Source organism: Protomyctophum parallelum, assembly GCF_964188405.1.
Source record: "Protomyctophum parallelum genome assembly, chromosome: 9".
NCBI classification, from domain to species: Eukaryota; Metazoa; Chordata; class Actinopteri; order Myctophiformes; family Myctophidae; genus Protomyctophum; species Protomyctophum parallelum.
This window is the reverse complement of record NC_139706.1, coordinates 45,665,720-45,778,326: the sequence shown is the minus strand read 5'-3', so window position 1 is coordinate 45,778,326 and position 112,607 is coordinate 45,665,720. Positions and strand designations below refer to the sequence as shown.

General features: G+C 43.4%; 3 protein-coding genes across 6 annotated transcripts; all 3 read left to right on the top strand.

The window, feature by feature from the left end:
• Positions 1-2,066: 2,066 nt before the first annotated feature.
• Positions 2,067-80,579, top strand: actn4 (actinin, alpha 4). 2 transcript variants are annotated; one of them, XM_083773847.1, is made up of 22 exons: positions 2,067-2,497; positions 46,853-46,967; positions 47,322-47,441; positions 51,248-51,334; positions 52,103-52,190; positions 54,452-54,530; positions 54,660-54,741; positions 56,819-56,904; positions 58,877-58,969; positions 61,250-61,375; positions 61,684-61,788; positions 62,449-62,596; positions 63,355-63,505; positions 67,593-67,701; positions 69,520-69,660; positions 70,940-71,122; positions 71,484-71,618; positions 74,505-74,684; positions 74,995-75,141; positions 77,196-77,276; positions 79,463-79,621; positions 79,882-80,579. In XM_083773847.1, the coding sequence occupies exons 1-22, from the start codon at positions 2,351-2,353 to the stop codon at positions 80,038-80,040; spliced, it is 2,721 nt and encodes a 906-aa protein (XP_083629973.1). In that variant the 5' UTR covers positions 2,067-2,350; the 3' UTR covers positions 80,041-80,579. The 2 variants fall into 2 exon arrangements, with proteins under 2 accessions (XP_083629973.1, XP_083629972.1); XM_083773846.1 differs by lacking the exon at positions 56,819-56,904 and adding an exon at positions 55,425-55,510 and having other exon boundaries at positions 79,882-80,574.
• A 1,884-nt stretch (positions 80,580-82,463) lies between these two features.
• Positions 82,464-104,237, top strand: LOC310864338 (SPARC-related modular calcium-binding protein 1-like). Of its 3 annotated transcripts, none has more exons than XM_083772990.1 (11): positions 82,464-82,970; positions 87,757-87,931; positions 90,706-90,948; positions 91,126-91,182; positions 91,963-92,013; positions 92,567-92,638; positions 93,563-93,755; positions 94,136-94,209; positions 94,778-94,871; positions 98,491-98,840; positions 102,833-104,237. In XM_083772990.1, the coding sequence occupies exons 1-10, from the start codon at positions 82,890-82,892 to the stop codon at positions 98,837-98,839; spliced, it is 1,389 nt and encodes a 462-aa protein (XP_083629116.1). In that variant the 5' UTR covers positions 82,464-82,889; the 3' UTR covers position 98,840; positions 102,833-104,237. The 3 variants fall into 3 exon arrangements, with proteins under 3 accessions (XP_083629116.1, XP_083629115.1, XP_083629117.1); XM_083772989.1 differs by having other exon boundaries at positions 92,558-92,638; XM_083772991.1 differs by lacking the exon at positions 92,567-92,638.
• On the top strand, positions 101,324-102,064 carry LOC310864074 (exosome complex component RRP40-like; the record flags this gene model as incomplete). Its single annotated transcript, XM_083772626.1, has 1 exon — positions 101,324-102,064. One exon carries the CDS (start codon positions 101,324-101,326, stop codon positions 102,062-102,064), a length of 741 nt encoding a protein of 246 aa, XP_083628752.1.
• Positions 104,238-112,607: the final 8,370 nt, after the last annotated feature.

Below are 112,607 nucleotides of genomic sequence, written 5' to 3'. Positions count from 1 at the left end.
AAGATAGGTCTTGCATGTACTGTACTGTTGTACACTTATGCACACAGCCACACCCTCTCTCTCACACACACGCATGCACGCACGCACGCACTCACTCACACACACACCAGGAATTCCCAAAAATGAGTATGACTGCGGCTCTGTGTCCATACATGCATCATGAACACAGAAAACGTTAATTAGGCAAATACCACTTCAAAAATCCATTCATCCCGTTTGAATAGCCTAAAAATGGATGGATTTGTCGTCTTTTTACAGTCTATGCCAGGTCTCAGCCATAAGACCACAAGCCTATGTGGAGCCTATGAGTCAGTGGGGTAGAATGGCCACAGGTCGAGGCATTATAAACTGCCTAACCTAACGAGTGTGGCACTCTACACAGCAGCGATTATCAAACTGTTTCAAGTATTTGACCTTGGACCTCCTGGACCCCCATCTAAAGGCTTTTGTAATAGGGACCCCCATTACAAGATTTGTATTGTTAAAATCATGTTTCATTTTTATTTGATTGACGCGTTTTGTTTTTCTGAAAATAGCAGATCTACAAGCTCCCAATGCGTCACATCACGACTACTTTCAAATAGCCAATGAGTGTCTAATAGGGTTAAAGTGGTTCAACTAATTTAGCTGGAGACCCCCTGTAACCCCTGCTGCTCTACCAGTCCAGCAGCACATGATGACACCACACACTTCAAAGCAACGCCATGGTTCTGCTATGGCCTGTGTGTATGGTATGTGTGTCAGGGACTGTGTGAGACAGTGTGACACTAATCGCTCAGGACACACTCGCGCAGCCTGAGCATGACCTACTTCTGCAGGGTTCTTCCAGGCCTGTCAGCCTATGAAATGTTAATGGTGAATATAACCCTTTAGGCTTCGGACGAGCACCCAGAAGAGAAGACGCACTCTGCCCGGGAGGGTTGAGTTGAACAAAGGTGACCAAAAGAAGATGGGAAGCAGGATTCAATCCCCCTGCCTATAAATTATTCAGGGTAGTTGTCCGCCTCTACATAACCTTATTGGTTATTCATGATATATATTATTAAAGTTTAACTTTAACCTTATCTGCCAAGTGAAAATATAGGCTATGTACGTAGCCTATAAAACAGACCCCCCCCCCCCCCCCAAAAAAAACAAAACAAACAAACAAACAAACAAATAAATAAAAAGAACAAGAAACCGACTTGATACTTAACTTCAGATGTAGCCTATACAACATCTTGCAATGAATGATGGATGCTGAAAATTAAAATAAGGTCGCAGTGCTTAATTTATATTATAGCCCACTGCGTCGCACGCCGAAAATAGCAAATGGATAAGCTAGTGTGTCAAATCAATGACCATCACCACCCCATGATCGTAGTAGCCTACGACGCAATAATAAAAACCAACGGATATTAAAATCAGTTGTATTCAACTCGTATTAATCTCCCACGTGATCCGTCCACCAGAGGGCGGTGTTGCAGCGGCGCGATCATAAGGGCGCGACTCCACGAGGCTCATTCCAGTGTTGCCAGATTGTATGAGAGAAACAAGCAACCAGGTCCATGAAAACAAGTCCAAAAGAAGCCTAGGGCTATTTGAAAATAGCCGAACTACAGGCCCACAACGCGTCGCGTGAGCGTGTAGATCTGCTATTTTCAAAATAATCATGGAAAGAAAATGTGACAAAATGTGTATTCTTTGAAACATTTTAACAACAACACATATCTTGTTTGGGGGTTCCTGGCACAAAACATTTTCAGATGTAGTTGGACAATACATTAATCTGGAGGTCCTTGACATGGAGATGTGTGAGAATCACTGGTTTAAACAACATTAGGAAACAAGCCCAACTGCCCAAATAAGCGACCCGCAGACCGCAAAATACCGGTACTTTACAGAGAAACAAGCCCAAACTCGCTTACAAATAAGCGGACATGGCAACACGGGCTCATTCGTGCCCGGCCGCTGCAAGTGTTGTAGCAGGTGATGAATATTCATGAGGTATTTTGGGGGCTGTACGTACGTAGGCCGCTGTGTGCTGTAGCTTGTAGGAGCGGCTGGTTCCTCTGGTTCCTCCCAACCAACCACACCATTCCCTCCGCGGGTGGAGAAAGCATTCTTTCTATTTCTCACTGCACGGACCGGATATTCCTGACCGATTAAAAAAAACGGGCGAAAGAAGAAGAAGCGAGTGAAGGAGAGAGAGAGTTGCTGCCTGGGTCGCATCCTCCGACCCCCTCTCTTTTTGTATTTTTTTTTTTTATTATTTTCGTTTGCGGAGAAGATCATTTAAAAAGCTTTTCTTTTGGTGTTTTTTTGCTTTGGTCCGCTTTAGAGTTTAACTGTAAGGTTTTGTCGTGCTGACATGGTAGATTATCACGCCTCCACCAACAATAATCAAGTCCAATACTCGGGCCCCAATACCGGTGGCGTTCCTACGTACATGGAGCAGGCAGATGACTGGGATCGGGACCTGCTGCTGGACCCCGCCTGGGAGAAACAGCAGAGAAAGGTAAAGGAACCAGAACCATAGTGCAAGTCAGATAGATGGTAGTTTAAAAAGAAAATGGCAGGAAGATGATGGAGGCTGAACGTGGGGCCCTGGTTTGATACCAGATTGAAGCATGGCCTTTTGGTTCTTATTCATTCACATCTGGTTTCCTGGAATGATTTGGTTTGGTCGTGACTGAGGCGCCTCCTGCTTTTTTTCATTATAATAATGGAGGTCATTGGCGAGGAGGCTATATTCTATGAATTATTGGACCGTAATAAAGTAATGCAGTGGCGGTGACTGCTTTTAGCCGCTGCTGCTGCTGCTGCTTCTGCTTGTGTGGTTTAAGTTTCAGACATGCGACGATATTTCAGCACTCCCGGCGATAACGCTACGCCGTGTGGCTTTTACACAGAAAGTGCAATTGCGATTATATCGCATTTTTAGACTCGAATAGCAAGTTGAATGGGTTCCCCGGGCGTTATCTGACGTTCTTGTTGGAGGCCGATAACAACACTTGACTGGAGCCCAGCCTGCCCAGGCAGTTTGTGTACCGCTCGTGATGTCGCTTGCCAAAAACAAGGGGTAAATCTAAAAGTTAATGACGCGTCGTTAAGTTTGTAGATCTACTATTTTGGCAAAGCGACACCGCCGTCCAACTTGAGTAAAATTAGTCTTGAGTAGGAGTCTACTTTTAGCTGTAAAGGCCTTTTACTGTTGCACAAGGCTAGAATGTCTCCACAAACATCACATCCTCGCCGTCCCACCCTGCTAAGAACAGCATTTTGTCATTTGAAATCATCTCAGGGGATTGGGGAACGAGTAGCCTCAATACTAAAGGATTAACCACAATTGTGGAATGATGAGGAGGGTGTGTTTGCTAACTAGGTTACGCACAAGAAATCTGATTTGACCGACTAGCCGCCGAGATGATTAGCATGCCTCCGCCTGCTGGAGTGACAGCATACATACATACCACACATTTAATTGTGTTTTCTACTATGGGATATTATTAATCATTTTAAAACCGTCATTTTAACATTGATTACCCCTTTCTCATATAAGCCTCATTGCATAAGCTCTGTACATATTTGTCAAGACTCCGAGTGTACACGGGCCAAAGTTTACTCCCCGGCACGCAAGGGAAAAACATTTAACGTATCAATCATTAACACAATATAGTTTGACTCTGCTGCCCTCCACACACCGGTGGACACAAATGGCCATATTCCAAACCGGGCGAGAATGGAGATATTTACTCCTATGCCATATCCCTTGCCTACTACCCCAGCAGCCAAGTTGAAACTATGTCGGGCGGCCTGGTGGGGATACAAAGGCCACATTCCTGTGGTGTATTCGCCCTCCCCGTGCCAGTTATTGCGTAAAGGCGAGCGAGTGAGTGCCTCCCGCAAAAATATCACAAGGCATTGGATGTAATGAGTGTGGGAATGGATTTGTCTTTTGTAGTCTGAGAGAGTGGGGACCTCACCTCAAAGGACAAGCCAGACTGCACCCGTGTATTGTAGGCGGGAGGAGTCAGTAGGCTACTCCGTCCGTAGTAGTAGTCAGTCAATCAACACTAACAAGTGTTAAATTGATGGAAGCCAATCTACTTGTTTTAAAATAAATAGATGAATGAGATTGAGCTGCATGCAACTCAGTTCTGTGGGTTAAGACAGGAATATCAAGGAGGCTAGTTTCTTTCCCACTGCACAAGAACATCCTGTTGCTGTTTTAGATTTATTTAGATCTATGCCTATTTGTGGAAGCCCTACTTTTGTCTTTCACATTCAGGAAGCTTGCAGTGTTACCGATAGAAATAAGCCAACCCACTTCCAAAAACAAGCCAACTCTTGCAAAAGAAATAAGCCAAATCTCTCCTCGAAATACAAGCCAAAACAAGCCCAATACTATGGCCATATAATCCTAATAAAGATTAGATACATTTATGATCAATACTATGTATCATGTCTATTATAATAATGAATGTTTTGGTCATTTATTATACTATTACACACATATTTTAACCAGGACTTAATAAGTAGACACACCAGACCAGACCTATTCTGTCAATGTTATTCACACTCCCCCAAACCTATGGGTATTTAGAATATACATCAAGGAAATGTTGGCTTGTTAGATTTTCAAAACCTGCAACTCGTCATTTCCCCTCGCAACTCTGGGGAATAAACAAGCCTAAAGTCGCAGTAAATAAGTGGACTTGGCAACCCTGGAAGCTTGCAGTAGTCTATTTATCACTTGAGTAACACTCTCGACACCCACATGTAAAAAGGCAGACCAGGCCAGCCCTTGTGTGTCCACTGTCCAGTCTACTGCACTTTGTCACTCTTCCCCTCAGGCAGAATGCCTCACAAATATGTCATTAAAGTTGTTCCCTGTGGAGAGGGATCGACCCACACGTCCGAACATGTCAAAGTATGCAGTGCTCCTACACTGATGCCAGCACTGTACTTTACTGTAGCTCTCTGCACTGTATGCAAAAGCTGTTTCTTTTAGTTTTGTGACAGTTATGCTGCAGTTATGTCAGAGGCTACAGCTGAGTTCAGCAGGGACATTCCAAGATTCAGGGAAGTCGACCATGCTCATCATCAGTAGTGCAATGAGCACACTAGTCGGTGTCAAATGATGCGTTTGTGGATGACCTTCATAAGGTGTTTGTTAGTAAATGTCATTAATTTATTTTGGTCTCTGTATTTCCCTAACTTTGAAAACTTCTGTGGCCAAAGATCATATTACATTAGATTAAGATAACGTCACTCATCTGACAAAATGCAAATGAGGCAGTTGTAGTCTCTGTTCTTATCAGTTTAATATCTGATATGTCCCCTATATGGGGACTAAATATTAAACAGATTTTTTGTAGTGTTGACATCAAGTATGCAAATGAGAACAGTTTTCGTGATACCACAAAACGTTAACTAAATGCTAGCTAAATAACCCTCAAACATCAGACACAGTAATATCCTCAGTGTTAATGAAGCAGAATCATCGGTGGCCACTGGCCACTGAATGTGTTATCAGTCTTACTTCATTTTCATATGCTGACATGACAGCTGTCTCAATTGTTTGCATAAATGTGATTGGAGCTGTATTGAAAGCTGACTGCCTATTTAATACAGTGACCTACAGACAAGTGGATTGGGGTTGACTCATTCAGTAATATGATTGTACACCAGCACTATATTTCTGACACTTTTGCTTATGTTGTAGCAGTGCATTCCGTTGTTAGGAGAATAGGAGATATTATGTAGACTACATTAGAATTGAATACACAAGATCCAAGGACATTTTGACCTACATAGTTGCACTGTAGTATTTGCATGTTATTTTCTTAGAAGTGTTTTGTGTGTGTATATTTTACTAAATGTATTAACCCAGTGCCCAGATAGACAGACAACCTTTCCACTCCAGCCAAGGTGGGCAGCTGGGCACAACGTTGGTTTGTTCATTCTCCACCCACTTTCAAATGCCTTTCATCTGACTGACTGGCAGGATTGGGTGGGTTAGTACAGATGTCCCGACTTGGCTACACAGTACACACTGCCCAAAAAACCCAAAAGAAAGATTAGAATGTTTGCTTGTACAATGAGTAAAAGAAGAAATCCTTGTAAAACGCATGATGGATACAGAAGTCACTGGGGCATTAGAGCTATACTACTCTCCTCTTCCTGCGCTCGCATGAAATGCAGACCATTTTCTTGACTGTAGCGAAAATTAAAATAAAGTTTTTGCTACTTGCATATACAAAGGTGGCGTGTGTTTGTATTATTATGCTTATGCAAAGGCAGTAGAGCTATGGACCATAGCTAGTGCTGTGTATTGTTGGATAGCATTGGGTACAAATATTTTCGTTATGGAATGTAAACCCAAATGTAACCATAAAAAAAGATAATTTATCCTGTTGGTGTTGGTTAATGGCCATTGTACTACATTGATAGAACTTCAACTAATATATTATACTAATACCTTTCCAAATCCAAAGAGGCACGCAACTCTATTCAAATTGTTTTACTAGGACGGCCTAATGGCCCACTGTCCAAATGACAAAAACAATAGACAATGTATTGGCTGTGGGATGGACAAGGAGTGTCTGCTTTGATCAGATAATGTTTGCCTGCTGTATGATTGGTTGATTTGAGATAGCAGGACTGACCTGATTTGGATGTGGTTGACATCCGATCCTGCAAGTGCCAGGTTAGAGATTTTTGCCCGTTGTGGTGGTTTAGCTAGTAAAATGATAAACCACAATCTAAATAAAAGAAGCAGATGCCATCTAATTAGGGCTGTAACGATTATGACTTATTACATGACGATTAATTTGTCACACAAATAGTTGTGATTAACAATTTAATGAATTGTTTGCTGTTGAACACTGGGAACATATGAATAAAATAATACATTTCTGTTTGGCTTTGAAGTTGCACGGAGACTAGATATGTATTAATATATTTTCAAACTAACAATGGTGGAAATAGCCAATCTATAAACTTGTGAGTTGTGACACGTAAGTTGTAGATCTGTTATTTAGATATGTTTGAAAACATTTGAGCATTTCTCAACGATTATTGCAAAATAATTGTGATTAACTCAAATAATTGGGATTAGGCGATCATGTAATAATTGTGACAGCCCTACATCTAATATAATTAAAATGTATCTCTTATCCTGTGTGTGTGTGTGTGTGTGTGTGTGTGTGTGTGTGTGTACAGTCACTAAACAATAGCTGTTACACTGATATTATTTGCAGGGTTGCTGGCCTAGGACTACAGATTAAACTAATCTCTTTGACACAGTGGACTTTCATTGACTGAGAACCTCTTCTCACTGACTGCTAGATACTAAGCCTATCCTGCTTTGTTAGACTGACACTAATATCTGAAGAGCAAGCTCAATTAATTGGTTTCGTGGTTCTGGCTAAAATGATAAAGATCATCCTTATTTTCTGAGACTCTTTACAGTGGTCAAGAGGTGCACGCACATCCACAAATTTCAACGGGTGCAGGATCCAAAAGAATAACTAAGAAAGGAAAGAGGCGATCCGCGCACCGTTTTAGAAGTGTATATCTTTTCTACGTCCGAGCATAGACAAGACATAGTAACGCCCCGCCTGCCTCTGATTGGCCTAACGACACTGCCGGCCTTACCTTATGAATTGTAGGAAGCATAATATTGACCAACATTTGCGGTATATGATTGCTTGTGCAAATAGTCTTGTAACGTATACACATTAACGATACTTTTAAGCGATGCATGATAAATCCAAGCAGCCTAGTGCCAGTTTACTAAAGTATAGAACCTAGTTCACTGTTCTCATGCTTTTAGTTGCAATTGTGTCCGTGTGCTTTGTGGAACGTGGGAGAATCAGGATATGATGCTATACTGTTCCCTAGGTCAGCTGTGGGACAGACATCCACCCCTGGGACCCACAGCTGACTGTGATCCACATTCAGCATGTAGACTTGAACAACAAACCAGTCAACCAGCAAGGCAGTTAAAGGACAGAGCAGATTGGAATGCAGACCCTCTGTGTTTCTGCCTTTTCTCTCTCCCCCCTTTTTTTTTTTTAGTCACCCCCCTTTTGCTCTCTGTTCTCCCACCCGCCACAGAGTGATCATGCATGGGGAAACATTCCATTGGTGGCCCATTGCAGCCTGCTAGGCCAGGGGGAGGGGGGCTGTTTTCAGTAGGGGACGGGGTGTCCTGATTTTTCGCCTGAGTAAAAAAAAGAAGTTGGGGTTTTGTAAGATTGCAGATGTGACGGAAAGTGGCAGGGTACAGCGCGAGATGAAGGAAGACGGAAAATCCTCCTGAGAGATTTCTAGATGGCTACGATGATATTAATGGTATTGGTAGTAGTCAGGATGTTTCAATTTAGATATCGTTCTGCGATTGATTAAGCTTGTAAGTTGCTAGTGGAACCAAGTGAATCGTTAGAGTGAATATGTCTGGCACTACTGGGCAACAGTGAACAGACCTGAGCAAATGCTCCAATCATTGGAAAAGTTATATTAAACCCTGAACCAGTATTTGGCCCTCATATGTGTCTTGAGTAGGTGGTGTTGAGGGCAGGCATGGCTGTTGTTGGCTTAATGCGTTTCTTTGTCAAAGAGATTTTATTCCGGTCTGTTTCCCCCCTTCTCACACTCGTCTCGTCCTGGCCGCCTCCTTCCTCTTTTTGTTAGCAAGGAAGATTTGGGAATAGAGGGCAGGATGAGGTTCCCTTACAATGTCAAAGGAGCAATAAATGGCTGTAAACATGTTTAGGGTGTACGTAGCCAACTTGTCTCACTAATTGCTGGTGTTCATAGGCGTACTTCTTTGACGTTGTTGTGCATAGCTATAACGATTAGTGAATGGCATTTCCCCCACATGAATTGCAAAGGCAACAATAGAGACTAAGAATTTCCTTTTTGGTTGGCTGCCAGTATATGGATGTTAGAGGGCTGTGTTTTAACTTCAGACCCTCACCCTGTGTGTGGAAGACTGAGTTTTACCAACCTATAGCATCATCTCAAAAGCACTGTTAAGCTGTAGCACACAAAATCCTGAGAACACACTGTTGGAATTCCCAGCAGTCCCACCATCAACAGTGCAAGTTAACCAAAAGAGCTAAGCCAAAATGTCTGTGAATTCCTCTTAATGTAATCGCACACTTTACGATAAATGTTCACATTGTGGCAAACATGTCAGAGATCCAGGAGATGTATCAGGAAATAGTTTTATCAACATCTCATAAGGGGATAAAGCCTGGAAAATATCTACTGACAAAGGTGTCTAATTGGAAGCAAATTAAGTTGGGTTACATGTTGTCCAGTCTAACGGAACTTCATGTAGCCCTGGCTTGTACTAACTGTACTTCCCGGTTGGACACTTTGAGCAGCAGATCTTGTCCAGCCTAGGAAATAGTAGAGCATGGAAAGTTTACAGTGAATGAGAACCCTGAGTTTAGTTTACTCTCTGGAGGGTATGTACAGAGAGAACAGAGCAGCTGTCTTGAAAACCCTCTATCAGTATCAAGTCTACATTTCCTACTTGAGTCACTGTTGTAGTTGTCCCAAGATTCCCTTGGCAGGTCTCTTTGGCAGGTAGTAGTAGAAGTACTAGTAAAGCCTAATGTATTGACCAAATCTGAGCATCCAGGTAAAGGAGTTTGCCAGAAGTACGTAAACTTGAGCGCAGCTATTTTTAAACCGGTGCCGGAAATTAGTATTCTAGTGTGTAGACCTGTCCATGTTGCACATCCTGGTGTTGGAATCCTTTTGAAGTGAAATGTAGCGACACAGTTTTGACCATTTAGCTTTAGGCATTTTTGAGCCGTGTTTAAGCTAATGATAGCTTGTATGCTAATCAGAACAGTCAGAGTGTTGTTGTTTACTAGTGCGGTGTACCAGGGGTTAAATTGACAGCTCGGGTGCAGAAATGAAGCACAGAGATATATCCATATTATTTCAGTCTGTTTACTACAGGATGAACCAGTCCAATACTAATATACTAGCACTGAGTTTCAGCCCGGCTGCTTGAATCAAATCATCTCTGTCGACTGAGGTCTTCGACTGACTACTAGAATTGTTGATTTTCAGGGGCTAGTCCCTGTAATTTGTGATACCCTAGGGTTTGATCAGACCTCGACTATCAGGGCATCCCAGGAACCTCAAGTCAAACCGTTACAAAGGTCATTATTTCTGTTAACATAAACTACTACCTTTACCAGACAAATGTGTTAAAAAGCTTGGAGAATCAGTTACTATGTGCAGAGACAGTTTAGGTCAAAATGTAGATATGATCAGCTCCCTTTGGAGATTCGCCAGTCCATGTTATCGTCCTCTGCCAGGATCGTGTCAAAATTGACATCCTTTTCCATTTAGTTTATTGAGGTAGTTCAAAAGTTGGCTTGTTGAATAGACGACATGGTGGGAGGTATGATAAGGTTTGGGACATGCAATGAACATTTACTATGGTGTACATTCTTAAACCTCTGCAGGAACCTTGACAAGAGTTCTGCTGACCTAGAAGCAGTTATTGCCTTCCTGCCCATTATGAAAGCGATAGCCATGTGGGGAGTTGGTCAGTGATCCAAAATCAACACGTTAAGCACTCTTGACAATCACAGGCTATGGATGCTGCTGGCAGCTCAGCCAAACTTTTCCCACTCCAGCCCATGTGGTTTGTGTCTACTCAAAGTGTGTGACAGCATTTGTATACTCGAGCTTGAGAAATTGTGGCCGCCATGTGTGTGCGTTTGCATATGTCATGCATGTGTCTGTCTGTATGTGTGGACAATCATTTACAACGGAAGTTGTGGATGATGGGGCTTGCATTGAGGCAAAGATGCAGAAGATAGGAATGTGTGTTTTAGGTGTGTGTGTGTTAGGGGTGGGGGCAGCTGTGTGTGTGTGTTGGGGGTAACTGCTCTAGCCTGGAAAAGCTTTTTCACCTTCTAGTCTTTCACCAGACTAGCATATCTGTGGCTTTTTCTGCCCGAGGCAGCTGGTAAACACTATTGTTAAATAAGCACAGACCCCTCTACAATTGCATGTTTTACTTTTAACCTACCGAACAACGTCTATATTATATAATGCTAAGTTGTATATAATGCTTTATCGGATCCTGCAAAGAATATTTAGCATCACATAGGCTTTCCCCCATGAAGGACCATTATTCTGACCTCACAAGTCACAACCCCACTGTCAGTTTCATATTAAGACAAACTACTACCTCTCCTAAAGCACAATCCTGTGCTTTTTTTGGGAGCAAAAGATGTTGGAGACAACCTGCTGCTAAATGTATTTTGATGCTGTGCACAATACCTGGACTACATATCATCATGTTGTATAGAAGACAGTGTGTCATTATTCAAATCATGCCTGTGATAGTGTCACACACATTCCCACCCATGCAACACTACAGTACACACACAAACAGTTAATTGATTGCTTGACAAATGCTTAATAGATACATCGTGTTGAGAAAGTTGACTCCACCTTCCCCAATTCATGACAAATAACAATATTCAGCAAACAAATGCTATACATGGAGCACATCTATTGAATGTCTCTCATGCAGCCTGTGAGACCCTTTACACATTTCTGCTTGTTGCCACAGCATATTTCCACCCTACTGGTGCTGTTGCCATGGCTGCAGTGTGCAGATAGCATTCGAATGCATCTGTGGATCTTCTGTAGTCTAGGCTACTTCTTCAGAACAGCAAACGGAACTTTTTGATGGAATCGTTTAAACGGAGGTGCCCGATAGACAAGTGTTTAGGGTTCATGTCATACCATAATGGGCATAGAATACCTGGATAAATGAGTTGTTGGTTTAATTCCCGACGGGTGGGACCTTTTGCTTCATGGCATTCCTTATGGTCCTTCCCCACCGAACAGACTTGTTCAGCCTACGTCTAAACGTCCAAGAAGACTACTTCAAACTGTCACAGATTGCAACAGACTAGCATTTAGTTCAGCACAAACCAGTCGGCCGAAACATTGTTATTGCGTATGCAAAGTAACCTGCAGCACTGGTTTGCAGTGTTGCCAGTTCTGCTGATTTATATGTGACTTTGGGCTAGTTTTTCTGTGAAATAGCATAGTTTGGGCTTGTTTCTGAAGTGTAGTTGAAGTGCTTTACGATTCCTTTTGAAAATAGCTGATGTAATGGTGGCTCAAGTGGTGAAATTGGTTGCTTCTTTTGGACTTATTTTGTTCGCTTGTTTTCAGTCACAGAATCTGGCAACCCCAGAGCCTCTGTATCTGAGAACAAAACACACAGGCCCGGACGGTTGGCTCAACGGCGTGCCACGGGTTCGACTCCCGATCCCGGCGGCCTTTGCCTCCCCATCTCTCTCTCCATTTCCTGTCAATTATTTTCAACCTATCAATAAAGGCAGAAAAAGGAAGAAAATAAAATATCGTAAGAAAAACAAAACATCATTTTATTCCCCGGCTGGCTTCACTTTGGAGTTGATCGATTTGGTATAGGAATTGAGAGTTGAGATTGAGAATATGGTATCTAGTTCACACTACACCAGTAGTCGGCCGTGGCTAAAACATGACGAGCAGACTAGGGATTCACTCTACAGCAGGGGTGGGCAACTTTGACGATGGAGAGGGCCACTATATTTTCACACTCACTCCCTAGGGCCATATATTATGGTCGTAGCAAGAATAGCCGATCTACAAGCTCAAAACGCGTCGCGCTGCGACACGTTTTGAGCTTGTAGATCGGCTATTTTTGCTATATTCGAATTGGAATCCTGAAAATTTACATTTTTATATAATTTCAAATGCCTTTTAATTATACGTGTGTTGAGCATTGAGCTACTAATTTAGACTGAAGTCATTAAAGCAGGTCATGTTTGGCATGTTGTGGAATAGTGACAGCTGGAACCAACATCATATCAGTATTCTGACATTAACCTGAGGGTCACATTAAGTGAAGGTGGGGGCCGCATGTGGCCCCCGGGCCGCCAGTTGCCCACCCCTGCTCTACAGTGTACTCATCACTACCACATGGATATCGACATGCTCAGTTCTTCAGCAACGGGTTCTGACCAGTTGGCACGGCGATAACGATGGCAGTCGACAGGAGCTGGTCAGCAGGCAACTCTAAACGACTAAACCTTAATTGAAAAATGTATTGCGTGACAGATGGGAGAGGAAAGGGGGCACAATATAATCCTCAATGTTCATTTAACCCATTCTGACCGGGCACCCATTTTGGTGTTGGCATCATGTTATGCTTTAGCTATTGAAAAATAGCAGATCTACAAGCTCATATCGCGCCACCGAGTGGCGCGATACGAGCTTGTAGGTCTGCTATTTTTGAAAAAAATCGAAGAACGACTGACATTTTTAGAATCTGATCTCAGGTCAGAATGGGTTCGTCAGACCAGCGTGTGTCCAGTGGAAACCTCGTATGAATCTGATCTCAGGTCAGAATGGGTTAACTCTTGAGATTGTACCAAATGGACCTGTACAGTCCATTTATACACCGTTTCAGAGTTGACAACACTCTGGAAGTTACAATGGAAGACAAACCCACTTGGAGAAGGCGGCCTTCACTCACTGTTGCTGTTAACAAATGTTTCCGTACCACAAGTCTAATGGACGGCTTTGTTTCATACACCCGAGTAGTCTATAGATAGATGTATTTGGCCAGTGGCCATATGCCATTAGCGGGCCTGTATTTCAAAGTGTCCAGAGCGATGCCTGTGGATCCTGGGAGTGGATGGATTTATGTGCTATGGAGTGATGGTTTGGTTTAGAGTTGAACATTAATATTAACGTACTGAAATAGAAATGGTGAGCCAATGACCATGCTAGTCTATGGTGACAGGCAGTAGCACGCGTGTGCCACACACACACACACACACATACACACACACACACACACACACACACACACACACACACACACACACAGTCACACACACACACACACACACACACACACACACCCCACCCACCCCCTGCAGTGGTTGCATCTGGAGTGGATGTTTGGCAACTGGACCGCGGCTTAGCACAGTGGCTGTTTAGTTTAGTGCCAAACACATCTAGCCTAGACCCAGAGAGTAAACTTGGACAACCAGTGCAGCCATCCAACCTGAGTATGGATGTACAGTATATGCTGCATTAACCCATTCTGACCTGAGATCAGATTCATACGAGGTTTCCGCCGGACACACACTGGTCTGATTAACCCATTCTGACCTGAGATCAGATTCTAAAAATGTCAGTCGTTCTTCGATTTTTCAAAAAATAGCAGACCTACAAGCTCGTATCGCGCCACTCGGTGGCGCGATACGAGCTTGTAGATCTGCTATTTTTAAATAGCTAAAGCATAACATGATGCTAATACCAAAATGGGTGCCCGGTCAGAATGGGTTAAAGGTATCCTTGAGTTCAATAAGAAGCTCTGACAATTCAAAATAAAAACAAGGGCAAGTTCATTCTTAAAATTCGATCTAAATCATGATCGTTACCTGCCAGAGTACCTTGCACGGTAGAGCAAGTTATTAACCATAGCCAGGACATATACCCACTTATGGTTAACTGTTCTGTTCTTGACAAGTTCAACTTCAAATGTCTGAGAACTTTGCTTCTGTCGTTTCCTGAGTGGATGGAATCGAAAACGAGCAGGACCCAGCACTGATGGGGGGATGTAGATAGTATTGGTTGGGTGGCTATTGTGCAGGTAAGCTAACCGCTGTCCTCATGAGCAGTGCAGTAGGTTGCTAGGGCAATTAGACACATGTGACTATAAGAGTGTGTGTGTGTCTTTCATGTTGTGCTGTCTCTGATTTCGCTGGCGATGTGCTGTTGCTGTATTATTCAACAGCATGCTAACTGGGTCACTGGGCGACAAGGTGAAGAGGGCGAGGCATGGCCCAGCCCCAGTGGGACATGTGTGCGCGTGTGCAAACACAAGGGGTGTCATGATTCTATAACATTGTAAATCGGGCATTGCTGTTAGACTTTTTAGTCTTGACTTGTAGACTTCTTTCTCAGTAAGTACTTTTATTTGAATACCGTAGTAACCATTATGCTGTGCTTCCCTCAATGGCAAAATCATCATTTGTGTGAGCATCACAAATGGGGAGTATTTGAAGGACTGGATTTTGAATTTGTCGCACGAAATAACCATAAGGCCAGTCCACACCAATGCAACTCCTTTTAAATTGCAGTTACTTGCAACTACTAGTTGCAACCATTATCCCAAATGGCAGTTGCAAGCAGTTGCATTGGTGTGGAGTGTGGACTAATCCTAAAACAGTTTTGTTGCAAGGAGTTGCGATTGGTGCGGTCTGGCCTAAAGTAACATAACGTTGTTGCGTCTTTGAAAATGTTTCCTCTTTTTCCTTTTGACCGTAGCACAGGGGAGCAAACGCAGTTGAATGGTCACTCTACCATTCAATGTAGTAGAAGACCTGCGAGTTTACACCGCAGATATGTCGTCTCCGCCTACAGGAAATATGTTTGCTGCGACCATGAGACCCGTTTCTGAATTTGTCTATAGCCCAACAGTGCCATTAAATATTTATACACATTCCTGCTGAGCCTCCATGTTCCACTGCTCTCATTTATAGCAAGGACACACTTTCCATAGTGTCTAGTACCTACGTATGCCAGTCTCTCTCTCGCCATCCATCTTTCTCCAGTCTCCACTCATTTCTCTCTCCCCGCTTCTGTTAACATCACTTTCACTGACCTCATTCTAAGCTTAATATGTGAACAAAGACTACAGACCCGGACACAGTTTTTCACCAGCCATGGTTTAATATAATTTTTCTGGGTTAATATAATTCTTCTGTTTGGGGGCTGCCATTTGTGTATTTCTTGACTGGCTCAGAGAAGGCCAGTCCTGGGGCTAATATTGAAGTCTCTTTTATTTATTTTTCTCTCATTATTTCTGTGTATGCTGGTCCATTGTACACAATTCATGAGTATAGTATAGCTAGCTATACGTCTACAACGTGTGAATCTCGTTTGCGTCCGAGCCTAGGCATGGTAACGCCCCACCTGCCTGTGATTGGCCTACCGACACTGCCCGTCTTGACTGTCCTCCGAGGTGGATATGTTGGATAGTCTGATGCGAGGTTACTCTGTGTCTGTGGTGGGAAATAATACAAGTCTGATACACGCACTTCTGTCATAAATGCTTTAGGCAAATAACAGACAAAGCCCAGCTGCAGATCCATTGCATATGCGGCATATACTACTGAAGAGAGGAAAACTCGCACTTCTGCTATTGTTTACTGAGCCTCAGGGTCGAGACTACCCTACATAATCAGACAACGCCCCCCTTTGTACCAACTTACCAAGGCAATATATGAACTAAGCGTGTTCTTTTAATAGCCCTCTGAAATCTGTCAAACACACATCCTTGCACTAGTATGTGGGAAAAGGGAAAATTAGCTAAATGTGTGGCAAAAAACGCTTGCCACTAGCTTTTTTCACAGATGTGTTCATAAAGGTGTCTACAATCACATATACATTTGAAACTGGGGAAACTGTGACAGCTGCTGAAAGTTGATTTTTAGTTTAGCACAAAAAACACACTGAGGTCAGCACATTTGGGCACATTTGGGCAAGTGGCTATGGCCGAATTTAGCCCAAGGAGTATTTCCGTGCAAAACTAATGCTTGGAATGGATTCAGCATCATGAAAACCCCCTAGTTTGACATGTCACATGCTACATGCATAATTAAAGTTTTGAAATTTTGCCTTATATAGTTATATTGGTGGTACCCCAACTTTCAGCAGCTGTCACAAAGTTTCCCAAGGCAGTTGGGTTGGAACAAATGTATGTTATAGTAGACACCTTTATGGACACATTTGTGAAGAAAGCTAGTGGACTGGTAAGCATTTATTTTGCAGATTTGCCTCACATTTCGCTAATGTTCTCTAACTAGTTGTGTGTATGTGCTGAATGGTCATTCTAGGGATCATACATCATCATAATTTAACCCGTTGATAACCTGGTAACTAAAACAAAGCAATACTGCCTCATCAAATTTGGTGTTGTGACTTTATATATTGTCAATTACTTGCATGAGAGGGGGAGAAATAGTGGAGTTGGCTGCTTTAGCAGACAGTTTGAGGGTCCAATGAAGCACTTTCTACTACTTTTCATCCAACGCCTCAAAAATGGAGTTGGGTGGTTTCCTCCTGACAGCAACGATGCACTAGTTTGTCTGGATGAGAGAGATGGCTTCTTCTTTTGAGCAATTTGCTCTCCCCAATGTTCAGACAAGACACGTTTTCAGCTTGTAGATCTGCTACTTTTGCTATTTTTTTATTTCAATCCTAGTTGTTGTTCTCCCGACTAATGCCTTGGTGGCGGTCCTGCGGAGTGAATCTCACCCCCAAAGAGAGCAAGAAGTTCAAAAGAGACTGAGAACTGGAGGCATTAAACGCTGTCTCACCCCAGGGAGTTGTAATGGGGAAGGAAGGCTTCGCGTTTTCTGCGGTTTTCTGTTCCTTATTTATTTCAAACAGAAGGGCCACCACATGTGCACAAGCTGGGCCTCTATGAATGGGAGTGAGTCAGAGAGCCATGTCAGTGTGTCAGCCACCAGCTCACCACTGGGTCTACTACCAGCCAGGGAAGGAGGAGGGGAGCTTGCCTGTCCCACGGCAGACCAGGCAGGGAAGTGGCAACATCCTCTTTGCCACATGGCAGGGAAGTTTTGGCAGCAACTGTTCACTTCCCAACACGGAAAAAAAACGCAGCTTTCAACAAGATTGTATTCACATTAAGAAAAGAAAAGCGTTATTTTGGGAATCCCCATCCCCTGGGGCTAGTGAAACAAGTATGTCTCCTAGTCCTATCCACCATGAAGCCTAATTTATACTTGGGCAGCAACATGACTGTACAGCCAAGTATAATTTAGGGTTAGGTTAATGGTACTTTATTTAGGTCAGGGAAGCCCTCTGCTGCGCTCTGCATCCTCCCCAAAACATTAACACATGCACACCACACACAGTCACACACACACACACACACACACACACACACACACACACACACACACACACACACACACACACACACACACACACACACACAGAGAGAGAGAGAGAGCACGCTACAGAGATCTTGGAGACTACTATCCTGCCTGATCCAATCAAACCTAACCCAGAGGGATTACTTCACCGCCATGTCATGCTAACAAAGACTACACTGTTGACCCCGCTTTGACTCTACTGGTGCATGGGAGCACACATTGGCCCGGCCTACATGTGCGGTTAAAGTCACACCCTGGTACGCCCCGCAGCAGATGAAACCCATCAAGACCCGTGCATGGAGCAGACGTGTTTGTGTGTCTGTTTCTGACACCAGTGCTGTTGAAGCAAGCAGACTTTCTGCACTATTGTGTGGGAGTATTGGTGTTGCCTCACTTCCTGGCTGTTATTGCCACCGCAGTAGTATTAAATCCAGTCCATATCACCACTTCTGGGTTATATGGACCGGATTATTAATTATTTTACTGTCGAGTACAAACATATTTATTGGGTACGTCGCACAATCATGTCGTCATAGGCAAACCTTCTACAAATAATGGGCCAACATTTGGTGGAAATGGCAGATCTCAAACATGGCTTGAAGATGGTGTATATTTCCTATTTGACGTAAAACAAAAAAAAATATATATAGGGTTTAAAGGATCACCTTTTAACAAGTTTTCTTAAAGTCCTCATTAATAATCATAAGATGGTACCATTTCTGACTACAAGATCTATGTCTCAGAGGAGGGCTGTGTGGACTGTGTTCAGAAATCTGCCTACCAGTGACCTCATTGGTAGGCAGGAACAATATTATTTCAGCATAACTTTCCAGGAAGACGAGGGCTGTAGTTTTCATTAGGTAGCGTTCTGAACTGTCCAGACCATAGCCCACCAATGAGACGCCATGTGTGCCATCGTATAATCTGCATGAGGACCAATATATATTTTTATAAAGATATTGAAAATGGTGGTTGGAATGCTCCTTAAAACCCATTCTGACCGGGCACCCATTTTGGTGTCGGCATCATGTTATGCTTTAGCTATTTAAAAATAGCAGATCTACAAGCTCATATCGCGCCACCGAGTGGCGCGATACGAGCTTGTAGGTCTGCTATTTTTGAAAAATCGAAGAGCGACTGACATCTTTAGAATCTGATCTCAGGTCAGAATGGGTTCATCAGACCCAGTGTTTGTCCGGCGGAAACCTCGTATGAATCTGATCTCAGGTCAGAATGGGTTTATGTGGGTGAAGTAATCTAAAAGGGATTACTTCTCTGTCCATTCTAAACCCCTAACCTAAACCATACATTGGTACCCCCCCCCCCCCAAGGGCGCGTGTCTGTCTGTCTGTCCTATGTTTTATGTTTTATCATTTCAACCTTGAGGCCAGGCCAGCGAAGCCAGGACCATTAGATTGTTCTTCTTTACATTTGGCTTCTAATTTGCTCTCGTACGTATGTTGTGTAACTAATTATCAGGGTTAAGGTTACAGACATGCGTGTTGCATTACATGAATGCTGTACGTCTCCTGTCACTATAAATGTAATTTTAGAAAGCTGCTTTCTTCTATAACTTAATACCAAATTACATACAGAGATGGGCAGGACTCTCTCTGGGCTGAGTGCGAGTTCTTCTGTCCAATCCAAGCCCCATCTCCTCTCCAGCCCTGGCTGTGACACAGTGACACTGAGCCTGTATCCTTGAGTCAGTCTGAGCTTTCCTGTCTGTCTTTGTGTGATATGACAAATAATCTGGCCAGTTAATGTCCATTCACTTTGTGCACTGATTTGTGTGTGTGTGTGTGTGTGTGTGTGTGTGTGTGTGTGTGTGTGTGTGTGTGTGTGTGTGTGTGTGTGTGTGTGTGTGTGTGTGTGTGTGTGTGTGTGTGTGTGTGTGTGTGTGTGTGTGTGTGTGTGTGTGTGTGTGTGTGTGTGTGTGTGTGTGTGTGTGTGTGTGTGTGTGTGTGTGTGTGTGTGTGTGTGTGTGTGTGTGTGCTTCAGACAGGCATAGGTCCAGTGAGTCATAAAGCCATTAAAGGCTAGGGTGAGCTCTGGAATGTGTGACGGAGCTTGGTGTGTGTGTGTGTTTGCACGTGCACACGCCCCGGGTCATCAAGAACCGGAAACTCGGTGAAACAAACATCGCTGAGCGTGCCACCACTGCCATGTCTGGACCCTCTCAGTAATTTTACAAGAACCCCACCCCCCCTCGTTCCCTACCTTGCCTACTTTCCTCTCCTCCTTCCTTGTGTTCTCCACATGCTCCCTGTCTCCTTCCCGCCTCCACTCTCCCTCCTTTCCCCCCCCCCCCCCCCAACTCCTAACGACACCCAGGGCAGTGCAATTCAGCGGGATTTACAGAAGGGCTATTCAAGGACACATACACACACACACACACACACACACACACACACACACACACACACACACACACACACACACACACACACACTGTGTTTGGTCTGAAACAGGAAGTTTGGATCTGTTTGTTCCAGAGCACCCCCTTCTTCCTTCCCTCAGTTCTTCTACCTGTCACTTTACTGCCTCTTCATCACTACCCATCGTTCACTCCGTTTGCTTTCTCTCTCCCTCGCTTCATGTCTCTGTCTCTCTCTCTCGTTGTCTGTCTCTCTCTCTCTCTCTCTCTCTGTCTTGCTGTCGCTCTCTCGCTGTCTCATAGGAAGCTCGGCAACAGAGGGGGTGGAGGTTGCGTTTCACATTCCTGCATTCAGAGAAAACACACACGCACACACACACACACACACACACACACACACACACACACACACACACACACACACACACACACACACACACTGAAGTACACACATTGCATGCATGCATACACAAGGCGGGATGCAGCCAGGTCATTTAAAAAGATATGGGCCATAGAATACCCAGAATAACTTTGCTTTTCTGTCTGTCTTGAGAAACGGGTGTGCCGTGCTGTCTGGTGATTAGAACAAATAGGTGCAATTTGTGTGTGTGTGTGTGTGTGTGTGTGTGTGTGTGTGTTGTATTGCTATATAATTGTCCCCTCAAAGTATAGTAGAAGTTGAGAAATTCTAGTCATAGAAGCACTACTTGGTACATGCAAGATAAACTGTGGTTAACAAAGTGAAGATTTTTTGAAGTGCTGCTTTTGCCTTCCTCAAACTCTCAGATGTCCTCACGTGTGTGTGTGTGTGTGTGTGTATATTTCCGTCCTCAAAAGCTGATGTGTGATGTCCTCACAAGTTTAGTAATACAGACTTGTGTGGGGATATTTCCGTGCATGCACTCATGTTCATGTGTGTATGTACATCCTCTGTTTGTATTTCGGCATGAATTCTTTCTCCATCTGTTTACTTTGTGTGTACTTTGTGTGTGTGAGAGACTGTGACTGTGCACGTTTGCAGGGGGTGCACCTTGTTACATCACCGTTGTCGCCGTGAACAGGCAGTTAAGTGTGTTGCCTTATAAGGTAAAAGTGAGCGAGGCGGGTGGGCAGGGGAGGGACAGGAAGAGCTCGTTACTGGGACAATACTGTCTGCTGCTGGGCTACTGGGCCGCCCTGAAACACCCGTTTGACCACATTGTCTTACACACACGCACATAGCACTCACTCTATTTCTACATTTCTATCTCCTTGTCTTCTACTCTTTAAAACAAAATCAAATACAAATTCTAACTTTATGCTTCATGCTTATATATATGTGTGTGTGTGTGTGTGTGTGTGTGTGTGTGTGTGTGTGTGTGTGTGTGTGTGTGTTCTCATGCCTCATGTCAGATTAGCAGAGCGCTTTCAGATAATGTCAAGGTTTGATGTGCTTGCACACACATACATACACCCCTGTGGCGAAAGCAAACATCCTTTACTTCAGCTAAACAAACTTACTTCATTTAAAAGGCCACTCCATATCAATGCAACTCCTTGCAACATGCAACTAATGCAACAACCATTAATGGTAGTTGCAAGGTCGGAGTTGCATTGGTGTGGAGTCAGTGTGGACTGGCCTTAAAACTGTTTTGTTGCAACTACTGTAGTTGCATTGGTGCGACCTGGCCAATGGAGGTCCTGCTGAAAAGTATAGTGTCCACTTCATAGTATATCTTTTTTGCATTCACATTTTATTCATTCGTTCATTTGTATTTCATTTATATTGTGCTTTTATGTCAGTGTTCTCACGTTTTGAGGTGCCGTGATTTGCCCCATGATCTATTCATTCCCCTCCTTCACTTCTATCCATCTTTCTTTTAACCACTTGAACAGTAGCAGTTTCTATCTATCTTTCTTTGAACCACAATAGCAGGTCATAATAGACATTGAGGGAAAATAGCTGATAGTTGTGAGTGACATGTTATGAGGCTGTTTACTTGTACGGTTAACCTGCCCCCAAACACATACATGCACTGACACATCAGTTGCACAGTAAAGTGTTATGACCTTGGCTGCACAGTTACTGTAGTGTGTGTGTGTGTGTGTGTGTGTGTGTGTGTGTGTGTGTGTGTGTGTGTGTGTGTGTGTGTGTGTGTGAGATATGTGGTTCTATGTGCTGATTTTAGTAAGCAGTGGTTCGTTGTGTGTGGTGGGAAGAATATTTTCTGATGATTAGAATATCCAACTGCTGCTGCAGTGCTGAGTGAGTTGAGGCTAATGCCACCAAGTTTAGCATGTGTTATTATTTCTATCTATAGTAACACAACATACCATTATAGCCTAACAGAGAATGCACATAAGCCTCACAAGCACTTAACCACTAAGTGAAATTATGTTTGAGGGTGGAAGTGACATTTTTCTGCTAATGGACATTACTACTTCTCCTTTTTCCTGTTCAACAACTTCCTGTAATGGGCTCCATTGGTTCAATAACATGCTAGCTATGTGGTTTGACCTCTCAACATAACTAAGTGTCCTAGCCTTAACACTAGAGCCATTACTATGTAATGTGTGACCGTTTTATGTTTAGATCTTGTTTAGTAAATGCATGCAGTGAGGGGAGCTCTTATCATCATACATATTCACATTCTGGCCAATCACAGTTTTCCGTCTTCAATATGTACTTTGCTCAGCCAAGCAATGGCTATGTAGTGATCAGCCAAACACAAGCCAATGTTTGTGTTTACACAAACCCGGAAAGTTGGGCATAGGAGGGGCTAGCAACCCTCAAAAGTTTAGGTTTTTCCCCGAATAAAATCACACTTTAACAAAGATTTGATGTAACTTATCTGGACTGTGACCAGTTTTCTTTCTCACGCTCGGAAATAAATAATAGAAGCTGCTGACAGTAGCAACTCTATGGAGAAGAAAACTTGTAGTCATAAAATACTTCCACATCTCAGTTTTCCAGAATATAAGCGTCAAATAACGATGTCACTGAGTTGCATCATTACAAATGCACACAGTTTATGCATGCCAAATCTATTTTTTTATGAACCCAGGTTTCCAAGGGAGTGTTGATCATACAGGCCCTATAGTGTAATGTGAATGGGCTGGAGGCGTAGTGTGGCATCCGAGCCACTCCCTATAGTTGTGCTGTTAGTGAGGAGGATGTCGAGCCATTTAGTCGGTCCAAATAGTTCCTGTTGGACTGGCCCCCCCATGCTGTCATCATCGCCATCGTCCATCCTCATACCTCATGGTCATAAACGTTAGTGGAATGATACTGCATCATTGGTTAGTCATGCAGAGATATGTGGACTTGCTGGCACACACCCTACAGGAAGTGCAGTGTATGCACACACAGTTTGAGTAAGCTGACTCAACTTACTCAAACTAAGTTTCCCCCTTGACTTTAACTATGCCTATACTAGTGCTCATGAGGATGAATTATAGTTGAGAAGAACATGGTCCGTCTTTCAAGTCAGACTGGGCTGTATTGAATAAAATTCACAAGTACAGTACTGTATATTTGAATGAATGCTACTAGTATGATAAGCCACTTAACCACCTTGACATACTTTAACCCTGGTCTGGCCCTGGCCTTTGAGCATGTCATTATAGGTGAAAATGGCAAATCTAAAAGCTCAAAACGCATCACGATCAGGGAAGCACTGCACTACACCGCCTGGCTGGAACCATGGGCTTTAATACCTGATTTGTCTCTGCAACTTGAGGCTGTTAAAATTGTTTGTGAAATAATTAATAGAAAAGGTAGGCCGTATCTTTACAAGTTTAAAAAGTGAGGCTATAAAAAGGTCTTATCTACAGGCTAAACTCACATTGAAGCTGTGTATTCTCCCTGTGTGCAACTCAGACTCTTTTTTTTAACTACCTGTAGATTCACAATGAATCATTTTAATAAGATTTGTAAAGGTAGTTCGTGACATGATATGCGTTGTAAGTTAATAGTGTTTTTCCAGCCAGAACTGTTTCATGACTCTGACCCCAACTCTCAGCCTGATATAAAACAACATGAACTCTTACTCGGAATCTAGAATGATTCAACCAGTCAATGGTTTTAATAAAAGGCTTATAGAAACCACCCTCTTCTGCCAACCCCTGTTTGGCCTGCCAGACACACACACACACACACACACACACACACACACTTTACCACAGGCAGAGTGTACAATAATGACCTCAGCTCGTTCAGTGATTGGAGAGTTGCAGATTTGTAATAGACTAGACTGGGTCAGGTTGGTGAAAGGAGGGGCAGCTTCTGGAACAGAAACTCAGCCTGGCTTCTCCTGGGGCTACGGTCTGCCCGGGGCAGCCTCCTCTTACTCAGGCCAGGAATATTCAACTCTGTGAATGAGTCAGAGGGCCGGCAGACGGCAGTGGTCACTGGTCATGCCTGCAGCCCAGACAAGGTCATAAGAAGAGTTTATTAACCAGTGGAGGACACGGCATACTTGTAGAGTGGTGATAGTATTCTATACAGTAGCACTTTGTGTCGCCTACAAGCAAAGTGTTGCACCGGTGGACGGCTATTTTAGCGACCAATGTTTCTTGCTCTGTGTGAATTTATTTTGCAATGTTGAACTGTGACCGGATAGAGACCAAAATGGCCAATGGCTACCTTCGTTCTAATCTGTTGACCTGACCACCAGCCATTCAATGTCATCACAGTAAAGCTGTTTGTTTCCGTCTCTCACAACTTTGATAATATATAGCTGGTATCTGATAGCATGTTACGAATTTGCATTCCATATCTGTTGTTGGCAAATTGTTTGAAGTTCATGTTGTAAAAGGAAACTGTTTGTTAGAATAATTAGCTGAGATTTACGGCTGAGTTTAGCATTCAAATTCAGAAGTCTTGCCTTTGTATATAAATCTAGCCTTATCTGTATGTCAGTCCTCTGGCACGGTGTCCTCTGTATAGGCATGGTCCAAGCTCCATTGTGTGGGATTGAATGGTGGTTTCCAGGTGTTATCCCTGATCCTGCCTTGGTCTCCAGGCGTTAGTCTGTTCTGACCAGGCGCCTGAATGGGTGGCCTTATCTAGACAACGAGCCCACACTGCCATTTACAGAGCCGGGATAAGAACCAGACCTTGGCGCTGTGTGTGTGTGTGTGTGCGTGCGTGCGTGCGTGTGCGCACAATCGCACATGTGCACACTTGCCAGAGCTAAACAGTTTGCATGGTTTTATTTTGTCAAGCTACTGTTTGTCTGATAAAGGCATTGTAAAGTATGTGTCCACTAAGAGAGTGTGAGAGTGTGATCACATATATAACAAGGCTACTAGTGTAGACTTATCCTGGCCATGTCAGTTCTTTTAAATTTTTTCCCCCAGAATAAACATAACCTTGTTTTAACCTCTAAAACTGAATGTTTTAGAGTTTCATAACCTGTCATCATGTTCCCTAGACACCAGCTGCACCTCCTCAGTCTATGGTTAACATAATTTCTTTGTTTCTAGAGGCTTTAGACTATGCTATCACTTCTTATCGGTTTTCTTGAAGTTGCTCGAGTTTATTGTAGCCTGCTTCCCTGAAAATGATCATCAGGATGTTGATGGATTGTGTGAGAACAAGAGAACCAATAGCTGAGTTTTGGAAAAGGGGGTAATCATCTGCTATCATTTGACAGTGCAAGTAGCCTAATAACTCCATAGAATGAAGAGGAGAGCATATTGGAAATTAGGCTTTTGAGGACATGCATCTAAACCATACCATAGTCCGTAATCAAGCTTAGTCTTGTCCGTCGTCATTGGAGTGTGCGGTCCCCTTCCTGAGAGAATCAGTGGGAAGTTTGCTGTCTTAAAAGACTGCATGTTCACTTAAATCATATCAATGGAATATGACATCATAACCGTCAGTCATCCAGGTGTAGAAACTCCAAGGTGCTGACAGACTTACAAGTTGAACACATTGTAAGTCATTGCAACACCTGCCCACGTTATCTTGAACGCACCATTTCTCCGCCTATGTGCTCCTGAGGTGTGTCCTCTGCCAGTCAGGGCTGCATTCAAGTAGGCAATGTGCTACTGAGCTGTTGTCAATGTGTCCTGCGATGAAAGGTTTTTGTAATTGTAGCAGTTTGTAGGTACGTGATGGCTCAGGCTGTCGTCTTTGTCAGCACCACGTATCAGTCTTAAATTTTCTGCCTGGTTGACTTCATCTACATCAAACTTTAGGAAAGCAAACAAAAGGCTGATTTTCATGTTTTATCTATCATGACATCAATGTTTTTGTGCTGCCTGCTAGTAGGCGTGTAAATATACCAAAAAGTCCCGTACAGCATTGCAACATTTAAGAACATATGTGTACACTCCTAATAGTTGGTTGATAATAATGCTAACACTTCATTGTAAACTAGAGGTGTGGGAAATGATCTAAGAGGGGGTCCATTTTGGTTACATTTGTAGTGTACACTCTAAATTAAATTATCATAAGTATTTACTGTGTTCTGGACTAGTGTACTGTTTTTGCTGTGTACTTTGAAGTGCCCTTGGTTTACAGCTGTTGTGTGAAAACCTTGTTTTCTGTATAATGGGCAACGCCTCTGTACAGTTGTAATGCTCTCACTGAACATTCTCACGATAGATACGCTTATACATAAATTTATTTTGGTTTACCGTAATTTCCGGACTATAAGCCGCACCTGAATATAAGCCACACCAGCCAAATTTAGGGAAAATACCATATACAAGCCGCACCGGACTATAAGCCGCAGCTACGTTAGCTCAGAGCCTGAGATGGCTCTGCGTTAGCTGTAAAAATCCATAGATTAGCCGCACCGTTGTATAAGCCGCAGGGTTCAAATCATGGGTAAAAAGCCGCGGCTTATAGTCCGGAAATTACGGTACTAAATATTGTTTGTGTAATGTGTAAAGTATGTTTGAAGATGACGTCAACAAGTGATTAATATACTTGTTCATGGTACAGCAGGGTATATCATATTAATATTGTTTCTGATGCTCTAGCTGCCCTGTTCGGATGCTCCGACGCCTCCCTCGCGCTGCCATATACTGTACAGCAGACGCTTATGCTCGGCACATTAGTAGCCAAAATAATTATCTTAACTGAGTGGAAGACACCCAATGTTGACTGTACCATGTTTTACTAAATGGCTTAATGAATTCGTATCTTTGACACATTTGGAGAGGTTGTGTTGCAACGGCCAGGACAGCAACTTTTGAATATATATGGGGCCCTATTACAGCTCACCTTGATATATATATATATCCACTGTATAACTGCTAGCCTGATTGCCCTGCTGCTATGCTCTTGTTGATGTTAATACTCTGTATGGGCTCTTTTTTAAACCAGTCCCTTGACTTAAAGTTCCCTCGTCAAGAAGTGCCCCTCCAGCTGAATCAAGTTCCCTTGATTTAGGGTGCTGGGTATAAAAAACAAGTTACAGTTACGAATACACTCGCCCTCCTTGTGCAGAAACAGGAAACAGACACCATTCGTTGCTATGGTTACCATCATGCCATTGTGTACCTGTTATTTGGTTTGTACAGTTATATTGCATTGCATCGTGTATATGTTTTGTGTGGCATGTGGATTTCATTAATATGGACATTTAAAAGGAAATACAGCGTGACTTTCAAAAAGGACATGTCATATACATCCATGGTGTTTGTAAATCATTGTGTTCAAAGTTGTTTTGTGTGGTTTTATTTATAGTTTTTCACGGTGGGACGTGGGGTAACGTCAGTTGTGAACGTCAGTTGGAGCGTTGTCTATTCTGCATCAGATGAAGATTGTTGAGGAGCAGTTTATTTATCATTTATTTGTGGTGGTAAATTACATTTGTAGGTGGCGGTTTCCATGCGGACAGAGAGCAGGGCTGCACAAGACAATCGAGTCTAGATCGGCATAGACTCGCTCTTGAGGGCTTTATAAGCCACTTCCACTCAAAGTGTGTAGGGCGAGTGGCGAGGAGGCGGTTTAAAAAAGAGGGTATGGCTGCTGCTCTGCATGCCCTGCTGCTGTGCTTTTGTTGACGTTTCACGATTGTTGTGTTCATATTATAGGCCCATGCTATCCCATCAGTCATCACGATAGGTCTCCCACTCGTTTCTTATACATTGCCCAGTCTGGTTATGTATGTCTTGTTTGTCATGTCTATAAAAAAATCGAATAACTAATATAACAAAAACAAAAAAAAGTGATTATACACTGACGCATCACGGTAAAGCAAAAAAGGACCGACTTCAAATATGTATTTAACTGTTTGAAATAACTAATGAAAAAGTAGCAGTTTAGAGATTCACACTCGGAACCCGGAACAATGAACCTTCTGACTAATGACAAGGCACCAACTCATTTCCTGACTCATTTCCTGACAAACTCCACCCAAAATCATCTCATTGTTGTCTTCAAAGCAGAAAGATGTCTACCTGTGGCTGATCCTACTAGTCCTCCTCCTCACCTCCTTTATCCCTTTGAGCCAAGCTCTTATCTGTCCTGCTTCCAATCTCACTAACCTCGGATTGTGTCTTTATTGTTGAGTCAGTATACACTAACCTTGGAGTCATTAGGAGTCGTGACCTGAGAATGCCTTGGGATTGGAGAGATCAAGTTTCTAAAAATAGCCTGTGTGTGTGTGTGTGTGTATTCTCTGTGACCCTGGTTGTATGCAGTGTCTCATTGGACAGATGAATGTAATCTTGATCTATACTTGGCTGATGTTGTATTGACCACTTCAGGACCAGAGGGAGATTTATTACATGTATTGTCTGTCTTGACTGAGCATTGTACTGGCTGTGGTGGTTGACCACACTTGAAAAAATACTGTTGACTGTGAATGCATGAATGATAAATTAATGGCTTGTTAAAGGTTCTTTGAATGTACCATACAGTAACAGTATCTTCTAATGTCTCCACTAAAGGCAGCTTGCATCTTAGATCTGTAAGTATTCTGCATTCCTGAAATAACACAGACATCCTCCACGGACATCCTCCTCTGCCCCCCCTTCCCCGTTTCCCGTCCTGTGCATCTAAGGACAGGAAATACATTTGTTAACTACCGAGTACTGTACATGGCATAAATACAGTATGTGCTCCCCCTGATGGAGGCAGTCTCTCCTGCTATGGGATTTTACTGAAACAGCCCATGGGCCCTTTTTGAAACTAGCTCCTCACCACTCGCCCTACACACTTCCACTCGGTTTGAGCATAGATGTATAAATAATAGAGACTGCACTGGGATTCCCCTCCCATCCAGTGCCATCTCTATGATTTATATATGTATGCTCAAACCAAGTGGAAGTGTGTAGGGCGAGTGGCAAGGAGCTAGTTTCAGAAAGGGGGTATTAAAGTATGCCGTTCCCAGGCCAGTTTATTTGGGGAGTGCTTGGTTTTTGTTCACTCAACGTCCAGTGTACAGGCGCACTCAGCGAGGCTCTTGAGTGCCCATGCTGAGCAGCCCATGGCCTCGTCCATGTCCACCAAGGGGTGGTCGCAATTGGTTATGAGTATCACTTAACCCATTCTGACCTGAGATCAGATTCATACGAGGTTTCCACTGGACACACACTGGTCTGATTAACCCATTCTGACCCGAGATCAGATTCTAAAAATGTCAGTCGTTCTTCGATTTTTCAAAAATAGCAGACCTACAAGCTCGTATCGCGCCACTCGGTGGCGCGATATGAGCTTGTAGATCTGCTATTTTTAAATAGCTAAAGCATGACATGATGCCGACACCAAAATCGGTGCCCGTTCAGAATGGGTTAAACCAAAAACGAGCACTCCTTCTGCGATGTTCAGTCGCAGTGATTGGGGGCGGGGTTTTGAGAATGGCACACATTTGAAACAACCTGACCTGAGTCAAGCCATTAACATACAGTAGCCTCCTCCTTCCTTTGATCCTCTTCATCATGTCCCACTGAAATGTTCCCCCTCGGTGGTAGTAAAACCTGTACCTTTTTAAGTGGTTGATATATGGCTTCAAATGCCTCTGATGTGTAACGAGACGAGTAGGGTAATGATGGGAGGAGGGAGTCATGGGAGTCAGCGTGAGGGTGAGAGAGAGAGAGAGAGTGTAGGAGGACTTCGAAGACATTCCTGACATCTCCCCAGTTCAGCGGCCATGACATGGTTCCTTTACCATTATCACCCTCTGTTTTTCCACTTTTTCTCATTTCATCTTTCTTCGCCCTTTCTCCCCCTATGTTGCCTTCTTTGTCTACAAGGGACAAAAGCTGGTTGCAGACATTAAACTTAAGGGGTTTGTTTTAAGCCAGCTAAGGGCCAGATGGGTGGGCCTTGCCAAATAGTACAAGCGAGGCAACTGTAGGCATGGAACATTTGAAATAAATTGCGTAAACCTTTCCTTGCCTTAACTTATACCTGGCATTGCCCTAAACTGTCCTTGAGGTGTCTCAAGTACGCGTCTGCTAGTCCCAAGTACATTCAAACAAACCCTATATGGGATTATTTACAAGGGCAATTTCCAATTTCACCCATGTCTGATTCCATTACCATTTACTTATTCCTCCATCCACACCAATCTTAAGTCTATTCCCTTATTTTCCTTACGCTTGCATCTCTCCCATCTATCTCTTCATTGGAGTCCAGGGGGTTTGTTCTGGAGCTGAGATCAAAGGCTTCGGACACACCTCTTTTCTTCCTGTGTCCTCCTTACCTTCTCTCCCCTCCACTTCCTGTGTCCTACTCCTACCCTCCTTCCCAGGAAGGGTCACAGTCTCTGCCCACCACTCCCTCCTTCCCAGGAAGGGTCACAGTCTCTGCCCACCACTCCCTCCTTCCCAGGAAGGGTCACAGTCTCTGCCCACCACTCCCTCCTTCCCAGGAAGGGTCACAGTCTCTGCCCACCACTCCCTCCTTCCCAGGGAGGGTCACAGTCTCTGCCCACCACTCCCTCCTTCCCAGGGAGGGTCACAGTCTCTGCCCACCACTCCCTCCTTCCCAGGGAGGGTCACAGTCTCTGCCCACCACTCCCTCCTTCCCAGGGAGGGTCACAGTCTCTGCCCACCACTCCCTCCTTCCCAGGGAGGGTCACAGTCTCTGCCCACCACTCCCTCCTTCCCAGGGAGGGTCACAGTCTCTGCCCACCACTCCCTCCTTCCCAGGGAGGGTCACAGTCTCTGCCCACCACTCCCTCCTTCCCAGGGAGGGTCACAGTCTCTGCCCACCACTCCCTCCTTCCCAGGAAGGGTCACAGTCTCTGCCCACCACTCCCTCCTTCCCAGGAAGGGTCACAGTCTCTGCCCACCACTCCCTCCTTCCCAGGGAGGGTCACAGTCTCTGCCCACCACTCCCTCCTTCCCAGGGAGGGTCACAGTCTCTGCCCACCACTCCCTCCTTCCCAGGGAGGGTCACAGTCTCTGCCCACCACTCCCTCCTTCCCAGGGAGGGTCACAGTCTCTGCCCACCACTCCCTCCTTCCCAGGGAGGGTCACAGTCTCTGCCCACCACTCCCTCCTTCCCAGGGAGGGTCACAGTCTCTGCCCACCACTCCCTCCTTCCCAGGGAGGGTCACAGTCTCTGCCCACCACTCCCTCCTTCCCAGGGAGGGTCACAGTCTCTGCCCACCACTCCCTCCTTCCCAGGGAGGGTCACAGTCTCTGCCCACCACTCCCTCCTTCCCAGGAAGGGTCACAGTCTCTGCCCACCACTCCCTCCTTCCCAGGGAGGGTCACAGTCTCTGCCCACCACTCCCTCCTTCCCAGGGAGGGTCACAGTCTCTGCCCACCACTCCCTCCTTCCCAGGGAGGGTCACAGTCTCTGCCCACCACTCCCTCCTTCCCAGGAAGGGTCACAGTCTCTGCCCACCACTCCCTCCTTCCCAGGGAGGGTCACAGTCTCTGCCCACCACTCCCTCCTTCCCAGGGAGGGTCACAGTCTCTGCCCACCACTCCCTCCTTCCCAGGGAGGGTCACAGTCTCTGCCCACCACTCCCTCCTTCCCAGGGAGGGTCACAGTCTCTGCCCACCACTCCCTCCGACCCAGGAAGTGTCAACGTTCTCTCATTACATCCTGCCATTCTGTCACTGTCCCACTGATTCGTCAGAACAAAGACAAACGTGGCTCACCCAAACTCGGCTCTTTACGTTATTAAAGGTATATTCAGTGATTTCACTCAAAAAACCTTAGGTTTCGTTTTTGGCTGTGGGACCCAGCCTTTCATCCAATCAGGATAGAGAGCCAAAAACGAAACCTAAGGTTTTTTGACCCCCAGGGTTTAACTGGGGACAGGGAGGAACTCCTTATATGGTCAGCACACTCTATAGTAGAGAGGATTATCACAACAAAACAAAAGAATAAGTGATATTTGAATTAAGTGAAATCACTGAATATACCTTTAATATTATACTTTAAAAATGTTCCGGGTGAACAACCACTCTTAGTAGACTATCCTATCCAGAGTGACATCCAGTCCAAAGTGTAAAATCAGAGCGCCTGAACCCTGGTCAACCAACAACGGGTTCGAGTGGTCAAAGTAAATAGAGTAACGAGAAAGCAATTAGCAGGTAGACCTCAAACCTTGGCTAGCATCTGTCTAAATAATATAATTGGCATCTGGAAAAGCAGACGGCATCCATCCATCGAAATAACGTAACATGAGCATTATGTGAACAAGTAAACATCAACACCAACTAAATAGGCACAAGTACAGTGGATAACCAGTGCAGTCGGCTGAAATAATTGTCACGTTTGTGGGAGGAAATGAGAATATGAAGATATTTCTTTCTCTTCGGTAAAAAAACCCTGCATATTCTTTTCTTTTTGAAGTACAAATCGACCCTATGAATCTTTATAATACTACTCTTGAAAGTACTCTACCATCACAGCCTGTTATACCAATAAGGACCACCATAGGTTCTCTGCGGTGGTCTTCTAAGAGCCACAGTAGAATGACTATACATACTTTAAAGGATTATTGCTTTTTTTTTTTTTTTTTTTTAAGATATTTTTTTGCGGCTTACGCCTTTATTGATTTTTTAAGGGATAGAAAGTAGGCTGACAGGAAACGGGAGAGAGATGGGGGGATGACATGCGGTAAAGGCCGTGTCGGGTCCGGGAGTCGAACCCGCGGCACACCGCGACTGGATCACCAGTCTGGTGCCCAGACCGTTACGCTACGGCCTGGGCCAGGATTATTGCTTTTAATCTGAGACGGATCTCTGGGTGAGTGTTTTTTGCATGGGCTGATATTTTTAGGGGATTAAGGATGGCTGGCAGTGAGGTCTAGATGCTAGAGAACACAAAAGCAGCATGTAACTAAGAAGTGAAGTGACTTCTGCTTGTCTAGACACTGAAACTGTAACCTGCGTACTAAGGTCACTCTGGATAGTGTTGTCTGAATGCAGAAAGAGTATAAACTATAATGAATGAATAGGCTTTGAGTCAAGCAGTGTTGATATTTTAACGATGCATGCAACATTGTCGCTCAACTGTTAATGTCGGTGGTTGAGTGACAGTGTTGTGAAATATGCTGTGTGTGAAATCGGTTGTGCAAGCAGTCGTTACTGACACGCACGAGGAAGAGGATTATACTGCCTTTATGTTTGTTGAAATATTGCAAATAATATAGACCGTGTTATGTGATTTAGGTTGGGGTTGAATGGAATTCATTGCCGAGGTCCAATTAAGCCCCCTTAAAGGCAAAAAGTCCCTGTGGCTCTTTTCCTCAACATTTTGGTCAACATCAACAAAGGGCACAGAAAAGCTGTACGTATAGTGTGTGAGCTTGTATCTGCGTGTGTGGTGTGTGACACCAATATGCAACTTAGGCTTAAAAGATGGGTTGAGTATCAACTCACTGTTATGTTTGTTTGTGTGTTTAAAATGATTTACTCCCCAGTCCGCCCCCAGCCCCTTGTAAAAGGATCTATGTTTTTCTGACCCCAAAAGGGTTAACTGATGGGGTAGACACACACACGCGCACACACGCACACACTCCACCCTCACTGACTGTGCAACCCAACCCAGTGTAGCGTTCTTCTGAGCAACAAAGACAGGAAGAGTCATTAATAAATCACTAAATAACTACACCGCTAAGACACTTTACCTCCCTCTCTCCCTGCCTTCCTCATTTCCTCCGTCTCCTCTCTTCCCTTCTTCACCTCTTGTGTGTGTGTGTGTGTGTGTGTGTGTGTGTGTGTCCAACATGTCTCTACTGCCATGTTAGTAAACGACCCCTAAGATTGAGATGTGGGAGAGATGGATATGCGTCACTCATGTTCGTGGTCTTGGCAAGCTCTCGGGTTACTCATTCCTACACGGCCACATTTTCACTTAACAAATGCTCATTGGACTCTCTCACACACACACACACACACACACACACACACACACACACACACACACACGTGTTCTCTCTCTCTGTTTCTGGCCTCCAACCTCCATAGCAGGACAAGTAAGACAATGGCTATAAGTAAATGAACAAAGGTTGCCGATTTGATTGAGTTCAGGACAACCACACAGACGGGTGAGAGGAGGCTGCACTAGGTTAACATCGTATGGGTCCAGGTTCATTTAACACTTTGTCTTTAGGTTTTCTTCATGGCCACGGCCTAAGGAAAAAGCTATGTGGCTATTTTTCTCTACATTTTGGTCAACAACAAAGGGCACAAAGTCTGTAACTCAGGCTTAACAGGTAGTTTGACTATCGACTCACTGTTGATTACAGACACGGTATGTTCCAAACATGCACTTTGGTTGTTCCATCTACTCTGGGCAGTGGGCACCAAACACCTATTCCACTTAACCTTAGCAAAATTCAATTTTGCCGACAGACGTATTTATTTTTAATTTAGCCGATATGTCGGCACCCTCCTCCCACTCTGCCTCTTCCTCTTGTGTTCCTCACATTCCTACATCCATCAGCTTAGCTGCTCCTCCTCTTCCTGCGCTCTCTTCCTCCTCCGCTCGTCCACTCCTCCCATTTCCTCCCCTTAAATCCTCCCTTCCCTTTGTTTCTATATTAGGAGAAACAAGACGTTTGTCTGCTTGATGGTGCCAGCCAGGCTCTTGTGCACTCGATGAACTTTGTAAATTGCCATATTCTTCCTCATACCTCAGTTCTGGTGTTCTAGGTGAAACTCTGATCAAAATAGCCTTGCACATTCTCTGGTTGTATAACTTGTAATAATGGTGAAGATTAACTATATAATTGATTTAGCTGGGGACTCTTTCTGAAACCCCCCCCAAGGGGCCCCTCAAATCCTCTGCACAAAGTTGCACTTTCTAGTGCAGTGCTCTGCGTGGTGAAAGCTGTAAAACACTAAGTTTGTATATGATTACAAATTGTAAGATTGATCAAATATTTAATTCTGAATATGATATAGCCCTACTTGGCTGAGAACACTTGTGTTAAAGCTGCTGACTCACATAATGACATGGCTGTCTGTCTGTCTCTGCTATGAGAAAATGTCCCCCATATTAGAGCTCATCTTCAGGGACTACCTGTCAGCACATGTGTGTGTGTGTGTGTGTGTGTGTGTGTGTGTGTGTGTGTGTGTGTGTGTGTGTGTTTGCGCGCGTGTGTGTCCAGACAACATGAGCAGATGAGAATAGGGCAACCTCTCCTCTGTCTTCGTGACTGAGAGCGGTGTCCTCTAAATCCATTGATTGGATGTGTACACTCTTGTGCATGTTTTTAACTCATCATTTCTACGTTGGGGACTATGACAACAGCACATGCACATTTGTGTCGGCGGAGGCCTGGAGAATGCTGAATTTGTCCAAACAGCTGTTTTGTCATTCAGATGAAGTTCGTTCCTTCCTCCCACTCGCTGGGTGTGAGGCAAAGCAACACGCACACACACACACACACACGCGCACCGCGAGGGGGGATAGCAGCCCTGGGGCTGTATCATGCCTGTATCATGTTCCAGTGTGACAGTATAGACCCGTTGCTGCTGCAGCTCTAGTAGTAGCAGGCTGCATATCCTGTTACACATTGACTCTATGAATGGAGCTAGACGGTCTGCATGTAGAGTTCTGTACCATTGTTTGAGTTCTCTTTGATTCTAGAATGGAGGTTATGGGTTTATTACTATTATACCATTCTAGAAAGGAGATTAGTTTCACTGTGCATGGTTCTGCTTATATAGTTCATACTTTTGTCACTTGTATGTTTTGCTGAGGTGGAGGGCATCACTGTTTGACTAAATTAATTGAATTCAAGTCCTTGGCTGGGGGAACCCTCTAATAAGCATTAGGCTATTTCAAATGTCGACATACTGTGTGTGTGTGTGTGTGTGTATGTATGTGCACACATACTGTATGTATAGAGCTGGGAAAATCCAGTTAAAATGGAGCTAGTATGGTCTGCATGGAACTGCACATAATAGCCGACCTGTGTTGTTGGGTGACTGAAGCAAACCCACACCAGAGAGAGAGAGAGAGAGTGAGTTTGTGACAATGGCCAGTACACTGCACGCCACAGCCCTGTTTTAATTGGTGCGTGGCTAAGAATAGGTAGCCTTGTGTCAAGCCAGACCAGACTAGCGCACACTGAGCTTTATTCATGGGGCCAGGCCAGCATGGTTTTGGCCCGGCCCAGTCCAGCAGCTTTGGATGCTTTCATCCCAGTTCCTTGAGGTTGTAACTCCTGCCAGGGAGCTCAGCTCTGTATAACTCTTAGGACCAACAGTCTAACCGTAGAAGTGTCACTGAGACGGATGTAGAATTGCACCTCGTATGGCCAAAGACCAAGCCATCTAAAAACAGGATGTATGTACGTGTACGACTGTCACTGTACGTCTCCTCAAAAGTCCAATCACAGCTCATCGTGCTGCTGATGAAGCACATGAAGCACCTCAGGCTCCGGTCATAAATGAACACGGCATAAACGAGTCTAAACTATGGAATGCCTGGAGAAGTGAAAGTCAAAGTGAAGCACAAAGTGTTAATAGTGATTTATACTTTGTTCGCATGCCAGTGTTGTGCACAAACAATAGCCAATCTACTGCCATGGTGTGGAGATATTCCCACCAACTAACTAATAAACTAATTTTATATATTGGCTGTGCAATTGTGCATACTAGTGGCTTATTGTCGGTATCAGCCGGTAACACACTGGAGTCTATCACGGAACCAACCAAAAAAGCATCCACAGAGCCGTTTGGTCAGTGGTCACCCACCCTATATATACGACAATTTGTACGCGTTACTGTACTGTACTGAGTACCCACAGTTACAACAGAACGAACTGACTTATGATTGTACATCCTGTGGGTTTTGTGCATTATTCTGATTTCTGTTGAGTTGAACTACACTCTGAAAGTCCCTACCTACCTACCTACCTGTCTGACTGACTGACTGGCTGACTTGACTATTTTACAACCTGCTGTGAAAGAACTGTGAAAGTGTGGGCTACTAGTTGTACATCAATGTGTGTGTGTGTGTGTGTGTATGTGTGTGTGTGTGTGTGTGTGTGTGTGTGTGTGTGTGTGTGTGTGTGTGAAAGTGAGAGATGTGCTCTGCGTACATGAACCATGTCATGAAGACCCAGAAGCAACACCCTACATGTGTTTTGCCATTGCATACAGTCAGCCATGCACAGTCAAATGCCAGGATAGAGAGAGGGAGCCCTTTGATTTGACTTGGCAGACCTTGGGTCTGACAACCACACTAGAACAGCATGGCAATGCAAGAATGAGCTCATCGACGCATACCAGGGCGTGTGATATCTCTCTCACTCATATGCGTGCGTGCGTGTGTACACACACACACACACACCATGTTGAAGTCATGTAGAGAATGCTAGGTAGTTGTGCAATAACATAGTGTTCAAGCCTGGGTCATTCTTTCCAGGTGTAGCGGGACACACCCATGTGTGACACATACACACACACACACGCACAGTCAAAAATTATAGTACGAATGCTTTGGGTGTGGTAATTACTAATTGTGTATGCTTAATTGGGTCTAAGTGGAGCATTTGAAGTGTGTGTGTGCGTGTGTGTGTTTGTGTGTACGCGCACGCAAGTGTGTAGATAGTTGGTTTGTCGGTGGTGTTTTAGTTTCCCCTGCATTCCTTTCCAAGGAGTGGTGAAAATCTGACAGCCTGAGAGAAAGATGTATCAATCAATTCTTCCCGTCTGTGTCATCTTCTTGGCCCGAATGACCCCATGATGTTCACAGTACTGTCTGTATGCTTACAAATATAATGGCGTGTTAACTCTTAAGAGTTTACAAATGTAGCCAAATGGACCTGTAATAAGTAAGTAAGTAAGTACATTTTATTTATAAAGCACCTTTCTTAACAAAGTTACAAAGTGCTGTACAATGAACACAATAAAAGCAATCAAAAATTAAAACGGGACAGTACAACAAGCAAATAAGAACACAATCAAGTACAATCAGGAAAATGTTTCCGAAATAAAAACGTTTTCAACAAACTCTTAAAAATATTGACAGACTCAGCGTTTTTTAAAGTGCAAGGCAGGGCGTTCCATAGGGTAGGTGCAACTACTGCAAAGGCACGGTCACCCTTTGTCTTTCGTTTTGTCCCGGGAACCATGAGTAGGCCTTTGCCAGAGGATCGCAGGGATCTCACATTGACCTTGGGGGGCAGAAGATCACAGATGTATGGTGGGGCCAGTCCATGTAGGGCTTTAAAGCAGGGGTATTCAACTGGCGGACGGACCACCCAAAAAAAAAAAAAAAAAAAAAAAAATGTTTTTTTTTTTTTTTAGTTAATAATATAAATAACATCAGATGGTACATTTCTCATGTGAAATTGCTGCAAAGCCCCCAAAATGTCCCCCAAGGGCCCCCAAAATTCTGGCGCGCGGTGTGATTTGGATTTGGAGTTCCACTCCGGGCCTGCACTCTGCACCCTATTATTGGTTGGTTGGAAGGGGATCTGATTTGTATAAGCTTGACCATACTAAACGGGCATAGAGCCCCGCTCTCCGATGGACGCCGCGCATGGGACCGGACCTCGGTCTTATTCAAAAAAATATTTGTGGACCTTCATCATTTCTAGTTGAGGACCCCTGCTTTAAAGGTAGTTAACAGGATTTTAAAATCAATTCTAGCCTTGATGGGCAGCCAGTGGAGTGTGGCTAAGACCGGGGTGATGTGTGCTCGACGGTTGGTGTTGGTGAGAATTCTGGCTGCTGTGTTCTGTACAAGTTGAAGTTTGGATATTGGGACTTTAATCACAACGTGTGCCTTCTCAGCTGCGGTTACATGAGCTGATTACATTTATTCTTAATTCAATTAATTCAGATGATGACCTTTTAGTTGAGTGCTAAATCAAAAGAATCAATGATGCATCCAAGGCATTGTCCTGTTCTCCACACGACCGTTTCTGACATTCCTCACAAACATAGCAGCAGTTTTATCAAAATTAATGTCATTAAATGCATGGGAGAAGGTGAGAGTGAGCCCAGGATGACCGTGACAGAAGTGTCCGATCAAATCACCATTCTTGTTTACCAGGGGCAGAGGGGAAGCTTTACGTTCCAACATATGGTGAATTAATGGCCCTACACACAACCATCATAGTACTATTACAAATGTAAATATAAGCATTTATTAGACTAGACTCAGTAGACTGGTACGTGTTGGGTTCTACTCGTGAAGTTGTGAATGCATGCCATTCACAACTTGCATGTAGCAGCTGTGTGTGAATCCACATATGACTGCTGGGGTAACTTTAACATGTTGGAGAAGTTCTTCTTCTTGGCCAGATTCTTGGCTTAACCCATTCTGACCGGGCACCCATTTTGGTGTTGGCATCATGTTATGCTTTAGCTATTGAAAAATAGCAGATCTACAAGCTCATATCGCGCCACCGAGTGGCGCGATATGAGCTTGTAGGTCTACTATTTTTTGAAAAATCGAAGAACGACTGACATTTTTAGAATCTGATCTCAGGTCAGAATGGGTTAATCAGACCAGTGTGTGTCCACTGTCCAGTGGCAACCTCGTGTGAATCTGATCTCAGGTCAGAATGGCTTAATTTAATTGAATTGTGGATGACTTCAAGCAGCTCCGTCCTCACTCTGTTGCCCTTTTCATGCTGCCTTTGAACAGACACAGCTCAGTCAGATTGCAGAATCAATGTGTCAATCAATGAGGTCTGTGTTGAAGGCACCGCTGCTGGCACCGCGGCGCTGGCATGACAGAATGGGTTTGAAATGAGAAGTCTGTGCACCTTTCTACCTTGAACCGCTCCCTGATTCTTTTCCCTTATTTCTCTTCCAATTTAGTTCTGATTGCACAAATGCGTTGCTCGCACAAATCCGCCCTTGTTGTCCCTCTGTTGTCCCTCTAACACATGGGTTTTCAACAGGTGGTCCGTGGACCACTGGTGGTCCGTGAAGGTGTTGCATGTGGTCCCTGACCATGCATTTAGTAATGTAGGAAAGTGAAGATTCGTATTTGAATTTATTGTATTGACCACAAGTTGAGAAACAATGCAGTAAATAATCTGGTGACAATGATGACGCATCGATGTTGTCAGTTACTGGGAAGACGGATGTCAAGAACTTCCACAGAAAAGTGAGTTAGAATCTCAAGCGAAACCGCACCGGATTTCCTGGTTGAGTCACCATTATAAGGAAATGTGCCCATAATGAATCGCAAGTCTCTGCTTACTGAGTCATAGAATAAGTTACAATGAACAGCAACATGAGTTTAATATGGAAGGTTAATTTCTTTCCCCCACACCACGACCATATCCACCCTCCCAACACAACAATGGTCCCCAGGTTGATTTTCAGTCAGGGTGGTGGTCCCCAGGTTGATTTTCAGTCAGGGTGGTGGTCCCCAGGTTGATTCTCAGTCAGGGTGGTGGTCCCCAGGTTGATTCTCAGTCAGGGTGGTGGTCCCTGGTTCATACTCAGTTGAAAACCCCTGCTCTAACACACACACTAGTGATGTACCTACCGGGTCTGTTTTATGTTACAGTACAGTATATGTTGGCGGCCAACAACAACACCAACATTCTTCTGTTTGTAAAGCAGTGAAATGTATTGGTACTACCTGACATGTGTGTGTCAGTGTCTGCACATGCATCATGCTGCTCATGCATGCATGCATTAAAACGGCTGACCCCAGTAGACCCTGCAGTGTCCTGTCTCTTCTCTCAGCAGGAGGAATGTTGCCCACTCTTCTTAACTAGTTCCAGAGTCATGCTGCCCACTGTTTCTTCTGGTCAACACAAGGGTGATACCCATGCTTGTACTTTCAGAGAGTACATGCTAAACCCAGTCTGAGATGGCTGCTTTTGAGATGGATGATGTATATGGCTATTGGCTAGGCTACACAAAGAATATTGGTGTAAGAGTCTGTGGCTTAATTCATAGGCCTGACCTGGGCACACACACACACACACAACACCATTTGACTTGGGTTAAAAGGGGCTGTCTGTCTGGCACCTTTTTTATTTTGAAACCTGTGTGGCATTTGCGATTTCTCAAAGGTAATTCCGCAGGCTAATGTGGTTGTTTGTGTCCTAAAGTGAGAGCATGTGGTTGCTCTGCTCTCTTCCCCTCTGTCTGACTCCAGGAGTGAGCTAGCTTGTTATCTGTGTCCCCAGACCTCAGCCCAGGTCAGAAATTCTCTCATTTACACCTGATCTGTGTATAGAACACAAGCATCCCTTGTGCCCTGGCTTAACAGGCTTAGCTGGCGCTGACCCTGGTTGACCATTCATACCAGATTTAGACTCTCTTCCATTTCATTTTCATCAATCGAGAAAGTGGATTTTATTTAAAAGTTGCTGAAAGGAAGGAAATGCGCTGGAAAAGGTTATAGGAAAAACCTCAAAATGTGATGGGCTGGCCTGTTTAGTGAAATTTATTCTTCACTTCAAATGTCAAATTTTCCTATACATGGAAATGTGTCTGTCCATTAAAGGACCACTTCACTACTTTTCAACCTTCATATAATTGGTCCTCAGTCCTCACTAATGCTCATGTTTTTTCTACTCTGTCTGTCTCATATTAGGGCTGTGGGCAGTTCAGAAACCCGTCCACCAGTGACATCATCGTTAGGGATTTTTTTTTAAACCAGAAAAAAATATATATGTATATGTGTATATATATTATATATATGATTTGTATTATCGTGTGAACGATGGCTTCCATTTTCGCATTGCAACTTTTCAGGAATAGAAGGCCTGCAGTTTCTATTAGCTTGGATTCCCCATCGATGATGTCACTGGTGGATGCATTTCTGAACTGCCAATTATATGAAGATAGAAAAGGGGTGAAGTGGTCCTTTAACCTGTATAAAATCTCACATATTTAGTAATTGAACCCTCTGGGTCCTGCGAATTCATGCATGCATTTTGTGCGAGTACCAGCCATTAGTACAGCTTCTTGTCCCTGACCACCAGCTACACAGAACGGAAACAATTATTCATACTTCCTTACTAAATGACAGATTCAGTGGAACAGAATTCAATAGAGTAGAAGTGTTTCTGTTCCTTGTTTTCAACGGAACGATCTATTCTTCTATTGTTTCCATTTCATGGAACGGTATGATGGTGATGACGTTGAAAACACTTTGTTACAAGAAATGCACGACTCTGTAACTCTGCAAGTCCCGACCTGTGTAGTCCCTCTTTCCTCTGCCTCAGAACCTCTCCTGTTGTCGATTGTACTGTTATCAGCGGTCCTGATGGCGCTGGAACATCAGTAGTACAGATATGTTATATGTTATGGTACAGCCTCAGCTTGGCTGACTCAGTGACAGCACATTTATCTGCATATTAAAGCATATTGATAACCGTGACATGATGATTGTCTACTACTGTATCAGAGGGACTGACTGTATGTACAATATGAGATGCAAGTGTGTTCTGCTCATTCTGTTCTTATCATGGATCCATAATCTAACTAGGGGAGTGGACGTCATAGATCCACTGTCCTACTGTACATATTTCTCTGTGTAATACACTTTAGAATGTATGTGTAACGCTTCACTGTGTTGCCATATGCGCCTGTGACTCGATGGATCCTCACCCCCCCACCCCAAAGATTTCGATGGAGACTTCTAGAGGTCTTAGAGATGGTCGCCCTTGAATCATTACATTATACACAAACATCACAAGGCCACAGAACATAAGTAGAGGTCCCAGTACATGATTCTGTTTCCCAGCTTGGCTGTTTGAGAGCGGACCATAAGCAATCGTTGATGCAGCGATTGTGCATCCAGTCTCTAGATGCATTCAGCGGTGGCCACTGATGGCTGAGGCAGGACTTCTTGTCCTGACACTGGCACTTCCTGAACGGCCTAATAAACACTGTTGTCACCAATTGATCCTTTGTGACGTGAAGTCCCACCAGTGCTGCTCCCACCCAATTGGTTGATGTTGCTACTTGCTAGGTTGGACAAAAATCTTCTCTCTCTAAATACATTGCCACATATTGATATTATATGTATTCAGTTCTTGGTTTATACCTTGGTATGAGGAACATCTCGTGTGCAGTATAGTGACTGGGCATAAACAACCGCTGCTTTGCGGAAGGAGCCTGCTGCTTGGTCGGGCAGGGACCTGTCAGAAGGCTGTCAGAGAGTCCTTTGGCTAGGGTTAGGCTTGTGGGGCGGTGGCTGGAGGTATGTATTGTACACACAGGTGGGTGGGACTGGGGAATTGGCACTGCATAGTTTTGGCTGGCTGTCTGTGTGTCTATCTCTTCATCTCCCCAACATACTGTACCTCTGGTTTGTTTGCTGTCCCTCATGATGCTCCAGTCCTACTGGACCATCTTCCTTTTCTCTCCCTCCTCCTCATCATGTCTGTGGGTTACAGGGGGGTCTGAGGAAGCCAGTAGTTTGAGATAGAGAACGGGCACGAGAGTGGTGGGCCGAAGGGGTGGGCTGAAGGGAACCATTATTCTCAGGGCTCAATGGTCCCTTTGTGCTGATGTCCACTGTGGAATGGAGGGGAGAGAGAGGGCCATGCTACCAGTACCCTGTCATAATGTTTTTCTACAAAACACAAATAATTCACACGGACAGAGCGACAGACTTGTACCTGGTGTAAGGTGAGGCAGAGCATCCGGGTGGTGGGTCGATCAGGTTTTGATTCAGAGAATCTGAATCCATCACTTTTGTTTGAGGTGTGGATTCTACTTTTAGACTCAAGTCGATGAGTTGAGTTTTCCTCGTGTAGTCTGAGAGGTGAGAGTGGGGAAAAGTGCAGAGGAGTTGAGAGAGTGAAAGACGGATACAGAAAAAGATTGAGAGAAATTGGGGAGGGAGGGAGAGGGAGAGCGAGAGAAGGAGCACAGATGAGAGACCAATGAGTGGGTATAAGAGGACTTAGACCAGACTTTAGAATTGATCTTTTATGTACACATAATTCAAATGGTTGATTCTCAGTAGTAGCCTACAATACAATACCCTTCTGTTTTGGGTGATTGACGGAGTAATATGTGCAATTGTAATTTACGCTAGTGGTTTCATACTTGGTGGCAATGCTTGTGGGGAAAAGTAATGCCAAACCTTCCACTTGTTGTCCTGCCATGTTTGTGTGTCTGTGCTACAGCATTGTGCAAAAAAAGAAAAGATTCAAAACAGAATGTAGGCTTACCAGACAGACGAAAACATGGATTCAAACCAGCACTTTATGTATGCTTTTTATTTACAACCTAAACGGTTATGTTTGCAATGTAGTGAAACCAATGTGATATTTGATTTTAAGTATTGTGTATATGTTCTTTTGACTTTGCATTGGTTTGCCCTGATTGGTGACTGATTAATGGTGTGAATTTCTGTTTTCTATCCTATCCACCATTATATCTGTGACTGCGTATGAACATGGGTTCATATAAAAAAAAACTGGGCTAGTTCTCATGGGAGCACATGGAGATGTTGCTTGGTGCGCACTGGGCAGACTTCTCTACTCTACCACGTTACCTTAGCCAGCATGAGACGGATAAAATGAACTAGTCACTCAGTCACTACAATGTTTAACCCATTCTGACCTGAGATCAGATTCATACGAGGTTTCCACCGGACACACACTGGTCTGATTAACCCATTCTGACCTGAGATCAGATTCAAAAAATGTCAGTCGCTCTTCGATTTCTTTCAAAAATGGCAGACCTACAAGCTCGTATCGCGCCACTCGGTGGCGCGATATGAGCTTGTAGATCTGCTATTTTTAAATAGCTAAAGCATAACATGATGCTGACACCAAAATGGGTGCCCGTTCAGAATGGTTTAAGTCACAGATGCATGCTTTGCATATCGTAAATATATGAACATTGGCTAAAAGCTTGTGTTTAATCCACATGGCTTCTTATTTACTTGGTTAGACTAGCTTCAAATGGCAGATTGATAACAACTTGTCATGGCAGTTTGGTTACAACCAAAACGGACTTCCTCTTCAAAATAAGAGCCACTTGTGATGATTGTAATTCACTAGGCATGGGAATGATCCAATTTCAAGATAATTGATACGTTTTGATAACCTAAAAATAATAATCTGAGAATCTTAATTTCTACGTAGAAAATAAAAATCTACATTTTGCTGATATACAGAAAGAATACAAAAGGCATATTATATTCCTTAATCAAATATGAGATACAGGGCCAGCCAGGCAATGGCATCTTTGTATGAGGAATAAAATTGAATGAAAAGTGCACTGTCTTGTCTGTCACATCTCATGCAAAAGCGGGGACGGCCCAATGTAAGGAGGGGGACCCACATGTGCGTGAACAGCACATTTCTTTTTTTAACAGTTAAGTTTCATTATTTTCTTAACGGTGACTATTAACTATTAACATCCCTCTTATGAACACTTTTCTAAGTCTACATACAGGATGTAGATAGAGAGAGAGAGAGACATTAATATTTATACCAGAGCTAGTAAATGTTGGTACTCACTGGCGGCGCACCAGACATGTGCACCTCTGCATATGAACCTCAGTGTCTGTAAACCTCTAATCCCCAGATGAGACTATAAATCACTCTCTTCAGAATGTGTTTAAGTATATTATAAATCACTCTCTTCAGAATATTTTATATGACATTGTACATTGTACACTATGACTGTATGCCTGTCCCTGCCTCCTGTAACCATGTGGCGGTGTTGTCACAGCAGTGACTCCCACTGAGTGACCCAGTTTCCTGTGATGCTATGCTTATTTCTCTCTGTTGAAATCGCTTTGACGTATAACAATTCTTCTAAAGCTTTAAAAACAATAAAAACATGCCCACCAATATTGTTTGGACCGACTGAACCGGTAGTCATTTTTAAACCTGCTGTGGCAAGGTAAAGAAATTACAAACACCCCTGCCAACGGCGTTTCCATGACTCTAAATCCATCTTGTATTGCATGTAATAGGCAATACACTCCCCCTTTTATGTTAGCATATTGCTTGGCTGATCCAGGGAGCCTCTTAATAGCAGTCATCAGTGCCATGGTATTTTCCTTTCTTTGAATGGTCAACTATCTATGTGACCAGAGTGTTCGTGACTCTAAATGTCCTTCCTGTGTGTGTGTGTGTGTGTGTGTGTTCTTGTGTAGACGTTCACGGCGTGGTGCAATTCTCACCTGAGGAAGGCTGGCACGCAGATTGAAAACATTGAGGAGGACTTCAGAGATGGACTTAAACTCATGCTACTGTTGGAGGTGATATCAGGTAATTTAAATGGCATCTGGTTGGGAAAGAAGGCTGTAGAAAGCTTTTTTTGTTTTGTTGCTTTGATTAATAAAGAAAGCTTTTATTAATAATGGCAGAATGCATTTCCTTTTTTGTATTTATTGTTAGTAGTGACACTGAACATTTTAGTTACATTGTTTTCTTTTGTGCGACTATATCTTTAAATGGAGATGTCTGTCTGCCTGTCTGCCGGTCTGCCTTTCTGCTGAGCCTGTGGAAACATGTTATCCTCTTGACACCACAGGAGCTAACTCATTCAATTTTTGTTTGCTCTTCCGTGTGTGTGTGTGTGTGTGTGTGTGTGTGTGTGTGTGTGTGTGTATTTGTGTGTAGGCGAACGGTTACCCAAACCTGAGCGAGGCAAAATGAGGGTCCACAAGATCAACAATGTAAACAAAGCCCTGGACTTCATCGCTAGCAAGGGTGTCAAACTGGTCTCCATTGGAGCAGAAGGTCAGTATGTAACTATGCACACACCCACTACTCATCATGCATTGACCAACAATCCATAAAAGGTCATAAGCAGGTGCATGATATACAAAAGGTCTTACCGAAACCGCAATGCAGTTTGGATGGAAAGCTCAGAAAATACATGCATATTAGAATATAAATGCACACTGTACTGCAATAGTTACATCTTTCTGTATGCATATTTTATCCTTTTTACTTCAAGTCTTTCTACAATAATTCAAACCAAACATTTAAAGTATTTGGCTGAGTTTCTTACCCAGAGTCACAAATGGGCAAGCAATCGAGTGTTGAAGTGTAAGCGAACCAGTGCCCCTGGGCCCTGACCTCTGTCTTACTCATGAAAAGAAATGTACCTCCATTCTCATCTCTGTCCATCACAATCTCCATCTCCACTCTCCTTTAGATTACTTCTGATCTTATCTGTGAGTGGAGCAAAGGTCCTTGACTAGGCCACTAAATCGTTCGTGCGTGCCGTGCGTGTGCGTTTGTGTGAGAAAACCATTAAAGAAAGACGACATAAAACATAGTGCATAAAACATGCGTGTGTGTCGACTAGAGCACTGTGACCTTTTCTCTGCTCCCTCTTAACAAATGACTGCCACCCCAGCTCTCATTCCTACTGCATGACACCGGATAACACCCCTCCTACAGACGGACACAAACATGCACACATACAGTACAGACTCACATGCTGAATACAGTATGCACTCATAGGGCACAGACAAAAATGCCCTAGAAAATATCATCTGGTGGAAAATAAATAAATGAGCATTGTACACAGAACAAAGGATGACCACAAGATGGTGGTATGGAGGTAGCTGGACAGAAAGTTCCTACTGTTTAAACGGTGAACATTACACCACTATCTATTTAAACCACATTAACCCATTCTGACCTGAGATCAGATTCATACAAGGTTTCCACTGGGACACACACTGGTCTGATTAACCCATTCTGACCTGAGATCAGATTCTAAAAATGTCAGTCGTTCTTCGATTATTCAAAAATAGCAGACCTACAAGCTCGTAGCGCGCCACTCGGTGGCGCGCTATGAGCTTGTAGATCTGCTATTTTTCAATAGCTAAAGCATAACATGATGCCAACACCAAAATGGGTGCCCGTTCAGAATGGGTTAAGCCTGGCGTCCATGTTATGTAATGTGTGCATTTTCAAAATGTTAATGAGGACCTGAAACATTAGGAACCCGTCAACAAGTAGAAGAGACGGGGAGAGAAAGTGATAGGCAGTCAGAAAAGGGAGTGATGCATCGGTGATGATGATGATGAAGGACAGATGCTCGAAGAGTATGCGTGTAATGTGTGCTTAAAGATGACAGGAATCTGACCTGAACTGCATACCTTCTCTTTAACCCATCAGTCTGCATGACTTAGTGCTGCACCTGTGTGTGAGTGTGTGTGCGTTTGTTTCATTTCCCTTTCAGCTATTTGTGAAGGTATACAGATAACGACCCAGGTTTCGACCTACATATTTAGTTGATCGTTGCGAGTGATTGGGTGCGCAGAAAAAGATGTATTTACTCAAAATAGTTTTCAAATCATTTTCAGTCAATATAATAATAATAAAGTTATGATGATAATAATAATAATGCTTTTCCAAACACAGGAAGAGTACAAATGCATAGCTAAAAACAAAGTCTGCATGCTGGACCGTGATCTGAAGGAATACAAGAAGACTCACCCCGTTTCTGTTTTCCTCCCAGACTTTCACCAGTGAGGGGTGGGAGAGGCTGGACAGCAGACGGCTGGATTTTGAATTTCTCTAACTATAAACTTTCATGACAGCAGAATAGCCTAAGTACAAATATAATTTATGAAAAGCTACTACAGTGAAGTCTGTTCACAGAAGTTGTTGTAGGATATGTGGGGATTATCTGACGAGGTACCATTTGAGGGGGCAAAACCTTACATATACTAAATAATACTAAATTGTTTATAGGGTCAATATAAGTAATATATTTATAGCCTTTCCACAGGAGTATCTTTTTATATTCTTCCAAAAATAATACAAACAGCCAATAGCATATTACAAAGTTATCCCCCTCACTGGGGAAAATTCCGGGAGGAAAAACGGGCACGCACCGGGGTGAGTCTTCTTGTTACCATCTGAAGTTGAACATTTTTGTTTCCCACCATTTTCCCCAACGCACTCAAATTAATTAAATCGCATCAAATGATTGAGGGCCAATTGAACTGTGAATTGGACCGACCAGTTTGTCCTTTTTCTAGCTATGTTGTAAAGCATCCAAGTATCTGCTGAAGTAAGGAACTCCCAGGACATAGCTGGGCCCTGGGGTGTTGGCATGATGGCATCTATGGGATGCCATGAATGTTTGTTATGAACGATATGCTGAGCTCTCTTGACATCACATTGACTCTGTGACACTAGAAGTGCAAACGGTTGCAGAGTGGATAGACTTGACGATTCTCTAACTGGGAAGGTCTTGAGTTCAGTTTCCCACAACAGACACTTAACTGTCTGTTGTTTTATCCCTCATTGATCTGTCTACTGAATGGCTAAAATATTGTTACAACAATATTGGTATAGAATAGGAGCTAATTAGACATCACATGGGTGCAAGCAGAAGAATCCAAACATGGCCTATGCTAATCATAATTATACAGTCTGCATGTAACATGTGTTCAGTAGTGTTTACATAGTGGGCAGTGGAATGACGAATCATAACAAAAAAGCTTGCGTAGGTTGTGCATTGTGTAGAAAATGATGACCAGAACTACCTTAATGATCTGTGAAGCAGATGTATAGAAGTTGTGTCATTATGACTGCATTCATATTAGTTGAGGTTTATGAGTAGAAGTTATATGATATGAAGGCATTCATATCATATAAAACACACTACTAAACTATTATCGTTCACGACGTACTATGTCAGACTATCTGATTAAAATGGAATAAATCCTTGCCGTTTCTTTCTCTTGAGACTGACTGGTCACACTAGACTCTTTTTTTTCACATTCCCCAATGTATTCACGCCGGGGGACCCGTTCGTGAAAATATAGTTTAACCCATTCTGACCTGAGATCAGATTCATATGAGGTTTCCACTGGACACACACTGGTCTGATGAACCCATTCTGACCTGAGATCAGATTCTAAAAATGTCAGTCGTTCTTCGATTATTCAAAAATAGCAGACCTACAAGCTCGTATCGCGCCACTCGGTGGCGCGATATGAGCTTGTAGATCTGCTATTTTTCAACAGCTAAAGCATAACGGGGGGAGAAGGGTCATTAAATTATGGCGGCTGCGGAAGCACTGTGTGTGATGATGGTGACACTAGCAGACCTTTACAGATTTCTCTCCAAACCTGTGCCTTTTTTTTAATTTTGTCATGGTACACCATCAAACTGAAAGAGCCAGGGCTGTAACGACTGCCACGGCTTGATGAAAGACTCTTCCTCGGTTTTCCACTTGGAAGTAGTCGTTTGTTCTTTGCCTTCTTCCCCGCCGTCGCCATGCTTGTTGTTGAGAATGTGATAAGGACGTACTGTATGCGCCAGCAGAACCAGGGCAATGTGGTGAACAGTGCCAAAACTGTTCAGCAAAGAGCTGTAATTAGTCATTGCATTTATCCTTGCAATGAACACGTCGTAGGGGATGTCATCATGTAAAAGAAAAAGGAAATGTAAAGGAAAAGACGCACGTTAATTTGTCGGGTGTTCATTATCGGGCCCGACACAGGAATTCTGTTGGCTTAAAATTGCGTAGTGCGCACAGGGCATTAATCAAAGTGATGTTTTGTGTCTTGTAGAAATCGTGGACGGAAACGCTAAGATGACCCTGGGAATGATCTGGACAATCATCCTACGTTTTGCCATCCAGGACATCTCTGTAGAAGGTACAATTCTCTCACACACACACACACACACACACACACACACAATTTAGGCATTTAGCAGACGCTCTTAATCCAGAGCGACTTACAATAATCAAGAACAAAAGCATGGGAATACATCACAAAAGCATTTATCATAAAACATGCGTAAGCTAAGAAAGTAACAGTGGAATATCTATATTATGAGACTATACATATAAACTATATATATATATACTACTATGCTGTGCTATGCACACACACACACACACACACACACACAGAGCAGGTACTGCAGTTTTCAATGGATAAGAGTTGTCAAGTTATGTAGGTCAGTGTTTCTCAACCTAGGGGTTGTGACCCCCAGGGGGCCCCCACATGATTTAGTAGGGTCCCCACTCCCCAGATGACACTGAAGTGACAATTTAATGACATAAGACCTTTGTAATACCTAAATGAAACGACCGAAGACAATTAGCCCTTCGCTAAACTCCACTCCTAAAGCGAATTGTCCAATGCCAATCCAAATAGTTTACTCAACTGTTGCTGAGTTTGTAGATCTGCTACTTTTTGGCATGTGATTTTTTTTTTTCCCCATCATTGATTGAATACTTTAACAAATTGCAAACAATGCAGCAAGTACAAATGCACAAGCAATTCTAAAAGGATAACACAAAAAGCTCTGAGGGCATGATTCCATTGTGGTCCTATGTGGTCCTCATGTGATGAGATATTTCTTGGATCTTAATTCGAGCTTGTCTTATTGTATTCAATGTCTCCTTGCTGCCACAGAGACCTCGGCTAAGGAGGGGCTGCTGTTGTGGTGCCAGAGAAAGACTGCTCCCTACAAGAATGTCAATGTGCAGAACTTCCACATCAGGTAATAAATGCATACACTCACCCATGCAAGCACCTCATCTCAGCACAGTCAGACATCCACCACAGCATGGTACTGCTGTACACAGTGGGTTCAACTCGTTCTACACTGCAGATAGTGGCGTGTCAATGTAGCTGGTTGTCATAGTGACGCCACATGAAACTGCTTTGTCGCAGTGATGATTCTAGTGGTGATTCTAGTACGCTGACAGGAAATGGGGAGAGCGATGGGGGGGGTGACACGCCGTAAAGGCCGTCGGGATCGGGAGTGGAACCCGCAGCACACTGCCAGACTGGATTACCAGCCAAGGTGGTGATCGGGAGTGGAACCCGCAGCACACTGCCAGACTGGATTACCAGCCAAGGTGGATCGGGAGTCGAACCCGCAGCACACTGCCAGACTGGATTACCAGCCACGGTGGATCGGGAGTCGAACCCGCAGCACACTGCCAGACTGGATTACCAGCCACGGTGGCGATCGGGAGTGGAACCCGCAGCACACTGCCAGACTGGATTACCATGGTGATCGGGAGTCGAACCCGCAGCACACTGCCAGACTGGATTACCAGCCAAGGTGGATCGGGAGTCGAACCCGCAGCACACTGCCAGACTGGATTACCAGCCACGGTGCCCAGACGGCTACGCCAGCCGCCACTATTCTCTCTTTAGTGAAAGAGGAAGTGAGATTGCTCAGGGTATTCTGCTGCTGACCAATCAGCAGTCAATGTGTTTGGGTCTCCTTTTCATATCGCCTTAGCTCGCTTGGAGTTGGAACCACAACTGAGGTGTATAACCAAAACAAAGACTTCCTCCAGCCACACAAGGAAGCTTTGAGAAGGAAGAGAAGTGGTCACGTGACTGGGCTGTGCCATGACGCTTTCATGGACACTTTCATGGGAGCCAAACTACCCGGAAGTTTGGCAGAATGCACTGGAGTCAATGAGAGCTCAGTGACCAGCAACATTATTTATGAATGACTGAGACCTGAAGACATGTAACACATTATTGTCTGCTGTGTTGCTTTTCGATGTGTACACTGTGTACTTTTTATAGAGGTATGGTATCTAAAGAGTACAAAGTACCTTTCTGAACGTACAAAGTATCGCGAGACTTCCCACCGTTTCCTGTCTGGCGGCCAAATCTCACGATACTTTGGAGCCAGAAACGATACCTGCTGCTGTTTAGATCCTCAGATAAAATGATATACTGTGCACTCTGTGCACATCGAAAAGCAAGTGATTAGAAAACAACCTGTGATATGTCTTCTTTTATATTCCTGAACCGATTATATGATAAAAGTCTCAATTGTTCAAAAATAATGTTTGTTATGAGCTGGCCATGTATTCATTGCACTTCCTTGCACATGCATTGCACTTGGAGCTTCCTTGGAGCCACATGTCCCTTGGTGGGATTTTCGTACATTATGGCAATGGCTTTAACAATCTGCACAGGAATTCCATTATGGAGGATGTGCATCATGGCTGCTCTGTTCAGGTATTATTATTATTATTGAAGTAGGTACCGGGTACAATCCACAAGTTTTGCCCAAAGGAAAACCAAGTAGAGTTGAGCCGGTAGCATGTCGTGGGAAAGCACCATGTGAGTAACTGCCACAGCACTTAGACATATGATATGATATGATATGATATGATATGATATGATATGATATAGTACTTTATTGTCAGTTCACACTGAAATTTGTCTTGCGACACAGCAGCCAAGTATGCAGAACACACATACACACATTTTTACATAACACGAAGAACAAGACAATTTACATACATGAAGACAAGAGCAATATCCACCGCTTAGATTATCCTGTTACTCCTGGCTACTACATCTCCTGATTAAGCCTCAAGGTCGACTGGTGGACAAAGGACCTCTTTAGTCTGACCTTATTGCATGCTGGTACAATAAGGTCATGATGGTATTTGTGGAACTGCCACAGCACTAATAGACATATGATGGTATTTGAAGGTACAAAGAACAGCACATGCAAGGGTTGATATTATTCACTCCATGTCAAAACTCCAGGAATATTGCCTTGACCATTGTGACACTGCCCCCTGCTGGATACAGAGCAATATGATTTCACTGCTGGAGTGCACTTTCAAATCACCTGTATTTGGAGTATTCATTTTTTGTATCCCAGCCTCTGTCCATTTGCACCCCTTGTCTTACTCACTGTCTCCCCATCTTAATTTCTTCATCCGTTTCTCACAATCTCTCCCACCTCTTTGTTCTCTCTTTGTTACAAACTGGTAGCTGGAAGGATGGCCTTGCCTTCAACGCTCTGATCCACAGACACAGACCTGAGCTTATCGACTACGACAAGCTTAGAAAGGTGAGAACAATCGGAACACACTATCGCTCGGAAAGATTATCTAAAACATCACTTACTTTGGAGCCGTTTTTACTTTGGCTCTGGAACAGAGGAATACCCTAACTTCTAACAATGCAATTGGTTGTTTAGGACGACCCGTTGCACAATCTGAACAATGCCTTCGAAGTGGCCGAGAAATACCTGGACATCCCCAAGATGATGGACGCAGAAGGTATGGCCTTCATTTTATCGTGTTGGTGGTGGTCCATGTCACCTGTATTATTTATTTGTCAGAATGTCACGCAATTAACTTGAATAATCAGATGTAAGTGTTTAGTAAAGTGCATGTGTGATAGATATGCAATTATTGTCTGACATAACTAGGAGAGTGTGCGTGTGTGTGTGTGTGTGTGTGTGTGTGTGTGTGTGTGTTTCTCCCTGAAGTCCAATATGCATGTCTTACTTTATGCAGTTGTTTGCTCCAAGCTCCTGACTGACTATAGCAGGAAATTATGAAAGCACAGCTACATCAATGGAATGACCACCCCCCCATGAATGTACCATAGTTTTACCTCTTATTATCTGTAGCTCCATGTATTGTATACTGTTACCGGCTGCATGTTCATTCCATTGACCTTTGGAATGTCCTGTCTGCCCCCTGTATGGGCAACATTTTGTTTTTGCAAATGTCTGTCTGTGTTATAGCCAATCTAATATCTGTCGTGTCTGTGTTGGCCAGTCTAATAATATCTGTTTGTCTGTAACTAAAGTATAAATCACCTTTCAGTGTAGCGGTGATACGTTCTGTGTTCTGTTCGGTAGATGTATGTGTAATCACCAGTCCTTTGTCTTGCCTCCATGTGTGTGTGTGTGTGTGTGTGTGTACTGTACATAACCACGGTCTTGCCTTCGTAGACATTGTGAACACTGCTCGTCCAGATGAAAAGGCCATTATGACCTATGTGTCCAGTTTCTACCATGCCTTCTCTGGAGCTCAGAAGGTACCAAACACCCCCCCCCCCCCACCACCTCTTGAGTCCTCAGCCCTTTAACCCGCCGATACTAACACCTCTGTGTGCTGCTGTTCTGTCCGGCATGGCCTCTGTCTGTCTCTCTCTCTCTCTACAGCCCTGGGATGGCCCTGGGCCTAGCTCAGGAACCTGGATGTGTTGGGACACACACATAATGCACACATACAGGCGCGCACGCACGTCGCTCATGCGCACATTTTGAGCTCATTACGCTGGTAGAAGCAGTAAAATGTGTCCCGTAGTGGAGATAGGACTGTGTTTTCACAGCGGAGGTGTGAAGTCCATTACTTTGACATAGTGTGATTACTGTCTGTGGGGTTGTAGTGCAGATCGGTAGACAACGGTATCTGGGCACGTGATCTGGAGTCTTAATGCTTTTTTCCCTTTGTTTACCGTAGTTGTTTACTTTGTTCAGTTGCATTTTTTTTCTTCCATTTCTTTAAATGGGACAATTACATTCGATTCTAAATAGTTAACATTTAATTAAGATTCCTTTTTTGGACATTTCCTTGAGTCACACGGTGTCTATGCTTAGGCTACAGACCTTTACCTTTCATATTTTGTATATGAACTCTCCTCTGCTCTCCCTGTGGGCCTTTGATAGGAAGGTAGCTTATTTGGCTCTTCCTCCTCTAATTAATTATCTTCTTCGTTTAGAAGTTGTTTGTGTGCCACAGTCTCAGGGGAACTGTGGCACACACCTGACGTTGCTACTCGAGTCTGAAGTTTTAGAAACAAGTTATACATACGTGCACAAGAAGATTATTTTATATTCCTAGCCAAAGTTTTACTGCTTCTATCCGCTTTGCACTTTTATCACCACCGTAACACATAAACCCCAACCACAATTAAGAAAGTTTGTTAGCACTTGTATATGCACTCGTATGTGTGTATGTAAAGTATAGTAGTGTGTCCCAAACCCTGCGCTCGTGGCTCCAACATCCATTCGCTCGTGGAGTGGACCCTTAATGTCTTTCTCTCCCTCTCCCAAGTCCTCTGCTCCCATTTCTCTCACATCCAAGCCCCTCTAAACTGCTGGTGGTGGCGTTAAGGGACCCTGCAGCTAAGGAACCAAGGAGCATCTCCTGAAAACAAACACAAACCTCTCACACGTCTCCTTACCTCCCCCACCCCTAGCTTTGGGTAGCTTTGGCTTCACTCTGTCTCTCTCTCTTCTCTCCCACTGCCACCCTCTCTGAACCTCCTGCTGGTTGCTGGGTTCTCTCTGTCTACTGCCACCCTCTCTGAACCTCCTGCTGGTTGCTGGGTTGTGCGTAGACATCGTAGGCACACTGAGGCCAGATGAGAAGGCCATTATGACCTATGTGTCCTGCTTCTATCATGCCTTCTCTGGCGCGCAGAAGGTGAGCTCTGCCATGCTCCGGCTTATGCTTCAGGCTCACACACACACACGCACACACACACACACACACACACACACACACACACACACACACACACACACACACACACACACACACACACCATGCCTTTACACTGTCACTTCCCATTTCAAAGCTTTACACCCCTACAGACTTCCTAACATTAACCATGCTTCCCACATGTGATTTTACAATATTATGACCCCTGCTGGATTTCCTCCAAGCATTTTAGTATTATATTGATTTTGAATCTCAGGTAATTTAGAAAGTCATGCTTTGTTGTAAAAGCTTGTACAGGTGTGAGTGAACCACACAACACAACACTTTCCAACATAATAGTGTATTCCATCGCACCACACATTAAACATTAAATGGTAATTATACCTGTACTGGATTAAATTGTGCCTAAACACCACATAAAGAACATATTGACACTATCAAACCAGTGTAGTACGATTTTGAATAATAAATAGTGAATACACAGAGGAGGGGTAAATATAAAAAAAATCATGGTGAAGGAGATTTGGAAAAACTATGCCCTGTTCTTTTTACGATTGTGGGAAACAATGGTTAATGCAACTTAATGTCTCTTCAACCATTAACACCAAATGACACTTTTATGAAACACTTCTGTGAACTGTCATTTTGATGTAAATATTATAAGAGTTATTACATACTGTCTGAATTATAGGGGAATTTTTTTTTTTTTTTCTTCTACCGATTACTCACCCCATAGAGACTAGGGGCGGCAGTGGCTCAGGGGTAGAGTAGCCAGTAAAGTGGCCGGATGGTAAACGCAAGGTTGCCAGTTCGAACCCGGGCTCCCCCAGAGTTGGTGTCAAAGTGTCCTTGAGCAAGACACTGAACCCCTAATTGCTCCCGATGTGCAGGTTGGTGCCTTGCATGGTTTCCTCCGGCATCGGTATGTGTGTGACTGGGTGAATATAATGCACAATCTATGTAAAGCACCTTGGATAAAGGCGCTATATAGGTGCACTCCCCCCCCATGGAGACATAAAGGAGACTCTTTGTGTCTCCATAGGGAACCACCGCTGGTCAAATTATTGGCTTAGGAAAGTGACAAAAACAAAAGAATATCCGTTAATTTAAAATCTCCATGGGGTGAGTAATTGAAAGGAAAACGTCATTTTGAGTAAGCGAGGTAAATGTTTTTTTCTGTGTGGTTACGCCTTATAGTTTATATTCATTATGATATTACTGTGCATTGTCTTGAATATATGAACCCAAATAGTCTATGGAAGCTTTTTAAACACCCAAGTACTTAACGGAGTCAATATAAAGTCTGTGTCTGTGCTGTTTCTTTGTTCCAGTGGTACAGTAGTGTAATATCCTAGGCAGACCTACTGCTGGTGACCACAGCGCTACGCGTCCTGTAACTAGATGTATGGACCGACCGCTCCTGGCTCTCCCCAGGAGACGCATGTCGTTTTTGAAAAGCACAGAGTGATAACTAGCACATTTTAAACTAACCATTGGCAGCCAGAAGCATGTTTCATTAGCTCGTATTTAGGGCTAAGGCATTGGATTCAGCCATATATCTTTGCATGTTTTTAGGTTTTATTTTTTTAAAGAAAAACAACTCGTGCCTGGTCATGCGTTTTAAATACATTATGAGTCACTGCTTGTGTGTGGAGTGTGTGTTCACTCAAACACTAGAGTTGAGAGCAGTCATTGAGCTAACCATGTGTATGCAAACCCTGATGGAGGCACTAATGATGAGCAAACAGAAATGGATATTAGACAGTTTTGTGACAAATGTACAGTATTTCAGCTGTACTGAGAAAAGGTCCCACCAGCTTTGTTTGGGTGGAAAATAAATGCACGTAGATTGTTACTGCACTCACTGAAAGATTTGTGTGCTTCACTGATGGTCTTGACTCTGTCATTTAGTCAATCAGTATGAGCACTATTGACTTCTCTCCTTCTGTGATAGGCTGAGACAGCGGCCAATCGCATCTGCAAAGTGCTTGCTGTCAACCAGGAGAATGAGCACCTGATGGAGGACTATGAGAAACTGGCTAGTGATGTGAGTACACACACACACACACACACACACACACACACACACAGGCCTAATTCACAAATCTCTTCTTAAATTTCTAAAGTAAAGACATCTGATACATTAAGGCACATCAACTGATTATGAACCAGGGACCCACCACTAGTGGCGGATATCGCCAGGTACCTGGCGATGCGATTACACATCGTTTCCGAGGGTCACGATTCGATTAATCCCGATTAATCCTGATTAATTGGGCTATGTTACGATTCGATTAATCCCGATTAATCATGATTAATCACTCACTGTTAATCACTCAGTCACTGTGTGACTAATAAACAAAGTGCTTTATAATGATTATGAATATATATATTCTTTCACAGTGCATGTTTTTAACTCGAATCTTTGCTTCTGGGGGGGTCCATAGAAGAAAATATTTTCAGATGGGTGACCGTGGCCAAATACAGAACAGCAATAAGCAGCTTTCTTTAAAAAAAAAAAGAATGAGTTTGTACAAGCATACAATAAATATATATTAATAATGACATAAGATGTCATGTCATAGAAATACATGGGCAGGATTTCGGTTGAGGTCAGCAGCACTCAAATTGCCTTTATTCTTTGTTATTCTTCCTTATTCAGGGATTTAATTTTCAGTTACTGAAGTGTCATTAAGGAAGCTTTGGGTCAGTTCTTGAGACTATATGTTGCACTTTTCTGTTTGTTTGCACACATTAAGGAGCATTTGGTTTAAAGTATTTTACAAGTGTATGGCAACATTTTGGATTCTATGATGTTGAGGGGACACGGGAACTCGATACAACTCACAACGTGTACAAGACCATACTGCCCACTGACATCCAGAGATGCAGTCAAGACAACCATCCCGATCCCGAACACACGGACAGCTGCCCATGCACTCAGAAAAGGCGACTAGAATTACGAAGTCCATCGGCACTTTTATTGCAAAGGATTTACGTTCACATTCGGTCGTGGGGAGCGACGGATTCCGGGCCATGTTAGCACTTTGGAGCCACACTACATCGTCCCATCTCGGCCACATTTCACAGGCGGTCGATGGTGTGAGTTTTATCGAGTTCTCGTGTCCCCTCAACCTCATACGATCCAAAATGTTCCCTTTCTGTCATCTTTTTTCTCTTCCCCTCCGCGTTGGTAACTCGTTGTTTTGGTTGTTGAAAGCTAAAGCGTGTGCGAGCGATGTGTGCGTCACTCTAAACAGTCCGGTACGACGACGCAGCGCAGTCGCAGATTAGTTCCGCCCTTTTGCTCCGGTAAAAAAAATACATTATATAATCGATGTTTGACATTTGTGCATCGATGAATTATCGCCCATGATGGCATCGCGATTAATTGACTAATCGATTTTTTCCCCCACCACTACCCACCACCCTGACTGAGAATCAAGCTGGGGACCACTGTTGTGTTGGGAGGGGGGGCTATGGGTGTGGTGTGGTGGGAAATTAACCTTCCAGATTAAACCTGATTCTGTTCATTGCAACCAATGTGTGAACGAGCAAACATGACATGGGCACATTTCCTTATAATGGTGACTCAGCTAAGCAATCCGGTTTCCCTTGAGATTCTAACTCTCTTTTCTGTAGAAATTCTTGACGTCTGACTTCCCAGTAACTGATAACATTGATGCGTCATAGTACGCCTACATCATACTTTCTTACAAACTAAATGCATGGTCCACAGGGACCACATGCAATACCTTCAAGGACCACCAGTGACCACCAGTTAAAACCACTGCATTAAGGCATGATGGGCTATTCTAATCAATTCGTTGTCTTTAGACGAGTAGAAGTGTTATTTTTCATATTGGTCAATTCTGGTCATCTCCCTCACTCTCAGAGTCCCTCTGCAGCTTAGAATGGAAGCCTTTGGGCCTTAGGCTAGTTCGCCTATTAAATCCTCACCAAAATGAATAATTCCTTAGTTATGTTGTCAGTAGCATATGTGTTAGTTCACACTGTTGTTCGTCCCAAATGTCTTTCCGTAATGTTTATCCCTGAGTTGTTGACTCTCACTTCCTGATCTATCGGGAAGTCTCGTGTCGAACTATCGTGACTGCCGGTTCTTTCATTAATCTCACAGCTATTTAGAAGGAGCGACTTTCGCACTAGCCCTCATTCATAAGAACTGCAGCAGAAAAGTTTAATTTTTTTTTCCTTTTGTTAATATATTTGTGACAAATGTTGGGCACATAAACATTTAGATTTTTGATTTATTTTCTCTGCATATCAAAATCTTGGATCTCCTTCCATGTGCACCTGTTCTCCTCAGCTGTTGGAGTGGATCCGTAGAACCATCCCCTGGCTGGAGAACCGGGCCCCAGAGAAGACCATGGCCGAAATGCAGCAGAAACTGGAGGACTTCAGAGATTACCGCCGTGTCCATAAGCCTCCAAAGGTTAATGATCCCTTTACAGTGGATTCTGTTCATATAAAGTGCTGTGGAGTTTTATAGTGTGAGGAATGTTTGCTTCTCAACGGTAGTTACAAAAATAAAAGAAGTGTTCAGAGCAGAGATTGTTTTGTGTGTGCGTGCGTGTGTGTGAAAATGATGCGCTGAATCGTGGATGTGGCATTACTAGCTGGTGTGGACATGTATCCGAGTCCAGTTGAAGTGGGTTAGAATAGATGACATGGTGAGTGGGTGTGGATGTGCATCTACAGTACATACTGTACCAATACCAACCACTCCGTCTCTGTGTTTAGGTCCAGGAGAAATGCCAGCTTGAAATCAACTTCAATACGCTGCAGACAAAACTTCGGCTCAGCAACAGGCCTGCTTTCATGCCTTCGGAAGGACGCATGGTGTCTGTGAGTATAGATCAGGGGTTTTCAACTGAGTATGAACCAGGGACCACCACCCTGACTGAGAATCAACCTGGGGACCACCACCCTGACTGAAAATCAACCTGGGGACCATTGTTGTGTTGGGAGGGGGGATATGGTCATGGTGTGGGGGAAGAAATTAACCTTCCATATTAAACTCATGTTGCTGTTCATTGTAACTTATTCTATGACTCAGTAAGCAGAGACTTGCGATTCATTATGGGCACATTTCCTTATAATGGTGACTCAACCAGGCAATCCGGTACGGTTTCGCTTGAGATTCTAACTCACTTTTCTGTGGAAGTTCTTGACATCCGTCTTCCCAGTAACTGACAACATCGATGCGTCATCATTGTCACCAGATTATTTACTGCATTGTTTCTCAACTTGTGGTCAATACAATAAATTCAAATACGAATCTTCACTTTCCTACATTACTAAATGGATGGTCAGGGACCACATGCAACACCTTCACGGACCACCAGTGAGTTTCAACCTTATCATGCGTGAACACCCATAAGAAGAGGGATCAAATTTAATCTTCATGTGTAAAACAATATGCATAATGAAACAGAAAAAAAAACTGAAGAAATACATAGAAGTGGAGGTGACTGGAAGTAGTGATTGATGCGCCCTCATCCCCAGGACATCAACGGTGCGTGGCATACCCTGGAGGGAGCAGAGAAGGGCTACGAGGAGTGGCTCCTGAACGAGATCCGACGCCTGGAGAGACTCGACCACCTGGCAGAGAAGTTCCGCCAGAAGGCAACCATCCACGAGTCATGGACTGACGGTACAGAGTCACTGTTTTTAACAAAGTTTCTCACATGGAGAGAAATTGAAGTTCTGACTTCTGACTGCCGTGGTAGCTCTGTAAAATCGAATGCGCTTAACCCATTCTGACCTGAGATCAGATTCATACGAGGTTTCCGCCGGACACACACTGGTCTGATTAACCCATTCTGACCTGAGATCAGATTCTAAAAAATGTCAGTCGTTCTTCGATTTTTCCAAAAATAGCAGACCTACAAGCTCGTATCGCGCCACTCGGTGGCGCGATATGAGCTTGTAGATCTGCTATTTTTCAATAGCTAAAGCATAACATGATGCCAACACCAAAATGGGTGCCCGGTCAGAATGGGTTAACACAAGGTCGTGACATTTAGGGTTTCCAATGTGAAGGTATGAGAGCTTCACTTGTATTGAGGGGTAAATTAAATGGGAAGAACAAGGGCTCTGCAGTGAATATTTCACTCTTTATTTACTCCTGAAACTAGTCAAGTAGCATCCAAGTCAAAATTATTTCAAAGCAATTAAAAATAGTTTGAATTGTTCAGAATTGTCTCTCATAACCCCACTGGAACATTCACGCAGTCTAGCAGCATGTGTAATGCCGCTTCAACACTGAACACTACAGTAACTACATTGTGGTTTGTGTGTCTTATATCAGTAGCTAAAGATCGGACACAGGCTGCTCCGTTAATAGACTGTCATGATGTTTCCATTATATAACTTACATTGTGATTGCCTGCGTGTTTGTGTGCACTGCAGGTAAGGAGGCCATGCTCACCCAGAAAGACTACGAGACGGCGTCCTTGTCGGAGGTTAAGGCGTTGCTACGGAAACACGAGGCCTTTGAGAGTGACCTGGCAGCTCACCAAGACAGAGTGGAACAGATTGCTGCCATCGCACAGGAACTCAAGTAAGGAGGAGGAACAGAGGTAGCAGGGGTAGGAGTAGGAGCAGTGGTGGAAAAAGTGCTCAAATTTTTTTTACTTAAAGGGACACTTCACCCTTTTTGCAAAAAAATATATGTTAATGTCATTTAGAAACTTTAGAACACTTTCCTGGGGGGGCTTTATGTGTGTAATATGTGGTTTTAGATATTTTAGATTGTAGCAGTGAGCCCGGTGTCTCTGATGTCATGGACACTGGTCTCACTTCCTTCCTGGACTACATGTTGCCTCAGTAAGACAGCTCTCCCCCCTATCCACAAGGAGGAGCAGTGCACCAAATAATTATGGGAATTGTAGTCCAGGAAGGAAGTGAGACCAGTGTCCATGACATCAGAGACACTGTGCTGCTACAATCTAAAATATCTAAAACCACATATTACACACATAAAGACCCCCAGGAAAGTGTTCTAAAGCTTCTAAATGTCATTAACATATATTTTTTTGCAAAAAGGTGTCCCTTTAACCCATTTAGGCCTGACCTCAAATTTAATAAATAAATCACACCCATCTCTCTCATTAGCAGGCAACAGTGCAGCATTATCCCTCTCTCTGTTTCTGGCACAACGGCGCATTATACTGGTGCTCATTAACGTCACATTAGTCTAGGAAAATTGGCCTCAGATCCTGTGCAGCAGGGGCGTGGCCCAGTGCGTTGCGTTTCAAATGAAATGCGAATCAAAAGACAGGGGCGGGTTCCACATGGAGTGGGCGCTACATCTAAATAAGACGGAGGGGAAACAATTGCTCCTTGAGCGGTGGTGGCCTACTACAATTCAATTTGGAATTGGATTCCCTTCGGACTATTTTCATGGTATGCACAGTGCTTCAGACCGGAAAGGGGAGTGTCCGCTCAGATTCTGAGCGCAACGTTCTTCCCTCACAGGGATACGGTCCTTTTTTCCCCAGAAGTCTTTCTCGCCCGCCTAGTGGCGAAGATTTTAACTTCTGGGAACTCAGATTAACGTCACATAGGTGAACAACACATATAGTGGGGTTCCGTCTCCATGTTAAATTTAGTTGTCATTTACAACTCATGTAAAAGTTTCACTTTCAGTACTAATTTGAAGGTGAGGGTCTATAGAACCATTTTGGTTCGAGTGGCAATCACCAAAATAAAAGAATTGGCCTATAGGGGGCGTAGTCAGGTGCCAACCCCCATCAGCCCTACCAACATATGTAAACTGTTGTAACCTTTGATTAAATTATCCAATCTGAACATATGATATATGTATGGATTCACAATCAGGAGTAGCATTTGGTACTTAAACCTTATTAGACATATAATATTTGTTTACACCCAGTATTGGTGTAAATCCACAAAGATAGCAGGAAAAACGAGCTAAAAAGTAGTAGTGGGGTCCCTAGACAGACCATCATTTACAACTCAACAAAAGTTTAACTTTCACTTCTAATTTGTAGATAATGACCTATAGAACAATTTTAGTTCGAGTGGCAAGTCTACAAATTTAAAAAGATATATATTTTTGCCATATTACCAAAATGGCCAAAATCGGAATTATGTTTATTTGAAAAATGTCTTAATTTTCTTATATTGCTGTTTTTTCTTTGTTTTTCTTGCTATATCAAGTTAATCCTGTGTGAGGAATCAACTGGATTTCAAATATTAATGTTTTTAATAATCTGATATAGAAACAAAATAAAGATGGCTGCCAATGTACATTGAATTACTACATTACGCCTAACTTCTATCCTGTTGAACCTAGAATGGTGATGTTGGTGCCTATACCTATGTTATCATGAATGACTAATTGTATAAAAACAAAATACATATAATAGGACAATATATAATATTTCACACAAATGAGACAATGCAGTACATATGTGGGGAACTAAAGTTAGATATTGGAATATAATACACCACTCCTGTGTTATATTTGTTTATTTTATTCTTTTAGTTATACTATGTACTGCCACTATAGGGGGCAGAGTAGCAGGTGTGTCTTAATTGTTCAGACTTGGTAGCTTGTTAGTTATAAGACTAAGCATACTGCAGAAGAGCATGAGCTGCACTGATTGCTCTCTTGTGGTATTGATATTTTGAAGGTAAGCTAAAAAGTTAAACATGTCATGAAGGATCCTAAAGTGTTTTTTATGAATATGGATAGTCATGTGGGATAATTAAGTGGCCAAAGTACTACATCCCAATAGTATGAGCTGGCATTAACCAAAGTAGTCTGTAGCTATAGCACAGGCTAAAACTAAAGGCTAGCTACAGTATAGCAATTATGCTGAGGAAGAAATTGTGTTTTCATTATTTTCATTATTATTACAATGGTAAATGTGAATGTAGCTATATGCACTGCTGACTGTTTTCTTGTATCTATTAATATGTTGAGGCAAACTGTTAAATACAAAAGTTATATAATAATATAGTAATATAATATTTTCTATATTTTCTCATGATATGACCCTAACAGAAAACTAAACCTGGATAAAGTATTTGTCTGTTATGGCTGGGACAACGGAATGGCAGTTGTGCATTTTGTGCCAAAAGCAAACTGAGGAAAGACTTGTTTTCCCTCTTGCAAATCCAGTTGCCAGTCGTAGAGAAGGAGCCTACACATCATAGGCCTTGCAAGTCAGTTCAGAGCAATTGACGCTTCTGCCCACCCAGACGTTGAACTTCCAGATGCATAATTCCGATTTTGGCCATTTTGTAAATTTGACAAAAATAAATATATTTTTTAATTTGTAGACTTGCCACTCGAACTAAAATTGTACTATAGGTCATTATCTACAAATTAGAAGTGAAAGTTAAACTTTTGTTAAGTTGTAAATGATGGTCTGTCTAGGGACCCCACTACTAGTTTTTAGCTCGTTTTTCCTGCTATTTTTGTGGATTTACTATTATTACCAATACTGGGTGTAAACAAATATTATATGTCTAATAAGGTTTACGTACCAACTGCTACTCCTGATTGTGAATCCATACATATATCATATGTTCAGATTGGATAATTTAATCAAAAGTTACAACAGTTTACATATTTTGGTAGGGCTGATGGGGGTTGGCACCTGACTACGCCCCCTATAGGCCAATTATTTTATTTTGGTGATTGCCACTCGAACCAAAATGGTTCTATAGACCCTCACCTTCAAATTAGTACTGAAAGTGAAACTTTTACATGAGTTGTAAATGACAACTAAATTTAACATGGAGACGGAACCCCACTAATAGGTGAACACGGACATTGCTGTTCCTTGGAGTGGTTGCACCACTCAAAAATATTTTTAAATCCTCCAGTTTTCTGAAATAAATATTTTCACGATTAAATAAATAAATAAATAAATAGCAGACCTACAAGCTTGAGCTTGTAGATCTGCTATTTTTCAATAGCTAAATTATAACATAATGTTTAAAACGACAAAAGGGGTTCCCGTCCAAAATGGGTTAAGTAAAAGTATCAATACAGCAATGTACAGTAGAACTACTCCTTTACAAGTAAAAGTCCAGAACTCAGTGAAAGTGAAAAGGTATTGGCATCAAAATGTACTTAACCCATTCTGACCTGAGATCAGATTCATACGAGGTTTCCACTGGACACACACTGGTCTGATGAACCCATTCTGACCTTAGATCAGATTCTAAAAATGTCAGTCGTTCTTAGATTTTTCAAAAATAGCAGACCTACAAGCTCGTATCGCGCCACTCGGTGGCGCGATATGAGCTTGTAGATCTGCTATTTTTCAATAGCTAAAGCATAACATGATGCCAACACCAAAATGGGTGCCCGGTCAGAATGGGTTAAAGAAGAAAGTACTCGTTGTGCAGAATGTCCCATTTCGCAAGTTTTCAAATGTGTAAAATTGGCTATTTTCAAATGTCCGAAATGTATATATGGCTGAAGTGGTTAATGTATGTTTAGTAATAATAATCTAATGAACTGAAGAAGAGCAGTACGGTATAAGTTGGGAGATGGGATAACGGGGATGAAGAAGAGGTGAGAGATCGAGGGGAAGAGGGGAACATTATGTAAATGGTTGAAGTTGTTAAATGTTAAACTTGATCTCTCTTTTCCGTGTGTTTTCTAGTGAGTTGGACTACTATGACTCTCCCAGTGTGAATGCTCGCTGTCAGAAGATCTGCGAACAGTGGGACTCGCTGGGGACTCTCACCCAAAGCCGCAGGGAGTCACTGGAGGTACACGACACTCCTTCCACTCCCCTCTTAACATAATATATGACTGCTGTCTGGAAGAAACCACCTAACTCCAAAATGTTCATTCTTCAGAAAAGCCAGCCAAGTGGACTTAGGAGGTTTTTGTCAAAGAGCTTTTTAATACTTTTCATTGGTTCAATACTTTTTAACCAACACACAGACGTAAAGGTGTTCAATAACACAAATTTATGAATAATAATAATAAATAAAAGATAGCTAAATGGGTGGAGGTAGCTGGTTTGGCAGATAGTTTGAGGATCCAATGGAGTTAGGAGGTTTTCACCTGAGCAATTTTTTATACTTTCCATTGGTTCAATATTTTACTAACCATAAATCACTGCTATTGAACAGTGTTCAATAGCAGTCATTTATGAAAAGAAAAAAATCCAAAACCTTAAAAATGAAGGTTTCTTCCAGACAGCAACATGGTGTTTGTTGCAAACCTTTAGCCAAAAGTGCCCCACTCAGTGGTGGGGACATGTTATTCCAGAATTCTTCTTTTTTTCCTTTCTAACAACATTTTGGAAAATAATTGCAAAACTATTTGTCCATTGTTTCAAAAACCACACATGACTGTATTCTCTTTGACAAGCAAGGCTCTTGGAATACTTCACCCACAATCAATTGTTCACCCCAATTGTTCACTAGTGCTGCCGTAATTGTCCAAAATTTGGATTCGGATATTCGTTTTAAAGACCCACGTGGATTCGAGCCTTTCGGATTTCAATTCGAGCCATTCGGATTTATTAATAATTATATTTACACCAATACAACCTGAGACATAACATTTAAGATCGCATTGCTGGCGCAACTCTCTCTCTCTCCGCGCATTGGTGCTGCTGACAGCGGAGTTGGAACGCAGCGCATGCATTCTCCCTTCTCCAGTAAAACTTCACAGACATTTTTATTAATGAGCAATCACTACCACGGCACACAGCCTTATCAAAACGAGGCACGGAGGCAGTATTAATGCACAGAACAGAACACTGCATTGCTGCTGCTACCGGACCCGGCACCACATTTCATCCTTACGCATTTTATTTATCTTTTTATAATTTCCTGAAGGATAAAGTCGCTTCATGATTGAAGATTGATGAGTGATAGATCTGTGTGTTGTCTAAAAATATACTCTCCCGTCTGTCCGAAACAACACCGAAGCAAAGCCTGTCCCAGATTCTGATCACTAGATACTGTTGACGGTTAGATTTCAGTAGTCTGCGTCTAGGAATAGTGCCTCGAATAGAGTACGAGGCAGCTGATTTATTTTTCAATGTATGCCCGTGTCGGCAAATATAAGTAATCTACAAGCTCACAAGTCACAACGCGTCACTTACCCATGGCACCGTCTCGCGGAAACTAATGATAATAATAACTAAAAACTATTTTTTATTATTTTTAATTCGAACCTTAATTTTATATATTCGGTTATTCATTAATATTTTTGATTCGAAAATATATTCGGATATAGAATATTCGTCGGCAGCTCCATAGACATTAATACACAAAACATCCTCCAACTTTCGCCCTAGGGGCGGCGGTGGCTCAGGGGTAGAGTGCCTGGATGGTAACCGTAAGGTTGCCAGTTCGAACCCGGGCTCCCCCAGAGTTACTGTCGAAGTGTCCTTGAGCAAGACACTGAACCCCTAATTGCTCCCGATGTGCTAGTTGGTGCCTTGCATGGTTTCCGCTGCCATCGGTGTATGAATGTGTGTGTGAATGGGTGAATGTAATGCACAATCTCTGTAAAGCGCCTTGGATAAAGGCGCTATATAAATGCGCCATTTACCATTTGAATAACAGAGGACAGAGAAGCAGCTGGAGTCGATAGACGAGCTGTACCTGGAGTACGCCAAGAGGGCGGCGCCCTTCAACAACTGGATGGAAGGAGCCATGGAGGACCTGCAGGACATGTTCATCGTCCACAACATCGAGGAGATCCAGGTGAGTGAACTGAACCCAGGAACAAAACGCTAACGTTACACATGATGTAACTTCATGTCTATCCCATTCTGACCTGAGATCAGATTCATACAAGGTTTCCGCCGGAGACACACTGCTGCTGATTAACCCATTCTGACCTGAGATCAGATTCTAAAAATGTCAGTCGTTCTTCGATTTTTTTCAAAAATAGCAGACCTACAAGCTCGTATCGCGCCACTCGGTGGCGCGATATGAGCTTGTAGATCTGCTATTTTTCAATAGCTAAAGCATAACATGATGCTGACACCAAAATGGGTGCCCGGTCAGAATGGGCTATATATGAATTCTGGATGATGAGAAAAAAATGAAATGTCACCTTCTTGTGAAGACTTTATCGAACAAGCCAAGGTACATTGTTGATGAAAGAGTAGCCTCTGTACCAGGCTTTCATTTTTGTTGGTGCAAAAATTGAAAGCCTGGAGGAACGCATTGGCCGCTCTGGTCTAAAAGTGGGAGTCAACCCTTCCCGGGTGGGCGTCACTCCAAATGATGTGACGTAGCGCTGCACTAGGGGGGAGAGGAGGGGCCGGGGGTGACGGACAGATCGATGAGATCCAATCAGGGCGTGCGCAAATCTGAGCCGCGACCCGCCCCTCTAGACCAGAAACCTAACACGTTAGCTCAGGCTAATGAAAGAGTAACAACACATAGATCTGAGCTAAATGCAGTAAATGCCAGGCTAAAAGCCACGTTGAACTTCACTTTAGGCATCTTCACTTTTCTGCCCTCACCTTTATCTTCATTATGTACTTTTCTCAGCCAATCAAATCATCGCTATGGGGTGATCAGCCAATCATCAGCCAATATTTGTGTTCACACAAACCCTCAAAGCTTGACATAGGACGGGCTAGCGCCGCTCAAAAACGGCTTATAATCCCTCAAAACTGGGGATAGGATGGGCTAGCGCCCTTCAGAAACGGCTTATAAAGACCTAACCTTCTAACCTTCTTGGAAAGATGTTTCCCAGGCAGATGTGAAAGTATCTGCGAGGGACAGATTGTGAGGGTGTAGTGTTGAACAGTCTGTTTACACCAAATTGTAGTATAATGGGAACGCCACCGAGTGGCGCGCTACGAGCTTGTAGATCTGCTATATTTGAAAATCGAAGAACGACTGACATAGAAACATAGCCTTTTCAGAAAACTGTCAGGATGTAGAATCTGATCTCAGGTCTAAACGGGTTAATGCTGACCTATTTCTCCATTTTGTTTCTCTTCTCCTCCTTCTTCTCCTGCCCCAGGGTCTGATCACTGCTCATGAGCAGTTCAAATCCACCCTGCCTGATGCCAACAAGGAGCGGGAAGCCATCCAGGCCATCCAGTCTGAAGTCCTGAAGATCGCCCAGTACAACGGCATCAAGCTCTCGGGGACCAACCCCTACACCACCATCACTCCTGAGAGCATCGACAACAAATGGGAGAAGGTGGGTTAGACTACTGTGACTGGAATCATTTGGTTATTTAACTTATTTCCTATCATTATTCTTTATAATTATGTATATGTTAGTACTTTTGGGTGTATTGCAGCAGGAGATGTATGTGTTCTTGTCTTTTTTACCTCTTATTTTGTGATTGATGAGTCCTAACGGGATTCTGTTTGAGTTTGAAGTCCTATTTATTTCATGATGATCATTCTGGTTTTATAACTTTCATTCATTCAGTTTTCAAAATCAGTTAGCAGGTCAAGATAGTTTACACTGTCTCCATCTGGTGGCTGGTGTGCATTGGTGCAACAATGTGGTTATTTGAACTAACATAATTATTGTATTGCATGCATGTGTGTAGGTGCAACAGTTGGTGCCGCAGCGTGACCAGGCCCTGCAGGAGGAGCTGTCCAAGCAGCAGTCCAACGATCATCTACGACGCAAGTTCGCTACTCAGGCCAACATTGTCGGGCCCTGGATACAAACCAAGATGGAGGTAAGGAATAAACTCTCCAGAGACCTTCTTGTAATGTAGATGATGGGTGGCAGTAGAACAAGCAGGAATACATTGAAGCCAGGGTTATCATTTCAGGTTCAAAGTTAAGGAATGTACGGTTTCAGACAAGAATATGCGTGACACATCACATGTGATGTCACGTATAAATGGATGAGCTGCTCTGTGCACACAGAATAACTCTTCCTACTTCCCGGGCCGCTTCCCTACTTCCTTCACCGGTGATGCTAATTATTAAGGCTCTGTTCCATTTTGTGTGCAGTGGTTCTCAAACGTTTTAATTCCAAGGACCCCCATAACTCTGAGAGTGTACAAAGGGAAGAAATGAACCCTTATGGGTTCATTTGGTTACATTTGTACACTCAGAGTTACACACCCGTATGTATGGGGCCATTTGGAACCCACTCAAGGACACTTTGAGAGTGACCCATTGTTGTAGCAGTGTTTCCACTGAGCCAACACATGCACAATTGCAGCACTCTGACTCTGTTTGACCAGAATGGAACAGAGCCTTCATTAGTATCATCGGCAACACCTGGCGTGTGTGCATATGGCCCATTGCCATCCCCTGAGACCCCAAATGACACCGCTGATTGAAGCCAAGGGCGCCGTGCTGTTGCCAAACAGCCTTTTCAGTTAGACCATGACTGTCCTGAATTTTTGGCATTGTATTCCAATATGGGCTAATTGCTGACCGGTGCAGTGGGAGCGACCATGAGAGCAGCTGTGTGCAGTTGCCTATAGTTCTCAGGACAATGGATGAGGACTGGCTCAACTTTGATTCTAACCCATTCTGACCTGAGATCAGATTCATACGAGGTTTCCGCCGGACACACACTGGTCTGATGAACCCATTCTGACCTGAGATCAGATTCTAAAAATGTCAGTCGCTCTTCGATTAAAAAAATAAATAGCAGACCTACAAGCTCGTATCGCGCCACTCGGTGGCGCGATATGAGCTTGTAGATCTGCTATTTTTAAATAGCTAAAGCATAACATGATGCTGACACCAAAATGGGTGCCCGGTCAGAATGGGTTATGGAGTGTACTGTACAGAAATGTGATTTGGGCCACAGCCTTGTTGGTGTGACCCGCTATAACGTCACTCATATTTGGGACACACTCTTGTAAATGGATTACAATTACAAAGGCACCTTACAGTGCTACTGCTATTATATTATATTTAAATGATTTTACTATTATCGCTATTGTTGATTTATTACAATGTTTTTCTTATTTCGTCTTACTGCAATGTCAAGGAGCCAAAAGGATTTTACTCTTATATACCTGTATATGTGATGTAACATCTTGAAGAACTAAATCTATTTTCATTGCATATTGACAATTAACAATTGTTCTGAATAAAGGAGCCAAGTAATTGAGGGAGATTTTACTTTGAAAACGCCTTTCATTTCCCCCCAAAACCGGGAGGTGAAATCTTCCTTTTCTACATCGCCGTCGTAAAACTGATCTCTCTTTAGACGAGTTAATATTCTAAACGAGATGCCTGATTAATTCAGAAATTAGGACAGAACATCGGCATTATAGGTGTTTCCAGGGAACTGCAATATGACCCTTGAAGTTGAGATGCTGAAATGTGCGTGGTGTATGTTAATGAAATGCTGAAATAAATGTATATAGGGTGACGTGTGCGTGTATGAACAAGACATTGAATGTTCACTTCATACATCTCTGACCGGTCAGAATATGTCTCCCTGGGAGGCTGTAAATCACAAACCCAACCCGTCACCTCTGGTGTGCCCCAGGGATCCGTCCTTGGCCCCCTCCTGTTCACTCTCTACCTGTTACCCCTCGGCCGTGTCATCAGCAGGCATGGAATTAACTTCCATTGCTATGCTGATGACACGCAGCTCTACATCAAGACCAGCCCCTCCGCAGCATCTCCAACTCCCCTGTCCAACCTCACAACCTGCCTGGAGGAGACCAATGCATGGATGAGAACCAACTTCCTGCAGCTCAACAGCAACAAAACGGACATCATCCAAATCGGCACCCCCCACCAGCTACACACATCTCCCATAACCAGCATCAGCTTCTCTGGACAGGACATCCCACTCTCACAAACTGTCACAAACCTCGGAGTAAAAATGGACCCTCAGTTGAACTTTGAATCCCACATCAACTACATATACAAAACCTCCTTCTACCACCTCAGAAACATCTCCAAACTCCGCCCCTCACTCACCATTGCCGACTCCGAAAAACTCGTCCATGCCTTTGTCTCCTCCAGGCTGGACTATTGCAACGCACTCCTCATCAGGATCCCTGGCAAGAGCCTCAGAAAGCTCCAATACATACAAAACAGCGCTGCCAGGATCCTGATGAGGGTGCGTAAGAGAGAGCACATCACACCCATCCTCAAATCACTTCACTGGCTCCCCATCGCATCCCGGACCGAGTACAAGATTTCCCTGCTGACACATCAGTGCATCCATGGTACCGCCCCCCCCTACCTCAAAGAACTCATATCCCTTCAGTCATCATCACGCAACCTCCGCTCTTCGAACACCAACCTCCTCAAACCCGTCATGACCAAGTTGCGAACCATGGGCGACCGGGCCTTTTGTTCGGTGGCCCCTGACCTGTGGAATGCTCTTCCGGAACAACTCAGAGCACCACAGTCTACGGACACTTTTAAGAGAGGACTTAAAACTCACCTTTTTAGCAAAGCTTTTTCATAAATTTGTTTTTAACTGCCCTCTGCCTTAGCCTATATGTTATGTTTTTCTTTTATTGATTTTTGTTTTGTTTTCATTTCATTGTAGCACTTTGAGGTTCAATAGAATGTAAAGTGCATTATAAATAAAATCCATTATTATTATTATTATTATTAATGTGTGTTTGCAGGAGATTGGCAGGATATCCATTGAGATGAATGGGACTCTGGAAGACCAGCTGACCAACCTGAGGGAGTATGAACAGAGCATCATCGACTACAAGCCCAACATCGACCAGCTGGAAGGAGACCACCAGCTGATACAGGAAGCTCTCATCTTCGACAACAAGTACACCGCCTACACCATGGAGGTAACACACACACACACACACACACACTGCTTCTTGACAGTCTTGCGGTCTGATCCCTTTTGTTTTAAATGCATCTATGTATCGATTTAATATAGATTTAATGTTCTTTCTTTGACTTCATTGTGTTTGTTTATGTAGTTAATCAATGCATCTCTGTCTGTACAGTAAAGCATGCTTTCATGTACAACAAACATGGTCCCATTTAGCTGTTGTTGCTGTGCATGTACTCAACAACTCCTCAACGATAATGCAACGTCACGGTTTTAACGCTTCCTCCTCTTCCTCTCCCTCCATCTCTGCCGTCCTCCAGCACCTGCGTGTGGGCTGGGAGCAGCTGCTCACCACCATCGCTAGGACCATCAACGAGATTGAGAACCAGATCCTAACTCGTGACGCCAAGGGCATCAGCCAGGAGCAGCTGCACGAATACCGGGCCTCCTTCAACCACTTCGACAAGGTCAGGGGACGGAGCTCTGGGTTCAAACGTCTCATCATACTCTTATGCTAGACGCATACAGAGTATTGTGTGTGTGTGTGTGTGTGTGTGTGTGTGTGTGTGTGTGTGTGTGTGTGTGTGTGTGTGTGTGTGTGTGTGTGTGTGTGTGTGTGTGTGTGTGTGTGTGTGTGTGTGTGTGTGTGTGTGTGTGTGTGTGTGTGTGTGTGTGTGTGTGTGTGTGTGTGTGTGTGTGTGTGTGTGTGTGTGTGTGTGTGTGTGTGTGTGAGATATTCAGGATAGTAAGTGGACACAAAAAGCATGCAGTAATCCTGGTCTCTAAAACTGCCGAAAGCAGACTACTGAAAGCAGTCAGACAAATTACCCGTCATAGATTATAATTTATCTTTAAAAGAATGAGCAAAATAAGGATAGTTAAAGCTCAAACAATTGGCACCATGAAAGTACAGGCATAAGTGTAGTGTGAAGGTTCAACCTGCCTGATTCTCTTTAGCGTTGTAAATCCAGTTCTATGCCGTATTCTCGGGTGTCTGTTAGTTCCTCCCAAGTACCAAATCCTTGCTTCTTGATTATCATAAACATATTTGGCGACTGACTGTCACAGTAATTTTCCAAAGGCTCTATGGTCATGTTGTCCCACGAAGCCCTGGACCAGCTTCCAGTCCCCTTCATTAGACTCTTCTGTTCTATCTATTGTCCTGTCTATTCATTTATTTCTAATTCTGGTGTGACATTTTGTGGCATATTTATATTTCTTTCATTATTATTAAAGGTATATTCAGTGATTTCACTTAATTCAAATATCACTTATTTTTTTGTTTTGTTGTGATAATCCTCCCTACTATAGAGTGTGCTGGCCATATAAGGAGTTCCTCCCTGTCCCCAGTTAACCCCTGGGGGTCAAAAAACCTTAGATTTTGTTTTTGACTCTCTGTCTATCCTGATTGGACGAAAGGCTGGGTCCCACAGCCAAAAACGAAACCTAAGGTTTTTTGAGTGAAATCACTGAATATACCTTTAATATACCTTAAATTATTTCTTTTAAAAAAGAGACTAGCTTTAAAACACTACATTTGAATTCATGAGAGCACATTTTAGTCAAGGTTAATGTAACCAAATGTAGAGTCCATGGAACAATAATGCAGCGTGCCGACAAGAATAGATTTTCAGACTAACACGAGAACAATTTTGAGAACGCTTGAGAATATTTCATGTCGGCAAATAATACTGCCGTACGATGGAGCATAAATTAATCTGTAGCCTGTGCAATTGTTTCCACCCACAAATACCCTTGCTTTTAATAATGAAACTGTCAGGATGTAATAGACATTTTTAGAATCTGATCTCAGGTCAGAATGGGTTAATGGGGTTGTGCAGCTCATAATTTATTTTATTATAAAAAAAGATTACCAATAATTGATGTGTAATATGAATGTATATGTTCAGACCTACTTAGGAGGGGTTGAGAGCGGAGCGTTTTAACTAGGATGTGTGTGGGTAGACGAGCACCACAAGGAGGGAACGTATTGCGTGTTACACCAGGAAGAGGAAGTTGCCTCCAATCATCGTCATTCCACTCCATAATGTGCTGCATTGTCATGTTATGTTCTCTTATAATGCATGCTGCTGTTGTAGTCCGTTTGGCCATTGTGTGCGTCCGTTTGTGTGTTTGTGTATACATTATATACATACACAGAGGTGTGTGTGTGTGTGTGTGTGTGTGTGTGTGTGTGTGTGTGTGTGTGTGTGTGTGTGTGTGTGTGTGTGTGACACGTACATATGCAATACATATGTATGCACAAAGATGTCCTTTTGCAGTGTGTTTGCGTGAGTGCATGTTGCTTTTGTGTTGCACTGGCATTGTCTAAAACATCCATGTCTTTGTATCTGTCAATCATCTTCGATCCTGCATGTCGTGGCTCGCATGGTCACCATCCACTACCATCCCTGTGTTGTGATTGGTACCTCCTCATGACGTCGCGCCCTTCAATGATCATTGATTGGATATCCTCCCATCCATCCCCCCCGACGTGCGACCTGTGATTGGCTTATCGCAGGACCACAGCGGGGCCCTGATGGCTGAGGAGTTCAAGGCCTGCCTGATCAGTCTGGGCTATGATGTAGAGAACGATAAACAGGTAGGACGCTCACCGCTGGTAGGACGCTAACCGACAGAGGAGGAGAATAGATCCGTTTGTTAAGTCAAACCTCTCAGAGTAGGAGAGCTGATCCCGGACCAGCCCGGTCCAACAAAGCACATCTTTTCCTAACGCTGCTCCTACATATCCACTAGGTGGCCCTGTCGCCCCACAGCGCTGTAGTTTGACCAGGCTCCCTCTTAGTAGCTTTAACACTAGCCTCTCTGTCTGTTGGGGTTCTATAGCTCCAAGACCCTCACCGTTAACGGTTTCTCTCTTTTTTCTTCTCCTTTCACATCACCCTGTTCTTTTCCTGTTCTCAACCCCTCCAAACATAATTCTTTTTTGACTATTCCTGTCATTCTATGCATTTTCCTTCTTCATTTCACTCTTTCCCCTCCTTTGGAAATTACCGTTCCTACATTTTACCACCTCTTTTCTCGTTCACCCCTTACTGCCTCTTTTCTACATTCTGTGTACCTCCCATCCTTCACCACCTTCTCCTCCAACCCTGTGCTATGCTGTGCTGTGGTTGGCTACAGAAGCGCACGGGACAGATGGCCTCAGAGGATTTCCAGGCTCTGCTCATTTCTACAGGAACCAGCCTGGTATTGCTGCCCTGACTGACTTGATGGACTCACAGACATATTGCTCTGCTCTCTGGAAAGGGTGTCTGCATGTTCTTAATAACATTACATAACCACTTAACCCATTCTGACCTGAGATCAGATTCATATGAGGTTTCCGCCGGACACACACTGGTCTGATGAACCCATTCTGACCTGAGATCAGATTCTAAAAATGTCAGTCGCTCTTCGATTTTTCAAAAATAGCAGACCTACAAGCTCGTATCGCGCCACTCGGTGGCGCGATATGAGCTTGTAGATCTGCTATTTTTAAATAGCTAAAGCATAACATGATGCTGACACCAAAATGGGTGCCCGGTCAGAATGGGTTAATCCCTCTAGACTTGGTAACATGGACCAGAGGTGTCTCCGTACTACCACTTTTTTCTGCCAACACCAAATCTCTTAGCCAGAAATAGGCTATTTGCAACTCGTCACAGCACATGTGAGCTCGTAGATCTGCTATTTAGGGCCTAATGTCCCCCCTAGAATATGGATGCTGGGGTTGAAGTGGTTTAGTTGGGTTAATTCAACAGTTGAAATCACTCTTTTGGTTTGAACCTGAATTGTGATTGTCACGTTGATTTGATATTGAAATTCGACTTGCAGACACCCTGGTCTTTTAATATTAATCTTCTCCTACCCCTCTTTGTCTACATTTCATCTTTAAAAAAAATAAAATAACTGACACTTAAATTTAGAACTTTGTCTAGCACTGACCTCCATAGCTGTTTAACCAAAAGAAAAGTCATTAGTCAGACATAATGTTTGTTCCCCATTGTTTTTGTTTGTTGTCTCCATGTGATTGTCGTTTTGTTATTCCCATAGTTAACTTGTTATCATTTTGCATCTTCATATATACATCAAATCCTTTGTCCTTGTGTGTGTCTGTATATGGGGAGTTTCATGTCAAACTGTATCCACTTTGAAAGAGATTATTACAGTGGCCTTGTGGTTAGAATGTCCGCCATGAAACTGGGAGGTCAGGGTTCGATCCCCGGCCGTGTCATACCATAGACTGTAAAAATGGGACCCAATGCCTCCCTGCTTGGCACTCGGCATCAAAGGGTTCAAGGGGTCAAATCAACTAATCAAATGATTTCCGGGGCGTGGCACAGCTGCAGCTCACCGCTCCAAGAGATGGGTCAAATGCGGAGAACAAATTTCACTGCAGTAACGTGTGACAAATCGTACGACTTTGACTTGATTAAGAGATTTTTTGTGGCCCAGGCCGTGGTGTAACGGTCTGGGCACCTGACTGGTAATCCAGTCGCAGTGTGCCGCGGGTTCGACTCCCGAGCCCGACACGGCCTTTACTGCATGTCATCCCCCCATCTCTCTCCCGTTTCCTGTCAGCCTACTGTCTGTCCCTTCAAAAATCAATAAAAGGCGTAAGCCGCAAAAAAAATATCTTAAAAAAAAAAGAAAAAAAGATTTTTTGTATTCAACTTACCTATCATTACCTATCAATTTTCATTTTGGAATGAAACTCCTTCTTCTCTGCTGCCCCTTGCGTGTGTGTTCTGGGTTCACCTGTGTTTTTCTCCCCATGTTTGCCAGGGCGAACAGGAGTTTGCTCGCATCATGGGCATCGTGGACCCAAACAACAGCGGGGCCGTGACCTTTCAGGGATTCATCGACTTCATGTCCAGAGAGACCACAGACACGGACACTGCCGACCAGGTCATCGCATCATTCAAGATCCTGGCTGGAGATAAGGTGAGCCGAGCGATCTGATCCTGGTGCCTGATCCCCATTCCTATCAAATCCAAATGTTTACTTTTTTTCTTTTTACTTTAAAGGAAAGGATTGCAGGGACTGTCCACTGTGTTTTATACTTTTTAAGTGCAACTTTATGAACAATGTATTCTTCATTAGAGCCTTTTCAAAGCTGAGAATACCGGCTTAAAATATACATTCCCAATAATTGTCAAAGTAATTAAAATGAAAACGCTCTCCTCTGCTCTCTCCCTGTTCAGAACTTCATCTTGGCAGAGGAACTGAGGAGGGAACTGCCTCCAGACCAGGCAGAGTACTGCATCGCCCGCATGGCTCCATACACGGGGCCAGACACCATCCCCGGGGCCCTCGACTATATGTCTTTCTCCACCGCCCTCTACGGAGAGAGTGACCTGTAGAGCAGGATGGACGGTTAGATGGAATGATGGGTGTGGGGGGGGGGGGGGGGGTAGAGAGGTCTGCTATGCTTAAATGAGGCTTCCTTGTGAGAAGGTTTTGGAGGAACAAGGAGAAGAGTGGCATTTGGAGATGGAAACAATAAAGATGAACAGCTATGTGATTGGCTTGTGTGTTTTGATGCAGGAGGGCAGGGCTTCCCTCTAAACATTGTTTTGGTTCTGTGTTTGCCCCTGCTTGTGCCGGTTTAGAAATCCGCGGAAAAATGTTTTGCCCATTTATTTGAAATTTAGGTAGGATTGGCCACAATGTTGAACAATAACCAGCCTTAATCTGTTGTTTAAGATTATATGCAGGCATATCCAGGGACAGATATGGGATACTGGAGGGAAGGTTGCTCTGTAGTGTGGGTCCTTAGCTTCACCCTCTCTGCCTTTTTTTTGGGTGGGGGGTGGGGGTGTCGAGGGGGGGCATAAGCTAATCTGATACTTATGCTAATTTTTTGTTTATTTTATTTTATAATGTTTTTCTCTTGCCAGTGGGTTGAGGTGTTTAAATGAGATTTAGGGGTGCAAATAGTGGGGTGGGTTGGGAGGGACTGTTAGATTTGATGTCTGCTGGCGAGTTTTGTGTATTTGAACCCAGAGAGTTATATGATATGGGTGGGGAGGTGGGGGTCATCAGCTGACCAGACGACCAGACCAGAGAGAAAATACAAATTTAATATTACATTTACATAAATGTCATGTTGCTGGATAAGGTTGAACTCCTAACCTAGGCTCTTTCCCTGCTTTTGTTTAAAAAGAAATGTTTTAATATTTGGTTCATTTTTCTCCAGCAGGCTTAGGGCAGGGGTTTGGGGGTGGGGAAGGATCTGGGAAGGGTTGTAGGGGTCTCAGCGCTGTACATATTTTTCCAGTACAACGAATGACACACGCAGAGTCCCAGTTTATTCAAAATCATCAATCACAGGCTTTCCAGTAGTAGGACAAAATAGGCATTTATTAAAAATATGAAATTCAAGAGCCAATTATGGTAAAAGCAGAGAGTGCAGTTTCATCAGTAGATAGGTTTGACTGTTGGGTTTTTCTGAGTTTTTAAAGGAGCCATGGAAATGTTTTCAATACTGTCATATGGTGTCAAGTGGTAACCATTTAGCTGAGGAGTGTATCCAAATGCCTTGTCTGTGTAGATCACAACAGCTCAAAGTGACATAACTTTGACATCCATCAATATCTGCCTCTTGTCATATTATTATAACCGGGTGGTCATAAGGTGCTTATTTAAATGGACAAACTATACATTTATATCGTAGTGAAGACAGTAGAGACAAAGTTAGTCAATTTATTATATCTGAAAGCACATGTCAAGGTTGGCTTGCTTGAATGATGGTTCTTGCGCTTCCTGTACTGAGAGGTTACCATAGAAATAATTGATGATTGGCTAATTGTAAAAGTATAAAAAATGTCTGGCTACAGCCCTGTCCCTCTATCTTTCTCTCCTTGCCTCTCCCTCTTTCTTGGCCCTCATCACTCTTAAATTGTAGAGTCTAGAACCCTCATTCTGTGTCTCCATGCAGAATTGTGCAGGGCCATGGACTGGAGGGCATCTGAGAAGACGGGAGAGTCTTCATGAACATTCCATTAGGCTATTTAGGGCCCAGTAAATTGATTAAAACAAGCAAATTGCTGTTTACAAATCTATGCAATCATGATGTATCCAATATCACGGAGTTCTGGGAATAACGGGGAGAAATGATGCTTAAATACAAATTCTTTTTTTTTCCTACCCCTGAACAAAACTATCTAAAATTAGAGATCAGACGATCAGCTAAAACTTGGAAAGTGGGGGCTGAGAGATTGAACAAGAGAAAGGGGAGGGACGAGGATGCAACTATTAAAAGAAAAGACTTGGACCAAAAGCTTGTAGTTTCTTCCTGCGTGGTGGGAGAGAAATGAACTCTGGAATTGTGATTTCTTTCTTTTTTTGTACTCTTTAATATCAAACCTTATCTGCTGTACTGGAAACTGCAACGCCTTCTGTCTAATGATACGTGAGTTTCACAAGCACACATAAAGTTTCCTTACAAAATACTATTCGCCTCGCTGTGTTTTCTTGTCCCTATAATATGTCTCAGGCAGGCTGCTTAGTCGCCAGATGTTCTGTTGTTTTTTCCCCCCTACAGAGTAATATATGGTCTAATATAGCCCATTCGCTTGTATTTATCCACAATGCAATTCAAGTAATGCAATTCGTGTTAATCGTTCAACTTAAAGTGTCCAGCAAGACTTCCACTATAGGCCTACACGAAGCCTACACTTTTGATAAAGGGGAGGGTGGACTAAATGGAAGTGGCCTCAACCCCCGCCATGTACCATTTTGGGTATTACGCATCTGTTGCATTGCACGCTGAATCGGGAAGGGGTTGGCTGGAGAGAGGAGCAACGAAGCTCACAAAAAACGAACCATTGCTCATGGTGGGACAACAATGGAGCAGTAAAAGGATTGGAGCTGGTTTCACTCATCTACACATGGAGCTTTAAAAAAAAAGCTGGCGTCTGGTTTCACTTATCTAAACCGAGAGTCACTACCTTATCTTTTTACGCACGAGGCTGTGCCATGTCGAAGCTGCACAATGAAAAGTAACACCACGGTGTCTGATTCCATGAGATGAGGAGCAGGACGTGAGTAGTCGGTCGGTGCTGTTAAAAATAGGGGGAAACCGAGGCTGGCGTTCGCCGCGGAGCGTGCACAGCCACCGGCCTTTGGGACAAGCCGTATCGACACCGAGAAGAAGCGCGCGGCGAGCTATCCTGCGGCGGAGCGGCGCGCCTGGGCCGCGGCGGCTGGAATGATGCTGGCGCTCACCTTCACCTGCCGCGTTCTGCTCGTCTTCCTGCTGTCAGAACCCGTTCACACCAACAGACCAGCGGTATGCCGTGTGTGTGTGTGCGTGCGATTGTAGACTACTACATTGAGAAGTGGCCTTCACACGACCTAAGATTCTGCTGATGTTTTGACCAGGATGTAAACTAAACGACAGAATGAATGTTGACTGTGCTGGCTGTAGGCCTAACTGTGTCTGTAACTTTACTATGGCATGCCCAACCAGTCGTGGTCACAGGCAGCTGACCACAAGGCTAATACTATTTAAATCTCTAGTTCTGTAAAGGTAAACGGATGAGGAATCATTATCATGCCTTATGTTATTTCTTATAAGGCATGAAGTGATTATGAAAAGTGTTGTGTTACAATACAAGATCGTATACATCCCAATTACCAACGAGTTCAACTGTGTTCAATAGTGGAGTGGAGTCCCGCCTGTGTTGAGTGAGTCTGGCTTAAGGTGGTGTGATTCCTGCGTGATTTGGTTTAAATAAATTAAGCCCGTCTCGAATGCGCGCGCCCGTGACTAATCCACACACATGCTATTGCTTACACATTCTACACATGAGGGACTGTCCAGCTATTCAGCCACCACGCCATTGGCGATTTATGTAGAAGTTAACATGGGCTTCACACAAGCTCCCGATTCTTCACTGCTCGGGCGGCCCGTAACCCGTTACGCGCCGAGTTGACAGGACTGGGAGTTTGTTGAACATTTAAAATCTCCCGGCCTTTCAGCGGCATCAGCCACCGCGTCGAGAGACCAAACATCGACAGGTAACACACTAAACCAAACACAGGTTTCCAATGCCCCGTAGTCTAACTGTAGGGAGACGAGACGAGCGTTATAGCGGCAGCCTACGGAATGTTTTTCAGACAGATGTAGTTTGCGGTGCGCTGGTGATGGAGACAGACAGTGGTAGCTTGTTCTCTCACCACACACACACACACACACACACACACACACTTTGAATGGGGTTATAAATTAGGCTATAGGTCCAGAAACACTGGTACTAATTGTTCCAACACTGAGCACATTGTAGTTCTGCTGAGGTACCACCTGACACACAGGAAACTACATGCCCAATAGTTTGCACCTGTCTCTCACCCGTCACCCCCCCCCCCCCCCCCCCCCCAATGGCACTTAACATTTATGGCCAAACTTAATGGGATCTGTTTTTTTTTTATTACCGTTATTTAACCTGGCGGAGAGCTTATGTGCACAATTCCTATTTAGAAAGCCTGGCCAGAGGAAATCCAGCTCTTCAGGGACTTGTTGAGCATGACTTTGGATGTATTTCCCATTTAATTGCTTGGATTTGGGTCACCTATAGGCTCACATAGGCCTATTTTATGTAACTGTAAAATAATTATATTGTGATTATACACTTATTAAATCATTACAAAAGTAGTTGTGAAACAAAAGATTCACACTTTAGTTGGCTTTTAGACTCATGAAAAGGCGAGAGAGGCTTTTGATATTCTTCAGGTTGGATTTTGCCCAAAGTCGCGCCCTACTTTAATTAATAGCAGTGGTTATTTTCATGTCAAGGACCCCCACATTGATATGTAGGCTATCCCTATCTGAAAAGAGATTTTCTTTTGTTAAAAATGTGCAACATTATTTGGAAATTTGTTTTTTATTTAGATTTTCAAATAGCCAAGTCTAAAATAGAGTTAAAGTTGTTCAACAGGGGACCCCCTGGACCGACTCTGTCTAGATATACTATGTATATGTATCCCTTTTCCCCTCATTTGTCTCACCCTTTACTCATCCCCCGTCTCCCTTCTTCATCAATCCATAGGATTCCACAAATGTATTTTATCCACCCATCTTTTATTGAGTGCCTATACTTTAATGTTCGGACTTGGGGTAGGTTATTGTTGGCTTTAATCAATAATAACCCTTACTCTACTGATAAGACATTAACCCATTCTGACCTGAGATCAGATTCATACAAGGTTTCTGCCGGACACACACTGGTCTGATGAACCCATTCTGACCTGAGATCAGATTCTAAAAATGTCAGTCGCTCTTAAATTTATCAAAAATAGCAGACCTACAAGCTCGTATCGCGCCACTCGGTGGCGCGATATGAGCTTGTAGATCTGCTATTTTTAAATAGCTAAAGCATAACATGATGCTAACACCAAAATGGGTGCCTGGTCAGAATGGGTTAATCAATAATAACCCTTACTCTACTGATAAGACATTAAAACAATTAGTACAAAATGTCCAAACCAAACCTTTCCACCACAAATATGACAAGTTCCTTGTGAAGAAATGTGAAAAACAGCTCAAATGGAAAATGTCTGAGTTTTCCCCTTTCATCACATCCTCATGCCCTCGCACCCCCCCCCCCTCCCCTTCTTCTAATGCTCTTCACACCTCCATTATGCTGACAGCATCACAGTTGCAGCAGCTGACAATAATTCTGTAAAATATTAAAAAGGAAAATAAGACCGAGCACTCAAAGTATACCTAGAGACGTGGATGTAAAGTTAAAACAAAGTTTATTCTATAATTGCCAACATGTTTTGACCAGTTGTTAATAATATACTCTCTGCAAAAGAAAGTGACAACAATTCAACCGTGCGGTCACTACATTAATCCATGCCTCCACATGCAGAGTGCAGACACAGGGAGCTCTTTCACTGTTAAATTATGTCAACATTGTTTAACACACCATGACAAATGTGTTCATGTGTGAAACAGTTAGGTGTGGGGTGGGGGAGAGAGGAGGGACAAAGAGGTATTTATGAAGGATGGAGTCGGGAGTAATGGCAGAGGTCTGTCTGTCTGTCTGTCTACACATACTTTTGTATGTGTGGTGGTGTGACAAATTCAATATACCGGCGTATATATATTTTGGAGAGATATGGGCTGTGTCATCAGAAGATGTAAGTGAGATGCGTATAGCTGGTGAAACATATGGAAGTAATTTGGTCCATGGCACCAGCAAAACTCTCTGCAGTCTGCACCTCTCCTTGCTTCTATTTTAGTTTAATTATTTTTTATGTATTGTTGTACCTATTTTCAGTAAGCATATCAAAAATCTTGTTTAATGATGTCACTGGAAGATGGGTTTCTGAACTGTCCACAGCCCTCGTATGAGACACTGACCGAGTAGAAGAAAAAAAAAGTGCTATTTTATCATGAACATTTTGTGAGGACTAAAATGGGTTGAAAAGAGGTGAAGTCGTCCTTTAAGCTTAATTCAACATCAACATGTGAAATATTTAATCAGTGTTTCCACTTCAGCCAGAGAGTAGTCTAACCAGAGAGAGGAAACCATGCCAATATAAACTCTTCCCAAGGATAACTTTGGAACACAGGCAGAACCACAATGATTTTGACCAAAGTGCTCAGACTGTCTGCAATGAAACATAAATAACGCAGACAATTTGTGTGAAATATCTCAGTGCTCTTCCGACCTCTTACGAGCAGACAACCAGTCAGCCAGAGCTGTATTGTTGTATTGCTGTATTGTTTTTCTGTCACCAAACAATCTTTTTATCGTTTGACCCATCCGACAAATTTGGATGACTTGGGAACATGCGAAAAACCGCAAAAATGTTTATGTTCAGTATAACGGGTAGCCTATATACTTTCCCCAGACGAGCCCGGCTCCAACTCTTGAAGTGTTGAGGCAAACTGTACTGCAATAACCCTCGTTGAGCATAATATTTCAGTGCCTTTCCATATGCTCCAGACAGCCAGTCAGACGGCGGGAGAACCTTGTCTGTATATCACTGACAGCAAAGACACACACACACACTCTGTGTCCATGGGCTGAAGAGACTGGCATCTCGCCTCAATTAGTGGAGTTTATTTATACAGTGCTTTGCAGAATCATAGCTCTCACAGGTATATCCCGGCCGGCAGGTGAAGGTCATTACACACACACACACACGCACACACAGTCTCCTTTCACAAACTAATTTCCTCCGTTCCCTTCTTTTTTAAATGTTTGCATATTTTGGCCATGTGCTGACTCCTCCTGTGCCTCTCCCCTGTATAACACCCCCACCTCTGCTTTCTCTCTTGGCCTCTATCCATCTTTTGACCTTCAACATTTTCTCCCCTCTCTCTCGTATGCTCTCTTTCTCTCTCTCTCATACAGTACTTACTGTGTGCGCTTCTTTCCACTTTTCTTTCTATATCTTTCTTAATTTTTCCTCTTCCTGGTCTTTTCTCCAAACCTTCCTTCACTCTGTCTCTCTCTCCCTCCCGCTCCCTTGCTTCCGTGCTCCTTCAGTCCAGATTTTTCCTACCATGGAACAGGACATTTCTCCTGCCAGACAGACTATAGCAACACATTGAGCTTTCAGCTAGCCATGCCAAGGATATACTACACACATCTGTTCTGTACCTAGCTATCTCCTTTTCCTAATGTCTCCCACTTTACCCGTTTCATCATCCCCCACCCTCCCTCCCCATGCCACCCCCTGTTTCTGTAGTAAAGTAATAAAAAATAATGGTTTAGGCAATAAATTAGTATTATCGCTAGAAAACTACCCTAAGTTAGCCAGCTGTTACAAATGAAAGACAATTGTGTTGCTCATAACAAATGCTGCCCTCGGCTAATTTCCAATCAAGACGCTCCTATCAGGATACAGCTTGGACAATTTCCGCCATCTAATTAGACAAGATTAGTTGAAATTGCACTTTATTGATCCTGCAGCAGGAAATTCATTAAGTATTATGGTGTGTGTGCGTGTGTCTGTGCGTGCACTGGTTGGGGGGGGGGGGGTCTTTCAACACATAGAAGGTATCATGTGTCAAACCCTTTTGTTTGTTCAATGTGTGTGTGTTCTGTTCTCCTATGTAGCCGTTCCTGATCACAGAGAACATGTGGCCTCGTGGCTGTGTCCTGGACTGCCAGAGGGGTCGCCACAGAGCTGTGTGTGCCAGCAACGGCAGGCTGTACAAGTCGCTGTGTTCCTTCCAGAGGGCTCAGTGCATCAACACACAGCTGCGGCCTGTCCCCCGGGCTCATTGTGCTGGTACAAACACAGAGCTTACTTACTGCATTGACCCGTTTCCAGTGTCCCATAAGGCTTTGCGTTTTGTGTCTGCATAACTTCCTCTTCCTGTTGACCTGTGAGCAGACAAATGAAAAGATCAGATCTACAATGTTTTGAATATTTGTTTAACATTTTAACAACACAAATCTTGTATGGGGATCCCTGGCACAAAGGGCCAAAGGTCGCTTATAATAATAAGCAGACATTGGCAACACTGGCTGGAGCTTTATTTCCATCCACCAGCTGTCTAAAAACCAGGAAGAGACTCCTGCCGCTCGCTGCATTGTTCTGTTCCTTGTCGTGTATGTCTGGGTGCACGGCTGGTGGATCTCCGTTTTGTTGCCGACGTGTCAGGTTGTAGCCGTGTGCGAGCGTCGTTTCCATCCACACGCTGTTTAAAACCTCTAGGCGGCATCTTGCCGCTACTGTCTGGGCGCACTGACAAGGAGCCCAATACATTCCCGCCGAAACAAGTGGCTAGCACCCATACATCAGGGGTGATTTAAGGTCACTTTCTATTCTCAACTGTAATTTGTAAATTGCATTATTACAATGCATTGGAGTGAATGCAATATGCATCAATATATAATCAATATATAATTTCACAAATGCACTGGCATGGTAGACTGGAAATCAATTGAAGTACTGCAGTATTAATAGTTGTTTTTAACTGACTAACCTGACAACCCTGCATTTAGTTAGGGAAAATTAGCAAATGCTTTCTGCACAGATGTGTTCATAAAGTTGTCTACTATCACATATACATTTGTTCCAAGCCAACTCTCTTGGGAAACTTTGTGGGAGCCAATCAAAGTTGGGGTACCCTGAGGGCCTAGACTAAAAGCAGGACATTCTAGTTATAACCCGTTTCTTATCTGCCTGTGAAGTGAGTGGAAGTAAGTGTGGAATTGCTATGTATGTAGATACATATTTTAAACTACGTCTAAAAGATTAGTTGTGCATAGGAGTTGTAGCGTGTTCCTACACAGTGAAAGTAGACAAGTGATGGACGGACATCGTTTTGGGGTGAGTCACAAGTGAAATTCAACGCATCTGTTTTTGTTATATCCGTAAGAAGAAATATTGTTATGCTCTGAAGTCAGCGTAAGATCCCAACTCCCTGAAATTATTTTGTGTGTTGCCTTGTGCACTGACTAAATCGCCTGGTGTGTCAATGCTTTTTCTCATGTTTAAAGAACAGTGCCCGTTGGGGGGTGATCATGTGTGATCAATTGGCTAATAAAGGGCGAGGTTGTGCATAATTGTGATGTCAGAACATAATTGTGATGTCAGAACAGGCCAGGTCCATATATGGAGTTCTTTGTCAGGCATGCCCAAATATGGAGTCTATGCAAATGTCAGAACATCAGTGTGATGTCAGGACAGGCCAAGTCGATATATGGAGCCTTTTGTGGCGGTTCTGGACAACCGCTCTCAACGGTTCTAGAGTTACGTGGATTACAGACATACACACACAGAGACTTGGTGCATTTATAGATAGATAGAGGTCCGAGACCCCTAGGGGGTCCCCTGAGTTTCTAGTCTACAGGGGGGCCGCCAAGTCTTTGTTATTTTACACTTGAACCCTATTCTGGGGCGGAACATTCCCTGAGGTTTGCCTTTGAGAGGGGGAAAAAAGAGTAACCTGACTCTGCCAGATGGGCCGGTATTGAGTTCACAAGTGTGAAGCAAACTTCTTCCATCTGGCGGAGTCGGGTTAGAAAAAGCAGACAAGTACAGAGCATAAAGGTCCAGACTTAAACCATCAAGAATAGTACATTGAAATCTATACAAAAATGAATAATATGCGACGCCTGAAAAACGTATATGTATTAATTTATGAAAATTAATCAGTATGTTTTCCCAATATGTATCAGAGATACACTGGTTCACTGTATGCTGATAATAGCTTATCATTATCTTCTACACATATCATCTATCTACACACCACTGTTTCCCAAACACTGCTGGGTCAGGACACATTTGTGGGTCGCGGACACATCTTTATTGGTCATGACGAGTAAATATCCCTTTATTTTTGTTTCCTACATTTTGTTTTTTGAAAACGTTTTGAAATAATATTTAAAAACTAATTGTGGGAAACCAAAAATATAGGGACCCATAAAAATGTGTCCACGACCCACAAATGGGTCCCGACCCAGTGTTTGGGAAACGGCCCCAAACAGCCCCGACATCATACCACCCTTCCTGCTCTGTCTTGCCTAACCCATTCTGACCTGAGATCAGATTCATAACGAGGTTTCCGCTGGACACACACTGGTCTGATCAACCCATTATGACCTGAGATCAGGTTCTAAAAATGTCAGTCGCTCTTCGATTTTTCAAAAATAGCAGACCTACAAGCTCGTATCGCGCCACTCGGTGGCGCGATATGAGCTTGTAGATCTGCTATTTTTCAATAGCTAAAGCATAATATGATGCCAACACCAAAATGGGAGCCCGTTCAGAATGGGCTAAAGGCCTATTCATAGTCTGGATTTTCGGTGGTGAGGTGACCACCGCTCCGGTGGTGAGCTGACCACCGGAGCTGAAATAACGTTGAGCGGTGCATGGTGAGTAAAAACAGAGAGAAGGGCTGGAGCGGTGGCGGTGGTGGTTTGCTCTTCACCGCGGCTCGTGACGTCATGTTGTAGTTCGGTGGTCACCTAACCACCCTGAAAATCCAGACTATGTATGGAGCCTTTAGAGTTAGACTCAGGCCAGTCCAAAATAAATGCTCTCTTTTGCCGTAGACTCCGGCCAGTCCAAATGCCAGTTGGCGAGGTCTCGGGCCCTGGAGGCCGCCAGCAGCACCCACAGCATCACCAGCAGTCACGTTAACCCTGCGACGGCTGCCTTTGTGCCAGAGTGCAGCACAGACGGCCACTACATGGAGGTCCAGTGCCACAATCAGACGGGCTACTGCTGGTGCTCCACGCCCGACGGCAAGCCTGTCAGTGGGACGTCCGTCTTTCATCTAACCCCTAATTGCACAGGTATCAACTTCAGCAATTTATCCATTCATTTTTCTGGAATATGTTTTGGTTCAAATTGTTACAAACTCGTTGAAACAAAGTTGAACACAAAATGTACGTCTTTGTCACTAACTAATGGCAATGTTGTGGAATTCTGCCCCCTTCTTATAAGAGCATTTTGTTGGTTGTGATGTGCAGATCACATGGCTGAAATGGCGCAGGTGACCACTGATCTGGAATCAGCTTCTCACAGAGGTGAGAAATTCACTAGCATTACATAATGTTGACACAGTAGAAACCTGCTTTAAGGCACGGCCACGGTCACAATTTTGCATCTGAAGGCGATTGGCTAACATGACTTTTTAAATCCCGCGTTGGTTGTAAATCTTACGAATTGCAGCTTTAAGTGATTTAAACAACTTTAGTTTTATTCAACCATGGTTAATGTTTTATGTTATTAGAGAAAGTAAAAGAGTGTTAATATTTTTTTCCATTTGCTGCTTTATTTTGTTTGAATGATTTTAGCTATTTTTCACAGGGTGCGTTCGAATGTATTCTTTTTTTTTTTTTTTTACAAGTTTATAGCAGTTTATTTTTTATTATTTAATATAGTCCTCCATAACATTTCATCTGTCCACAAAAGATCACGGGATCTTTGAATGTAAAGGGGGAGCTGACAAACTGACATATTGAGCCATGACACACAGTATCGCCCCCCCAGTACCTCCCTTCACATTCAGTCGAATGTCCCCACCCACTGTCAAAAATAAAATTGCTAAAACGGCAACAAATGACCAGAAATTAATCTTTTACTTTCTCTAATAACAACCTTAGGAAAAAACGTTTGCACACCTAGAAATCAGGCGTATGCACAGGTGCGTAGGCCAGTGTACATCAATGAAAGGAATTGGTGTATTCTATTCCTTTCATCTAATAACAGCCTAAAACATGAACCTTGGTTGAAAATAACCAAAGTCGTCTTTTATTAACTGAGTGTTTATTAACCTTACTCTGTAACAATGCTGTATGTTTTAGGTGGGATGGATGGACTCAGACCTACTTTGGATCCTAGCAGGCCTGCAGCAGGTGATGAAATGTAACATTTTAATATACTGTTTAATATGTATTATTAATGTAGTGGACACATTTACACAAAGCACCTCTTCATTGTGACCTTGTCTTTTTTGTCACTCTAATGCTAGAATCTTGGTTTACACATTTGGGGCTGTATTTTGCATGTCTTAAGTACCAGGTCTTATTACTTAACTTAAGACCTGGAGGCGTGGTCAATGCTCTTTGGCCACTCAGAATAGCCAAATGGCTTTGATCGGGCCAAAGCCAACAGCAGTGACTCTCTTTAGCTGGTTTGGAAAGAGCATCACAGTCACGAGTGATAAAAAACAAGACCATTGACCTTTGGAGGTAGTAAATGTTGTTTTTATTGGTAATTCTTATGAAATAACAACATGAGGGGATATTCCAGCAATACAAAAAAATGCCATTGAGAGTAGGAAAAATATCAAATGTGACAGCTCGGTCAGAAGGCAATTGTGATGACGGTGCACTGCTGCCAAAAGCTGTCCTGTTGGCTAAAGGACACACATACAGTACATAAATGATCTCTGTCCAGAACTGACAGCTCCTCCCTTCTGGGTGACCATCCTGATGAATTCGGACGCCAAAGGGAATCGCTCTTTCAAAAGACCCACTGGTAAGATTACAGTTTGCCCTATTGTGTTTGCGTTCTTATTTGTTGGCGTATACATTTATACGTTTTCAATAGTGTATACATGTATTGAGTGTGAGTGTGGGAGTATACAAGTCTTTGTGGTTACTCAATACTGCTTACAAGACAATATTATAATAATTCACTAATCACTATATGTGCACTGCATAGAAATGACTTACTATTTACAATGTAGGCACTTTGCAGAAACACCTTACAAACTGCAAGTAAATGTTCCAAGACGCACACACCAAGACTGCGTTTTAGTTTCTATTCTTGCATGATGAATCAAAGACAAACGTTTCGGCTATCCAGCCTTCATCGGTGTGTTTCATTGACACCGACCATTATTATTATTATTATAGGAAATCTAGTCTGGCACAAATGGCTGCGGCCTACTGACGAGTTTTTTACGTCCTATGGTTCAAGAGTTATAAGCCAAAACATGAAGCCAGCTCTTATAATACTAGCCTGGTTAATAAACCAGACAAATATCGCACAGATCCGCGGGATATTAGTCTGGGGAGGCTCGGCTTGGATTTCATTTCCAGGGAAACATTTTCTCTTTGACGCAATTGGTCAGAGCTACTGTCAGTCAAAGGTCTCAAGCATTGAACGTCACTGTACCAAAGCCCGCCCATATTGCATACCGTGTCCCTATTGGGCGCACACATTCTCCTGTGTAGGAAATGGGCGTAAAATTGAGCCTCTCCAGACCGAAATCCGCTGGTAGGCAAAACAAACGGCTGATTCGGTCTGGTTTATTAACCAGGCTATTATAATACCACCATGAGGCTACTTAGTCAACATGACTTAGTCACTTCAACTATCCATACAGTGTGTGTGTGTGTGTGTGTGTGTGTGTGTGTGTGTGTGTGTGTGTGTGTGTGTGTGTGTTCGTGTTCACAGACACTCCCCAGACTTGTGAGCGTGAACGTGCGTTGTTGCTCTCTGAAGTTCGTTCCATCTGGCAGGATGAGCGGTTTATCCCAGAATGCACTGCAGACGGACGCTATAACCCAGTGCAATGTCACATAGCTACAGGCTACTGCTGGTGTGTTAGGGTGGACACTGGTAGACCATTACCAGGGACCTCTACCAGGTAAATAACCAATGAATTAATCAGTTGGAACATTTTAATATGAGGAAGCACATCTACTGTATGGAAATCCTTCCTTTGATTTGTTATTTCGTCTCTGTCGAGGGTAAACCTAACCTGTCCAAAGCTTTTACTTTGCAGGATTGAATTTCAAAAACGGCAAAAGTAGCAGATCATCTATAAGTTTAAAACGTGTTGCTTTGGGCCACATTTCGAGCTTGTGAATCCACTACTTTTGATGCGTTTGTCTGACGCTGTAGTTAATTACAACAAATATTTCTGATTGACCATGCCTCGTATAGGTTGGAATCAGTGTCTGTAATCACATCAATGTGTTAAGGCCATTGGTGTGGTTGACTCAGTGTCTCCGTTCCTGTATCTAGAAATCGCCTGCCAGACTGCAGCAAGACTGGGGAGACTCACACAGACAGGGTTCACAGAGACAGACCTCTACCTGGTGATTACATTACATCTCTTATTGTATCACATGCCATGACACACACACACACACACACACACACACACACACACACACACACACGCACGTGCACACACACACACACACACACACACACACACACACACACACACACACACACACACACACACACACACACACACACACACAGAAATATGCTCATTGCGAATAACTCTCCACACATGTGGAAAATGTGGGTCTTTAGTTGTAATTTAATTAAGAAATGTATCGCATTTGAGTTTATAATCACAAATGAGAAATCTGAATATGACAGCATGGATGTGCTAATATTCGCCTTTGTAATGAGGCAGACTAACAACATCATAGTTAAAGGGATATAATAGTCTTGTGCACATCCAGAATGTACGTACACTAAGTGCTGGATGAATTTATAGTACATGAAAAGATGAGAAAATATATCTGCACTGGGATTTCTTCTATTTTTGTATTCTGTGCACATTCTGTTTATTCATTTCTAAATGTTTGATGAAGAATTCAATGTTGTGTTTTGTGACCTGCTTTGTTCTGTTCTGTTCTGGTTTCCCAGGGTGCCCTGGTGCTCGTAAGAAAGAGTTCCTTGAGAGTCTTGTCAGAGCCCTGCAGCTGGAAGCAGAGCATGCTGGGAAGTTGAGTTATCATCGGTCAGTCTACCATCATAACTGTTGAAACTCAATTTTGCATAACGTTGAACGGGAAGTGATGGGATTCTGTCTTAGAGGGAAGACATGCAAATTATTTTCAGAAGCGCGTCTAAATAAGTTTTTATGAAGTAAGAAAACGTATCGTTGCTGTCGGGAAGAAATCTTTTTTTGCATAAATCAGTCCCTTTACATCTGTGGGTTGTTTCGAACATATTGAACCAATGGAAAGTAGTAAAAAGTGCTTTGGACAAAACCTCTTAACACAATTTGACCCTCAAACTTCTACTAAAGCAGCTAACTCCACCACCTCTCCTCCTCTCATGCATGTAATTGACAATATATGAAGTCACAATACCAACTTTGATGAGGCAGTATTGCCTTTTTTCAAAATATATGGTTTCCATGAAAATGTATAACAATGTACATACAAATGCATACCAACAAATATACAAACAACATACACACATACACAATGTGTAAATGAACATTTTGGAGTTAGGTGGTTTCTTCCCGACAGCAGAGATATATTATCCCATTCTGACCTGAGATCAGATCAGATTCATACGAGGTTTCCACTGGACACACACTGGTCTGATTAACCCATTCTGACCTGAGATCAGATTCTGAAAATGTCAGTCGTTCTTCGATTTTTTCAAAAATAGCAGACCTACAAGCTCGTATCGCGCCACTCGGTGGCGCGATATGAGCTTGTAGATCTGCTATTTTTCAATAGCTAAAGGCAAGCATAACATGATGCCAACACCAAAATGGGTGCCCGGTCAGAATGGGTTAAATTCATTGAATCAAGTTGTACTGTGGTAAAGTCCCTGCCCACCACTGCAGAGTTCCATTCCACCGTGGCCCCAGCATCTGGCTGTGTCGCCACAATTGGCCCCTGCTGGGTGAAGAACATGATATGATCCGTCAGCAGGGTGTATGTGGTGTGGGTGGAGTAGGATGAAAACTCTGCATCCTCCCGGTGGGGGCTCCTCACTGGCAAAACTCTACATCCTCCCGGTGGGGGCTCCTCACTGGCAAAACTCTACATCCTCCCGGTGGGGGCTCCTCACTGGCAGGCGAGTCAGTATGATACGACTGCAAAGGTGATACATACATACTAATGTAATGTGTGTGTGTGTGTGGAGGAATTTAAATTGGCTTAAATTAATTAAATTAAATTAATTTGGCTTAAGGGGTTACATGCACCCTGCCTGATGGTAGAACTACAAATTGGCCTCTAATAAGAACTAATTATTGTGTGTGATAAAGTACTATGCCACCACCTTGTGAACCCTGTAGTAATCACCCAGCCAACCAGCACAGTGTGCTTCCCTCTCCATCTGCTCTCTCATGTAATCTGCATACATAAATGGTAAATGGTAAATGGTGCATTTATATAGCGCCTTTATCCAAGGCGCTTTACAGAGATTGTGCATTACATTCACCCATTCACACACACATTCATACACCGATGGCAGCGGAAACCATGCAAGGCACCAGCTAGCACATCGGGAGCAATTAGGGGTTCAGTGTCTTGCTCAAGGACACTTCGACAGTAACTCTGGGGGAGCCCGGGTTCGAACTGGCAACCTTACGGTTACCATCCAGGCACTCTACCCCTGAGCCACCGCCGCCCCATACATACAGCCCTGCCCTACTTAGCCTCCCTCTTTCATCTTCCTAGGTTATTTTTTTATCTTTATTAGCCTCCCTCTTTCATCTTCCTAGGTTATTTTATTATCTTTATTAGCCTCCCTCTTTCATCTTCCTAGGTTATTTTATTATCGATGTCTCACCTCTTTCCATCCTCTCTTTCCCTCTCTTTCTATAACCTTTCACTGTCATCTTTCTCTTCATGTCAGTCGCTTTCACTTTCTCTGTATCAATTTCTTCTCCCTATTATCTCCCACCTGTTTTTCCCAGTGTCACTTTCACCCCCCCCTGTCGCCATCTCTCAGACTGAATCTATTGCCATAAATCAATCTGTGAGATGGTTGTTGGTATGTCAGATATCAGTTAGAACTACTGAAATCATCCCCCCCGCAAGCACGCACGCACACGCGCACACACACACACACACACACACACAGAGGTTGTACTAACTGCCAGCTGTTTTATAATTGGATCTTCGTTGTGGAGTAATCTCCTGAATAGAAATCAACAGAGAAGAGTCTGTCTGACTGGGACATATGGAGATTGTAGTATTGTTAATTAAATGTTTTTTTACAGTTCTGCTTGGAGCAAATAACAATCCAATAGCTGGTTGAGTTGAGTTCTTATGAAGTTTATTTCAGTACAAATAGGGGATATTGGTTGTTGTTTACTTAATGTGTCATTATGGCTTTACTCAAACTGTTCAGCATTAAGTCACAGAAGGTTTTGAATGAAACTTGGCTTCCAGTGGGGTTTCAACAACCCACAGACGGTGATTATTTTAATTAGATTATAGACATTGCTGAGTAGGAGATGACTCTGATTGGATTCAGAACAGTACACAGTTAACACCTTTAATGTTAACTTAGCTATATGAGAATGTACAAATGTAACATTCGCAGTTACAAAAATAAATGCACACACATAGAGTATACAGTACTGCACAGTTACACACTCGGGTGTCTAACTAATAAACAATGTATCCAAGCTGGAGGGGAAAACAATCAACCCACTGAACTTCACCAGTCTATGTGTGTGTGTGTGTGTGTGTGTGTGTGTGTGTGTGTGTGTGTGTGTGTGTGTGTGTGTGTGTGTGTGTGTGTGTGTGTGTGTGTGTTTAATTGCCAGTTTTGCACAACATGATTGTAGCATAATTGTAGCTCACATCTGTGAAAAAGAAATTAGGAATACATTTGCTTCCTGTGTGATATAGCTGATGTTTAACATGTACTTGGAGACCTATTCTCTAAGGTGGTACTTGGTTTAAAAATGTTGAGAACCACTGCTGTACAGCTGCTTAAATTGTGCTGCCTATCTACTTTTTTGAAGTGAACACCTTGGCTTTTAATTCCGTTGTGTGTTTTTATGTGGCTTTGTTATGTGTCCTTTTCTACTGTGTGGTTTTGCTGGTGTCTTATGTTTTAGCTTTATAGTGTATTTAGCTTTTAACTTTCTGTACAGCACTAAACCTTGAGTTGTGAAATGTGCTATATAAATAAAGTGGATTGGGAAGGTCTCTGTCCTGTTCAATGTGTAGCAACTTGTTACCCTTTGAAGCAAACGGATTGCATTTGTTTACTGAGTAGATGATTTTTAAGCAAAATAAAAGCTAGCCGCACCTATGTCCAGCTTTGAGGGTGTGTGTAAACACAAACATGGTCCTAACACAAACATAGAATGCCATTGATAATGAATGGCCAGTTTTGAGCGTTTGTCCCAACACAAACATAGAATGCCATTGAAAATGAATGGCCATTTTTAAGTGTTTGTGTAAACACAGACATTGAAGACAAAAGTGAGGACGCAAATTGTGATTGGCCGGAATGAGTAGATGTATGATGATAAGAGCGCCCCATCACTTCACACAGGTGTGGTTTTCCTATATTGTCTAAGTCTAATAATGGCATGTCATGTTTTGGAACAAACCTCCTGACACTTCTTATGTTGTCTTCTGTCTCTCCACTAGACCTCTCAACATGCCTCCTTCAAACTCCTCTGCTCCGTCCCCTGCCTCTCCTTCCTCCTCTCCCTCCTCATCCCTGCCGTACTCTCGCTCCTCTCCGTTGCCCCGTCCTACGTCCACGCTGGCGGTGTGGGAGAACCCCAGGCCGGAGGTGGCGCTCCGTTGGCACTTCACCCAGCTGGACGTGGACTCCAGCGGCGTGCTGAACGAGCGCGAGGCGCGGCCCTTCCGCCAGTACCTGCGCAGGAGGCTGAAGCCTCGCCGGTGTGCCAAGAAGTTCGCCCAGTACTGTGACCGCGACAGAGACCGCGGCCTCACGATGGAGGAACTGCGAGTCTGTCTGGGCCTATAAGGTTGGTCAGAGTGCTTATAATAATACAACTTTATTTGTATAGCACCTTTCATGACATGACATGCAGCTCAAAGTGCTTTACAGAGCAATGGAGAAAGAAAGAAAAGAAAAGCAAGGCATATAGAGCCATGCTTGCGTTTTAGAGATGGGGAGATATAAATATATCTTTGATTAATACATAAAGCAGACACTGCACTAGTGTTAGTTACATTGAAGTAACATTTTATTCACACAAGTTATGGACACAGTGTACGCATGCATGCACACATGCTTTCTCTCTCCCACGCACGCACACACGTGTGTGTGCACACCCACACACACGCGCACACACAGATGAACACAGGAACTGCAAGATCATGATTCTGAATCCATTCCCAGCATTAGTTTTGCACAAAAACACTCCTTGGGCTTTAAAAGGCCATAGCCGTTATCACAAATGTGATGAGGTCAGCACATTTTGGCACATTTGGGCAAGTAGCTATGGCCGAATTTAGCCCAAGGAGTGTTTTTTTGTGCAAAACGAATGCTTGGAATGGGTTCAGAATCATGAAAAACCCCTAGTTTGGCCATAGCCACTTGCCCAAATATGCCCAAATGTGCTGACCTCATCACAATTGTGACGAGTGTTTTTCATGCAAAACTAATGCTTGGAATGTATTCAGAATCTTGAATACACCCTAGTTTGACACGTCACATGCTATTTAAAGCATAATGAAATTTTAACATTTTGCCGACTTTCAGCAGCTGTCAAAACTTTGCCTAGGGTGGTTGAATAGAAACCAATGTGGGATATGTTGGGTGAAGAAAGTATAAGAAATGTATTCCCCGATTTGACATTATACTGATAATATTCCCTGACTAAATACTAAAATATCTAAAAGCACATATTAGTCACATAAAAAACCCAGGAAAGTGTTTCTTGTGTCCTAAACATCATTAAAATAAGATCTGGTTGTAAAAGGGGTGAAGTGTAGCCTGGTTAATAAACCAGACCGAATCAGCCGTTGGCAAAAATAAATTGCCTGCCGGCGGATTACGGTCTGGAGAGGCTCAATTGTACGCCCATTTCCTACACCAGAGAAATGGGGCGGCCAATCGGGACATGGTATGCAATATGGGCGGGCTTTGGTACAGTGACTTTCAATGCTTGAGACTTTTGACTGACAGTAGCTCTGACCAATTGCGTCAAAGAGAAAATGTTTCAACCCGCTCCCCTGGAAATTAAATCCAAGCTGAGCCTCCCCAGACTAATATCCCGCGGTCCGTGCGATATTAGTCTGGTTTATTAACCAGGCTAGGTGAAGTGGCCCTTAAACTGGCATGCCGGTTGCCGCCTTTGAGTGGAGCATGCATGGGTCTGCTCTTGTTGTAGTGATTTGGTGCCTATGATAACTATTGTCTGCCTTTTTAATATATGTATTTATGTACTGTATGGATGTATTCCCTGATTGGGAGTCTATCAAAATTCAAAAACCACTTGTCATTATGGTTCATTGTCCTTGTCATGTCTTTGTATATTCAATCTTTTTATTTATAATAGTGTTGTGCCTGAGCTGTTTTTCTTTTCTTTTCTTTTCTTTTGTTATTATGTTCTTGTTGTGTAATGTCTGTTTGTCTTTAAAAACCAATAAATATACTTTATTAAAAAAGGAGAACAATATTGAAAGGGGGGCACTGAGGTGCTGTTGGAGGGCTTAACCCATTCTGACCTGAGATCAGATTCATACGAGGTTTCCACTGGACACACACTGGTCTGATGAACCCATTCTGACCTGAGATCAGATTCTAAAAATGTCAGTCGTTCTTCGATTTTTCAAAAATAGCAGACCTACAAGCTCGTATCGCGCCACTCGGTGGCGCGATATGAGCTTGTAGATCTGCTATTTTTAAATAGCTAAAGCATAACATGATGCTAAACACCAAAATGGGTGCCCGTTCAGAATGGGTTAAGGGACCTTGATATTGGATGGACACAGGCACTAATAGTTTGAGAACCACTGACTAAACAAATATTTTGTATGTTTCCTACCTGAAGTGTGACCTGTACATACACATGCTTTTCCAAAAATAGCCTATTTGCCTATAATGATATATCCATTAAACGACGTGGTAACATCTTCCCAGACGGCAGTGAGGTTGAGTAACGGCATTGGGTATTCTAAGTGACAACCATGGCAGTGATGTCATTAGCCTGTAATGTCAGTAGCCTGTAGCTGCAGCATGCTGCCTTTGAAAATCACTTGTCAACACTGCTGACAGTCTGCTGTGCCGCATGGGGATTCAATTTGCCATATTAGGGAGAAGTCATCGGCTTCCTTGATTGGCCAACCCAAATGATCAGATTGGCCAAGCATTGTGTGACATGTGTGCCCCTGAACCAATACCTAACGCGCACATTTATACTCTGTTGTTTCTCAGAGCAGTGCTTGGTGAATCCTGTGCGTGGGTTACAGTGGTAGGAGATGCTGACAGTGACATGACGCCATGCATTCTGCTTTTCAGGATAAAGTTGGAGAGGTTTTACTTCCAGGAGATGTGTTTTCTTTTGAAAGCTCTCCAGAGACCGTTGGTTTAACAGCGTCTTCTAGACGCAGTGATAAAGTTGTGTGTGGCCCGGGGCTCCGCAGGGACGGGGACCGAGTCCAGGCGTGTAAGAGTTGTCTCCTGAGACACAAACCACCCAACGTCTACTGGATCGAGTCCCAGCAGAGACGATACGTCCCCGCCAAAGGAGAGCGTGTGATTGGCATCGTAACGGCCAAATCAGGAGACGTCTTCAAAGTGGATGTGGGCGGGAGCCAGCAGGCCTCTCTGTCCTACCTGGCGTTTGAGGGCGCCACCAAGAGGAACCGGCCCAATGTCCAGGTAGGAGACCTGGTGTACGGTCGGCTCCTCGTCGCCAACAAGGACATGGAACCAGAGCTGGTGTGTGTGGACAGAAGCGGTCGCTCCAACGGGATGGGGGTGTTTGGAGCAGGCGGGCTGATGTTTAAAGTCTCGCTGGGACTCGTCCGCAGGCTGCTGTCCCCTCAGAGGGACATAGTGAGGGACCTGGAGCAGCTGTTTCCCTGTGAGCTGGTCATCGGTCTGAACGGCAGGGTATGGGTCAAATGCTCCAGCGTCCAGAGGACTCTGGTCATCGCCAACCTGCTGGACAGCTGTGAGAACATGACCGCCCAGCAGAGACAGTCCCTGTTCCGGAGAGTGTCTGAGGGGGCGCTATAGAGTCAGGCTGAATGGACAGTCACACAGGGTTTTGTGGACCGGGTCCAATGCATAGAATGTGCTGTTGCATGGTGGGAGACCATCTTTTGGAGGATACAACCGTAGTAATATGCTGCTGGCATGCAGGACCTACAGTATATATTGTGTTAAATGTGTGGAAGTTCAGACTGTTCCTGACTGTACTGGATAACATCTCTAGACTATGACTTAAGTCTAAGGTGTACACTGTACAGTGTTGTGTAGTGACAAGGACGGCCGGCCGGCCGGACGGACGTACAAATTAATAATCAGTATTCCATTTAGATTATTAATTTGTACGTCCGTCCGTCCGGCCGGCCGTCCTGCATGTTTGGTGGTGCTACAGGTCATGAGGTCAGCAAAATCAATACGGCTTATCCTCCACGGGCCAATACGGCTTATCCTCCACGGGCCAAGAGGATGCACAGGAAATTCCATGTAGTTTGCATTCCATGATGTTACAATGTCACAATTTTCCCTCATTATCGAATCCTGAATAATGTTTACGAAGAAAGAAGCAGCCTAAGACAGAGGAAATCCATCTAGTGGTGAAGTAATGGAATATGCAGAGATATCTGGTCCGGGCCAACAGAACAGAAAGCAGAGGGTGAAGTCAGTTACACATGACAAGAGGAGGAGGAGCAGGGGATGTTTGTTGAAATTCCATTCAAATATGACGTTTAACAATGCTGTATTTTACGAGTGTTTATCGCCACATGAATAACTTTTCTGTCTTTCTTCTCTTCTCAGTCTCGTCTCATCCTCACGTCAACTTCAGCACCACAGGGAGCAGCTGGAAGATGCCTCTGACTCTGACGTAACCAGGTTCATTTTCTGTCACTTTTTCTTGTTCCCTACCTCATTCCCTTGCTCCTTATGTTTTCACCATCTTTACCTTTTTTTTTATAACCACGTTAATTGACTATACTCGATCAATGGTTTGTGTTCTTTTTATACTTGTGACATGTTTGATACATGCCAAATTAAATATACAGCACTTTCTAAAGCATTGACAGGCTGTGGCCAATGTTAATGTCCATTTCGGAACATATTATTTTGTACACAACTGTTTCTGGTTTTAAATGGAAAACGTATGAACGTCTATGCATATTAGCTATTGCCTCCTATAAAAATGTATGTAATTTGTTATTGCGGTTTCTTTGATGTTATTTACAGTATAGAAGTATAGCATAATTCACACATGTTTTGTGACACATCCATAGGTAATCAATTTACTTTAGCCAGCCATACGGATAAACTCAACAGATTACGGTACCACGCTTTTAAACCTTTTATGTAAAAGTGCATAAATAACAAGTCTCAACTCTCAATAGTTCCAATGAGCTTTTAGTTATTATGTGTTACTGAAGCTGTATCATCTGTAACATCGTACAGTATTCTACCAAACCTATGCCAAATCTCCCCTTCCTCATGATGATTCCACTACACTGGTGCTCCCTGGCTTGAATTGGAGAACTGTCTAGTCATCTATGCCTGAAATCAAAATTATACTTTGTTGTATAATTATGTTATTCCCCGAATGTAAACAGACTTTGTTACTCCATGAAACTAACATACTTGCAAGTAGTATACTTTCAATTGTATACTCATTTTTAAATTAACCCCATAAAAACAAATTATAAAAACAAAATGTCAGCCAAGAAATGTGCTTCATATCAAAGGCAGTCATGTCATCCCAAGCTAGCTGTGAGTGTTCATGAAAAATGGTGTTCATGAAAAGTGTCTGCCATGTTTGTGTGGTAAACTGGTGACCACGTCTGTCTTTCATTTTTAATGTGTTTGTTATTTCAGTATTCCTTTTATCATCTATGTAATAGCTCCAGGCTGTACAATCTAATGAGCACATTTACATGCACACTAACATCCCCTTGGTAATCTTTAGCCTTAATGACTTAATCTAAGCTCAAAATAAATTATTTGGAATGCGCTACACGGAATGTGGTGGTCTTTGAATGATCTCTTTCCATGCTAATCTAGGATGTTCATGTACACAGGGATATTCATATGGTGAAAGAGGGATAATATATGAGTTCTGGATATGCATAAGAAATGACTTAATAATAAAAGCTTCACCATGATGGCAGCTTTTTATTTATTAATTCACACCATAAGATGAATGCAATGATATTTCATGATAAATACAGATGTTAAAGACATGACTTAATAATAAAAGCTTCACCATGATGGCAGCTTTTTATTTATTAATTCACACCATAAGATGAATGCAATGATATTTCATGATAAATACAGATGTTAAAGACATGACTTAATAATAAAAGCTTCACCATGATGGCAGCTTTTTATTTATTAATTCACACCATAAGATGAATGCAATGATATTTCATGATAAATACAGATGTTAAAGACATGACTTAAGTAGTATGAATACAATTAAGTATTAATTATGTACAATTATGTTTGATTATGATAGAACACTTTGCCGCGGGCCCCATGGCAGGAGGAGAATCGGATCAGATCCGTCCAAATCAGATCAGATCCTGCCTGATGGAAGGCAGGGGGCTCTTACGGAGCCCGCCCCCATAGATCTGGCCAACCTGGTGGTACCTGTTGCTTGGGCGGTGTCGGGGAGGTGGTGGGTGATCTGAACAGGGAGCACAATGAGACAAGGAAGAAGGAGACCTTTTAGCCCATTCTGACCTGAGATCAGATTCATACGAGGTTTCCGCCGGACACACACTGGTCTGATGAACCCATTCTGACCTGAGATCAGATTCTAAAAATGTCAGTCGCTCTTCGATTTTTCAAAAATAGCAGACCTACAAGCTCGTATCGCGCCACTCGGTGGCGCGATATGAGCTTGTAGATCTGCTATTTTTCAATAGCTAAAGCATAACGTGATGCTGACACCAAAATGGGTGCCCGGTCAGAATGGGTCAAAGGGACTCCGAGTTGAGTAGATGGCGATGAATGAATGACAGGTTCCCAGGTCTCAGTAGAACTTTCGTAACATTTCATTTAACTAACATTTTAGGCTAGTTTACCAGAGTCCCCCAGGGGTCCATCCTGTTTTCACTCTACACTTAATATATCCCTGCCGGAAATAGCTGATCTATAACATCACAACGGCGTTGCAACGCATCGCGATACCCAAAATAGCGAGATTGTAAATCTGCTACTTTCGTCGAACCGCAGAAGAGGAATGTGTTAGGCAATTTTACGGCCCAGTTTAACCTTTACTCCTTGAAATTAACAGTAATAAATAATAATATAGTGGATGGGATATTCTTCTACACCTTTAAAATACTTAAATACATGAGACATATTTTATTTGTCTCCACCAGGCCGAAGGCATGGGGAGAGAGTATGTTTTGCACTCCGTCCGTCCGTCCGTGTGTCCGTGTGTCCGTCCGTGAACAGCTAATCTCAGCCACCGTTAACCCGGTCCATGCCAAATTTTGCACACACACTCCCTGGATGCCAACCATGAACCTCTGCCCCAAACTTTCCAGAACGGCCTGTTATAGCGCCACCAGGAGGCCGCTTTGTGCAAAACAAGTTTTTCGATGCCAAATTTTGCACACACACTCCCTGGATGCCAACCATGAACCTCTGCCCCAAACTTTCCAGAACGGCCTGTTATAGCGCCACCAGGAGGCCGCTTTGTGCAAAACAAGTTTTTGCACAGTACACCTACAGATTTTGTCCAAACATCACGCAAATTGGTACACAGTCTCTCTAGAGCCATTCAACCAAACCGGTCTTTCAGATTTCTCACACTCCATCCTGATTGGTTAAGATTGGCTTCCAAAGTTCACAGGAGTGCTCAGTTTCAAACAAAATGCTGCAAATCATGAACACATCGCGTGATTTCCGTGAAATTGTGCACCCACATTCCCACTAGGCCGAGGACAAAATGCCACATGAACAATTTCAACTCAACCTCAAGGTGGCGCTATAACTGGCCGAAAAGTGTTTTACCTCTAACTGCACGGATCTGTGGATAACCTGGTGGAGACCTGTGCCCAGAAGGGCACTTTTTCTAGTTCATACTGAATTGTGTGCCGACTCTATGGAGCAGTCACACCATGGTGAAACTCTATGGGGTTTTACCATGGTGAAACTATGGGGTTTTACCATGGTGAAACCCTAAGCCTGTTACCCAGTGTATAGCGCAGCAATGAGTATTTTGATTCCTCATAATGAATGTGTCATGAAACATTTCTGTATTTGATGGATTTGTCATGTTAATGTTTTCTGTAATTGCCTGTGTGGATGTGTATACAATTTCAATACATTTAAAAACCTAAAACTCTGATGTCTGTGCTGTTGTATTCCATGTGCTATAGTGAAATCACAAACTGTTAGAAATATAAAATGGCTTCATTTAAGAACACACAGTAGAGCTGGTCTGTGTTTGGTGGTAAACGGTTTCCTCGGCAACAGATGCATAGTTACCCTCTACTGATAAACAAATCACTAATCACTAAGTACACAGGAACCAGCCCAGCGTAATGGTCTCCTGAAAGCCTGATGATGGCTAAATTCCCAGGGTGCTCCTGTCCAAGACCACAATGTAGAAAGCCCAGAGGACCTTAACAAAGCACCTTGGCATTTCTAATGGGACCAAGTGCCCAGAACAACAAGCTACATGTCCAGCTGATTAAATCATGGCATAGCGATGTCCCAGCCAAGCCTTATACAGTAGGAGTAGGAGACAGAGCTGATATGGTGACCATATACAGCCCTCAGGGTCACCGTAAAATCTGCAGTGTTCTTTTTCTCACTCTGAGAGTATACAGAATTATGTAAGATCACACCTGTGTGAACTTTATTGTTATAATTACTGTACTCTACTGTGCTCTGTACTATATTGTAGTGTACTGTGTGGGGGGTCCCCGGAACATTCAGACCCACAGGAACGCACCCAGGAGGGGGGCGGTCTGGTTCCGGCAAGCTACCGCGCGTCCGAAACGGTGGAGAAATGACAGAGTTACCATGTGGGGGGGTACCCGGGGGGTCCGTGTGGGGCTCCCAGGGGTCCCCGGAACATCCAGAGCCCCAGGAACGGCTCAGGGCTCCTACTGTAGTGTACTCTGTGCCACTTTACTCTGTGCTGTACTCTACTGGCCACTTTAGGTGTTGCAGCTTTCCGTACTCGGACATACAGACACAGAGACAGACATACAGACACACATAGAGGCACAGATAAAAAATGTATCATTCACGGGTCCATTTGGTTACACTTGTACCCTCTCAGAGTGTAGGGTTCCCCAATAGGCGGCCCGCGGGCCATCTGCGGCCCACCGAGCGCCCCCCTGTGGCCCACGGAAGAATTAAATAAATAAAAATGTTTTTTTCTTTTTTTTGGGGGGGGGGGGGGGGGTCCCAGATGTAAATGGCATTAAATTGGGCTCAGTAGCCTCTGCATGTCAAACTGGGGGTCCTTTTCAAATTGGGGTCTTGCCCTGAACATTAATTTCAGGGCAAGGCCTCGACATCGCCGACTCGGCCCCCAGCCTGGTACCGTAGTCAAAATATGGCCCTTGAGGAAAATTAATTGGGGAACCAACACACTAAACATTCTACACACTACACTGTAGTGTGTAGAATGTTTAGTGTGTTGCAGATTTTGCCCTGTAGCTCCCCCTGCCTCCTTAACAATACCATGCGGTGCCATATACAGCTGCATGGGAGCCCAGGGAGCAGCACTGACTGGTATAATGGTGGTTTTGTCACAGTAATGACTGCCTGCTTATCTAGCCCTCAGGGCCAGGCTGGGGAGGTCAAAGGGGGCAGAGAGAGGGTTTTGACAGCTCCCTCGCCGGTCAATATTAACCAGCACCTTTCCTGAGGCTTGTACATGTACAGTATTAGCATTACATTGAATTATTTATGCATTTGCTAGGGCGATGCTCGTTGGAACGCATTCCCCTCAGTTATGCTGTTACCTGCTGTACCCGTCATCAGAGTACTCGTCTCAGTAACCCTTATTCTAGTGCTTGGAGGCCATTCTGTGACATCATGTGTAACGTGTTCACAATGCGTGCCCCTGTGGCAGTGGTGGAAAGTAACTTAGTACATTTACTTATTTCCAATTCCTGATACTTTAGTTTTAGTTCTACTCCACTACATCTGGGCTCCAAATATTATACTTTTACTCCAATACATTTATTTGAAAACTTTAGTTACTAACCTTAACCCATGTCTAACCAATGACTAGTCTAAACTAAGTATGCACCCCGGGAGGTTAGGGTTAGGGTGAGGGTTTGAGATAGGTTGTAGTTGTAGGACTAATGACTGGTCTAACCAATGACTAGTCTAAACCAAGTACTGTCTAAACTAAGTACTGCACCCACATTTCGGCCGTTTGAAAATAGCAGATCTACATTTTTCAAAAGATTATTATACACATTCTGCACATTGAGTACTTTTAGTACTTTAAGTATATTTTGATGCCAATACCTTTGTACTTTTTCTGGACTTTTACTTGTAACGGAGTACTTGCAGTATTGATACTAGTCATGTGAATTTGTGGTTCTGGACAATTGCCGATCGGACCAACTTGACTTCCCACTCTGCCCATCTTTATCCCCGTCGAATGGTGATACATACCGTAACACACGGCAAGTTGGATGGTTTTCGGAATGTGAAAACTCACTCACAGAGATTGTGCATTTCTAGATAGAGCCAAATTCCTGTTGGTTACGAACGATGACTTTCTGGTTATGCACACCCATGTTACTATGTTAGGTATACCTATAATCAAAGTAGCCAAAGTAGCCCCACCCCCATGTTGAAATGAATTGAACTGGTGCGATGTGATAGACCAAAGGCCACCTGGAGGCGTATCGTTGAGAAAGAACGAAAAGCTAGAAGGTCCTGGTGTTAGAGTGGCCGGATGGGAACTGCAAGGTTCCCAGTTCAAACCCGGGCTACGCCAGAGTTAGTGTCAAAGTGTCCTTGAGCAAGACTGAATCTCCAATTTCTCCCGATGTGCATGTTGGTGTCTTGCATGGTTTCATCTGCCATTGGTGTGTGAATGGGTGAATGTAATGCACAATCTATGTAAAGCACCTTGGATAAGGGCACCATTTACCATGATGCAAAGCATGGTCTGAAGTGAGGACTGCAGCAGCTAAGTGGATAGGTAACAGGATGTAATGGCCCTGGGTTATATTCCTGTTTAATTTGGAATAATTTCAAGTTCAATTTTTTCCCCCTCTGCCACAACTAATATCAAACTCAACAGTCAACACATACTGTAATAATAGAAGTGGAACGTTTTATTTGACTCTGACCAGTAGATGGTGCTACATCCCCTACATTTACTGTGAAAACAGCACCACAGGCAGATGAAATCCCCATAATTCATGCAGTATAGCCCTGAGGACACACATTGATGTCACAGATTTAGACAGTCATCTGTATTTCACAGAGTAAAGAAAAATCACACCTGTGTGAAGTGAGGGGCGCTCTCATAATGACACGTGATCATATACATCATCTCATTCTGGCCAATCACAATTTGCGTCCTCACTTCGATGTTTGTGTTTACAGTACACAAACCCTCAAACTGTCTATGGGAATTCATTTTGTCTTCAATGTTTGCGTTTACAATGTGTACACAAACATAGGAGGGACTAGCGCCCCTCAATTTTGAATCCAAATGGTTGCCGGTACTTAACCCATTCTGAACGGGCACCCATTTTGGTGTCAGCATCATGTTATGCTTTAGCTATTGAAAAATAGCAGATCTACAAGCTCATATCGCGCCTACGAGCTTGTAGGTCTGCTATTTTTTTTAAATCGAAGAGCGACTGACATTTTTAGAATCTGATCTCAGGTCAGAATGGGTTCGTCAGACCAGCTTGTGTCCAGTGGAAACCTCGTATGAATCTGATCTCCGGTCAGAATGGGTTAAGAAGGATGGCGTGGAAGGGGTGGATATGGCATGAAATGTGTGTGTGAATGATGTGATATGAATTATAGATGAGCTATATGGCATTCATATGGGTTTGCAATTGGTACTCTGGGGGTTGTGTGTGTGTGTGTGTGTGTGTGTGTGTGTGTGTGTGTGTGTGTGTGTGTGTGTGTGTGTGTGTGTGTGTGTGTGTGTGTGTGTGTGTGTGTGTGTGTGTGTGTGTGTGTGTGTGTGTGTGTGTGTGTGTGTGTGTGTGTGTGTGTGTGTGTGTGTGTGTGTGTGTGTGTGTGTGTGTGTGTGTGTGTGTGTGTGTGTGTGTGTGTGTGTGTGTGTGATAAAGAGAGAGAGAGCACCTATCTATCACTTTGTCTTGGTGTGTCTATTTTTTCTCTGGGTGTGCTTCCCAAATCCCAGAGTGACCGGAGGTGAAGTGATTCCCTCCCTGTCCAGCCTATGAGTGACAGCAGGAGAATTGCTAACAGGACACAAAGTCAGAATGGTAAATCTCACGCACAACACACAACAACACATTACCCCAGTACCCCAGTACATTTGCATGCTATGATTAATCTATAAATTCATGTAGTAAAATCCTCACCTGTCATTTGCCTATATGTATATATAAATGTGCTTCAGTCTCCTGACTTTGACTTAATAAGACCACACATCAAACTCAAATAAAAAAAATATAAACTACTTTTTCTTTTTCAAAAGAATGGCAAAGAGAAGCAAAGTTATTTCTTCTGAACAAATTAATATTTTGGATTATGCATTAAATTCACTTGCCAAGTCAAACATTAAATTGAAGCAATGAGACGTTGCATCCCACAGTGAAGGTTATGCTTATGCAAACAAATCAATAGTGCAGTAGATAAGGGACAAGGAGATGATGGAGGGGGGAAATGATGTAGTCTGGGTTCCAGCCTGAATCAACGCGTTCCGTGAATCTGTTTTGACACTATAAATTGTGTTTATTTGGATCTTTCATGACGTACTTCATACAGTAAATTGCATAATAATTAGCGTAGAAAAAGAAACGATTACACATAAATAACGCCATAATGGTCATCTAAATCGTAAAGCTTAGTTTTGGGTAGCATCCATAGGTAATGTCTATATAATGGGCCATATATTGCACATAAATCAGAGCCTTGGGATGGCAAGGCTGTTTTATAAGGGACAGTGATTAATTGTGGTTTAGTGAGGACAACCTGCGGTTGAAGGGTCAAGGTGGAGGATTTCATATCCAATCTGTTCCGTGTTCACAGCGGCCAGCTGTCGACTGTGACACTTGAGACCAGTGTTGGGTCTGCATTAGCCTGAGCTAACGTGTTAGGTTTCTGGTCTAGAGGGGCGGGTCGCGGCTCAGATTTGCGCACGCCCTGATTGGATCTCATCGATCTGTCCGTCACCCCCGGCCCCTCCTCTCCCCCCTAGTGCAGCGCTACGTCACATCATTTGGAGCGACGCCCACCCGGAAGGGTCGACTCCCACTTTTAGACCAGAGCGGCCAATTCCTCCAGGCTTTCAATTTTTGCACCAACAAAAATGAAAGCCTGGTACCGAGGCTAGGTCTGCATGGTCTCAAAGTGTTGGGTCTGGTCTCAAGACCACATTTTGATTGTCTTGGTATCCTCTTGGTCTCGCCTGCAATTATATTGTTTGTAATTTGCTGCAGCTTTAGGAGATGTACTAGTCAATATGAATTCACTGTCAATATGAGACTTTTGCTTATTTTAGTGTTTCTTCATATAAGAATAGCTCCACAGTAGCCATATTACTATTTTTGGTATGACACAATACTGGGGTTAAAGAGGCATGCCTTTGCGTCTACTACAGAGTTAATTACCACAGAGATCTTACTGAATGGATGCATTCCTGCCTGGAATGGGAACCATGCTGACCTCGCAAGGCAATGCAAAGGGTTGTGCAGTGTGCACTGCAGACAGCCAAGCGCATCAGAGACCAAACTGATCACCACTACTTCAACCCAATGTATAATAAGATGGATGAACTCTGCATTAAATACCACCAGGAGACCAAGCAATGCAACGTGTTCTGTGTCATGCAAACGTTTCTTATATGCCAATCATTTTAATGAGGAAATAACACCAGGTGGCTTCTCTGTGTTCCACATAGGAACAAAGAACATTGCCCTTTTTTGATCAATCATAATCGGTGTGATCAGCCTTTTGTTGTTTTGTTACCTTGCACTGCTCTGTAGACCATACCATTTATTACCAGGCAAATTCACAGCTATACACACTATACCTCAGCGTTTAACACCATCGTACCTTCCAGATTTGACACCATTGTCAGAAACCTAGCCTACCTAGGGCTCAACTCCACATAAAAACGGCCAAAATCCCTGTGTGCACATGTGTGCACGCACGCACACCGTCTTTATTGGCATTATGGCTCAAAATGAGATGAAATAGGCATGATCGGCGCGTAATAAATCATTAATCCAGCCTCCAGCTAATGAAAACAGCGATCAAAGCGCTAGTAGGCCTCGTTGGGCCTCTGCAGACCCCGCAGTCTAGATAATATTTCAGCTCATGTTACAGATTCGGCTGGCACCTGCTACCTAAAGCTCTGGTAACCATGAAACTTACGACATTT

Coding starts and splice junctions, on each gene's coding strand:
- LOC310864338 (XM_083772989.1), top strand. CDS start 82,890: ATGATGCTGGCGCTCACCTTCACCTGCCGCGTTCTGCTCGTCTTCCTG. Junction 92,014..92,557: donor TCCTAGCAGGCCTGCAGCAG/GTGATGAAATGT, acceptor ATCTCTGTCCAG/AACTGACAGCTCCTCCCTTC. Junction 93,756..94,135: donor TTACCAGGGACCTCTACCAG/GTAAATAACCAA, acceptor TCCTGTATCTAG/AAATCGCCTGCCAGACTGCA.
- actn4 (XM_083773847.1), top strand. CDS start 2,351: ATGGTAGATTATCACGCCTCCACCAACAATAATCAAGTCCAATACTCG. Junction 47,442..51,247: donor GGTCTCCATTGGAGCAGAAG/GTCAGTATGTAA, acceptor TGTGTCTTGTAG/AAATCGTGGACGGAAACGCT. Junction 69,661..70,939: donor ACAACATCGAGGAGATCCAG/GTGAGTGAACTG, acceptor CTCCTGCCCCAG/GGTCTGATCACTGCTCATGA.